Source organism: Lacerta agilis, chromosome 1 (assembly GCF_009819535.1).
Source record: "Lacerta agilis isolate rLacAgi1 chromosome 1, rLacAgi1.pri, whole genome shotgun sequence".
NCBI classification, from domain to species: domain Eukaryota; kingdom Metazoa; phylum Chordata; class Lepidosauria; order Squamata; family Lacertidae; genus Lacerta; species Lacerta agilis.
In genome coordinates this window covers 82,378,633-82,487,065 of record NC_046312.1, presented here as the reverse complement: position 1 = coordinate 82,487,065, position 108,433 = coordinate 82,378,633, and the positions used below count along the sequence as shown (strand labels likewise).

The 108,433-nt window shown below is 44.8% G+C and overlaps 3 protein-coding genes across 5 annotated transcripts in view; 1 reads left to right on the top strand and 2 right to left on the bottom strand.

The window, feature by feature from the left end:
- Positions 1-4,448, bottom strand: part of LOC117052720 (gap junction gamma-1 protein-like) — a 9,341-nt gene extending 4,893 nt beyond the window's left edge. Inside the window, exon 1 of the mRNA XM_033159804.1 lies at positions 4,330-4,448. The gene's annotated coding sequence lies outside the window, so the exon portion shown is untranslated. The remainder of the gene's footprint in view (positions 1-4,329) is intronic.
- A 26,520-nt stretch (positions 4,449-30,968) lies between these two features.
- On the bottom strand, positions 30,969-57,161 carry STK11IP (serine/threonine kinase 11 interacting protein). Its single transcript, XM_033159791.1, has 25 exons — positions 57,013-57,161; positions 56,354-56,417; positions 54,459-54,661; positions 48,773-48,847; positions 48,197-48,292; positions 47,629-47,736; positions 47,124-47,195; positions 46,010-46,139; positions 45,758-45,861; positions 44,813-44,902; positions 43,967-44,008; positions 43,454-43,624; positions 42,279-42,360; positions 41,852-42,190; positions 39,763-39,953; positions 38,143-38,253; positions 37,237-37,402; positions 36,093-36,524; positions 34,175-34,287; positions 33,938-34,035; positions 33,332-33,510; positions 32,771-32,855; positions 32,494-32,579; positions 32,157-32,386; positions 30,969-31,848 (listed from the first exon to the last, which is right to left on the bottom strand). Exons 2-25 carry the CDS (start codon positions 56,415-56,417, stop codon positions 31,708-31,710), a joined length of 3,408 nt encoding a protein of 1,135 aa, XP_033015682.1. The 5' UTR covers positions 57,013-57,161; the 3' UTR covers positions 30,969-31,707.
- A 5,063-nt stretch (positions 57,162-62,224) lies between these two features.
- On the top strand, positions 62,225-107,539 carry SLC4A3 (solute carrier family 4 member 3). Of its 3 annotated transcripts, none has more exons than XM_033159776.1 (24): positions 62,225-62,568; positions 67,045-67,197; positions 70,465-70,621; positions 78,185-78,507; positions 78,767-78,829; positions 79,377-79,543; positions 80,434-80,639; positions 90,822-90,973; positions 91,665-91,845; positions 92,608-92,743; positions 93,282-93,462; positions 94,159-94,258; positions 95,363-95,547; positions 96,947-97,163; positions 97,442-97,666; positions 99,107-99,255; positions 100,531-100,725; positions 100,906-101,112; positions 101,868-101,957; positions 102,905-103,071; positions 103,554-103,738; positions 104,195-104,364; positions 104,652-104,825; positions 105,193-107,539. In XM_033159776.1, the coding sequence occupies exons 2-24, from the start codon at positions 67,144-67,146 to the stop codon at positions 105,268-105,270; spliced, it is 3,762 nt and encodes a 1,253-aa protein (XP_033015667.1). In that variant the 5' UTR covers positions 62,225-62,568; positions 67,045-67,143; the 3' UTR covers positions 105,271-107,539. The 3 variants fall into 3 exon arrangements, with proteins under 3 accessions (XP_033015667.1, XP_033015651.1, XP_033015659.1); XM_033159760.1 differs by having other exon boundaries at positions 62,226-62,568; positions 103,554-103,807; XM_033159768.1 differs by lacking the exon at positions 78,767-78,829 and having other exon boundaries at positions 62,227-62,568; positions 103,554-103,807.
- The last annotated feature ends 894 nt before the right edge of the window (positions 107,540-108,433 follow it).

The following is a 108,433-nucleotide window of genomic DNA, read 5'->3' as shown; positions in this document are numbered from 1 at the left end:
GCTGTAAGCAGGGGAATAGAACATTGTTTTCCCTCCCAAGCAGAAGATTGCATCAGTGATGCCGGCAAGGGAATGAAGATTCCCACCCACCCACTTTGCTCTGCTTCCTACACCTGCTATCTCCATTCAGAGGTGGGTATCGCTGGAAGGAAAAAAGCAGAAGCTACTCCAACAGCATTCTTCTAACATATGTGGCAGGCGTTTGTTGTGATCTAGGAAATAGCCTGCAATCCCCAACTTTGAGCTGCAAGGGTAATGCTTCTTAACTAAACCACCAGTACTTTGAAAGTTGTTAGAACTGCAACCTGCAGAACAGCCTTGTGGGGGCAGACATCCTTCTTAGTTATCCCAAAACGTGTTCTCTGAACATAGTCAAGAGTTCAAAAACCATGACTGCCACAAGTAGCAATATGGGGAAAAGTTTCATTGGTTTTCTTTTTCTGCAGGAAATTTTCCATTTCCCAAGTTCATTAGTAGCAATAACTCAATGTGAACTGGAAATAAATATTAGGAAACCGTGGCAATTTCAAGGTTTTTAGCAGGTGTATACAAGGGAAACAAAACATGCTACATTAGATCATTTCCTAGCATATCAGAAAATTTCCCAATGCAAATTTCCCTAATTTCCATAGGTTTCCCCAGAACTTTTTCCAGCTCACAATTTTCACTGAACACAAGCATTACTTTGTTTTCTACTCACATAAAGGTGATTTGCACACTAGCATCTTGTACTCAGTTGACTAAACTGACATAAAAAAGACATGAGAAACAGCCACTAGTGTGCACTGTAAAGTAGTTTTAGAGCACCAGTCAGGACAGAGCTACTTCAGTTTAACAACCTTACTCCATCTCCAACCTGCCTGACACACACACTTCAGAGCCTGATAAACTTTAAAGGAGACCTGTCTTCAAAGGAGCGCTGCCATCAAGTCAATTCTTTGCAGCTGAGAGGACTGAATACTTTGCAGGATCTGAAGGTCCACATTCTAGGGAAGGTGGTATGCAGTTATCACACATGCAAAAGCAGCCTAGACCAGTCTTCTCCAACCTGGAGCCTTCCAGATCTTGGAGACTACAAATCCCATCAGCTCCAATCAGCTAGACAGATTATGGAAGATTTTCACCCTTATCTCTAAAGCTGCCCCTTTATACGCATTGCCTGCTAACAGCAGAATGCCACAAGGGAGGGCACAGTACATTCACAACGTACACACATTTAACTTGTGCACATTCAGTTTTATGCGCTTAGCAAAAAACAAACAAACAAAAAACCATTTTTTAAAAAGGGAGTGGAAAGGGGACGGATGTCTCAGAAAAAGAACTTGGGCAATCCCACCCACCACTGCACCTAATGTGTTTTGACTATGCAAAATTTTGGCTGTAGGCACTATCCCAGGAAAATCCCCCCTTCGAGGGCTTACTGTAGTAATCTTAAAACTGAATGGAGGCAGCCTAATCTTGTGTGTGTGTGTGTGTGTGTGTTTGTGTGCGCGCTGGAGGAGTGATGTAACAGTTGTACTAGTAGACAACCTCACCATACCTATTTGAAGGTTTGCAAATAAATTCACAAAAATTACTAATCCACAATATACTCTTCCAGCCTTTCCCTCCCATGTAAGAATATTTCTGGCACAACATACTGAAATGGGGGCGGGGGCAGGGTGGAGGACAATTTTCTTCCAGCTTACAAAGGCTCCCTTATCTGGTTTCGAGAATGCCATAGGTGACAAGATTTTTACAAGTCAGTATTCAAAGGGAGTGATAAGAGCAGTTAGAAGGCATGCTAGGAGAGTGGGGGAATTACTGCGTTCCTCTGGGCTGGTTCATTTCAATTCTATTCTGTAATGCAATGTGAGTAGCAATGCAACTGAGCACCCAGGAACAAAGTTTTTCTACCTAATACCATAGAAGTTATTTATTTCTAATATGCCATTTTTGACTTGTGCTATAAGAATTCTAAGGTCTCAAATATAGAATGGTCATAAATGTACAAGGCAAACACATACATAAGTATACAAACCATGTGTCTGAAATAGTACAGGAGAGCAATCCTGAAGCCATGCTCTCTCCCCCAAATTGACCTCAAATATTTCTCTGCAAGGAGGAAGGAAATGGGAAAAGCTTTCCAATTGTCTTTGGACTGCAGGGGCTTACACGTTCCTGTAAATACAGTCTGGCAAGTATTTGTTAAACTGAGCAAACTATCAATATGTGTAAGAGATTTAGGAACTAAAGTATTTACTATCTCAAAGAAATGTCCAGGCTACCCAGAAAATGCAATGAAGTAAGGCATTATCAGGTATCCTGGCAGACAGGAGAGAAGCAACACCCTCAAATTTCTGCTGGAGACTGCCTCCTTCTGTGATGTATGAATGATTTTTGGGGGGGAGGGGGGTCTTGCGGTTCAGGGTGGGCAATTTCAGAAGTCTTTATAGGGGCTTGGCCACCATTTTTCTGGGTCTCTCCCATGTCCTTGCAAAGGAGGGGAACCAACTCTGTTGCAATAGAAAAATGAAGATTTGCCTTGTTTTCTATGTATCTTGCCTCCATCCATTCATCTCTGACCAATCATGGACTTAGGGTACTGTCCCTTGGGGAGTTGGGCAGCAAAAGCCAAACCCCCTATTTTTTCTATAACACAGTGTCAGAGAGATAACCACAAAGCTCAATTACACACCAGTTTTGGCACCTCTACAAACAGTGCAAAAGTTGTGGAGCTCCTTAGAATTGGAAACAAGACTGCCCGCCTCATTACCTGCATTTTGCTGCCAAATAAACAAGTTTTTCTTCTAACAAGCATTCAGAGGGCAGATTAAGAACTGCTTACTCATTGTGGTTGTATACATTGAAGTTAGAATTTTTATGGCTATATTTTTATTAGTTGTATATTTCTCTCTCAAAATTTATATACTGCTTTAAAAAAAACAACCTCAAAGCAGTTTACAAAAAGATAAGACAATAAAACCAAGAAAAAAAATAAAACTCTCCTTTAAAACATACAAAATTTAAAATACTACACACACACACTGCTATATTTTACAGGTGATTGTACCCCACTCTGGGATCCTTTAGCTTTATTATATAATAGATAAATAATGATGGACTAATGCTACTAGAATTCCAAGCAAACAGAGCATCAGGATTGCCTTTTGCTTACAGTTACAATTTTCAACACTGGCCATGTGCCTGGAGCCCACATGCAGCACAAATCAGGGAGCCAAGCTGACTTTTATTATACTACTCAAAGGAGAATGGACAATGGAGGAATTCACAGGACAAGCCCTACCAAATAAGAGTCAGCTAGACAAATCCCTTGTTGGGAGTTTGATGTTTGGGTCTATGTCCACCCCCACCCCTCCATGTTACACTCTGACCAATACCAAACCTGTTCTTTTCAAGGGACTACTGACCACAAAACTACTTGGCACAAATGAGTGTTTACCAGCAAATGAGCATTTCCTGGGTAATTGGGCACACCTGAATAAAAGCTTGAGCACATACGTCACTTTAAAATATCATGGCCAGCCCTAGACCCCAGGGTGTGTTATCCCTCCTTCAGTTAAGTACTGTACTTCTGTCCCTGTATTATGCCTCAAAACCAACTTTTGCCTCAAAGGGGGCAACTGGAACAAAAAATGCGAGTCACAAGTCCGCACGGCCATATGTAGATGCCCCCTTGGCTCAAAACTCTTCTTCGCTAATCTGGGGCATATGCCACAAATCACTCAACACGGTCCGCGCTATACACGCAACCAGGGCGACCTGAAAATGGACCCCTTCTCCATATTTTGTCTTGTTGGGGTGGGCTTCTAACCATTATTATGGGTATACCATATAAATCACGGCGCGGTTAATTAATCCGCAATCAAGAAAAGAGTGCTCTTGCGGGCAGCGCAGCGATAAGCTATCGGTGCCCGGAACAATGGGCAGCTCCTGGAGTAAAAAAGATAGCATTACCTATCACAAAGAAACCAAATTCCTCGAAATGCATAACGTGAGAATCTACTCTTTGCTCTTCCTCCCTCGCTGGGGCTTGCTTGGAAAACGCTCACACCCAGAAGCTTAGGAATAGGAGGGAAGGCCATGAAGCGAGGATGCTTGCCCTCCTGGCCCTGCGAAACCCTTCTTGTGGCCCCCTCAAATTCCAGCTGCCCCCCATTCCAAGCCAGTGACCCAATCACCAAGCCATTTCTCCATTAGCTTCAGAGGGTTTCCGAAGGCTTCACGCGACCTGGCGGAGTTCGCCGGGGAAGACGCGCGCCCAAGGGGACAAGGCAAAAGAGCCCCCAGCCCCAAGCAGCCTCCCCGCCACCCCAGTCCCTCACTTACTATACTCTCGTCCGGCGGAGCTCACAAAAGACTCCCGCCCCGCTGCAATCGCTCTTCTCCCGCCCGTCCGAACAAAGGGGCCCCAGACCGTCGCCGCCCCCCGCCCCCTTCGGCCACGCCTTGGGAGGGACCCCCGCCCCTTTCCCTTTCCCCTCCTCCTCCTCCTCCCGCCTCCCTGCCGGGGGAAAAAAACCTAACGCTGACTAATGAGAGACTGGGGCTGGCGGGCAAAGAGCCCGCGTGTTCGAACGTGTGCATTACACGTCGACACCCATTCCCCTCCCCGGCTGGGGGCGAGGCGGCACGCGGTCCGCCAGCCTGCCTTTCCCCTGCCAGTGGCGCGGAGGAAAACAAAACTTTCAGCGCTAGGAGCATTTCTTCCGAGTTTGGCGGACCCGAGAGAGAGAAAGACACGGATCCGCGGCCAGATCCCAGGCACGTGTTTTCTCGGGAGAAAACTCCGCTTACTTCATACACTCGTAGAATCCTTGCAATGGAACTTAAGTTCCAAGGAGAACGGAAACATTCAGAGATGGGATATCCCTGGATGTGAATCATACCAGCCACTCGCCGGTACGGACTAAATGATTAATCTTGGGCGGACGTCACGGGACGAGGAGTCATTGCAACAATCAGTGAAAGTCCTCCCGAAATATTAATCAGAGGAAATTCGTCTATCATCGTCGTCAAAATGTTTGTAGGGTCTGGGCGTCTGTCGGGGGTTCCCCCCAAGCCCCGCAAAGCCTTAGGAATCCCTTTCCACTTAAAAAAAGAAAAGAAAAAGCACAGTAAAGTGGTGCAGCTCGGGGCCTTTTGCTCCCCGCCCTCCCCATTCATTGGTTTGCTTGCCGCCCATTACATTTCCTTACTGCTTAGGAAGAGGCGATCCCTTTTGGATTGCGCGTTGTCCTATCGATAGCCGCCTCACATCTTAACGGGTGGAACCTGCGCCATGCTATTGCTTGGCATATAATGATGTGGTCGGGCCTTGAACCTCTTTGCCTGCCTGCTTCCCTGGCGCAGCGGGAAGGGAAAATGAGAGCACACAAAACCCAGACTGGGTTACTTGCAAGGGTTAATTTGAAGCGGGGTTCAGTCCCCACCCTATTCCAAATGCAGAGTTTGGTTCTGAAATGTATAACAATAAAAATGCCTCTCTGGCCACGTACAGAGTGCATCCTACCGGCACTGCATACCTTCAGCTGCTCAGATCCGTGCATCTAGGTAGGATCAGAGGGCAAGCATTTCAAGCAGATTTGAACTCCCAGACTCCCCCCCCCCACACCTTTGTAAATTGACCAGACAGCCTGGAAATTAAAAGCAATTTATCAACATTCCCTCAAATAAATCCATCTAACACCTTCCTCAAAGGGGCCACAGATTTATTAAGAAACATGAGGGATAGTAACCCACGAAACCTGAAGCCCAGGGTCACAAGCAACTTCTGGGGACTCGCGACAATTATGTGGGCCCAAAGAAACAAGCCTGTGTGATCAGGGCCTGTCTCCATAAACTCCAAAGGATACCAAGGCACTCCACTTAACTCTCACAGAGGCCACTGGGTGCAGTCCTGCCTTTCATTTGGTATAAGGCCTTGCACTTCTGTAAGCTATCACATAAGGACGGTGAAATTGAGAATTTAGGTCTAGAGCAAGTTCAGTTATGCAAGATACTACCTTTCAACAGCAGCACACAAGCAAAAACCATCTGTCAGTTGAAAAGGCATGCGTGCATTGCATCAGTGGTTAAACCCTGTGCATGTTGACTCAGATGCACGTTACCCGAGTCTACTACAGTATAGCTGACTCTGAAATAAGTTTGCATGGGCATGCAGTAACTTTGACTTATTTTTCTTCCCTGCCCCTGCGGACCCTGAGAAAGTGTACTTTGCAATCTAGAAAACCAAGTTGTTGAATGAGATTCTACAGTTTTCATTACCATACCGCTTGCATGCATATTCCAAGACTGCCTTCTCCCCTCCCCCAGTGCAAGCTGACATATTTCAAATTCAAAGTTCTACAGACCAGTTTGTAAACATCAGCAATTTCCACATAAGTGTGTAAGACTGTTAAACTATTGCCTCACAATGGCCTGGAAAAGTACAGAGCTAAAAAAGAGACAAGACAAAACTCTAAAATTATGCTCAGTTGAACTGCTTGACATTGGGATGGACTCCCTCAGGAGATTGTTAGCTCTCTTTCATGGGAGGTTTTTAAGTATTGTAGAGGTTGGATGGCCATCTGTCATGGATGCTTTAGCAGAGATTCTTGCATTATAGGCGATTGGACTAGATGACCCTCAGAGGTCCTTCTGACTATGATTCTGTTAATATGTGAAGGTCCCCTTCATTCACACTTGAACACAACACTGGCCTAGAACATGGTTATGGCAATAACCACTGCAGTAAAAGCACTCGATTATTTACCAGTAATGGGCTTATAAAACCAAGGTTGACCCCACTTTTTGATAAAATTAGTTTGTCTCAGCTGAGAGGCAGGGGCAGAAACGGCCCTTTACCTGCAGCAATCCTAAACACAGTACAATGAGATTTACTCTGCAATAACAGTAGAGCTGCATAAAATTATGTAAGGGATGAAAAAAATGTTTTTCTTCTTTTTCATGCTAGAACCCAAAGCCACCCAGTGAAGCTGAATGCTGTGAGATACAGGGCAACCAAAAGAGAATGCTTCTAATCAGACTTTCAATTTTGCTACCATGAGGGGATTAGACAAGTTCTTGGAGGATAAGTATCAATGGCTATTAGGAATGACTGATCGCCGAAGAATTGATGCTTTTGAATTATGGTGCTGGAGGAGACTCTTGAGAGTCCCATGGACTGCAAAAAGATCAAACTTATCCATCCTTAAAGAAATCAGCCCTGAGTGCTCACTGGAAGGGCAGATCCTGAAGTTGAGGCTCCAGTACTTTGGCCACCTCATGAGAAGAGAAGACTCCCTGGAAAAGACCCTGATGTTGGGAAAGATGGAGGGCACAAGGAGAAGGGGACGACAGAGGATGAGATGGTTGGACAGTGTTCTCGAAGCGACTGGCATGAGTTTGGCCAAACTGCAGGAGGCAGTGGAGGATAGGGGCGCCTGGCGTGCTCTGGTCCATGGGGTCACGAAGAGTCGGACACGACTGAACAACAACAAAAAGTAACCCTCAGCATCAGAAGTGGTAAACCCCTCCACACCAGTTGCTGGGGTTCAAGATAGCCTTTGATGTGATCACTGGGTGGTGTTTTTTGTTTTGTTTGTTGTTGTTTTTTAATCTTATTTGTTTTGTACTTGTGAACTTTTAGCTATATGTTCAGATGATTTGATTAGGGGTGGGGAGGACGTTCAACAGTACAGTACTCCTCCCACAGTATCCTGCAGCTATTTGAGACAATAGGCCTGATTTCTTCTTTGACACCAGATTATTCTCCTCCCTTCTCCTTTTTCCATTCATTTGTGTTTTGTTATTTAAATTGTTAGTTAAATTTATATTGTTATTTAAAGTAAAACCCAGGAGCAGGTTTTAATGTTATCACTGCAAGGCTTCCTGCTCTCCTAAGGAAAGCAAATAACAATAAAACAGTCACAGCTCATGATAGTTAAATGCCTGCAGCTATGCTTGCCACACCAAGGGACAGGTTACTACAAAAAAAAACCCTTCTTGATATAATGGGCAATTGCCATTGCCTTTCCTACGAGATATTCTGAGCTTAAGTATTTGTAAGATGTGGGAACAAAACAAGACCACTGTTGCATCTTTCTACCCTTTAAAATCATTCCGTTTCCCCTGGAAAGATTTATGCATTACCTGCACCTATAATGAAAGTTATAAACCAGCCATTGGCTAGAATGCACATTCCATTCTAAAAAGGCTTTTTTTTTTGTTTTCTACACTACATTCACATGTACGCACAAATAGTACAGGCAAATCTGAAAGCAATCTTTCCAGCAATGTGCCACTTTCTATTTTGTTTTTATGCTAAGGACAAATTGTCCCTAAATTCTAAAAGGGTAGTTAGGTCCAACCTGCAGACATAAAACAAACCCAGCGTGGCTTATTATAACATTATTTTCCTTCATTTGTGGCATGGACTTATGGGTAACAGCCCTTCTTCATTGTCTCCCCCCGCACCCTTGCTTCAATTTCCATTCTATTCAAATAAGAGAAAATGTTCTATTTCTGACCCCTTTATTTGAGCATTAAAATGGGTAATTTAAACACCTTGTTAAAGGGTTAAGGTTTTTCTTTGATGAAGCCTTGTGCAGAGGTGCCATCTCGCGCCCAAGATTTAGGGTGGGTGGGTGCGTGACATCATACATGCGACTTGAGGATGTCACCCAATACATTTTGTATGCAAAACATATGCTCCACCAGATAGTAATAGTACAAATAAACAATACATTGAGCGCTCCGCACAGCTTTGGTTATATCATTGTTTTCAGGTAGCGACCAGAAATAGAAAAATGGAAAAACCGGTTGCTATCAGAAACTGGATACTGGGCTAACAGATCTTTTATCTACCGGTAATCCCATTAGGTGACAACCAAGTAAATCATGTTCAGAGTAGGCCCATTTAAATCAATAGGCATTTATTTTACAGTATTTATTTAAGTCTATGACAAAATGTTGGCTATCACCTTTTAACAGTTTATTTTTATTTTTTAAGTTAACTATAAAGCTTTTCTATATTAATAAAGACCTTTGAATACAGCCTTTTAAGAGCTTACAATTGTATCCTGAATTCTTCAGGATGGTTGCAAGGAACAATGACACAACAAATGCTGGGGAGGGATGAGAAAAGGCATCCTTCAAGGTAGGAGAGATTTGCCAAGGTGTGGGTGGGGTAGGGTTGCCTGCATTTATTTTTATTGTCATTGAGACTGCACAGGACCAAATAGGGTGCAAATACACCCGGCAAAACAGGATAAGCACATACAAGAATTCCCCAAATAAGACATTATAATCTTACTACTGATAACTTAGCACACCCTGTGCTTATATTAAGCCTCTTAAGTTAAAGTAAGTGTGTGTGTTTGACACGAACTGGTAGGACTTGTGCTGTTTGCCAACAGTGATGTCTTAGTAGGACACAGTGCAGGCATTCATGCTATGACATTCCAAATGACTTAAAAGTGCTATTTATGCGTCGTCCACAGTCAAACGTGTTTCCACATGTAGAGAGTGAGGAAGCCATTTAGGTGCTCCGGCACCAGATTATGAACTGAAAGGAATACATTTGGCTCTCCACAATTTAACAGTGATACAGCATTTCTGAAGAGGCCCAAATAGCCTTTGAAATTCTGAAAGCAACCTAGTTCCCACCCATCACGCCAGAATTTTAGCCATGGGTCTGTTGCCCAGTCATTCTGGCAAGTGTAAGTGAGTGAGTGAGTGAGTGAGTGAGTACCGTAAATAAATAAATAAATAAATAGGGACTGTAACCTTAGGAGAAAGTGTTTCCATTCCTCATTTCCAATGGCTGCATTGTGGCAAACCCCTCACTGTTGTTCACAACAAAACGTCTGCTTCTTTAGGCTGCTTGACAGCTGCTTCCAGCTGTTTTGAAAGCTGAGCCTTAGAAGTGTAGGCGCCATTTTGTCTGTAACCAACTTTGCCTTTGCCCTTTTAAGATCAAGGCTTGGATCAGAGAGCTTCACCTCTATCCCAAATCAGTTCAGAATTGAAGCCCTAGGCAACCTGGCAATAAAGTTTCAGGTAGGTAGCCGTGTTGGTCTGCCATAGTCGAAACAAAATAAGAAATAAAAAAAATTCCTTCCAGTAGCACCTTAAAGACCAAATAAGTTTGTTCTTGGTATGAGCTTTCGTGTGCATGCACATTTCTTCAGATACAGTGTGAAGTATATCTGAAGAAGTGTGCATGCACACGAAAGGTCATACCAAGAACAAACTTAGTTGGTCTTTAAGGTGCTACTGGAAGGAATTTTTTTTATTTCTTATTTTGTTCTGGCAATAAAGATTAGCTCTTGAAGATTTAAAAAGGGTTGTGAATCTGGTCAGGCAAAGAGCTCTTCTCCTTTTTAGCATTAGAAAGCACCGGAGAAGCCCACAAGGACTTCAACAGCAGAGTCAAGGAAAGGCCAAATGGAAGCCTTTTTCTCAACCTGGTGTTCTCCTGAGGAAGCATTTAAGGGCAGGGATGTTGTTCTCCAGTTGCTGTACACAGGGAAGAGAGGACATTCCTACAAAAACTCAAGACTGACAAGGCCACTGATAGCTTGCTTCTTGGTAAAAACTTGGCAGCTGTTGTGGTCAGATACAATGGCAACGCAAGTCTGTGATGCTGCGTAGGCAAGGCCTGAGGAAGGAAATGCTTTTCCACAAAACCTCTCCTGTGGGGCTGGATGAAAGGGAAGCAGCTTTTGAGGGTGGGGGAATGGAAATTTTAAAAACAGGCCTAGAAAGAATGATAGGTGTGTTCTGAATGAAGAGAGATGTACAATAAAGGAATGGGAGAAGGGCAGGAGGGGAAAAACACCCTATGCTGAAAGGGGAAGTGGCTTCCTCATTGCTTATCTCCCAGAATCCTGCTCCCACAGGCACATTATATACAGTACAGTACTCAAATTCTGCCTGAATGGGGTGGTAGCAGAGCTGTGTGTTATCACAGGAGTGGAGTGGAGTGTTTTTTTGTTTTTGTTATAAGCCTAATAGCAATAGGAGGTGCCAGACCCTCTTTGCCTGCCATATTTGATCTCTGCACACAGCTCCTCACCCTCAGCTTTGTTCCTCTTGACACGGGTGAAGTGGGAAATATGTCCCATGCAGACTAGCATAGTTTGGCCAAACTGTGGGAGGCAGTGAAAGATAGGCGTGCCTGGCGTGCTCTGGTCCATGGGGTCACGAAGAGTCGGACAGGACTGAACAACAACAACAGCAACAACAGAGAAATAGGATGGGGTTGAGGCTGTTTCAGGACAAAAGCGGTGGGGCAAGGAAAGGATTCTCTTCCTTAGGCCTCTTCTGTTTTAAAATCACCCTACCCCCATCTCCTACTTTACAGCTGTGTGTGGCGTAAGCCATGTTCTAAGACACAGGTCATGCCTCAATTCTTGGCTAGCCAGGACTTCATTCAGGGCAGAACTGTTGTGTAGTAGTTCTGCAATGGATTCTCTCCTCATTGCCCCAGGGTTTTCCATTATGTAAAGCAGCTGCTGATGGCTTTAGATTAAGGAGGGAAAGGCAGATACTGCGTAACCCCTTCATTCCCAACAGCTGCTTTTGTCTTCAGAGGTAACAAGAATAAAATACAGATCCCAATACCTGATGATTGCTTGAGCAGACCTGATGCCACCTGAGCAAAACATCACACTTGGGACAAGATACTGTGTTAGTGGTTCATATAGTCGACTACCTGCGGTAAAGGTATTAGGTAGCAAAGTGCTTACTCAAATGCTCTATCCAATCCTTTTGAAATCCCTGGGACTCTGATTTGAACTGCATTAAACTTTTGGAAACTGTAGAATAATTTTTCTCATATTATACTCTCTATCATCAGGAATATCAGCAGCTCTTTGCACAGAATCAAGGTGGCCAACAATTAAGGGAAGAGCAGACTGCGCTCAGTTAAAAAAATTTTTTTTAATGCTATTTGGCATTGTCATGTACTGTACTTCATGGGATTGGGTGATAAGCAACTCTGGAAAGCAACTTTTCAAGATGTTTTCAGACTGTTATTATTTTCCAGAATTGAGCTCTGCTTTGACCTTGAGTAAGTGTCAACTAATGGGACGCGGGTGGCGCTGTGGTCTAAACCACTGAGCATAGGGCTTGCCAATCAGAAGGTCAGCGGCTCGAATCCCCGCGATGGGGTGAGCTCCCATTGTTCGGTCCCTGCTCCTGCCCACCTAGCAGTTCGAAAGCACGTCAAAGTGCAAGTAGATTAATAGGTACCGCTCCATCAGGAAGGTAAACGGCGTTTCCGTGCGCAGCTCTGGTTCGCTAGGAGCGGGTTAGTCATGCTGGCCACATGACTGGAAGCTGTCTGCGGACAAACACTGGCTCCCTCAGCCAGTAAAGCGAGATGAGCGCCGCAACCCCAGAGTTGTCTGCGACTGGACTTAACGGTCAGGGGTTCCTTTACCTTTAAGTGTCAACTAAGGGGTTGGCTCTTCTGGATAGAACCTAGAAGGCACCTACAACTAATTAGAAACACAAAATTTCCCCCTTGGTATCCACCAAGAGCATTTTATAGAAGATAGCATTTTAGAGCTAGTTATTTATTGAGCTGCATTTCCAAGTGATGCCCATTGCATTCTTGGATGGCCACTACAACAAGGTCCCATATGTAGACAGATTTTGCATTTGGGGTCAGCCTCAGGTGGAAGAGATCTTTATCTATTAGCCTGCCCCTTATATAGAGATAGCTTTCTGAAACCTCCTGCACTCATCTCACACTTGCACACTAGGGTCTTTCATTTGTCTCTGTTTAATTTTCATTTGTGGCAGCTCCTGTTTGATGACATTTCCCCTCTGAAGTAGAGGTGGGTTTACCCGCGGTGTTGCTAAGCACTCACAAAACAAGAAAAAGTTGGTGTGGGCCCATGACAAATTGCCTTTGAGGAAATTAAGGAAGTGGGTGGCAATTATCTCACCACCACTGTTTTGCAGTGTATCCAGCTGTTGTTTTTTTAAAAACAACATTGTTAAAGTGGGAGAGGGAAGGGGACCGGAGATGCAGGGCTCACTGCAAAAAAATAATATGGGGCTCTGGCCCCAGCAAGCCACCAGATCATCCCTGGAGTTCACCAAATGAATGGAGAGGTGGCTCCACTAGAATTAAAAATGGGAACAAATGTAGATTTCATTCCATTGTGTTGCATAAGATAGTGCAGAGGCACCACCCTCAGACAGGAGCCACCCTTGTTGCCTCATGAGATGGAGGCTGTGTGTCATCAACATCCAAGACCCCACTGTGTTCTCTTGAGTAAGAGTAATTTCCGATCACAATTCTGATTATGTTTCCGAGCACAGCTCAAAGAGTTTCTGCTGATCTTTAAAGCCCTTAAATAACTTCAGCCCTGTATACTTGAAGGAGTGTCTCCACCCTCCTTGTCCAGCCCAGACACTGAGGTCCTGCTCCAAGGGCCTTCTGGCGGTTCCCTCACTACAAGAAGTTACAGGGAACCAGAATCAGGCAGAGGGCCTTCTCAACTATAACGCCCTCCCTGTGGAACGCCCTCCCATCAGATGTCAAGACGACAAAGAACTTTTAGACGACATCAGGAAGTTTTTAATGTTTGATGGTTTACTGTGTTTGATGTTTTCATTTGTTGGAAGTTGCCTCGAGAGGTTGGAGTAACCTAGTCAGATGGGCTCCATATAAATAAATTATCATCATCATCATCATCACCACAGACATAAAGCTTGATGAGGAAGAATGAGTTCAGCTGAAAGAGTTCCTATTTTGCTGGTTTTGAGATGGTATCAGGCAGCAAGGACTGAACTGAGATTCCCCTTCATTATGTGCAGTCCCTTGAATTGGTAATATTCAGGTTCATTAGCCCACCCCACCAGTCCCTGCATACACCAATATAATGAATGTCACACTTGTGGTAGATGAAACATTTTTACACCTTTACATTTACCTTGGTTAGGATTAATTTTTATGTTACAAACTTAGTTTTGTATGCTATTCTCTCATAGGCTGAGTAGTAATAATAACTGAACCCCAAATAACAACAAAAAACCACACACACACAAAGCATACTCTCATCTTGAGGCAGTTCCAGCCATTCCTTCATGTGACAAGGAAGTAATAGTTGGCTGCCGTTTACCAGAAAATCCTGTGGTTAACTTTAACAGAACAAGACTACATGAACACAAGCTTATGAAAGCAGAACTACTGGTCCACACCAATTCCGCTTTAGCTGTCTTTCCAATTAAGCAATTATCTGGAAAAAATGCTGTCAATAGTAATTTATGCATGCATACTAGACCAGTGGTTCTCAAAACTTTTCCTCCCCACACACCATTTGAAAATTGCTGGGGTGGGTTGGGGTTTGGAAGACAACTGATAAACATTCCCTTGTTTTATACACCCACCCACTCACCCCATTTATGTGTGTGGCATGGAAAACTCAAAAGTGGGGGGGGGGAAGAGACCTGAAGAGCCTCAACAAAGCCCTGCTGAACTTCTGACTCATGAGGAGACCCTCCCCGTGAGGTCTCCTCACAAGCCGGAGGCTCAGCAGGGTTTTGCTGAGGCTCTTCAGCCACTGGGCTCAGGAAAGTGGTTGTTATTGCTGCACTTTCCCTTGTGTCAGCTGTTAGCCAGAAAGCCCTGGTGTGCCTCTGGCTCACGAGCAGACGCTCCCTGGAGCCTGAAGAGGGTGTCCTCCTTGGGTTCTGGGGAGGGTCTCCTCATGAGTTGGAGGCTTTTTGAGGTTTACTCAGCTGATGCATGGGGAAGCTTTTCTGTGTGTCAGCTGCATGGCTGAATGAAGCCCCATTGAAGTGTGGTGAAACTTTCCCATGCATTAGCTGAGCAGCCTCAACAAGCCTCTGGCTCATGAGAAGACCCTCCCCAGGGGTCAAAGAGTATGTCTTGGACTCCGGGGAAGGTCTCCTCACAAGCTGGAGGCACAGTGGGGTGCTCCCCATTTACGCATATTTCACTTATGTTGTGCAGGGGGGCAGAACGTAACCCCCATGTAAATGGGGAGTTAGCTGTATAAGTTTCAGTAGGTTGAGAATGTGAGATAGCCAGTCTCGTATACACAACATGCTTGAATCTAATTAATGCATGAAGGGGTTAAGACCAAAGAGTAAGCCAGGCTTCCTCAAACTCACCCCTCCAGATGTTTTGAGACTACAATTCCCATCATCCCTGACCGCTGGTCCTGCTAGCTAGGAATCATGGGAGTTGTAGGCCAAAAACATCTGAAGGGCTGAGTTTGAGGAAGCCTGGAGTAAGCTGTTCTGCCAGGCTTAACTCACCTAGGGAGGGACTAGGTTATCAAGCCTTTGTTCCTCTTCAGTTTACCTGACAACAGGGGTTGGCAACGTGCAGCCCATGGTCCGGATGCAGCCCACGAAGACCATTTTACCGGCCCACAAGCCACCCACTCGGTGAGTTCCCTGCGTGTTGCACTAAAGCAGTGCAGCGCGGCGTGGCAACTTGCCAAGCAACGCCAGAAATAGCGCCTGCGCATGTCCTGAAGCAGAAAAACGCTTCTGCGCAGGCGTGATTTTCAGCGTCTGGACATGTGCAGAAGCGATTTCTGGTGCCGTGGACATGTGCAGACGCGATTTCCGGCATGGCGCTGTGCCAGTCCAGCCCACGGACGATCTCTATGGGAGTGATCCGGCCCAGGGCCGGTAAACCTTGCCAACCCCTGCCTGAGAAGTTCAATGTGTGAGGATGTCTAAGCTGGTTACTCCAAGCTCAGACCACATGGCTTTCAAAAGCCACTCTTAAGTTCTTTTACCAGTAATTTAGAAACTTTTACCGCATTGCAGCTAAGCCCAAATTTTACTGCCTGTGCAACTTCTGAATGTTGTATGGAAAAGTACATGAATCTGATATTTGTAGAGGTTGTAAGTAAACCATTTTTAACTTACCAAATGTGTGGTCTTTTTCTATGCTAGGGGAAGTGGGGAATTTTGGGAGGAGCTCACAAGGGCTTATTTTAAAGGTCTAACAGCCTATATTTCCACACTTCACTTTGCCACATATTTTGTGATTTTTAAATCTTTGCTGGGGTTCTTTCATCAATGAGTACTTGCCCCTAACCTGGACTTTGGCATCCAGGGAATTATCCTTTCTGTATACAGTATTATTATTTTTTTCCTCCTGCACCGAGAGGACCTCCATCCACAGTAGTACCATAAAGCAAATGTACAAATATGCATACCTTTTGTTTTGTTAAGAAAACAGGGCAATAGACCTGTTTTGTAACACATGCTTTCCGAAAGAAGGGTTTGCTTCCTGCCCAGGAAAGCCTGTGCCACAAGAAAAGGCTTCTTTAATTCCCAGACAAATCTCAATTGTTTGCCTTGGTTTTTTTTTAAAAAAATCATATCCTGTATCTATAAATTAGAGGGAAACAATTGGTGTTTCTTATAAACTTCTGAAGAAGGGGTAAGAGGGTATGTTGCCCAGAGCCTGACCCCTGCAACTTAATAGTTTTGCACGGCAAACCAATATGTCAAGACATCGTAACAGGGAACAAGAGTTAGATTTATTAAGGAAGCATTCTTACATAAGCAGCCAAGGGGAGTCAGCCCAAAGTGGAGTTCAAGATAGCCGATCAGGTTTTCTGGACAGAGAGATGCACTCCAGATGTTGCAAGTAAATTCCATTTCTACTGAATTCCTTATTTTATTCTCTTCTTGGAGTCACAGAAAGTTTGGAAAGACGCGAGCCTTCCTGACTTCAGAGCATTTTCCTAAGCAATAAACACTAGGAGAAACTATCTGTATATCCAAGCACAGTTCCAAAGTTAAAATAGAAGCTTCTCCTGCAGACTCTATCAATCTTCAGATACCTAAAAAAGGGGCTTTTTTAATGCAGTAATTTTTTTTCTGTGTGATGCAGCTTCCAAGCAATATATTTTGATTTAATAATGAATTGACAAAAAAACTGCATTTTCCTATAAATGGGAAAGCCCAAACGCTTCTGGCTTAGGACAGCCAGGTTAAAAGGGAGGAATCACAAACATTTTATATCACATCCAGAGCCATACTCCTGCTTTCGCCTGTTGTTTACCCACTTTCTATTGCATATGCAACAGAACTGCAATAGTAATGTTATGAGTTTGTGAGTGCGAGACCCCTCTAATTAATCCCTGGATCCAGCAAGTGTTAAAATCTAATCAAGCCAAGCTAGCTTCCCGTGAGATGATAGCCTTGGTTCATTTGCAAAACAGCAAATGGTTGGGGGGGGGCGGGACCCTCCCTCAACAGATAAAGCCAGAGTTTAGAGAGTTTACTGTTTGTGGTGTGACCTAGAAGCAAATTAGCAAGCAGAGAGTCAGAGAGCAATGTTTGATTCAGTACAAGGCTGCACCTATGGGAGAAGCACAACTCTTTTGGTATGTTGATGCTGTGACCCTCTCCACCACAGGCTCAGGTTTTATATATGTGTAAATAAACTATGTATCATAAAGACACCACAGTCTCTGCTGTGCCTCATTTCAAGAACCTTGGGTAACCGCCTGGAACCCTTGGAGTCTCTCACCACTCAGAGATTGGGGTGGCTTGCAACAGTAAGGTATCTACTAAGAGTGGGGTCCGCAAGCTTTGTAGGCCCAGGAGCACATTTGGAAAACTAAGAAATGCACAAGAACCACAACATACCCATTTCACAAAAGAAAAACAGGCAATGTGTTCTCTCTCTCTCTCTCTCTCACACACACACACACACTCACTCTCTCTCTCACACACACACACCATAAGTAGGCGAAACATCTACATATACACCAATACAGACAGAAGGAGGCAACATCCTCTAAAAAGGCACCCAACCAGCCCACCCACCCCCACCATCGCAAAAAATAATAATGCAAGGGGCGGGGGGTTTGGCAGGCACCAAGGGTGTGTGTCAGAGAGCACTATACAGTGATACCTCGGGTTAAGAACGTAAATCGTTCTGGAGGTCCGTTCTTAACCTGAAACTGTTCTTAACCTGAAATACCACTTTAGCTAATAGGGTCTGCCGCTGCACCACTGGAGCACAATTTCTGTTCTCATCCTGAAGCAAAGTTCTTAACCCTAGGTACTATTTCTGGGTTAGCGAAGTCTGTAACCTGAAGCGTCTGTAACCTGAAGCGTCTGTAACCCGAGGTACTACTGTAGTGCTCACATGTACCATATTGTGGATGCCAGCACTAAAGAGATCAGGAATATACTAGAACAGGGATTCTCAAACTTTTCTATCCTGTGAAACCATGTGAGAGGACTGAAAATTACTGATACCCACAAAACAGTAATGAAAGGACAAAGCTAGTCACAAAATGGTGGCACATGGAGGCAGAATTTGGCACAGTCAGTTGGTAATTACAGCTATTTTCCAGTCACATTCCTCACTGTAAAATACGAAATTCTTTGCCACAGTACTTCGCTTATGACAAGGAGTTCCATTGTTCAGCTTTTCTCAAGCTAAGTACCAGGCATTGGTTCTGCAAGCATTATGATAGCATCCCAATTTTAGGCACAAGTTGGCATTTGAAAGATGTGAACAGATCTATTTTCCCTCCCACCATATTTCATATTGCTACAAAGTATATAGTGCTATAAAGTATAACACCACAGATGCTGCTGATTGGTTCACTCCCTTTCAGCCGGGAGCACTTCTCCTCGCCTACCCCTTTCTTACCCTATTCCCACCCCAATCTGTCAGCTTCTTTCATCCATGCTACTTTTTTATTCAGTTCTTCCTCCTGTAAAAGCTTTCCTCTCCATGACGTGTTAAATTTATTACATAATTATTATCCTATTGATATATTCCCCCCCCTCATTTTTTCCTTCAATGCTTCTTTTGACCCTCTGACACCTCCAAGGCTGGAGACCTCTCTCCCTGATATCCTGCCTCATGGCCACCTTTAGCATGCGAGGAATTGCTAGTGTTGGCTGGCACTCATTCAACCAAAAGGCTAGGCATAGCCAAGGAGTGGGGCAGGCAAATGGAAGCGGTGCTGGGTGGGCTGTGGCACTGTAGTGTGCTGAGGCCATCCTTTGAGAAGCACTGCCCGAGAGGGAGTTTGGGCTAACTGTGCCTCATGTCTTAGTGGGGATTCATCATAAGTGCACACAAAAGCCACACCTATGTACGTCATTCATGTAGATTATAAAGCAGAGGTCAATGGTGTTGAATTCTGTTCCTTTGTTCGCATGCCGGTTCAGGAGGTATATGATCTTTGATACCAAAACATGGCATGTTAAAGTCCACTGCAACTATTTGGCTGATTATTTCCAGAGAAAGCCTAGCATGGCACAAGCAGAATTCCTCCTCCTGCAAAGAACTTAAGTCAGGAGGAGGAGGATCAGAACATCACCCCCAATCCATGAAGTACAATACCAGGAAACAACTTCGCTTATCACAGGACAGAGGCAGACCGTAAAACTCTCCCAAGACATTCCGTTACCTTTGTATACAAAAGTATGTGTTTTTCCACTTTCCTTTGAAACACCAGTACTTCCTCTCACAAACAACTTGTGCATTTTATTTTCACTTAATATGGTAAACACATTATGAAAACAGTTCAGAAAACTTCTAGAGGCCAGTTATAGCCTTTGGGTGGAACTTTGAAATAAATGCTTGGTTTCAACTTCACTGGCCCCACCTACCGAAAAAAAGATACAGTATAAGATGCTCATCAGACTTGAACACAAAACCAATTTTAAAGTTCAAGTTATTCTTTTTAAATGCCATCCTAGAGCCCTCCAGATGTTTTGAACTACAACTCCCATCAGGTGTGATGGCTAGGACTGTGTGATGTCCTGGTTGGGCATTTGACTATGCCTGGAGAGTGCCAGGTTGGACCACTTAGTCCGGCATTTCATTGGGTTGTCTTAGACCAGTGACTACCTCACAGGGTTGCTTTGATAAAAGTGGGGGAGGGGAAAAGACCTCCATATACCATCCTGAGCTCATTAAAAGAAAGATTTAAGATCTATGCTAGATACCTGCTAACCAAGCTTTTAAACTGGATGGAGAGTAACAATATTATTGCTGATGAACAGGCAGGTTTTCGCCCTGGAAGATCCACAACTGACCAGATATTAATATTGAACCACCTAGCTGAAAAGTACGCAGACAAAACTCCTAAAACCCTGCATGTGGCCTTTATTGACTTTAAACAGGCCTTTGATCGGATTTCCAGGAAAAAGCTATGGACAAAACTGGCTGCTACAACAATTGATCGTCGTCTTCTCCTTCTGATAATTAATCTCCACTCGAACACCTTCCTGAGAGTCAGGATAGATAACAAGGGTTTAGTTTCTAACCCTATTGCCACCTCCAGGGGAGTAAGACAGGGCTGCCTTTTGGCCCCTGCTCTGTTCAACTTTTATCTTAATTCATTGGTGGCCCATATGGCCAACAATGCTTACCATCCTCCCAAATTAGCTGGCCGGCCTCTAAATGTTCTCCTGTACGCGACGATGCCGCACTTTTGGCTAGATCCCCGATTGGGTTGAGGAGAATGTTAGTAGCACTTCATGAATACTGTGTACAACATGAGCTGCAACTAAATTATGCTAAGACTAAGGTTATGGTTTGCTCTGCTCGACCAAAATTGCTCTCGTGGTCGATGAATGGTGTTACACTGGAACAGGTTAACAGCTTTAAATATTTGGGCCAAGTGATCCGATCAAATAGGTCCTTTGTAGCTCATAAAGAGTATATATTTGCTAATGCTTCTAAAGCAGCCATGATGATCAGATCTTTATATGCTAAGAACCAGGCCCAATCTGTGAAAGTTGCCTTGAGGCTCTTTCAAATGAAAGTTCTCCCTCTTATGTTGGCGGGCATATCTTTGGGAACACGCAGGGACTTTCTTAGATTGGAAGCTGTCCAAACTCGATTTCTCAGAGCTATTCTCAGGATTCCCCCGTCTGTAGCGGGTGCAGTCATGAGATTAGAAGTGGGTTGGCAAGCCTTTCGATATGTGGCCCTAAAGACCAAGCTTTGGTTATGGCTTAAACTTTGTTTTAACCCGGTAGGCATGGCACCCCTGATACTAAGGGATGATTTCCAATCTATGTGGGAAAAAGAGATTTTAAACGAAGTGCAGACTTGCGGACTGTCACAGCTCTTTCTGGAGTCCATGACATTCTCTCATGCCAAAGCTGTGATCTCTCAAAGACTGAGGGACATTGCAAGACAAGAGGACATTGCTTGTGTGAAACCAGGGATGTTTTTGGGGGAGCAGATCTTCCGGAATTCACCAGCCCCTTACCTGGTGGAAATCCAATATGTAGAATATCGCAGACTCCTCACAGCAGCAAGATTAAACGTCCTGGAAACAGAGGTCCTGTTGGGAAGATATAAGGGAGTCCCATATGCTCTGAGGGTCTGTCCCTGTGCCTCGGGAAAGGTTGAATCAACCGAACACATTCTCCTGACCTGCCCATTTTATGTTGCTCTTAGACAGAAACTGATAGCTCCACTCTTAGGCCACCTTAGCCTGGTAGATGGAGAATGTCAGGTTTCGTTTTTGCTGAATAATTTTACTGGCACCACAACTTTTGAGGTGGCCAAATTTCTTTTTTTGGCCCTTAAACAGCGTAAGGTCAAAATCGATGGTATCGATATGGGTTTTTATGTATAATTTACTTTTACTGTATGTTTTAGTGTAAACCCCTCTGAGTTGTCTCAGGTTTTTAAAATTTGTATGGATGATTGTGTTCTGACTGACGGTCGAATAAATTGTTATTGATTGATTGATTTTCTGCCCTGGGATCATTTGGGAGGAAGGGCAGGATATAAATTTAACTAATAATAATATATTCATTTACTAGTTGGAACATAGCTGTTACATCACAGAATAATGTGGTTCAGGACTTTAGCTACTCCATTTCATTGTCCCTGTCCCTCCCCATTTTTTGCTCCAATGACAAGTCAGCATTCTGTGTCCAGGTTCCAACTTTAGGCTTGTTATTTGCACTTTTGCAAACTTTGGGGTAGCCCTCAGCTTGTCAGTATCTCACCTTTTGCACTGTGGGTGGTGTCATTTTGGATATATAAGCAATGGTACCTGTCACGGAGACAAACCTGGATCGGGAAGGGAGCGTGGGAGGAGGAACAGGGAGTGAAAGCTGGAAAGCAGACAGGCAGGGGGAGGAGGCTGGGTATCGAGAACCGGCTCCATTAATCTCAACAGATACGTCCGATTCTGACAGCCCTCTCTTGCAGACATCACCGGAAGAAAGAGGGAATACTGACGTCAGTAATAAACAGGGGGAGGGGAGCAAGAGAGGGAGAAAGAGATTTACACGTCATTTCCGAGCCACCCGGAAATTCTTATGCTGGAAAGGGCGCGAAATGGAAGAGAGCAGTTAGGACGTTTGCAGCGAAAGGAGTAGACGTGATTTATGACTCTGTAATTAGCAAGGTAGAAATAAATGCTTTTGAAGCCAGAAAACCGAGCCGGCTATTACTTACAGCAACAACAAAGGCAAGGTTGCCATGACAGTACCCAAAGCCTGAACAATAGAAATGCATAGCATCATCTGTATGAGCCATAATGATGGCATAAGGGGGATGTAGTAGGAGAGCAGCAATGGGATGGCCAGTTTGTCTGAGTCCTGTTTTCTTCCTGATGTCAGGTCCCACCTTCCATTCCACCACAAAGCTACTACAGTGGTACCTCAGGTTACATACACTTCAGGTTACATACTCCGCTAACCCAGAAATAACGCTTCAGGTTAAGAACTTGGCTTCAGGATAAGAACAGAAATTGTGCTCTGGCGGCACAGCGGCAGCGGGAGGCCCCATTAGCTAAAGTGGTGCTTCAGGTTAAGAACAGTTTCAGGTTAAGGACGGACCTCCAGAACGAATTAAGTTCTTAACCCGAGGTACCACTGTATAGCAAAACAGTTGCTATAAGTAAATACACACCATAGAGCAGAGGTAGTCAGCATGACACCTTTCTGATGTTGGATTTCACCTCCCATCAGCCCCAAACAGTATGGCCAATTTTCAGGGATGATGAGTCCAGAAGTCTATCAACATCTGGAGGGCACCATACTAGCTACTCCAGCCATATGAAGAACCCATGACTATGAAAAAATTAAAAAATTGTCCAGTATCACCTTAGAGACCAACTAAGTTTGTTCTTGGTATAAGCTTTTGTGTGCATGCACACAGATACCAGTGTATCTGAAGTGTGCATGCACACGAAAGCTTATACCAAGAACAAACTTAGTTGGTCTCTAAGGTGATACTGGACAATATATATCGACTGTGTCAGACCAACATGGCTACCTACCTGAATCTAGAACCATGACTATGAGTTATCTATAAGCTCCCTTTAGTCCTGTCAGGGGAAAAGGTAGGTTATAAGATGACGATGACAACAACAACAGTAGTTCCTAGGAGTTTAGTCTTGGCCACACAGAAAGACAGGAGATAGTAGATATGGGAAACCTGTGACCCTCTAAATCAGGGGTCCCCAAACTAAGGCCCAGGGGCCGGATGTGGCCCAATTGCCTTCTAAATGCGGCCCACGGGTGGTCCGGGAATCAGCGTGTTTTTACATGAGTAGAATGTATCCTTTTATTTAAAATGGATCTCTGGGTTATTTGTGGGGCCTGCCTGGTGTTTTTACATGAGTAGAATGTGTGCTTTTATTTAAAATGCATCTCTGGGTTATTTCTGGGGCATAGGAATTCGTTCATCCCCCCCCCAAAAAAAAATATAGTCCGGCCCCCCACAAGGTCTGAGGGACAGTGGACCGGCCCATGGCTGAAAGTTTGCTGACCCCTGCTCTAAATGTTGCTGAACTTCAACTCCCATCTGCCCCAGTAAGCATGACCAATGCTCAGGGATCATTGGAGTTGTAGTCCAGCAACATCTGGACAGCCAAAGATTCCCTGCAGCTGGGATTCAGACTTATTCAATAGACAACCCTTACCCAGATTCAGGAGTATAATCCACAGCAAGGAAGCAGTTTACATGTGAAGACCATCAACACGAGCTGTTATCACTCTGCCCCCAAGTCTTTGGAGCAAGGAACATATGTGAGAGTTTGCACTAATAATCAGATGCTGCATCACCAAATGCCTCTTTTGACTAAAGAGCCAACAGCTGGTGGAGGGGGTGGGGAAAAAGGCCAGATGAAGAATTGTCTTCTTAGGCCCTCTTACAGATTAATCTCTTTTCACTGGAGGAAGTTTGTAACAGACCAATGTACAGGCAATGAAACAGCATTTCCGTGGAACTTGGGTGCATGCAGAAGATATTTCAGCATGTAATAATAAGGAAGTAGCAATATATTTCAGGACTTACAAGTGCTTTCTGGGGAAGGGAGGTAGCAAGCCCAGGGCATAGTCAAAGTCAAAGTCCAGTTAGTGAATATTGAGAAAGAGAGTCTGTCTCACCTTGCAAAGGGGCCTGTTGTCTTCTGCTGATTGCGGCCTCCACTTGTGGGTCCTTGGCATCTGGAGTGCTTCTCTGGGACAAGGAGGTCCTCCAAGTGTGTTCTCTGTGGTGGTTGCTAGCAATCCGGCATATAGCAGTGGAAGATGTGTTGCAATGTCACACATAGCAGTTCCCAGAGGACAAGGTTACATACAATAATAAAAGAAAATATAACATTTTAGATAAGTAGGGAAGGATGGGGGTAAGAAGCAAGTTGTTTTCTAGGCTTTGTGTTGCTAGGTCCAAAGTCGATAATTTGAATTTGTGACTGGAAAGCAGGGGTATGTCCCAGAATATTTCTGTGGGTGGTGGCTGCACATTCTCTGGAGGTATCTGAGCTGTCTGGATTCTCAGCGCTCTCAGGTCTCCAATAGATCTTGACATCCATCTGTGGGGAAAACTCACTGGGCTTGTTGGCAGCATGGTATTGCCTCTGGCCCTAACACCATTGGAGGAAGGCCAAGAAGCTGGGGCTTCCCACTCATGGAGGAGGAGGAGGAGGGACCTGTTTGTGGCTTACCTACTTTGGGTATAGTGGGGTGAGCCTGTAGTGGCTCCCCTCTTCTGGGTTAGGGGGGCAGGCTGTTTATTCAGAGTCTTCATGGTCTCTCCCACAGTGATTGTGGGGGATAAACTTTTTGTGGTTCCTCCCATTCTACGGTTAGCAGTATGAGCCAGCAGCTCATACTGATGGTGGCCTGTAATGTGTTTGATGTATATGTCTCAGAACAACCAGTTGGTGACTGACAACATCAGTTTGGTATAACGTTTGTGCACATCACAGCTGACAATACAAGCTCCTTGTCAGGGTCCCAGCCTCCAGGGCAGGCATCCCCAAACTTCGGCCCTCCAGATGTTTTGGACTACAATTCCCATCATCCCTGACCACTGGTCCTGTTAGCTAGGGATCATGGGAGTTGTAGGCCAAAACATCTGGAGGGCTGCAGTTTGGGGATGCCTGCTTCAGGGTGTGGGAATGTTGAGGGTGGCAGGAGAGGATATATTGATTATTAACATCCTTCCTAAACTTATGGTTTCTATATTTGGACATTTAATCTTAAAACCAGCAATCTCATTTGAACACCTATTTGGATATATGGACTGTTTATATTTATTAGAATTGGATGGGCTATTTTTATTAATGTGAGCGGATGTTGTTTCTTTTTCTTTCCAATATATTTGCTATATATTAAACCCAAAACCGAGGTACAGTACACAGCAAAGAGAGAGAGAGGAGAGGGGAAAGCTCAAGGGAGAGTTGTACTGCAGCTTCCTGTATTGGATAGGTGAGTTTTGTCTTAATTACTACTGCATTCCCTTCTTCAATAGATGTGTCACCCAATGCAGACTTCATGGGGAGCTGTCTGAAGCATGCACAATGGAAAAACAGCCTCTCTCAAATACTCATCCACCAGCCCCCTAACATTAATGAGTGTCATGTCACCAGACTTATCAAGGTGCACCTGCTACCCCTCACTCATTATAAATCTCATCTCCCAAGATGTGCAGAGGCAAAGGTTTGCCACAATACCATACAGACTACAAGTAGGCCCTCCAGCAGCAATGACCAACGACAATTAGTGCTAGGGGGAGAGGTTGCCACTTTTGTTGCTGTTGTTGTTTCAGCAGGCAAGAAGTTAAAATAAAAGTTCACTGTGCTCTGTTGCTCATAAATACTCTCTTTGAATCCTGTCCTGTTCCCATAAAACCAGACCGGGAGAGGGCAAAGTAGGTGCGTTCTCCAGGCTACAATCAGATGCTTGCCCATAAAATGGTTTAGAAGTTGAGTGTATGCCAATAGCACATTAGAGGCAAGAATATAAGAGCACACCTTTAAAGGAACCTACACTCCACTTCTACGAGGCAAAGGCTTTCTAAAACACACGCTTAGATTTCTGCTGTATATAGAGTTCTCTCTCTCCATACTATATACTATATACTATATTTTTGTATGAAAAATTGTCGTCATGCTGCAGTTCACATGGCTGCCAACAGATGGCCATGCCAGCTGCAACGTGACAACAGAGCAGCGAGCAGCGTGGATGGCAGGCAGCCCAGTCGAGCTGCAGAGGAAGGAGCAATGTTCAAAGGAGGGTAGAAGGAGCTCCAGAGAACAGTTTGCTCTCTGAGCCCCCACTTGCATTAAACATTACTGGAGCAACATTTAAGGGAGTGGGGGGCACTTCAGAAAGTGGTTTGGCAAACTGCTCTCTGAAGTGCCCAACTGTCGATTAAACAGTTTAATGGGGGGGGGGGGGTGTTGGCCAAGCTGTGATGGGCAGGGTGGATGTGGGTTGGGCAGATGTAACGGGAAGAGGTTGCCAGGAGTGGGAGCAAGGGGGTGGGGGCATGGGCGTAACCAGGGGTTTTGTTAGTGGGGGCTAGGCCTTTTGTTATGGGGGGGCAGAACCTCATTTTGCCATGTATTTTTATTGATTTGTGGGGGCAGCCGCCCCTCCCTGCCTCACCTGGGCTACACCCATGGGTGGGGGATGGCAAGGGGAGCAATAAGAGACAGCAGCCCCAAGCTTGATAAAAAATTATGCACTGATTGATTGTAAGACAATCTCTATGCGGTTTGCAAAAATATAAAGCATGGAACATGGATTTTTTTAAAAAATGTATAGAATAACCAATCTTTGCTAGGGTATAAATATAGAGAGTTTGGAAATCTCTATCTACATTGATATCTCACTTAGATAATTTAACCATACTTTCTTCTTCCAACTCTCTATTCTCACTTCTGCCACATGTTCATTTATAAAATTCTCTGGTTCTTTTGGATCATTCACCTAACACAGGCAAGTTCCTTGTCTCTGATTGTTTTATTGTCTGCTTCCATGAAGTTTGAACTCTGGAGAGCTTCTGCCTTTGCAACAGGGGTGGGGAATCTGTGACCTTCTGGCTGTTGCGATGCTACAACTCCCATCAGCCCTAGCCAGCCAGTGTGGCCAATGGTTGGCAGTGATGGGAGCTTTAGTCCTCAACAACAGACTCCCCACCCATTCCCGTGTTGCATATTCGCACCAACCATTTCAACAACATACATACCATTGTCACTCCAAGAAAGCTACTCTGAAAAGATGAGATGAGCAACCACTAGCTTCTTTCCCAGATCACAGTATACTAATTTTTACTGTGCCCTCTGACAACAAAGCAAATGCCTTGCTCTCCAATCCCTAAAGGCCGTCACATTCCTGTTTCTGAACAGGTACTTGCACGCCCTTCGTGCAAGGTATTTGGCTGGAGCGTCCATTTTCCTCTCTCTGTTGATTCAGTCCCAGAAGTGCCGCTTAAGGGAACCTAATTTCTCCCTACTCCAGACTGAAGTGGCAGATGGCCCACAAAGGTCACACATACGCATGTGCCTAAAAGCCGGGGGGGGGGGGGGGGTCTTAAGCTAGTGGCTTCTTCTCTGCTAATAATGAATCAGCCCATTAGTAGGCCAGGGAGGCAGCTTAGTCCTCTTTATTTTTTTCCTTAGAGTAAATATATTTCATTGTTTCCCCCCACCCCAACATAGCACCAACTATTCCACATGGTATGCAAGAGTCAGCTTGGCGGCTGCCAAGACCTTCAAAGTTAGGAATGTGCTTACACAGAAGCACAGCACACATCCCAAGAATAGGGGAGGATTAAAGGAAAGGGAGCAGAGAGGTGTTCTCTGCGCCCCTGTTGCCCTGCTCAGCACAAGGCTCCAACATACCATTTAGTATGCAATTTTTAGAATGAAGTGCCCTTGGCTGATCATTGTTCCTTAGGAGGTTGAAAACTTCACTTGCTTTAATTGTTGTGGACTGGCCAGGTTTCAACAGAACCACAACCCACAGAAAAATCTGAAGACCAAGTATTTACTGTGCAGTGGGGTGGGGGGTGGGGAGAGACCTCCGTTTTTAAACTGTAGGGGATACCGATTCCCCCGAAACAAGTGCTGCCTTCCTCCTGCACCTTCCAAGGCAGGGGTAGCCCAAGCACTGCCTGGCAATTAATCCATGACTCTTTACACTCAGTGGCAGACCATATGCACCTGAAGTTCTCTCTGCATTCATCTGTGAAATAGATTATGAGGATTAGTGCTTGATTGGTAGCCCCAAGAGTTAGCATAAGCTTAGAAGGTCAGGGGGACAGAGTTGAAAATGCTTTTGAAACAAATGGGGTATGGGGAAGAGAGAACGGAGCTTGGGAATTGGTGGTCCTCCAGATATTGCTGCTGAACCACAAACACCCAGCATCCCTGAGCATTGGCCATGCTGGCTATGGCTGGAGTTGAGCTTCAAGCTGTCAAGTTGATTAATTAATTTGTATTGTTACTGTACGGATTTGTTTTCTGTATCTACTGACATAATGATTCTTTTCAATTGTTCTTGTTTTTCGTATTTATTATTTTTTGTTATCGTTCATGTTGTGAGCTACTCTGAGCATCATTGTGGATAAGTGACAGACAACCAATGATGATGATGATGAACACCTGGAGGGGCATAGGTTCCTCACCGTCAATTTAGATAATCAGTTTCCAGTGCATATTGCCACAATTACTATGAAAATTTTAGAAAGAACATGGGCTAAGGAAGGCAGCGCTGCTTTTCTGTGGTCAACAGAGCACCCAGTGTGGCAGGAAGGTCATAAACATTCAAGCTGGGTATTTGGAAAGCCCCAGATTTCTTGTAAGCTCTGAAGTTTACTGGATAGCTTTGAGAAAGCCACTCTAAATCTAACTTGCTTTAGTTTCCACAACCGGCATGAGTTTAAAAAAAGCTTTGCTCTTTTTGGTGGGAGGGCAGGATGCCAATATAGCAAACAAAGCAGACTCATTCATCGCTCAAGTAGGAAGGAGTTTGTTTTTGCAGTGCTCAAGCAGCCACCTAGCAGAAAGCTTAGAATGAGGTCAACCAGAGCCATTGTAGAACAATGGTTAAGTGGGTATTGGGTGAGGAGGAATTAGCTTTGCACCCAGGCCACCATTTATGCCACTTTACTCAAGAGTCAGGTGGAGAACTTGAGGAATAGTAAAGATTGAATAAAAGGTCCGATCTCTTGCCCTCTATGGCACCTGAATGAGCCAGGCATTGGCACTGGCTTGTTTTGCAAGGCCATTGTGAAAGGAAGGATGTAAAAAGCAGGGTCGTAGCCCCCCACTTCTGTTAAACCTAGTAAGGTGTTGTTGTTGTTGCTTTTGGTAAAGAGATAAGAAGATGTTCTGGCTCTCAAGGCACTGGGTGTGTCCCCCAAACAGAGGCACACCACAGAGGCCTCCTCCCTAGCAGCTGGCCTTTTTGCAGTGCTGTCACAGAATCCACAAAAACCTCAATTATTGCGATATAACTGCCTCTGCTTCAGTCCCGCTGATCAAGGCACGCTTTGTTCTTTGGAACGCAGGTCAGCTAACTGGTCATGCAACATACCCCAGTCATTTCTGTGCTCCAGGGCACCCTGGAAGAACAGATCACACTCTTGCCAGGAATGTCCCTGGACTGATTCTGGAAGAAACTAGGCTCTCAGCTAGCTTGGCATGCACGGAAAGGAACAGAACCACCATTAAAAAAGGGGAACAAGGGGAGATGAAACTGGGGGCAGAGATTGCATAATTTCCCTGGTCTGCTCAGCACAGTGTCCCCTACACGTCTCCTCAGATTTCAGCCACCTAGTAGAAGGGAAGCCCCCAAAGAAGGGGGCAGCAAGCCTTGACAGCTTAACATGCCTCTGTAGAAGGAGGTTTCATCAATGACTATGAAAACATAGTTACCTGAGGTCTCCTGAGGACACAAAGATCACCACCAGGCTTGCTGCAACACTCCCAATGTTGTCACTGGAGTACTAGGGGAAAGTGTCTGCAACTGAAGCACTTTTATTAGACCAGTGTTTCTCAAACTCAGGTCTCCACTTGTTGTTGGACTACAACTCCCATCATCCCTAGCTAGCAGGACCAGTGGTCAGGGACAGTGTTAGAAACTGAGTTATGAAAGCTAGGAGCTACCGTAAATGGCACCTTAAGCCTGGGTTATGGGTGCAACAACAGAATGTCTAGATGTGCTTTTTATAACAAGAATACAAAGCTGAAAATAAATGAACTGCAGCTAAAATATTATGTTCATTTTCAACATGGTCTAGTTCTTCCCTGGCCCACCCCCCTAATATTCTTAAGAGGGAGGGTCTCTTCTCCAGTCTTCAGGGAATAGCTGGAAGTGGAGAGGCAGAAAAAGGTCCTTCTTTCCTTCCACTCTGCAATTTTAATCTGAAATCTTAGGCACAGTACTGCACCCAGAGCTCAGAAACTGCTCGCACTAATGAAATTCCCTGTGGCAAAATGTGCCTAAAAGGCTGCGAGTTTCGAACACTGGTCAGGGATGATGGGATTTTTATTCCACTAAAAGTGGAGAGCCAAGTTTGAGAACCCCTGTTAGACTGTGAAGCCACAGCCCATCTTAAAACTCAATATTTTCCTATGCAGGGCAACTCTCAGAAGAACAGCAGTATCAGTTACTTGAAAAATCGAAGCCAGTTAGGAATTTGCATCATCTCAGCAAGGGGTAACCAAAACAAGTTAATAAAATGATTTTTATTAAACACCAAAAAATAAAAGTTTCACAGTTAAAATTGTCCCAGGGAAGACAGTAGCTTCCAGTGCGTCATACCCTGAGTGCCCAAATATCTCCACATCCACAAAGTGTAGGAGAGAGTTCTCATATCCTTGTGCCCATAGCTAAGGCAACCCTTAGGAATGTTTGACCAGCACAGGGACAGATTGCAGCATATTCACCTGGCCTGTCTGGAAAGTGAGGCCTACACAGCTAGGCAAAGAAGGTCAGACAATTTCCCAGGATCCGCAGTGAGAGTGCCAGGCCACTACCTGGATCAGAACAGTCCAGTTTTATGTAGAATCCAGGAGAGTTAGGATCTCCAGTAGCTGCTACCCAAGAGAAAGTGACGAGTGCACATGGAACTGCTGTGGAAAGCTTAGTCCTGGCTTTGGGGCCACCCTGAAGCTTCTTCCAGTCTAACAGGAAGTAATATGTGGTCAGACTGCGGCTGGCTCACCTCTTAGCCCTGCAGGAAGCGACCTACACAGCCACCAAGAGGCCTCGCAACTGGCCAGGATTCTGTACTGTCAAAACAAGACAGATGTAAACTTTCCGGTTATAGTTCCCAGATGCCGCTAGGATTTGCAACAGCCGTGAAGTTTAAAATTGTGCCATGCACCACATTCTAGGAAGTGGATCAAAAAAGAACTTGTCCTTCCAATTCAACAGGGACAGAGACATATTAGTCAGAGCTTCTTTGGTTCAGTCCAACACCTCAAGCACAGTCTTCTGGAGAGCAATGGAGAACATCTCTTCCCAAGGCACACGCAACCATTCTACCAGATCAGCCAGCAGGTCCGGACATTCTGTTCGCAAATGCCAAGTGCTCTCCACTTTCAGGACCTGCAGAGGAAGAAGGCACAGTTCAGATGATCAGGGAATGGGCATACCCAGCATTAAGCCCCTGGACTGAATTCAGCTTGCAGTACTAAGTATTGCTAGGTCTGAGTTATACCTCCTGACCAAGCAGAACTGCCCTTCCTTCCTCAGACCAGAGATGGTCACCTGCCTTTGCAAGGAGCCAGTAGATTTAGCTATGAGCAAGAGAGCAGTCCTGCAATAATGCTCACCTTTCCCAAGGAAGCATTTACCCCCTTTCCATACAAGCATTTTAGTATCCTGGAAAGAAGCGCTGATGCTGTTACTTGTACCTCATCGTAAAGTTGCAGCTTCATATCACAAGGGGAGAAACGGTAAAGTATAACACCACAGATGCTGCTGATTGGTTCACTCCCTTTCAGCCGGGAGCACTTCTTTGCCTGCTTCTCAGCGCCAGTGTCTGAGGCAGCAGAGGGTGGTATGTTTTGCCATTGGTGATCTTCTTCCACCAGTAAGATTTTATTATGGGTGCTGAGCACAGTCACAGGAAAGGCAGAAGCCCCTGGGGGGGGGAAAGAGGTTGGACAGTCAGCTTATGCAACAGTTATATCAAGCCACACAAGGATCTTGTTGAGGCAGAAAATGACTCCAGGAACAGCACATCCATACCTTGAATGAGGTATGCCAATAGGTAGAAGAAGGGTCTGGCCAAGCCATGTGCAGCTTCTCTTGCTAAGTCCTTTTCAATCAATGGCCTACAACACAGAAACAACATGACTGAGGCAAGTCCTCCGGCAAATTCACTTTCCATTGTTGCTCCTATCCTAGCCAACCACTATAACTTGCCTGCGAAACTTGCAACCTCCCACTTTGTGTCCTTGTCACGCCAGCACCACCTGTAGGCTAAAACCTCATTTACACTGTACAATGGCAATAGGCATATTACCACAATGGATGCTGCGGATTCATTTCCTCCACAGTAACGTCTGGGATTTTCCTCCTGATTTTGGCCGGCAATTCCTGTGTGAGATCTGGAGAGGACATTGAGGGAAGTTATGATGCAATTGTGACACTTGGGCGGTTTCAAGGTAAATTTCCAGGGCAAAGGTCTTAGCCAGCAAGGGCCAATTCTCAAGACTAAATTTTGCTGTGGCAGTGAAGAGAGCATCCTCTTTCACATAGGGCTTGGATGGGTGGGTGGGTAACCATAGCTCACACAGCAGCAAGCAGGGAGGAGTCGAGTAGCTAGAGTTGGCTCTCTAAGACCATCTCAGCAAAGGCTACAAGGCAGATAAGCCAAACCAAAAATAAGAGGAATTCTATTGTACCACATTGCATTCGCCTCCAGTCAACAGGCTTAGTGGAACTGCACTGACCACAGCACTTGTTTGGGATTGTCACACAAATCACCATTATTATGGTTACCGTACTTTTCTTCCCTGTCAGCACAGAGACAAGATCAGGGAAGCTTGTGCAAATGCACACACAGCACTATACACCCTCTTACATGTCAGGCACTGGAGGAATCTTCTGCAGTGACTCTGGTTGCGAAGCAGCAGGTTATAGGAGGTGCAGGGATTCGCAAACTCCATATGCAAGCTTTGATGGCACAGCCCCACCTCCAGGCAAGAGAGGTCAGACAGGCAGTGGCTGTCCCCCTTCTTCAGCCATTCAGACGGCTGTCCCCTGGTGCAGAAGAACCAAATGTGTCAAGTAAATGCAAGGTAGGGCCCACCTTACCCAGCAAGCTCAAAGAGGGTTGTTGCTTTTGGCAGAGACTAACACCAAGAAGGGATAAGAGTTTTCTCAGTCAGGAGCACAGAGCTCAGGAGAGGAGCACATGTTTTGCATGAATGAATATCCCAGGTTAAATCCCAGGAATCTCTAGCTAAAGGTTTTCAGGAAGCAGGTGATGGGGGAAGACCTCTGCCTGGGACCTCAAACGCCCTAGAGTAGTAGACAATGCCTGGTAACATGGGTTGAAGGTGTTATATGATTTTAATAGAGGTCTTTCTTTATTCTGAAGGCTCTCTTTGCTCTAGCCATATCAAGTGGATGTCAAAACAGGAAACAGAACACAAATGAGAACTGCTCCAAGAATAGCTCTACTCACCTAATCCGTCCTGTAATCTCCAACACATGGAACTGGGTGTCTGAAGCCACCAGGAGGGCCAAGAATTCCCCAGGTCGGCCATTCTTCACAACAGCCACCTAGAACAAACATGGCAGAAGGCAGGGTCTTATATGCCTCAGGAAAAAGCACCAACCTACATGACTGGCAATGCCTAAGCTGAATCCAGATTCCCGCCCACCTTAAATGGTCACTATTGTGTAGAGCTGCCTTTCTTACCTTCAGAAAGCACTTGAACTCCTCCACCCTGTCAAAGACCTCCATGTCCAAATAAAGCTTGAGCCGATGATCCACAGAGGAGAAGTCCTGCATGCCCGTAATACTGTGGGTGGCTGAGGGGGCAACAGTTTTTAAAAAGAAAAAAAGGGGATTGAGCATTTTAACTCTGCAACCAGGTAGTCGTTGATGCCCGTATCAAACCAGAGCTATTACCGCAGCCAGACTGGGTTTATTTCAGTCACAAGGTCATGCCTGAATCAGGCACAGAGTTTAGAATCCATCAAAATAGAGATTGCTGGGCCCATCTCTTTTGAAGGCAAGCCTCCCTCTGCTAGAGTATGCTTATCATCTGAATAGGTTCCAAGCTAGATAGATCAATGGAAATGTGGACCACATGCGGAAGGTTGCTAATGGGCTTCCCAGTACCAGATTTATGCAGAACTCCCCTTCTGTGCCATGCAGCTTTCACCCAGACAATATTATGGTCGATGAAACCCAGCTCTAATAGAAAGCCTCTCATGGCTATTCTACAGTTGAAGTAGGGAAAAGGCACAGATTCGAACCAGGGTGGGAAACCTGTGCTGTTGGGAGCACAACCTCTGACCATTGGCCATGCTGAGATATGATAGCCAAATATCGAAAGGGCTGTCACATGGAAGATGGAACAAGCTTGTTTTCTCCAGCACTGGAGAGGATGACCTGAATCAATGGATTCAAGTTACAAGAAATGAGATTCTAACTAAACATCAGGAAGAACAGTGGAACAGACTGCTATGAGAGGTGGTGGACTCTCCTTCCTTGGATGTTTATAAGCAGAGGCAGAGCCGTCTCATCCATTGGGGCTGGTGGCGCGGCGCACCAGGGCCCAATGGCCTGGAGGGCGCCTCCGCCCTCCAGCCCCGCTGGCAGCGCCTGCCGGCAGCGCCCTCCAACTACCCAGCGGAGCAAGGGAGCTGGCCGGCCACGCCACGCCCTCCAGCTGCCCGGCACAGCGCGAGCTCCCCGGCTGCGCTGCGCCATCCGGCTGCCCCGCAGAGCGCGGGAGCGCGAGCCGGCCACCCTCGCCTCCCTTCCCGGAAGCGCTGGAAGGGCGCGCAGAGCCCCGCGCCGCTCCAGCGCCACGCCCCTCATCCCCCGCTCGTCCCCCCCCTCCCAAGGGGCGGCAAGCATGGGAGGGAGGCGGCGGAGAGGCAGCATGGTGGGGGCGCCGGAGGGATAGCCGCGCCAGGGCGGCCGATCTTCTTAAGACGGCCCTGAGCAGAGGTTGGATGGCCCCCTGTCATGGATGCTTTAGTTGAGATTCCTGCATTGCAGGGGGTTGGACTAGATGACCCTAGGGATCCGTTCCAACTCTACAATTCTGTGATTCTATGATAGGCAAGTTCAGGGTCACAGATGCTCCTACACAGAGATGGGAGTAAGCTGGCAACAATGGAGGTTGTTTGGTAGCACCCCACCCCAAAGAGCTCCATCCCCAGCCACTCCACTTATGCAGGACTGAATTAAAGCAATCTGCCTGCCACCACCTTACTTTGGCATTACCAATCCAAATGCAGTCACCGCTAAACCTTTAGCAGACATTTACACAGACATTAGCAAGCCACCTCCTCTTGGCTGCATTCAAATGCTGCTAAAAATGAAACACTTCAAATAAATAGCCACACAGTGCTCTTAACAATCAGCAGATGGAGCTCCTGTTTCACTTCTGCAGGAAAAACAATAACTCTATTTATAGGAATACCAGACTGGGCAGTGGCAGGAGTTAAGGCAGTTTCAAAGATATGCTCTAAGGTTAATACTGAGTCTTGGGGCAGAGGATGACTTTTCTTTTAGCATACCTCTACCCCCTCTAACTGTGCAGAATTCAGCGCTTCCCTTGACTTTGCAGACCCACCCCTACCAGGCTGCCAGCACTCACGGGGGCTCAGATTCCAGTGTTCCTCCTGCTCCGAGCTCATGGAGAGCTGGGGAGGGGTGGGCACAGGGGAAGGGCCATACTGATAGCTCCCCAACAGGCCCCCGCCATTGGTATCCGTGTGGCTGAGGAAGGAGTAGCGGCCTCTGGAGCTCAAGCAGCTCTTGCTGCCACTGCCGTCTGCCCCTTCCGAACTGCGGGAGCTGGAATGGGCAGCGCTGCCTTGGTCACTGCTCAGGTCTTGGATCTGGGTACTGGAGCCGGTTCCCGTTTCAGAGGTAGCCTCTTCACCAATGAAGAACTTTCCCGACTCAGCCTCCTGCTGGCTTTCCCCAGGAAGCAATGGAGTGCTGGAACGCCCCTCGCAGGGCAAGATGACCACATGGTCGCTGGAGCAGCTGGGGCAGATGGTGGGCTCACTGAGAGCAGTGGCACCTGAAGAGGAAGAAGAGGAACATAGCAGAACCTGGTCTGGCAGCCACAGTCCTAGTTGCAAACTAATCAAGCACCAGGCTCTACTCTCAGGGACCCAAAGTCTAACATGTTAGTCCCTTGCTGCCCTGCCTTCTCCTTAAGGGAATTTCCATGTTCATCCCTTGATGCTCTGGTCTTGCTGGCTAATCAACCTTGAAAAAATTAAGAAAAGCAAAAGTTGAATACTATGTCAATGCATTCCCCCACCCCAAAGGAATTCATCCAAATAGCTAAGACAATGACTTATGGTCAAATAACACAACACCAGCACAAAGATGGAAAGCTAACTAGAAAAAAATCAATATAATTCATAGCATTATAGAGAAATTTTACAGCTGGGCAGCAAAAGTCCTACCACAGAAACATGCAGATGTAGCAGAGGACTAAACACACCTAGGAAGAAGGTAAAGTAGCTGCAGTAGCCAATTTACTCATTCAAAGGCTCCAAATCCCCTAGACACAGGTTCAGAAAGTGCTGTGACGACTAAGTCCCAAAGAGAGCCCAGCCTACTAATCCATTTTAGATCTCTCTTCTTCAAGGGAGAACAAATCAGATTATAAGTGGTCAACCACAGTGTTTTCACATTCCAATGAGCACTTTGAACTTATAGGGCTTTAGCACAGCCCAGTAGGCATGACCCCCATTTTGCAAATAGGGGGGCTCATCTCATACCTTGTTCAGAGAAAGCTGAAGTGTCTATAGTGGAGCCTGGATTCTGCCGTCCAAGTGACAAGCATCCAGCAAATTCCTGTTTGCATTTTAGACACTGGAGCTTTGAACTTTCCTCAGCCTTCTTCTGGTTTTCCTCCAGGGTGGGTCCCAGCACCCGGAGCAAGTCCTTAAAAAAAAAAAGAAGAGCAAGAAGTGGGCTGAACAGCTGCAGAAGAATGTGAGGGCAGCCGAGATACCACTGCCTCCCTTTACACCGGAGTAAATATCACAACTAGCACCTTTCTTAGCCTTGGGCAGAGAGGGCGGGAGGCCAGAGACACCGGCGGAAGCACTGCACTTCTCTCCAAGCTGACTAGCAGCTGGTTTAGGGCAGATAAGGTGAAATGCAAAATTTATAGAATTTGTTGCCACAAGATGTGGTGGCTCAGATGACTTTAAAAGGGGATTAGACCTTTCGTCCCTGAATTTGTCCAACTGTAGTGGCTATTAGCCTTGGCCGGCATTTTGAAACTCAAGGTTTGGAAGCTGTATGTCACAGAATGCCAGTACCTGGGGAGCAGGAAATGACCATCAACTTCCATGCCCTGCATTTGGGTTTCCCACACTCATCTGGTGGCGACTGAGGGAAACAGGATGGTAGACTAGATGGGACCATTGACCTGTTCAGACAGGGCTGCTCTTGTGTCCTTAGGAGTCAAGCTGGGCCCACCTCAGAGACAACCCCCCCCCTCTAAATTTGGGAAGCTAAGGTTCTGCAGGGGCACCCTCCCCTTCCACTCCAATCTGAGCATAGCTGTCAACCTTTCCCGTTTTTTGCAGGAAATTCCCTTATTATAGCATTGGGAAACAGCAGGGAGGGTTGACAGCTATGAATCTGAGCTGTGTACCAAGCACCTCCTCACCTACCTGCACACACAGCTCAGGGTGGTCATCCAACACTACGTATCGGCGCTTCCGACGGTCCTTGCGGATGTAGCTGAAGTGCAGTGTGAGAACAGGAAACACCCGCTCCAGTTCCTGCCAGGAAGAGATAGGTTTTTGGTCAGAACAAGCTTCCCCAATGAAAAGAAACCTGCCCTGCAATGGAGACCGCTTTGCCCTGCCCCTTTAACTTGGACCAACCGGCAACTGCGGCCACTTGCTGATCTTAGCACAGGTTGTGTGTCTCTGCATTAGGAGTTCCTCGAAAACCTCTCTGACAAGGTAACCCAATAATTTGCATTCCCCCCCTTTCTGTTAGCCATTGGGGGAGGGGAGAGACAAGGAAGAGCTACAGAGGACACTGAACTGCTCACCTGCTGCTACTAGTCATGACTATGATCTACCTCCACAGTTGGGAGGCATAAATGCTTCCAAATAACAGGTGCTGAAAACCACAGCAGAGGAGAGAGATCTTATGCTCATGTTCTGCTCACTGGTTTCCCACAGGCATCTGGTTGGTCACTGTGAGAACAGAACGCTGAACTACATGGGCCATGGGCCTGATCAAGCAGGCTGTTCTTATGTTCTGAGATTTCAGCAAACATCAGCCACATATTTCCAAGCTCATCTTCACACCTATGACTAGCAACTTGTTTGCTCCAGATGGGGAGGCGGAAGGTTTATCAAGACGCTGAATTCTGCAACCAATGTCAGACTATGCTTGCATGGCTGAAACCAATTATGGAATGTAAAACAGCTAAATGTAAAACAGGGAACCCACTACACCCCAGAATGCCTCCTTTGAAGAAACTGACAGAGCAGACCCCAAATACACAGTGGGGAGGGAGACATGGACAGAGCCCACCACAAGGCTCTCCTGGATACTTATGTCCCAGTGCAATGCTGCTGTGAATAGGGTGATTTTCTCCTCTCAGTGAGATTAACTGAATATTAGGCAAAAGTACAGTTGAGGTGCCCGCTCTACATGCACTACCAGGTACTGGTGCTTCTATATCTGTATGATCTTAAGGCAACCAAGCAGGCTCAAGCTACCACAAAACCTTAGATGCTTAAAAACAAGGCTGACACTGTTGTTCATTAAGTTGTTGGGAAATAAGAAGAAAGCTGAACCCAAGCCAGCAACAAGTGAGAGGAAAGACTGGTTTTGTCTGGAGATTTCAAATTTCTGCAGCCATAAATGCAGAAACTGTGCAAAATGGTGCCAGCACCAGCTTCTGCTCACCCAGCTGTAATGTGATCATGTGCTTTATAGTAGCAGTAGTGGTGGTGGAAAAAAGAAGTGGATTTGAAGCAGAGGGTATGGACTAGAGTAAGCAACTCTGTTTCAGGGAAAGAAAATAATGTACTAAGTTTCCTATTGACAAGAGCCCTCACTTGCTTGGTAGATCTGCCCAGCCTGATCGACTGCTCTACACCGTATGTCACACCCAAAATAATCTAATATACCTGTGCACTGCCTGAAGGAAAGCTCATTGGAAAGAGCCAGCTAATACTTGCACACAATCATTAGACAATGCTATACTGGAGTTCATGGTGGTCAGTTTACTGGAAACCCTGTCCCCCACAAAAGCAACTGGAACTTACCATCCTTCTCCAGTGCATCTCTGAGGTTTCTACTTTCCGAAGGCTTTTCAGCTCCAGCTTGCGCAAAACCTTGCCTTTTCTCAGCTCCACCTCCATTATGTTTCGGGAAGTGATCCGCAAAAAGATCCAGTCTGGTTCTGGGTCACAATCATCTTCTATCTGGCTTACCAGCACAGGCTGATAGAGCTCCACTGACAAGATAAATGAGAGCATTAGTCCCTACCTATTTCAGCATCCAGAGTCCCAGCAACAATGAAAGTCTGCAAATCCCCACATATTCAAAGACTGCCTACGGAAACTGCAGGGTTGCAAAGCCAACTGAAAGCAAGAGACAGGTTATGGCAATGCTTTAACTAAAGCAGGTATGAAATTAAGGGCACCGTATGATGCAAGCAAACTACTTTTCTTGGAAGAATCTTGTCACATAATGTAGTCTGCCCTAGGGCTGGAACTGGGACATCATGTACCTAGCTTGAAATCCTGGCTCCGTGGGCTTTCACATGTCCATCATTCTCAGCCAATGATACCTCTCAGTCTGTGAGGACTTAATGTCACTCTGAACTCCTTTTGAAAAAGGAATGCTTATGTGTCTTACTGTCAGGCACAGAGCGAGCCTAGATTCCCAATTTCTGTATGGTATGACGAGATTTCTCAACACTGAACAGGAAGTATTCCCCTTATGAAAGATCACAGTGAGTCAGACACTTCACACTCAAGTTTATTAAATATATGGCATCTGGTTGGTATTCAGTGGTAGAAAGTAAACACAAAGTTGTGAATTGTCAACTATTAAAAAGCAAATACTGTAGCTTTCAGCACCCCAATTCAAGGTGTTATTTCTTGGCGGCGGCAGTGGTGGGTGGGTAGGGAGGTTCAGCCTCACAGAGAAAGAAAGGGTTTGCTCTGTAAAAGTTACCAAGAAGGTAAATAAAGGTCAAGCCCAAGCAATTTGGGATCTCCTTTTTCCATCAGTAACATGCCAAGGGCTTGCTAGCTTAGAATGGCATTACCTTTTTGCACTTTCTAGGAAGTAGAATCTTTTACTTAAATTGAGGGTGGGGAAACTTGTGGACCTCTAGATATTGTTGGCCTCCAGCACCCATCAGCCCCACCCAGCATGGTCAACAGTCAGGGCTGATGGGAGTTGGAGGCCAACAGCACCTGCAAGGTCACACGTTTCCCACTGTTGATATGAATGAAGTGTACTTGTCAATGTGTATCCACACCACAAATACGGTATCACAATACCCAGATTTTGAGGCAAGACGAACTTGCATGTTTTCTGGTCATTCAATTGGTTTTTAATTTTAGGGTTTTTGGCAACATTAGGAATTCTGCCACCACAAATTAGGGATGTAACAGAAGCTAGGACTGAGCACATTTAGTATTGATTAAGGGGGCCCAGGCAGGGCCTCTGCACATTGAGACAGACTTGATTTTATTTATTGCATTATTTTATTTTATTTTATTTTATTTATTTATGCATGAAGCATTATCATACACTGTGCTCTACTCACACCTATGCAGAGTCCAAGGCCACTCAATAAGCTGCATATGAACAGGTTCTAGAATAGGGGCTGCCAACTTCCACCCCATAGGCCTAATTAGGCCCAGCAGGTCTCCCCATAAGGCAGTTTTATCGAAGCCACTGTCCTATATTATTTCAGATATGGAGCAGGTAAAGACACAGCTGGGCCAAAAAGGGCTTGTAGGCAGGTGAATGGCTCCTCCTGCATATCCAATTTGACCCACACTGGCCAGCTCCAATTCTCCTTCCCTGTACTGGAGGGTTCACTGAGTCCCCAGTTCCAACAGAAAAAGGACTACATGTGGGCATATTCGCAGCTCAAGGCCTTGCAAAACAAAATGCTTTAGCCAGGGATAGAATGCAAGCAAAGACATAGGCAAAGGGTATAAGACATGACAAAAGTCAGACAGGAGGGAAAAAAGAAAATATAAATACTATAGATATCCTGCACTGTGGTGGCATCTTTTGAGATTTCAGCACTAACCATATGCCAGCCCAAATGCCCACTGCTTCTCACCTTCCTATGGAAGTGGACAGTGAGCTAAGAGCAGAAGCATTTACCTTCTGGTTTTTCCTTCTGGCCTTTATCTTCTTTAACTGGCATCTTCTCAGTTTCTACTACTGCCTGGGGGCCTTCTGCCAGGATTTCAGGCATAGGCAGCTCCGGTTCATTTTCCTCTGTGGCCTCAGGAACTTTTTGCTCCTCCACGGAGTTCTTGCTTTGTTGGAAAGCCTCGCCTGAGCTGGCCTGATATTCTACTGTGGGGCTGCCAGAAGGGGTGATGGTTGCTGCCTGTCCATCTGCTTCCAGGTGTCGCCTGTACTGGAGCCAGCGGGTACCAAAGCGATCCCGGAAACTGTCCATGCGCTCCATCTCTGCCTGGTGCTGCCGAACTATACCTGTGGGACAACAGACAGCCTCCAAGTTTGCAATGGTGTCTTGCACACACCCAGCCCCTGGTCACAGCCCTGTTGCCATGTGCCTCACCTGCCGAGACGGGCAGGCTTCTGTACTCATGTTCAGTATCGCTGGGCTCTGAAATGCTGGCCCTGCGCACTTTCACTTGCCCCTGAAGGAGAGATAAGCTGTTAAATTTAGGCTGGAAATGGCTCTCTCACATTCCTTAACCGTTTCATTACAATACCTTAATATTATCATTAATTGCTTCACGCCTTTGGAAAGAAGGCTTTTTTAGAAGTGTATAATTAAATGTGTTTTTGCTGAAAATCTTAAGGTGTTTTCTTGGCAACTATCCCCCCCCATCCCCACCACCTTTCAAACAATGCAAAACAAAGAGCTTAGGATGCTGCACAAAGTTACCTGATTAGTGTTTCTCAAACTTGAGTCTTCAGATGTTGTTGGACTACAACTCCCATCATCCCTGACCACTGGTCCTGCTAGCTTGGGATGATGTGAGTTCTAGTCTAACAACAGATGGAGACCCATGTTTGAGGAGCACTGTAGATGGACATTTGAGATCTTCTTCCATACTGGACTGGTTCAGACATAATGCTGAAGGATGGAGAGCCTGCAGTTCTCCAAATGTTGAACTACAGATCCATCAGCCACAATCTGCATGGCCAATGGTCAGAGATGATAGCTGTAGGAGTCCAACAGCATGTATAGGGCTACAGGTTCCCTTATCCCTGGGCTAAAACATAGTTTATTGCTACAAGGATGAACCTACCCTCCCCCTGCAAGCTGCTGCACTCCCTCCTCCTCTGGCATGGTCACGAGTTCCATTTTGGATCAATAATGCTGCGTCATCTAAACCTGTTTAATCTAAATTATAGCCAGTGGAAACAAGCCAACCTCAAACCATGGATAATGAAGCCAGCTTGTTTTCAAGAGTCATAGTTAAGGTTATCCATAGTTTAGGGAATTAATGACACACTGAACTGCAGTTAATCTAAGAATGGAAGCAAAAGCTTATTGCCTTTGTATGGCTGCACTGGAAGAGAAGTGGGAGGGCATTCAAACCCTAGGGAGGCTAGCCTCATTCTCATAATGGTAAAACACATCCAAAGCATTGCTATTGTTTATGTTCCTGCAACTCCTCCTGAATAAGTTAATGTGAGTGATCACATGGTACACAAATCACCAGCAGATGAACAGTCTCCTCTCCTCCCACAATTCCTGAACACTCCAAGCAGCAAGAACACCTTATTTCTCTTCCGAGGGGGTAATAGGGGTGGTCTGCTCTCCGCAGGGGACTGGCTGTCACTTTGGTCTGCAGCACATGAACTTTCCAGGGCACTGCGGTCTGTTGGGGCCCTCTCTGAGACTGAGGTGCAGAGTGATTGGACAGCAGCCTGATCCAGCTTTGAGAGGTGCTGAAAGAGACAGAACGAACCCAAGAGAAGTAAGAATGACGGGTTTGAAGACTTCTCTCTTCTTTCACTCTCTACCCTCCCTCTTTGAGAAGTGGCTAGCCTGTGCTGTTTTAGTAGCCTTACATGACGATACATAGCCATCCTTCAGGAGAGAGGCTTCTGGATAAGCAATAGCATCTGAGCCAACAATACCATTATTGGTTTCCCATTATTCTGAAGGATCAAGATATTCTAGATCACACTAAGGATGAGACAGTTTCCAGCAGCAAGAAGTTCTGCACCCCACCCCCTTTTCTTTCCACCACAACACCTGGAAAAGTAATACTTGTATACCCTACTCACCCTCAGGTCAAAAGCAGACAGTGGCTCTTCATCAAGAAGGAACTGGTATTAGAACAAAACATGGCAGTTAAGACACCAATAACCCCATTTCCTAGTCACTCACATAACCAAGAAATCAGAAAAGCCCTTTCCTACAAATGGACATGCCATAGCAAAGGAGCCACATAAAATACAGATATAGCTAGATGGTTGGGCTATACAAAATACATTCTAAGAATTACAATTAAACAAAGGAAAGAGTTAATAACTGTCCTTGAACACAAATAAAACATATGAATGAATGGGCTTTCTTTATCAGGCATTAAACAGGTTAGTCAGATGGTATATCTTACTCCAACTGCCCCAGCTAAAAAAATTGCCATGTTTGCTTCAGATGGACATGGAATTCTCAGGCTCATTCCAGGTATCTTTACCAAAAGAGCGTGTGAAGTCAGGAACAGGAAACTGAGCTTCTGGGCTCAGCAAATGGTTAAATCAACATTACACCTAGTTGGAGAGCAGGAGATGGCTTCTCTTTGTACAACAGGTCAAAGTGGTTGACACCTCTTATGCTGGCTCCCTGTGGTGGAAATGCAAGTCCTGCATCCTTTTATATGGGCCTGAGTAGCCAACAAGGATTTCTGTAGGTACAGACCCCAACTTCAGTTCACAGATGGAGAAGAACATTTTGGCAAAAAGTGGGGAGCAACCTTTTTTGGTACACAGTTTACATACTAGTGTGTAAACACACACAGGGTTTGCTCCCCATACGAAAGTATTTAAATAGGAGTAGGCCAGTGTCTACTATGCTATGCCATCTTTGCATCTGAGTTGGGATGAACTGCAGTGCAGACCACATATACTCACGTTGCTGGAGATACATCTAGGAGACAAGTGACTTATGGTAGCAGGCCGGTGGTTCTGATGGAACCCTAAAGGATTCCCCTCCAGGTGCAGCTGTAGGGGGTGGGGTGGAGAGAAAAAGAACAGTTATGTTCCATTTAACAAAACAACACTACTAACTGCCAGAACTTTGTCTACCTCACCATGGATGTAGCCAGGATTTATGGGGGCAGAACCTCAGTTAGTTACGTCTTTATTATTGATTTACTTGATGGGGGGCAGCTGCCCCCAGGCTATGCCCATGTACCTCACTGCCTTTCCCCTGCACTTGCTTGGAAAATTTGTATTCTACTTTCCAGCTTCCTTCAATGAGTTCCTTGACCCCTTTTATCTTATAAAACAACCCTATGGAGGTAGGTGAAGCCATGAGATGGCAACTGGCCTGAGACTGCTTAGCCCTGAAGAGTTCACTAGAATTTGTACTCAAGTTTTCTTGGTCTTGTACCCTAACCATTATACCACACGGGTATTCAGAACAATTCCCTCCCCACAAGACAGGAAATCCATTGTAAGTTGGAGAGCTATATGTTAGGAGTGTCATAGGCATCTACTGTCTACTATCCTTAAATAACAAGGCCTCCTTCCTCAAACAAAATAGTCTTATAATGTTGTCTTACTCAAATGCCCAAACCACTAAACAGACACTAATAAACTGACCACCAATCAGAACCAGTGAAGTGCAGTGGTTGTAGCGTTGGGGGAGGCCTGAGACACCAGGGTCCAAATCCCCACTCAGCACATGAAGCTCATTGAATAACCTTGGGCCAGTCACCCACAGTCAGCCTAGCCTACCTCACAGGGCTCTGAGGATGAAATGGGGAAGGGGAGAAACACGTGCATTGCCTTGAGTTCCTTGGTGGAAAGTTAGGATATAAATGCAATAAATAACCAATCAGGTTGATTGCTCACTCTTCTCAGGTTGTGCAGTGATGACAGCGGTGCCAGCGCAGTGTGTTCCAGCAGCAGGTTATAGGCAATGTCCAAATGCTGAAGGCTGGGAAGCTTTTCCACACCTATGGAAAAGGAAGCAGAGTAATGTCAGAAGAGAACCCTTCTCCCCAATACTGTGCCACCCTGTGGGCCTCCTTTCTTCAGTCTGGTACAATGCATGACCTAGTTTCCAGGCTACCCCTCATATCAGCAGCTCTACTACAGTCTTACCATTAATGCTTTCAAGCTGGTTGTACCGCAGGATCAAGGTCACCAGTTTAGCCTGGCTGTGTAGCCCAAGTTCAGGCATCTTGGGCAAGAGGTTATAAGCCACATTTAAATATTCCAGCTCTGTCAGCACCTGTAAAGAAAATAAGGCAGTTCTGCACATTGCTCATCCATGTTCTCGTCCTCCCTGCCACACTGAACAACCTTCAAAGTGAACCCCCAGCCCTAAGAACATATTGTTAACGCAAGGTACACATGGCGGATCAAAAGAGCAAAACCCAACACACTCAGGCTCATGACAGCACAAAGATTAGAGAGTTCTTGGCAGAGGGCTTCTTTCGCTTTAAACTGTTCAGGAAATCTGCCAGGGCTGCACATGATCTCAACTCTGCTCTTGCTCAGACACCCACATGTGGCACTTGGGGGGTAGGAGAGGCAGCAGCAGCACAGTAGGAGGAGGAAGCCAGCACCCAGGGAGGACTGGCAGTTCTCCCAACACAGACACAGCTACCCATTTGAGAAGCACTTGCTGTTAATTGCTAATTTAAGTTGTATACCATTTGCATTTTTATCCTGAAGCCGCCTTCAGTTTCTAGTAGGAAGGCAGGATCCAGACTTTACGCAGAAACAAAATCAATCATGGAAGCACCACTTGGGAACTACCTGTAGAAGGCATCTATTCCAGCCCTGGCAGAGGGGAAAGCTCTACCACATAAACAGCCCCTCAAAGACTAATAGTATGAAAAGAAAGAAAAAAGCCAGGAGGTGGTGGAATGAGTGCACAGGGTCCAAGATTCCTACCGTAAGAAGATTTATATAGTATAAATAAAGCAGCCTCACATTTAACTATACAACACACCAGAAGGTGAAGCCTTCTCTCAGGCTCACAAGCATGTTTGACCTGGGGGGGTGGGGAAATGCTACTCAAGTATGTGGTTTTGTTAAACACAAAGTAGGAAATCCCCCTTCCCCTTTCTTCCACATCCACAGTTCTCCAATATATGTTACCAAGGCTTGAAAAGAGTCAACCCAGCAATGAAGGAAGAAAGGAAGTAGTTGCTAACTGCTCATAATGGATTTCAAAAGGGTGGTATTGAGCCCCCTGCCAGATACTTACTGTCAGGTAGAACTCACAGTCCTGGATGAGATTATGACTGAGATCCAGAGCCTTCAGGGCATTCAACAATTGCTTATAAGAAACAAGAAAGAAGGGATAAGAGGTTAGTGATACCAACTGAGTTAATCCCATAGAGCAGGCATTGCCAAACTTGGTCCTCCAGCTGTTTTGGGACTACAACTCCCATCATCCCTAGCTAACAGGACGAGTGGTCAAGGATGATGGGAGTTGTAGTCCCAAAACAGCTGAAGGAACCAAGTTTGGCCACCACTGCCATAGAGCAAGCAGCCTCAAGACTAGGTGGCCAGTTATGGCACAGCCATCCAGAAGCCCAAGTCCTACCTGACCTACTCAGAAGGAGAAACACTAACAAGAGGAGTGTCAGAATGAGAAACTCAAGCTGCCAGAAAACAATTGTACAATTGCCCTCTGTCTCAGTATTCCATTAAGAAAAATGCTATTCTCATCACCTACATCTCCCCCAATTCTCAATTCTCCAGCATACCAGTGATTCATCCAAGGCTACAATGGAGTTATAGCTGAAGTTGACAGTCTGTAGTTCCAGCCATGGAAGGGCAGAACTGAGGTCCCCTCCACATGCAGAGATGATCTCCTGCAGGATAAAACACAAGTTGACAAGGAAGAAGGAGCTGTCTTTGCATCTGGCCTACCATCTTATGAACTAGCCCCTGGAGCAAGGTCTAGAATAGCAGTTTGAGCTATAGCAACTAACAGATGTGTCAGCCTCCTTCGATGCTGTGAAGAGCTTCACAAGCTAATTCCTGCACATCAAGCAAAGGCTCAAGAGCAAGCCAGCTGGCAACTCTACCTGGCTAGCATACTCCACAGGAAATTTTGAGGTACTAGTTTTAGTTACCCGGTAAATCACTCCTGACCTGAGATTTAAAACAGCATATAGTTTTCAGGGGTAGAGGGGACATAAAAATATTTGGGAGCACATTCATGCAACTGAGCAGCATGCACAGTGTGAGTCTGTGACAGCCTCCCTTGAAAACAGCTCCAGCACCTTCCCTCCTGAGGTAGAAGCAATCAAGTTAGGCATCTTAACTCACCTTCAGAGAGTTCACACATTTGGAACAGGTTAAAGCCTCCAACTGAGAATAGACACACCGCAGGCCCCGCAGATAGTGCAAAGGAACACACTTCAGCTAAGGCAAGGGAGAAAGCCGGGAGTCAGGAGAAGAGAAAGAAGAAGAGGCAAAACACATAAAAAGTCACATAGGCCTAAGGGCTCTTCTACAGAAAAGGGCACACATACCGGTACTTTAAGGTCCTCATTATTTCCCCCTTGAGACATTATCCTGTGCATTCCTTTCCTTAACCAAAGACTTCCCTTGCCTCCATGTAACAGCATGGCTAAATTCAGTCTTGATTCCTATAAAGGCCATTTCTCCAAATCAAATATTTTGATTCTAGATTTAGAAAGTCTTACTTTAGTCCAAAGTGCAGGAAAATAAAATTGCTTGGCTACTGTGAGAAACTATGGAACTCCCACTCTAGTCCCACCCACCATTCTATGCATGCTATGGACAGCACAGCTTCTGACCCCACAGCAGCCACCAGAAATAGGCCAAGCCACCATCTAGCCCCTATTCCAGAGGCTCCTCACCCCAGCATCTGGGACTCACCTCTAAACGTCGCAAAGACTTGAAGGGGAAAATCTTCACATCAACTGGCAGAGCATAATCAGGAACATGAACAAGCTAAAGGAGGAGGAGTGGGGGAGAGTGATAATGAAGAAAGGAGTCACCCACTAGCTTCACCTCCATAAGTCCATTACCCCACCCCGTAGTATGGTAAAAGGTAAAGGACCCCTGGACCGTAAGTCCAGTCAAAGGCAACTATTGGGTGTGGCGCTCATCTCGCTTTTCAGGCTGAGGGAGCCAGCATTTGTCCAGACAGCTTTCCGGGTCATGTGGCCAGCATGACTAAACTGCTTCTGGTACAACGGAACACTGTGACGGAAACCAGAGTGCATGGAAATGCTGTTTACCTTCCTGTTGCAGCGGTACTTGTTTATCTACTTGCACTGGTATGCTTTCGAACTGCTAGGTTGGCAGCTAATTCCCTGGTAGCCAGCTGGAATGTGGAGTTAACCAGGGCCATTGACTGTTTGGCTCTGAAGCCCCGTCTCTGATTGCATGGAGCCCGGACAGCACCGTGGTTTTCCACAGATCTGAGGGCTATGAAACAATCACTGAGATGGCTAGAGCGCCGGTGGCAGATAACTCATTCTGAATCTGACCGGACACGGGTTAGAGCTCAAATGGCGATAGCAATGGTGAAGAAGACCTTCTTCACTGCCTCTATTGCATCTGCAGAAAACAGCAGCAGAAGACTCTTTCAGGTGGTGCGCAATTTAGCAGAATCACCTGCTCCATCGGGGCCCAGTATGGGCCACATGATCTCCTGCAATGATTTTGCAATGGGAGCTCACCCCGTCCTGCGGATTGGAACTGCCAACCTTCCAATCAATAAGCCCAAGAGGCTCAGTGGTTTAGACCACAGTGCCACCCGTGTCCCTGCAGTATGGAGCGCCCATCCCACACCCCAAGATTCATGATGCCCAATCCACAACTTCAGGATAAAACATCTCTGAAGTTAATTCCCATGCTCTACAAAAGTGGCAAATGAAGCAGTGAACAGGCACCAGGGTAACATGTTCTATTATATATGTAACGTTGCACCCAACACAAAAAACTACCAAAGTTCAGATACTGAGTGGCCACAGCCTGACAGCATGCCACATGCCATTTAAGGGCATAAGAAATCAAGTCTTGTAAGGAGATTGCTTTTCTCATAGAGATTAGGCTATCTCACAGAGAACAGTGCTTAGGTAAGCAATAGAAAATAAACCAGACTTGTTCTATACTTTTGTGACACTCTAGATCGGTGATAGCTAAATATGGTGCCCATCAGATATTGTAGCGTAACCAATCGTGATACCCTCCAGATATGGTAAGAGTACAACTCCTGTCACCCTTGACAACCACAGACCATGCTGGCTGGAGCTAATGGGGGCTGTCATCCACAGCATCTGCAGGACACTGTATTGGCTGCTGGTGCTCTAGATTCACACTTATTCAGACCATAGACACCAACTCTCAAACGACAAGCCTTGGTTATCTGAAGCTCAGGAACAATGGTTTTAAGGAACGTTGTGTTTTATGTTTAAATTTATACCCCACCTTTTATCGCTTATTTCTTTCCTTTATATACTAAAGAAGTATATCCAGGGAGACAAGAAAGAAATGGAAAGTTAGCATTCATCTACACTTCTTCCAGGATTCTCCAAACAGGAAAGTGCACCTAGCAGAAGACGTGCAGCTAACAACTATTCCCCAACAAACATCAGCACAAAGCCCTCCCCATGCCCTCCCCACTCCTTGTTGCAGGGGCTTTGCTTGCTAGCCGTTGCTGCTTCAGAAGGAGTTCCAGGAGTGTTGTCCCAGAAGCTTGATGGATGCACCTGTCTCTTCCCACCCCCACCCTCAATTCAGTTAACTGAATTTATTAACAGGATGATCAGAATAATCCTGGCAACAGTGCAATATAATAGATGAAGTGTCTGACTTGCAACAGGGAAGCCTAGTTTTGAATCCCTGCTGAGCTATGTGGCTCACTAAGGGCCAAACTGGACTATATGCCAGAGAGCTGCAATCAGATGGTACATCTCTTAAAACTTTTTGTTAAAAGCAACTGCAGAAGATTGGGACGTCAGTGCTGAGGAAATAGGGTAACCTTTCCCAATTAAAACTGCCTCCAAAAGTCACTGTTTGCCTATTAGAATCAAACAGAAGCAAGGTGGGTGGGTATCTCCCAGCAGCTGCTTTGTACAAAAAGAAAAAAAATATCAAGCCAGCAGATTTGATCGTGGATCTCTAATGTCTCTGCTTAACTATCACCCAGAGTGGCTGCAACAATAAAATGGGGGTAAGGAACCATATGTTGCGCTCTGAGCTCCCTAAAGGAAAAGGATTGAAAAAATAAAACACAAAATCTTAGCAGCATGGTCAGAGTAAATGACAACTGATTCTCCCACATGGCCTCGCCAACAGCAATCTCCCTGTTCCCCAAAGTAACCTGCTACTGTTCCGTTCACTGTAGAAGCACTATTAATAAACCAAATGCAACTGCAATCTAATCCAATATAACGGTAAAATTCAAGAATTGGTATCAGCTAAGGATGTGGGCCTTTTGCCCAGATTGCTAACCAAAGCCCACATTAAAAATAGAACCAAGCAGGCTATTGCACTAGTAGATCACATCATAGTAGCATGTGCGAAGATAGTGAGAATCTAACCAGTAACAACAGCCACAAGGCAGAAGCTAGAGAGGTTCAAAGTCACTCTGAAGTCAAACAAATGACAGTGCATGCTGTGCAAGGAACAAAGTGAAGCAGAAAACCACCTTTAAATACTAAATTGATTTAAAGTTTTTCAACACAAAGGGTCACATATATGGATTGACCTATTCAGTGTAATAATCTTCGTCAAAATATGTTATCTGGGAGTGTTAGGAAATTACAAACGTCAGAGTTTACACTAGATTAGGAGGAGGAAAAGGCATGCAGATCAGATACTGTTAGTGATGACAGGCTGTCACGAGGGCTTCAGATACAAATAACAGATCTGTGGCTGTATCCAGTGCGTAGGGCTAAGTAAGTCTCCCATCACTGCAAGGATTTTCACTTGTACAACAGGACCTCTCCTTTCCCAATATGCACCCCACCCCATACCTCTGTTCTGAGGCTTTCCCCTACCCTCTGGATCAGATGTGGTGAGGGAGGAAGAGTCCTGTTGTGCAAGTGGAAATCCTGACACTGACAGGATGTGTTCGTTGGATACTACCCATGGCCCCCAATGGGAATTCTGTATCTGACAGATATCATTGACCCTTCTTGTTGGCTTGAGAAACATCCTACCAACAAGCACAAATCTGAGACCCTGCTCAATATATAAAGGCTTCATGTGTACTCACAGAGCATCTGTTGGGAATGAGACTGCACCAGCAGCTTCCATGTAGATGCTTTAAAGAACTCTCATATCCCTTTTTATTTAAAAGGTTAATCCGGAACTCAGATTTTCCAAACTTCAACACAAAATATCCATCCGGGTGAAGAGATTTAATTTATTGCACTAACTCATGCAAACACCAGAGGCCCACAGCATAGATAACGAAAGTAGCAAGCACATTTCAATCCCTATCTGTGTCATTGCTGCTCTGGCTAAAAACCTCATGACCAGCAGAGCAAACATACCCCACGGAAACAACCTGAACAATGACCCTAGAGATAAAACCCAATATACACAACTCACCTTAAAGAGTAAAAGTCACAAACTAATGAAGTTGGTTACTGAATGATACAAATCTTATTTCACAGGCGGAAGATTCTACACAGTACCAAACAGATTCTTATTAGCATCTATCACTGACACAAATCTGACTCTACCACATCCTTTGCCCTTCTTTCCTGCTGCAGATATCACTTGCTAACTATGCATTTTTAAAATAATATTTATGACATTTCTAGGATATATTGTAATTATGTTTCATTTTGATGTATATTTATATATTTTGATGTTTTGTGCACAATTGATTTTTTGTGATTCTTAGATGTTATACTTTATATATATTGTTTAGAGAGATTTAATTTGATGTTACTTACAATGTGAAATTGATGATTAGGAAGAATATATGCAATTTGTATTGTATTTCTTACATAGATTCCTTTCTGTAGGGATTTATAAACTACTTAGAGAACTCTGTGGGCATATGAAGCAGTATGTAAATTAACTAAATAAAATAAATATGTATAAACTAGTGTGCATACTGAGTGATTATACAGAAAAGTTAGTACTATCACACAGAGAGAGAGAGAGAAAGAGAGCGCTGCACTGAAGGGATGTAGGTGGTACCAAGTTTGGTTGTACTGTTTTCAGACTTCCTGCCTCTTTTCAAGTCTTTGCCCTTCAGAATGCCACATATTCCATCAGAGAACAAGGAGTATACAAAGATTTTGTCCCTTCCCTCTGCTCTGCCACTAACCCCTGTGAATAAGGAGAAAGGAGGGGAACAGGAATATCCTAGACTGCACCATCAGAATAAATCTGCAAGTTCAGGAAATGGATACAAATATTCCTACTTAAATAATTGATGCAAACAGACCTGAAATTTGTAATGCAGATCAGCTGAAGACTTCCCGTCTTCATGCTTTAACTTCAGTTTATCAGCCTGATTACTTTTCATATTGCCTTACCTCTACCACTACGTATCTCCTCAGTTATTTTAAGACTAAATTACTGAGCATTCTTGAACAGCAACCATAGTTCATCCCAACTCCCTCAATCTGTTTTTTGTCTGCTTGAACAGACGGCATGAATATACATTTACAGCCAAGAGGAAGCTAGTTCCTTTTCCAATCTTCCACCACCCCCTCAGCCTTATGCCAGTCAGTCCTGGCTGATTCTGCTGTTGCCTACACCCTAATCTCCAGACAAAGAGTAGAGAATACTCAAAGACATTATGTGATTTAAAAAAAAGAATGGAATATCAGCATCTTCCATACTTTTTGTTCTGGTTGGTTAAACAAACTCATCTGGAGGCAATATATAATATTCTTCTTATCAGAGCTGTACTGAATCATGCAAAACTTATTAAGCACACCATCAGACACAAAATGCTGGAGGATACTGAAATTGTGTGCTGCTTCTGTACCAAATCACATGGCTGCCTGTATCCTAAAGAGGTAAGAACGCCAGTTTAGTGATGAACTAAGCCATAACACAACTGGGTTTGGCATCAATTGAGAAAAAGCAAGTTTCTCAGTTAAGACAGACTCTGACCAAGGAATCATGTAAAACATTAACAGCATTGGGGGTTCAGCAGAGTAGTAGGGAGGGGCCATAGGACAGCAGTCAAACTAATGTGTTGCATGTACTAAGGTGCAGGTTTGATCCTGAGCATCTCCACTTAAAAGCATCTGAGACACCATGCTTTCTGGAGCTGGTGCCAGTCAGTACTGGGCTACATGAACCAATGGTCCAACTCAGGCCAAGGACAGCGCATTTAAAAAAATAATGCATTATAATCATATTTAATTAATTTATTTTTATTTCTAATACTTTTCTGCTACCTTTCAAAGTAAGTGCTCCCAATGTGACTGATGAAATAAAGTACAACTAAAATAATTTTCAAAACTATCATCTGTATAAAAAAGTGAGAAATATAGCTACATCAACACCAGTATCCTCACTGCAAGATAAGGCAAGAAGCATAGACCCGCTGCTCACAGACTCCTACTTTGGCACGTACCTTCAGAGAGAGTGTCTTTTGCAAGACATCAAAGAGAAACTGGGCTTGAAGGATGGCAGATGTTTCAGCAGGGTGTGAGGAGAGTGCAATGAAGCCATGGTTCTGGTTTCGTGGTAATAGGTGCTGCTCAAAGATCTGAGTGAGAATCTGCAGTGTGGAGGTGAATAAGGTCAAGGTGCTAGTACCATCCAGAATCAAGTCTCCTGAAGAAAAAGAATAATTAGAATTAATAAATTCATAATAAATCCATATGTACTCCCTACCATCATAAACCACAAAAAGAAAGGTTCATAAGAACATAAGAGCCCTGCTGAATCAGACCAAAGGCCGCTGTAATCCAGAATCCTATTTTCTATAGTGGTCAATGAGACACCTACAGGAAGACTACAATGACTGGAATTTAGAGGTCTGCCTGTATGTGGCAACAAATTCTGTAGTTTAACCATGTGAAGCAATACCTTGTTGATGCAGCCCTGAGTCTTCCACTGTTCAGTTTCACTGGATGACCCCGAGTTCCAGTACATGTATTACAAGAGAGGGCAAATGTCTCTGTCTACACCACGCATAATTTTGTACATCTCTATTGTGTCCTCCCCAACTTGCCTTTTTTTCTAAACTAAAAAGCCCCCAATGTTATAACCTTTCCTCATAGCCAATTTGCTCCAGCCCCTTTCTTGTACGCCTGCCACCATAACTCCACAGCCTTGTCACACCTATTGAATGTGAAGTGTGCATGCACACGAAAGCTCATACCAAGAACAAACTTAGTTGGTCTCTAAGGTGCTACTGGAAGGATTTATTTTTTATTTTGTTTTGAAGTACTACACGTTACAGTATAGTTATTTCTGAAGTAGCTCTTAGTTCTGTGCTCATCGCGTAATCTTTAAGTACTGGACATTCTTGACTTTCCTGAACCATCACACTACCTCTCACACAGAAAATTCCGGTTCAGTGGAACAATATGAAGGGCTTCCTATAATACTCTCCTAGGCTACTCCACCCACACACCCAATGACTTGCAAATCTCCGAATACAGTTTACAGTAAAAAGGAAGGACACCAATAAAGAGCTGGTTCCTAGATTGGAATTACAACCATCTTCCTTTACTTGGACAAGAGTCTTAGGACAGGCTGGAACCCTGCCCTACTAGAGTAATAACCTTATAACCAACCACAAGAATGGAAGCATGATTTCTCTGAAGAACTTCCCTCAGTGAATACGGGTTAAAGAACACCCAGCATTTGTCCAGTAGTGGGAATTATCCAAATAAAAGTGGCAATATTAAGCACCATTTTGCATGTTACATTTTCACTAAATACACATGCTGTTTTATGCACACATGTTTAAGATATTAACATGGTGCTTTACTGCATATGTTAAAGATATTAGCACATGCCAATGAATGTCCATTTAACCTGATATATGCAACAGGAAGTTGGTTTAGCTGCATTACCCACCATAAGCATGGGCTGTGAGTAAACTGATGCAGACAAACAAGATGTGAAATGGCTCTAAGGCATTACTGAATAATGTCTGCTAATAAAACTGTGGTATATTGTTTTTTCCTCCTTAAAAAGCATATCATGTCTATTGCAGTTCATCCCATGTACTGTAGTTCCTATATTCAGTCATTACCACCAACTCTGACCCCAAACCCAAGTCACACCCACACCATGAATTTAAACCATATGGCTTTCTCCAAAGAATCCTGGGAACCATAGCTGGAAATTCTACCTCTGTGAGGTGTAAACTACAGTTCCAAGGATTCTTTGCAGGAAAGTCATGTGCTTTATTGGGGTAGATGTGACCCCAATGTATGGCCATTATATTACCACCTAGAACAAAGCAAAGAGCACACTTTAATATGGAGGTGCTTCAAACCACCAGAACCTCACCAGATTCCTGCAGTAAATCGGCTAAGCTCTGGAGCATTATTTCCTTTGGTGTGCCAGGAGCCATCTGCAAACAAAAAGATGAGAATAATCACTTGGGAACCCAAGAGCCCATATCACAGTTACAAGTACTGTATCTCAAAACAAGGTGCTGTAAATAACTCACCAGTTCACCGGCCAACCAAAATTCCTGCTTAAGAAAGAGTCTGAGCCCACTGGGCGTGGAGATTTTTACACTAACCTTCCAGGGCTGTGATTTTTTAGAGCCACAAGTTCTCGGGCCAACCTAGTGCAGAAACCAAGACCCCGCAAAGTCAGCAGCTACGGTGCTCGCACACAGGCACGTGACAGTGACAGGAATTACCTTTATTTCAGAAAGAGGCAGCCCTTATTCCACACAACGCCGCCGACACCGCCCCGCCTCAGACGGTCCCAGGGGCCTTCTCGGAAGCCCACCTGAGAGAGGAGAGGCCGGGGGGGGGGGAGGAGATCACCTACCCCAAGCTGGTCACCAAACCCAGAGACTACCCTAATGGGGCAGGAAAAAGCAAGCAGCAGGCACATGATACGGTGGAGCGCCTGCCTGGAAGGAAGGCAGTAACCATAGCAACGCCCACGCAGCCTCTCATACCAGACACCCCCACACACACACCCGCCCTTACCTGGAATGCCGACGGCCGGTTTCTTACACAGCGTCCCAACCATAGACGCAGGACAAGCTCCCGAATCTTTTACTCACTTCCGCGTAACCATAGAGTATTTAAAGACATACGAGCTAGAGCGTCCTCGACTGGCTTAATAAGCGAGCCGGTGCCGGGGCCTTCAAAGTTCCGCCCTCTTTTTCTACGGCGTCGCGCTTCGCCATCTCCTTCACTGGGTTGCAGCAGAAAGCCCTTCGTTTTAGGGAGTGTAGTGTGGCAGATATCATGATCTGTTAGCAAGGAGGGCTCCCGAAAGTGGGGAGTTTTTGTCTACGAGTCTACACTTCGGAATTAAGGAAACCTGTCGCTGCAGGTATCCTTGGACTCCACCTCCCATCAGCCTCAGCCAGCATAGATGATGGCCAGGGAGGTGGGAGTTATAGCCAACAACATTTGGAGAGTCGCGCCCGCAAGTTCTCCTTCTCCTGCTCTACGTTTTCTGGTCACGCCTGTCTTTTCTTACAATTTCATATTGAATCAGACCTCCAGCTGCCATGTCCACAGATTGAACTGGGGACCTGCTGTTGTACTTTTCCTACAGAGCCAACATAATGGTGGGAAATGATTATTTGCAGGAGTGGATGAGAAGCTGGGGGATATCGTACTTATTACAATGTTTTGATGGTCAAACTTGAGTCTTGAGGCTCTAGTGTCTAGGAGTGGAGAAACTTTGGCTCTCCAGAAGTCGTTAGACAACAACTCCCATCATTTCTGACCATTGACTATGCTGGTTGATGGGAACATCCAAGAGGGCCAGGATTCCCCATTCTTCTGTGGATCACTGTGCTTCAGGTCTTAATAATGAGTGCCATGTAATAATTTATTTGACGCAGGGCTTGCTGGTACTCAGTACTGCAGTGTTTTTCAACCACTGTTCCGCGGCACACTAGTGTGCCGCGAGATGTTGCCTGGTGTGCCGTGGGCAAAACGTCCCGGCCATTGTTGTTGCCTTCCTTCAGCCAATCAGGGTCAGCCCGCGCGTTTGTACACAGAGCCGAAAAGAGACACCCGCCTTGCCCCAGCAGCGCCGAGGCTACACTGCACTGCATTGCACGGCCCTGGATGCGGCAGCCGGGCCAGCCGCCTCAAAAGCGCCTCCCTCCCTCCTTTGCCCTCCTGCCGGCCAATCGTCAGCGCCCTCCGGCCTGCCGGAGTTCCCCGCCTCCTCGGCCGTCGCCGTGGCCCTGAAGGGATCCTGCGCGCCGTGCGCGCTTTGTCGCGAGTGGGGTTCCGAGGCCAATGTAGGCGCGCGCATCTTAGAAGCGGGAGGGGGGGTGGAAAGAGCGGGCTGGAGATGAGGAGGAGGGAGCCGGCGGTGGACGTGGGTGGGGGCTTGGAAATAGCGCGCGCGAGGCGGAGGCCGGGGAGGGGGGGGGAGAGAGAGAGGATTCAGTACCAAATCGGATGCAAAACCGCATCTATAACCTCTCAAGGGAAATGTTTCCCAAAGTGCAGTAATCTCCAACCTACATAAATTAATTAAGAATTCTTTTGCTGTTTGGAGGAAATAAGAAGCCTGGCTCCTTTCAGCTGGGTGAGAGCACTTTGCTAATAAATGATGAATAATTAGGATGTGTAGGTTTCCTTTTGCATTTTTTTCGCACTTGCTGGTTCAACCTCTTTGAACTTCCCAAAGCACAAGATCATCACAAAAAAGGGAAACACCACATTGGCTGGGCTCTCAAGTGTGGCATGGCAGTTAATTATATCATGTCAGGATGTCTCAGGAGCTTCTCCACTCATGTCTTTGTCACAAAAAGTCACTCAGGTACAAGACTAGAGTCCCTCAGACCTTACTTGGGGCTGGACTATATTTTGAAAAAAATATGAACAAATTCCTATGCCCCACAAATAACCCAGAGATGCATTTTAAATAAAAGGACAGGTTCCAATTCTGTAAAAACACGCTGATTCCTGGACCATCCGCAGGCAGCAGTTAGAAGGTGATTGGGCCACATCCGGCCCCCGGGTCTTAGTTTGGGGACCCCTGCTCTTAAGTCCAAGAATTATAAAATACTTTCTTTGTGTTTATTTGATTCCTATTCAAGAGAATTACTTTATATATAGTCAATATAGGCACAGAGTTAAATTTTTTAACATTTTCTAATGGTGGTGTGCCTCGTGATTTTTTTCATGAAACAAGTGTGCCTTTGCCCAAAAAAGGTTGAAAAACACTGCAGTACTGTACCACCTTCTGTTTTCAGAAGGGCCTGAACCCTGGGAATTGTGGGTTAGGACAGAAATAAATGCACAGCCATGTTTCTTGGATCTTTTGCCAGTTTCCAGAGAAGTTTTACTGAAAACCTGTTCTGTCTTTGTTTCTGACGATCTGTGCTGAGTAGTCAGGATAGCTCCATTTAGTGTGCCTTTGTAGACGTCTGGTTCTCTGTTGAGCCCTTGCATTTCTCCCTCACCATGCTGCACATGCACACATACACCTTAAAACAAATAAAACAAGCCATGCTGCGCACAGCATGGTCCTCCAATTGTATGGGAGTTCTTAGTATTAACCAAATGTTTGATGGGTGTTTACGGATTCCTTATTCACAGAGTCATTAGTGAATGAAGGTCAAAGGGAAGACATTCTCAGGTTTGACATTGCTTTGCAAAGAACCAAGTTTCATATCACATCAGGACAGAGCCTTCCTATTTTTGTACAGTACAAGAAAGGCCCCTCATCAGGTGTGCATGCCTAAAGCTTTAGTTAGAATTTATAGGAAGTCCAAGCCATGTTCCTTCAGCTTTTCTGCTTCTATTTTTATTTTATTTATCTTCATAACTATAACAGCAAGTCATAATTCTAAAAAATCCCCTATGCTTACATTAATCAGTTATTATTGTGAGCCCAGTGCTTTAATCCATTGCTGTTACCTCTTGTCTACACATTATTTAAAGCAGGGGTGGGGAACCTGTGTGCCCGCACCCAGAAGTTGTTGGACTGACCACTGGCTATATTGGTTGGGGCTGATAGGAGTTGGAATCCAACAACATGGGGAAGGTCACAAGTTCTCCACACCTGCTTTAAGGTATGGAATTCAAATCTGCATGCGCGCCAGTACAATAGATGTGGGAGATAAAAAAAAAAAAAAATCCCATCCAGAAACTTAGCTGTGACTAAAGGTTCATCCACACTAACTGCTCAGACCCATGTTTTCTAGGCACAGCACAACCAGAACTGTGGATGAGCCCTTAGCTATGTTTCTTGATAAAATCCTTCCATTGCTCATTTGGGAATAACTCACTGCAAAGTAGGCCTACAAATGTTTGGTGGAACTAAGAGTTTTAAGTACTGTAGTCACCTGCAAGTCACTTAAAATCAGTTAACCCACTGAGGTCAGTTGGGTGACTTAAATGCTCCTACTGCATTCTAAGTAGTCTGTGAATTGTTCCAATAAGTGTGTGTGCATATATGTATGTATGTATGAATAAATAAATTAAGGACCAGCTTTGGGTGTAGGAACTCCTTCTTGATCCACAGAGCAGGTCTGCTCTCTCCTCTCTGGGAGATAAATTCTCAATTTTCATGTCAAAGCTTTCCCTTATGAAAGAATTATAATAGGGCACCAACAGTTGCTCCTGTCATTCATGTTAACACACTTTTGAGAAAACAGTTGAAGGTTAAATAATCAGGTCTAATTTGGGTGGGAGCAGAAGAACTACTTTTTGTGTCCTATATTATAGCGCAGGGACAAGGAATACTTTTTTTAAATGTATGGTTTATTGAGTTGACAAGATTAGCAAACAGCTGATTGTGCATAGATTTTAAACAAACAAAAAATCCTGTGTTTTGTTTCACATGCACCTGTGAAAAAAATCCTATCATGCGTAGTGTCTCTTTATAAATAATACACTTTAACCTGGCTTTAGTTTCAGATGTAAGGCTGCTTTAAATTTACACACACACACACACACACAATTTCCCATTAAAATTATATTTTTGTTTTGTTAACACAACATGTGTGATAATTTATTTGTTTGCTTGGTTATTCATGGGGCACCTCTCAGCTAAAGCACCCGAGGTCACTTAAAACTGGCACAAAAATTTGCACAGGAATTATAATAGTTGAAATTTGTATAGCATTTGCAAGTATTCAAAGCACTTTGCTTGTATTATCAGAGTTGGCCCCATCATTAATGAGAATGAGGCAGCCTGGATATAATGGCAGCAAATATTTTTTCATTTGTTGTTAATGTGTTATTTATTTTTCAGAGAGTGGTGCTTGTGGGATTTTTTTTTTTGTCTTAGACCCTATGCACTTTGATTTGGGAGGTGAGAGGCACATTTGCTGCTGTGCCTCAGGCATCACAAAGTATTGAGTCTGCCCTGCAGCACATTATCTAATATGTAATTTCACAACAACCCTGCAAGGTACATCTGAGAAAGAGTGGCTTGCCTAAGTGAGTTCATAACAGTGTTGAGATTCAAAGCGGGAGCTCTTTGATGATTTATTTATTATTATTGAATTGTATTACTATGATGCCCCATAATTGAAATTCTCTGGGCAGCGTGCATTTTTTTTTTTTAAAAAAAGTTAAGATTCATGATAAACAATTTTTAAAAATACAGCTGCAATGTAAAACATGGATTAAGAATTCAGTCTTTAAAGTTTAAAAAGCCAAAACCTCAAAACTCATTAAGAAGCCCCAGGAGGGCTGAATCTCTTAGCCACTGGTATCATTCTCAATTTGGTATGTGCAACACTTTGGAATAACAATGCATCATGCAAGTTGGTTTGTAAAGATGGCATAGGAGCCAACTCCTTGGGGCCGATGTCCCTTCGGTTCCCCCAATAAAATGTTTGAGGGAGCTAGGGTCCCCAAAGTTGAAGGGCATTGCCGTTCAAATCGTGTGTGTGCTCCACGTCTTGTGATCAATTATGTTGGGCAGGGCTTACCTCTCCCCACCCCAATATTTCATTTGTTGGCACGTCTGAGAGATGGAAGATTGTGTACAGGCATCAAGTGGTGCCTTCACCACTGCGTTGCCCGGCCATGCGGCTTTGCCCCAGTGCCATCATGCTCCTTGGGTGTGGAGGTGCCAGTGAGGCTGTCTTAGCAAGGGAGGTGACTTGGCGTCCCTCCTTCCCTCCCACCATCCTGTGACTCTCCAGAATAGCCACTCGGCTCAGCTGCTGCCTGCTTCGGCGAAAAGCAGCGAGTGACTCATAGCCTGAGCGGCTCGCCACACAGAATTTTAAATAAGGGAGCCAGAGCAGCCAATGTGCAGCTCGTCTCCAAGCAGAGCCAGTAACAGCGGATGGCTGCCTGCAGGAGGAGCAGGAAGCTGCTGCTGCTGCTGCACTGAAGAGGAGGAGGCAGAGGTGGTGGCGGAGGAGAGGAGGTGTTTCAAACAGCCGCCCTACCTGAGCCACTAGCAGGGAAATGGACACATGTTGAGTGATCTCCAGCAGCAGCAGCAGCAGGAGGAGGAAGGGCAAGAAGAGGCCAGTCACAGCAGCGTGAATTCGGTGGACCCCTGGCTGGAGGCAGGCAGCTCTCCTTCTCATCAGCAGCGAGGTACAGTATAGCCTCTTTCCCCACCCCCACTCCTGCCTTCATCCCATCCTGGTCCAGCATCCTCCGGTCCCTGACATTGCCAGGTGCAGGGCAGAAAGAGAGAGAGAGTCTTCCTCAGGGAGCAAAGCTGTGGATCTCATAGCAGGACTCTTTTTGATGGGCTTGCCTTCGCCTCTCTCGTGCTTGGCACACAGGTTTGGGGCTTTCTTTCTCTGGAGTGTCAAGTCCTTGCTGCAAAAAAATTAAATAAAATGAAATAAAAGGGAGTGAGGGCCCCCTAAGCATCTGCCAGGGCAGCAGAGGAGACTGCAGGGTATGTGCATGCTTTGTGAGTTGTTTGGAGAGCAGAATAAGGGGAGGGAGAACATTTCAGAACAGGCCGTGCATGTGTCTGCATTCTCACCGCCCAGCATGCCCACATTTGGACATGCCCACAGAAGATGCCAGTGATGTGTCCTGCTTGGGAAATCTGGAGCCTCCTGAACATGACAAGTGACAATGCAAGCCCCCTCCCCCAGTGCAAAATCTAGTGCAATAAATCAGCAATCCTTTGATGAGAGAGAGGGGGGGGTAATATGAGCTGAGACTCAGCTCTAGGGAGCAGGTCTCAGTTTGGGAAAATTTGAAGCAATGCAGATGAGAGTGCCTCTGAGCATGTATAGAGTACTTTCCCCTCACCAAACTGTGCTTGTAGGATCAGTGGCCAGGGCTTCCAGGTCAGAGGGTGTGCCTGTCAGTTAGGTGCAAGCTCCAGCACTGCTCACACACAGAAATTAACCACCACTGCGATCCCTCCAAAATATGCATATGCCACAGTATTCCTGGCATAGACACTCTCATTTGTGTGCGTGTGCTTTTGTACATGTCATGCCTTCAGTTCAGTCCCATCTTCTGCTCATTATTATCTCAGTGCGTGCTCCATGTCTCCAGTTTCTTATCATATTCAGGGGTCACTTCCTCCTCAGGCAGGGGTTTGAACTTTGGGCATGCGCTGAGTGAGATTTTGAGCCCTTGTCTCCTGCTCTGTTGCACAGGACACTGCATCTTGTCCATCTCTTGGTCTTCCTTTGGCGCCAACAGCCTATCATTTGGGAGTGACGTGCATCTCTCTAATCAAATCTGTCCTTTTCTTCCTCCTCTTGTTTATTGCCATGGGTCTAACAAGCTTCAGGTATGAGCCGCGCCCTGACCACGCTCAGCAGTGTATAAATACATGGCCTCAAAGCCCCCATAGTCTGAATGTAAAAGTGGGGACAGCTAGGCAAATAGACAAGGGAGTCCAAGTAAAATGATACTGGCTTGTATGAGAGAAAGATACATTATTGGCAAGGCTATAAAAGGTCGTAAGAATTAAGAGCTGCTTTAATCGTCAGCATCAGTGGCCCATCTGGCCTATTAACAGCAGCCTTTAAAGGAAGTGTCCACAGCACATGGCTTTACTAGATTAATGTCCTTGTCAATCACTCCCAGTAAGACTTGCTGACTCTTTAACAGCTGTTTGAGCAGCACAAATGCAGTAGGAGCAGGACTGGCGTGCAGGTACAGTGGTGGGAGGAGTTCCACTTTCTTCCAGCTTCTGGTAAAGAGAAGGCAAAAGTTTCCTTGCCAACCAAGAGCATCATGCAAAAATCTGGTTGACATCGTAGCCTCTGTCACTGTTTTCCTTCCTCCCCCACTTCTCCCCTGCTTCCAGCTGTTCCTAGCCATGCAGCTGCCCCTTCCCTGCCTCCTCCACTCTGGGCCACAGTCCCACGGAATGTCTGTTTGGGGCTTTCCACAGAGCCATGTCCTGCTACTGTTACTGACATCTACTTTTCTCAAGTTCCCTCCTCCGCCTTACCCTCTCGAGCACTCCCAGTCCTAGTATGTAACCAACTGAATGGAGTGGGCGAGGGCAAATGTCAAATGCAAATGATCCCATTCTTGCATTGCTGCAGTCTTGAACTGCCACCCTTTTGTCTGAGTATGGTCTTGGCAGGGGAAACCCTTGTGAAGAGGATGTATAACACACTGACCATAATGGAAAGGGAGTGCATGCTCAGGCTCAATCCCTGGCATTTCCAGTTAAAATCATCAGGTAGCAGATAAAGAGAAAGTCCTCTGCTGCAAACCCTTGGAGAACTACTTACCAGTCAGCATAAAGAAATACTGGGCTGAATGGGACCGATGCTCTGTCAAGTAAAAGGCAATATCATATGTCCATCTGTGATAACAGAAACGTATACCTAATTACATGGTGTGTGTCCCCTTTTATCCTCACAACAACCATTTGAAGTAGGTTGGGCTGAGAGAGAGGGAAAGTGATTCAGTCACCCAATGAGCTTCATGGTTGGATGGAAAGTCAAACTTAGACGTCCCAGGTCATTGTTGAATACTCAACCCCACAAACTATGTTTCTATTTTGGAGTCAGTCCACTTTCTCAGTCCCTTCTCATGGCGTTCTATACATTTTGAAAGGGGGAATTCTTTCATTTTTACGTTCTAAATAAATGAGTATTGAGACTGCATGGAAAGTAATACTCTCCAACCCAGAGGTCCCCCAAGCACCCCTTATTCATGGCATCATAGACACATACATACATTAATGAATGGATGAACCCAAGCTCAGTGTTAGATAGGAGAAGGAAGATGTTTCATATGCAGAAGGTCCCCGGTTCAATTCCTGGCAACTCTGGTTAAAAGCAAAACAAAACAAAAATAAGATGGTATGTGGGTGTTACAGGCAGATATACTTTGTGCTGCATGTGTATGTAATAATAATAATAATAAATTTTTATTTATACCCCGCCCTTCCCAGCCAAAAAACTGGGCTCAGGGCGGCTAGAATCAACTTTAGCTAGAATCATCTACATGCATAGGAGACCCTAATTCATTTTTAGACAATACCAGCAGCAGTCTTAACAAACTTGCTCTGGAGGCACTGAATTAAGTTTACAAAACTTCTTTTGGGACTACTCAGGAGGAAATGGTTTGTCAAGATCAGCCCAAGCCAACACAAAGTACAGTGAGTTGAAAGTTACAGAGGCAAATTAAAGCAAGAAATAAAGTGCATGTTTATAATTGCAATTAGCAAAAGTGGTACATTCACTATTACAGGGCAGGGTGTTGGTCATCTAAGCTACACAATAGCTATTATCGCCCAAGGAGCAGTATTTTGACATTCAGGGATAATTAGATGTTGAAGAAACAGCAGGCTCCAGCTTAGTGATTGCAGAGGCATTCCTTGTCTCAGAAATCTATTACTGTCTTAATTATGGTTAGGTTTAGTCAAATTCTTAGCCCAACATTTACCAGAATTTCTGCAAGCCTGCACCAGTATGTTTCTGACACTCTTCTGTGCTGAAATGTTGTTTTCAAGAAAGCTGTTTACAATGCTTTTCCAGGAGCTCTAACAATGTATGACTAACTGGGGTTTGTTTGTTTATTGCGTGTCATTATTTCCTCAATTTGTACACTAAGAGCAATCCTATACACGTCTGTTCAGAAGTAAGTCCTATTAAGCTCAATGGGACTTACTCCCAGGTAAATGTGTATAGGATTGCAGCCTAGATCCACAAAAGCAGTTTAATGTTACCTGCAATCCTATTGCTTAGAGACTTTTGCAATTCCTGTCCCAGAGGAGAGTTTACTTCCTCTCCCAGACAAAACAACCATTTGTATGCTTTAATGTATGGAGACATACACATATTGAAAGCTGACCAGCGCTTAAAACTGAAATGGAGCTCTTTTTTTAAAAAAACTAGCCAGGTGGGAGGGGGGACCCTCTCATGAGTCCTATTTAAATCCAGCAAGGAAGCAATGCTATCCACAGTCTACTTTGTCCAACTATTTTGAAGAGAAGACAGAAAATCCCCAGAGGGCTATTAAGAGACCAAGTCTCTGCTCAGTGAAACCCAGTAGCTACGTAGGGCTTACGCAAACAGAGGGATTACTCAGCTATGCTTCCTTGATTAGCTATAAATTACTGCCTTTTAACCCTTGCAATCATTTTCCTTTGCTTTGCTGTTTATTATTTACAAACATCTGTTGTGTCATCTCAAGCAGTTTGCCTGCGCTCTCAAAGTCCTTTTTCTATCCCCATAAAAAGGCTTTCCCTCCACATAACCCAGTACACAGCACACTTCCCACCCCCTTTTCTTTATGAGATTAGTGACTGGAATGGCACATGACTCTCCAGAGGAGGACATCATTAGACTTATCATTATTATTATGCCACACGCCATTCCTTTTACATCCTGACACTTAGTGGCATGCAATCTGAGCCAAGCAAGTTGTTGAGCTGTCCATAGCAATATCCAGGTCACTTTTCTGAGTGCTTATAATTAATTTAAAACTCAGTGTCTTGCGTAAGGGTGTCGCATGATTCTGAGCTGTGGCTCTTAACTTTCCATTAGTTCTTATTCATCACAAATATAGCTACACACCCTTGCCATTTCTCTGGTCCAGATGTCCATGTGTTCTATCCTTTCTCCACAGGTTATGCCACGCCTCAGACTTACTGGTTGCCTGCTAATGAAAGAGAAGGGTTGATATTTGCCCGAACATTGCATGACGGTCCATAGATCTTAAACCAAGATGGCAGATGGAAAAAATGCTCCTTTGGGAGGCATCTTCACTACAGTGCAGCAGGTGATTTTTTTTTGAGATATATTGTTGTTGTTGTTCAGTCGTTCAGTCATGTCCGACTCTTCGTGACCCCATGGACCAGAGCACGCCAGGTCCATTGAGATATATATATATATATGTGTATATATATATATATATATATATATATATATATATAATAGATTTGCTTTTCAAGCACTGGTAAAACATTTTTGCTGTGGAAAATGAGATTTGTGTACAAATTACTGCAGTTCTTTTGACTGAAGTTCTTTGACTATGAGCCCTTCTCAGAGTCTTCTCAGTTCACACATTACGTGGGAAAATCTATACCCTAGCTAGTTCACTGGCGTCAAGAGGAAAAAAGCACAACAGATTTGCACAACCAGTGAAAACAAGTCGTATAGCACTTAAGACTAACCAAATTTAGTTATATGATTCCATTTATGAATTGCTGCTCATAAATATCTCTAAGCAACTTTCCCACAAAAACACAGAAAATAAAAACAGCTTTAAACAATTCCATATCTTAAAAACAAAAACAATTTCACATAAAAAACATTTCAGATCCTATACAGATTGGGATAAATTGTGACATAAGTTTAAGGCTAGAGCTCTTTAAATCTTTAAGGTGTCACAAGACTTGCTTTTTCTGTGGCAGGCTAACATGACTACCCTTCTGAAGACATTGCAGCAGTGTTTATTCTTTGAAGTTTTGTATTCCAGAAGTGATAGCTCAAAGCATTTCCCCTCTTTAATACCCAGAAATGAGTTTTAAAAGGCATTGGGTTTGATCCTAAGATAAGTTAACTCAAGGAAGGTCATGGAATAAAAGTGTCCAGTTCCCTTACGTCTTCCTGAAGTCAACTTCACGTCACAAAAGCCTTTTCCAGAGGGTGAAGGCCTGTATGAATAATGTGCAATGGGGCACAGGGGGTTTCTGGGGAAGGGGAAAACTGACCAAAAGAAGGCAGGCCTCCACCTAATTTTGGGCAATCCCCCCTGATATGTTTTTTAGTGGGTGGGGGTAGCTGCAGGGGCAACAACAGGAAACTTTAATTCCATAGCTTTTAAAAACTAAATTCTCTTGAGATCCAAGCTCTCCTGTTTTTAATATATATTTATGGACTGGGCTTTCCTAGTGATGGTCAAGAGAAACAGAAAGCCTCTGTCTACAGATGGTTGCATAGGATCAACTTTTTCTATATGGATCAGTGATACTAGTCAGCCAGTCATTTTGCAATATTATAGAATATATCAATATAGCACTATTTATGCATATGGTGCTTTACAAAGAATGAGAGGGCAATGTGACATAGATTTGTTGCTGATACGACATAATAACCTATAGCCTTAATCAGGCTAGTGAAAGCTAGAGTTATCTGATAGGAATCTAGAAATACTGAATGTAAGATTTTGGAGGTGGAGTCACTCATTCTGCAAGTATTGTTACAAGGCTGCCCCAGGTGATCAGGAACTCACTATATCACTGGTATTCACTATATAACCTGTGGATCAAAAGATGGTTACTATAAATTTTTGGCGCATGAAGCAAATAATTGTGGACTTGAACAACTGACTTGTGTGATTTTGTGATATTATGAGATGTTCATGTCTGAAAGAAATGACCGATCTTTACTTTGTTTTCATTCTCCATGTGAAGTCCTCTGAATAAAGCTATTTTTAAATTATTATTTATTTATTTTACATTTGGAGTGTCTATATCACAATATGTCTGCAACTTTGATTCTCTATATGGAGGGAATCTAGTCATGTATTCTGTGCCCTGCACCTTAGACCAGGCTCCTTCAAGATCCACCAGAAATGATGCTTCAAAGTAATCCTTAATGTCTAAAATGATAGGCGCAGGGGTTCAGGCCTAAAAAATCCTTTATCATACTTTCTGCTGTGTAAGTTCAGCTGTGATCGCTCCATGTTGAGTGAAATGTGCTTCCTTCACAACCTTGCAGGTACTCTTTAAATGCACCAGGAATTAGTCCTGTAGCTGAAAGCAAATTCCAGGGCTGAGCCCTGTCTCAGATTAAGCCCTTGTGCAGGGGGGCCCTGCCTTTCCAGGAGCAATGGCAAAAGTGTACCTACACACCTGCATGTGTATTATGTACAGATGCACAGTAGCGCAGATAATGTAGCTTTTCTTGACTGTTTAGCTAGGGGTGGGTGTTGGGAGCTGTTCAGCGGTTTTACTTCCTATTCTGGTTCAGCAAGGACCTGTCACTGCTGGGCCTACTGTGTTGCCATGGTAACCGAGGAGTCCACAACAGCTTGGCACCAGCATTTCAGGCTAAATTGACAGGAATTCTTCTTCTTTTAACCAGTGTCTGCAGCTGAGGATTGGTAAGGGGTAAAACTGACAGAGCTCATAGCTGCAGGATTGAACTGTGGTGCTTGGAAAAGGCATAGGAAGGACTGAAATGGATCCAGAAAGAAAGGGGAGGTATCCAGAGCTGTACAGTAAAGTGGCCATAACAGATATTCCAAAGTGAAAGATTGTGAGGGAGAGCATGGGATGGGGTCAGAGCCTGTGGTAAAGACTCGGGATAGAAGAAGGCAAGATGGAAGAAAAAGACCAGAGGATCAGATGGGAGGGGAGGGAGTCTGGGATCACACAGGTGTGCTCTGTAGGCAACCAATAGGAAACATCAGACAACTGTGACATGGACTAGCCAACATTGGATCTCGCGATCCAAGCCTATGCCCTATATTTCTTGTTCTACCTGTCTCCTGAGGTGAATCGCCATTTATCCAATCTCTTTTTGGCTTTGCTCCTCCCGCCCTTCAAATAAACTGGAGACCAAGGGATCTTCTCCTTTCTGGAATGCAGGAGGGGATGAAAAAGAACTTGACAGTTAAAATATCAGATTGTGAGAGACACTGATCATAGAGGAGTGGAGAGAGAACAAGAGGAGAGAGTAAAGGAGGGTCTTGAACAGATGGATTTGGACACAGTCTGTTGTTCACCTTCTGGATATCTAAAATTGTACAGTGCACACGACAATAAACTTCACAGTCCCAATCTGGGGAAGAAGGCAGGCAAGATTAGGAAGGCAAGTTCAATTTAAATAGATATCTGGGTGGACAACCCTGCCAAACATTTTGCTTTCTGTTGTTTTGTGGGCTCTTGTGACCCCATCATTGTGAAATGTGAATATGCGAACTATTGGGGAAGGAGACTGGGAACAGGGAAAAGGGGTTAGCATTTTTCTATGCCTCTCTGTATCAAGAGACTGTTTTCAGGCACTGTGTGATTTATCATTTCTGTGGATTTGTGTGCAGGATGGGGAGGGTGCTGAGACGGCCTTTCCTGGCACGGAGGATGAGGAGGATTTGGACAAGACCTTGGCTATCGAACGGTTCGGAGACTTGATCAGCAAGTCTGTGCTAAGAGACCAGGAGAAGCTAGGTCGCAGCTACAGCGAGAGCGACTTTGAATGTACGTATGTCTTATAAACAAAATGGCCCCAGCTTACAATCAGAGCACAGACCAAGCACAGCCTTCAGGTAGGAACCATATTTAATGATATGGAAAGCCTGCTTACAATAGCCTATTTTTGGGTTGCCATATTTCAAAAAGTGAAAATCCGGCTTTTTTTTTTTTTTTTTTTACAATACTGCCTCCCCCCCCCCCCCCAATTGTGATTTTGAGCTTTTTTAAAAAATAAAATAAAATAAAATCTGGATTTCCCCAGGAATTGTAATCGATTTCTGAAAGTTCCGCACGGATGCTATATTCGGCAGATGAAACCTGGGGTATGTCCGGGAAATTCCGGACGTATGGCAGCCCTGTGTGTGTAAAACATTTATGGTCTTTCCATACCATCAAGCTCGGAAGTACTAGAGTTTACCCAATCCAACTAGAACTGAAACAAATGGAAATGATATTTTAAGAAGTGAACTTTACATTTTGCTTTTCAAAAACTTATACTCAACTTTTGCAACACTGTTTGGAGAATTTGGTGAAACGAGTGTGTATATGTCAGTAGTAACATTTCAGTGGCAACCCAACATTTTCAAACTGAAATCTGATATCTAGGGGGGAAAGGATTCACAAGTAAAAGTTTCAATTATTTGACTTCAAATATTGTCATTAATTCTATATATAGACAATATATCATATTGATCAGTTACTGTACAAATTATCCATTTGTCTCTCTGACTGGTGGCAATTGATTTTGAGTAGCTAATATCTGATTTCATTCTCCCCTTAAAGTTTATTGTAAAGCTGTTTCACTATGAAACCTTATTGGAGGTTGCTTCCTGGAAGCCAAACAGGCTATAGACAGGCAGTTTTTTCTGTTGCTGCCTAGAATTTATCAAAGAAGTTAGTTTCACATATTCGTCTGGCTGGAGTCCCAGATATCAGGCTTCAACCAAATTATTAACTTGTTTATTTCTGTACTGTTAGGAAAAATAGAGGGAGGCAGTGGGAGGTGACAGAGTTTCTTTGTGCTTGCAGGTGAGGCATATTTTCCTTGTTCATCTATCCTGAGAGAGAATGGAAGCAGCAGCAGCTGTTTCTTCTTGTGTAGAGGGTACTGTGAATACACATATAATATTTTTAGAGCAAGGAGGCTGACTTGGAGGAAGCACTCTCACTGGTTTCATTCTGAATGTTACTTTCCATTCCATGGCTGACTTCTTAATATATTTTTTTGCAAGTTTGAGGTGGAAGTTTGTCAGGCTGATTTGCTACTAGATACATGCAATATCATCAAGAACATCCCCCCATCCCTAAAGTAGTTTTGTACTTAAAAATATAAGTACAGTACCGGTAATAAGGCAATCAATAAATGCTCATGTGGCACTTTTGAAAAATTAACAAAAAGGTTTTCCTGAACTATAGAGGAGAAACAAGTGACAGGACAGCTAACTTTCATTCTATCCAGATTTCCCCCAATCTGGCTGCTGGTTGAGGTTGATGAGAAATGTAGTTCAAAACTACTGGAGAGCACCAAGTTGGGGGAAACTGTCATTTCTGTTGTGAAGCTTAGAGAAAGCCCACAGAGAGGCTGAAAAATAGACAGTCAGTCCTGTTTTTATATTATTTCTGTTTTCACCTTGATTGTAATATTAAAATAATTAAGTATGAAAAGAATAACTATTAGTGAACATGCTTGGATTCTAGCAAGCCACTGATTAGAAATACAAGGCCCATTTTCAACTACTGCATGATAGCCACCAGTACCAAGCAAAGGAAGCATGTGTGGCCGGTGGTGCATGCAGGACCCTGGGGTCTAGGCACACAGCCCAGATGTCTTGCTGGCAGTGACAAGCTAAAATTTGGTGTGTGAAGAATCCACTACAGTGCTACCAGTGTCTCGTAGTCAGCACAAGCAACTGCTCCCCTACCAAGAATTGATTGTGAACACAGGCACTTGGATCCACTTCCATCTAGATTTAAGCCTGCTTTGGGGACTAAATCAGCTTTGATTGCCTGATAGATGACCTGTATCAGGAGAGGGGCAGGGGGATTGTGACCTTGTTACTCTTACTTGTTCTCTCAGTGGCATTTGATACCATTGACCATGGTATCCTCCTGGATTGACTGAGTGGGGTGGACATTGGAGGCACTGTACTACACTTGTGCTGTTCCTGCCTGTGTGGTTGAGTCCAAAGAGCAATACTGGGGGGGGGGGCACTTCAAGCCCCTGACACTTGTGCTGCGGTGTTCCACATTGTCTCCAATGTTATTTAACATCTACATGAAGCCGCTAGGAAGCTTAGGGCAAAAAAATCCTGAATAAACTAGTGATCAACTGCAAAGGGGACTTGGAGATTTGTACATTTTGTATGAGAACTACCTTTTATTTCTATAACAAAGAATTTTAGTTGATTTGACCAGTGGTGTAGCAACGGAGGGGGGGGGGTGAGCTCCTGGTGCCACGTCTCTGGGGGTGACAAGGCATGCGGTTTGCCGGTGGCGGTGCTCCAGCGCCGTACGGATAGCTCCGGTATCCTCTGCTTGCGGCTGCAGCCACAAGCAGAGGATCCCGGCACCGTCCATTCGGCGCTGGAGTGCCAGCGCCGGCAACCCGCTATGTACAGTGCATGTACGGTGTTGCTACATACGATGTATGCGCCATACATAGCGACGCTGCACATGCGCGCTATGTAGCGACACCCCGCCCCCGGGTGCACGTCATGTTTGCCGCTCCGGGTGCTCGAGCAGCTTCCTATGCCACTGGATTTGACTATGGTTTTACTGTATATATAGTGACACTTGTTGTTTTTGGATGATGCCATGGCCTTTGGCTAGTGCAATAAAAGTTTTTGAAATTTATATGAAGCCGTTGGGAGCAGTCATTTGGAGTTTTGGAGCATGTTGCCATCAATACCCTGATGACACACAGCTCTTTCTCCATAGTATCTGAAACAGGACAGTGCGTGCAAGCCCTGGTAGACTGGATGATGGTCAATGAAATGCGTTTGAATCCTGGGAAGTTGGAGGCTATGTGGGTGGGTTGTTCCTCCTGTGTGTGGAAGATAAGCCAGTGATTTTCATAGTACATATCATTGCTAACTCATTTCCCACCAATTAAACATTTCTGACCAACATTTATTCTGCTTGCCCCCAAAATGCTGGCTGTTGCAGTTCATGGTTTTCTGTTTCCAAAGACATGCTCTGGTTTGTTTACAAGCAAATGGCAGCCCTTGCATTTAACAACATGTTTAACTGCATGTGCAGTTTTGGTGCTGATGGGGACTAATTCTGTGTTACGTTGCTAAGCTGCACAGAGCATCCTTCAGCTTCATTGCTAAATTCCAAATTAAAATGCTGTCAAACTCCATCAGATCTTTGACCTCGGACATGCAGGGATGCCTGGTAACATCCCCAAAACCAGAGTGCTCTGAGCTGTGAACTCAAAGCACTTCATTTCTATTTTAACACCAGTGTCCTTACCCTCCACAGACTAACGACTATAATATGCTATATTAAGATTCAACCGCTTCATAGAAGTAGAGAGGAATGTGGTGTAGACAAACCTATTTTAGAATAAACCCTGAGCAAAGCTTCGATATGCCTTACCCAAAAGGAATATTTATTTTAGAAGAACACAATGGTCAAATTCTTATTGTTGTTGTTTTTTAAATTGCCCTATGTCATAATAATTGTCACAGTTCTAGATCCATTTCCAGGATGACTTATTCTCTTGGCCTAGACAGCAGAACACAAGTCTGAGCCTATATTTGGTAGGCAGTATCTAGTTATAGTAACAGAGGTGCAGGTTAATGCTAAAGCTAAAAGAATATCACTTAGGACACGCCTTTTGTATAAGCCATGGTGTAATTTGGTATGATTGTCATAATCAAATCCATGTCATTCTAGGCCAATTGTATTGCAGTTCCCATGGAGACAGTGCTTGAGCTAATTTCCTTCAGCATCAAAGCTATAATAAACTAGCAAACAAGTAAAGCATTGAAAGCAAAAACACAAAACACAATGAAAAAACCACAGGAATATTGATGGAATCTGATCCGTCAAGTTATGATCCATGAAGTTATTTGGGGGCTTTGCTTGGCAACATGTAGAAACTTGTAAATGTTATGGCACTTCTTTTCCATGTATGATGATGGTAGTTTAAGGATGTTTTATACATGCTGGATCCTTCATGTTGTCTTGTCACTTTTTGATGGAGGATATTAGTCAGGAGTATAGATATGATACATAATATAATTTTATATGATATCTGCATGTAGATTATAGTGATGAAAATTATAAATATGCATTTTCACAGAGTAGTCTTTGAGGAAGTTGTTGTTGTTGTTGTTTGGCTGTAAGAAGTTCAAGCTTCCTACTTGTGGCACACACCATTGTTTAGACCACATAGCCTGAGTAACAACCACTACTGATTCCGATCCAGAGTATGGCTTACTCACAAAAGGGAGGCAAAGTGAATGCTAAAAAGGACTGGTAAAATTCAGGGTTGTTTCTTACTTACAGGATTAGACTGATAGACCTGGAAGCAAGGTGGCAGCTTTGGATGGTGAACAGAGTTGTATGGTGCACTGCTGTTTTGAGGGAAACATCAATGCTGTTTCTTGGATTGTTTCACTGACATCTGATGATTTCTTTGTATTTGGGGCTGCTCAGCGGTGCTCATTCATGTGGATGCTTCCACTATCACAGTCATGAACTCTACTGGAATATCTTACAAGGCAGGTCTGACTTTGGACAACTAACTACATCAGGGAGAGTAGTACTCCAGAGAGTAATGCACAGCCAAAGCCACAGCTGAGCCCAGGAACAAGAACAATCAAGATTCTTCTTTCACAAAGCATCTCTTCTTTATAAGCATGGCTTCACTCTGAAGATAGCCCCCTCATCCTCATCAGACCACATCTAAGGGGAAAACAACATATTACACATAAATGTGGGCAATGACACAATGGTGTCATTTTTTTAAAAGAAAAAAAGAAAAACAAGTTTTTTAAAAATGAAAAAGAGGCTGCAGGTTTGATAGAACTGGTGAGGAGGAGAGGGTATTTTTTTAACTCTTTCCCTCCTGCTGTTTTTCCCTGATTCGTTTATCTTTTTTCCCCATGGGGGGAAAAGCAGCTTGATTGGAAAACGGCTAGTGGGAAAGGATTAAGCGCCCTTTTCTCACCACTCCTCCAGTCAAATTTGTGGCTTCCTGGGGGTGGTTTTTTATTAATAATAAAATGATTATGACTTTGTGATTTGTATTTGTGTGTAAAGTGTAATTTGTCTGGTAGAAAGTTGAGCATCCTAGAAAAAATATTAAAGCTAACTCCTATTGCTTCAGTTACAGGTAGGTAGCCGTGTTGGTCTGCCATAGTCAGAACAAAATAAATAAATAAATAAAATATCCTTCCAGTAGCACCTTAGAGACCAACTAAGTTTGTTCTTCGTATGTGCTTTTGTCTGCATGCACACCTCAGATACACTGAAATAGAAGTCACCAGACCCTTATATATAGTGAGAGAGTGGGGAGGGGTATTACTCAGAAGGGTGGTGGGAATGGGTGATTGCTTCCTTAAAAGATATTCTGGAACTCTTTTGAGCCTTGCAGCCATTTCTCATGCATTTTGCTTTGGTTTGATAGGACTACTGTGGCTACGAGCCCTACTTTAAAGAGAAGAGTTCTGTATTTGAAGGGCTATCCAGTCAAACTCCAGTTTAAGGGTAAATAACTATAGGAATGGAGAGCAGGGGCCTTGAAGTTGCCCATCACCAGTTAACACCTGCTCAGCAGACTGCAAGCATGCAGTTCACCTTGTCCAAGTCTTCCCACTATGGTGAAATCTATTGTACTTCTGTTTAAATGATAGTCATTCTGTGCCCACCTGCAAATATTTTATCTCTACAGTACATATAAATCTGTGCCCTCTTCTCTTTTTGGTGATATGTTTCCTCTTTTTTGACAATGTGTACTGGTAAGTGGCTACCCTAGATGAAGCAGTGAAATCCTCACACCCAGGACTAGTTGGAGTCCCTGCCTCTTCACTGTGCCAGTAAGGTGTAGTTTCCAGATTCCATCTGGAATTCCATGCTGCTGCTACTTACTCAGTGAAGTGAAATTCGTTGTTTTTGCATTCAAAAATATAGCATTCATCGGTTGCTTTAGCAAAAGTCTTTCCCTAGGCTGCCACCTACAGCCATGTTATGGTAAAGCTGATCCTGACTCAATTTTGTTCTTTTTCTTAAAATAGATCCTGGTAATGCTTAATGGTTGAGATAGAGTTACAGAGTTTTGCAAAGTTAGATTGAGGGGAAATACTGAATCCAAGCAGGATGGAGTGGCTTTCTGATAATTGCAGCTTACTGATTTATGCCTGATTTCATTTTCAAATCGCTTTCCACGTTAAAGACTGAGAATGGCTAATCTGTGAGGTCCACTGCTTAGAGAGGATATTATATTTGCTGGGAAGACACACACACACACACACATTTTACTGAAGAAAACTGTATCATGGAGGCAACAGGAACTGAGTATTGGGCTCAGGACAGATAAAATATGCAATTCTGAGATATTTTGGGGGTGCCATAGGGGTTGTTAGACTTCCCTTAGAAAGGGATGTGGGAGCACTGTGGTCTAAACCACTGAGCCTCTTGGGCTTGCCAATCGGAAGGTCAGCGGATTGAATCTGTGTGACGGTGGTGAGCTCCCATTGCTCTGTCCCAGTTTCTGCCAACCTTGCAGTTCGAAGGCACACCAGTGTAAGTAGATAAATAGGTAATGCTGTGGTGGGAAGGTAAACAGTGGTTTCCGTGTGCTCTGGGACTCATCACGGTGTCCTGTGCACTAGTAGCGGTTTAGTCATGCTGGCCACATGACCCGGAAAGCTATTGGTGGACAAATGCCAGCATGGGCATAGCCAAGGGGGGCAGCTGTCTCCCCTAGAGCAAGTAAAATAATCAAAATATTTAACTAACTGACCAATCACATCGGTTCTGCCCCCACTAACAAAAGTCCTGCACCCCTAACAAAGTCCTGCCCTTCCTAACAAAAATCCTGTCTACAACCATGAATGCCAGCTCTCTCGGCCTGAAAAGTGAGATGAGCAAAACACCCCATAGTCACCTTTGACTGGACTTAACCATCCAGGGGTCCTTTACCTTTGCCTTTACCTCTTAGAAAGTTTAAAGCCATATAAAGCAGATGATGTAGTTTCTTTCTTACAGTGACTGAGAAAGAAATGCCTGTGTTGCTGGAGGGGGGCATTGCTCAGTGGTAAAGCACATAGGTCCCATATTCAATCCTCAGCATCTCTAGCTAGATCTGCAGAGTCACTGCCGGTCAATATAGACAGTACTGAGCTAGATGGACCAGTGGTCTGACTCAGTATAAAGCAGCTTCCTGAGTTCTTTGGGTGTGTTGCAGTGGGAATCCTAGCAGGGACAAGAAAAGCTTGCTAAAATGGAGTGTAGGTGTTTTCTGTCTTTTCTTCCCCAATCCCCGTTTGCCATTCCCTGCAGGATGCTTTCCTGCCCTCTCTCCATGATGCAATCCCTCCCTCTGTTTCTTTCCCACAGTCCATCGCCAGACATCCCACCACATCCATCACCCCCTCTCCACCCACCTGCCTCTCCCCTACAAGAAGAGACTTCCTCACTCTGACAGAAAGAAGAAGAAAAAGAAAAAACCAAGAAAGACCTCTGTACCTCCCTCTGATGTCACCCCCACCATCCAGGAGGTGGAGGAAGAGGAAGAAGAGGAGGAGGAAGAAGAGGAAGCAGAATCTGAAGGGGAGGAGGTTCTAGAGAAGGATGCCTCGGCAGAGTCTGACCTTGAAGCCTCTCCCAAAGGAGAGTCTCATGGCAAACCAAAAGCAGGGCTGGCAGAAGGAAGCATTGAGGTGAGAGATTTCCTGCTCACACAGCAACAAGGGCCATGGGCTTGGAGATGCATATACAAGAATTAGGTACGGTGGAAACAAGGTTGAAAGATTTCCAGTACCCCCTGTGTTATGATGAAGCAGTGCAGATATTTTGTAGTGCTGGCTGACCAGACCATTAGTCAGAGTGTGGGTGTTACCTCAGGCAGCTGGTTTTTAGCATCATGAAAAGATAGCAAAGTGTTAGTTATTTCATCTATTATTGTATATTTATTTCTAGAGTGAGGTGCTTTTGATCTTTTCTGTTTCAGAAGCCAAAAGAACTTGGCCAGCCTCGACTTGGGTATGTGTGTGTGCCATTTGTTGTTCTGCCATAGGCAGCAAAAAATTTTTGGGCCAGCCCCGATTGTATGTGATTGTGTGCATGTGCATTATCTGTGGAATAATCACATATAGTGGTACCTTGGTTTAAGAACAGCTTAGTTTATGAACAACTTGGATTAAGAACACTGCAAACCCGGAAGTAGGTGTTTTGGTTTGTGAACTTTGCCTTGGAATAAGAATATGTTTCGCTTCCCGTTGAGTCTGTTCCATTTGTAAATTGAGTCCCCTGCTGCTATGGGAAAGCACGCCTTGGTTTAAGAACACTTTGGTTTCAGAACAGACTTCCGGGACGTATTAAGTTCATAAACCAAGGTACCACTGTAGTATGAAACAGCTGGATAGTATGAAGCATATGGGGAAAAAATTGGGTAGATGGCAGTTTTCCAAATGATAAAGACTCACAGCCTTCTTTCTTTTTGTCAGTCTTAGCCAGGGCAATAGGAGTGGCATTTCCCAGGCTTCCTGACTGCTATGCCAGATAGGCTCTTTGCTTTGCTTCATTACAGTTTATCATTGGGAGTGATGAGGAGGAGGAAGAGGAGAAGGAGGAGGAGGAAGCCTGTGGCAGCCCATGCCCTTTGCCATTTCATGTGGCAGAGGAATGCAGTCACCTCTCTCCACTCCCTTATCTCTCCGATCTGCTGCCAGAGAAGGGACCTATTTCTTCCAAAAGGTAAGAGGGCTCAGGTCTTTACATGGTTTGGGCTTCAGATGGGATGCAGATGTTGTGGGTAGTGAAATAAAGGTGCTTGTATGTTCCCAATTCATGACCAAAATATTACTCTGAAGACCCAAACACAGGTGGGACTGGGCTTAATTCGAGTCACATGTAATCCAAGTTTAGTTCTAGAACCTATTTCCAATTTCCAAGTTCAGTCCTGGAATTTGTAAATAGCTAGGGAGTGTGGATCTTTCTTTTCATAACTGAGAAAAATGTGTGATGCCATCAGTGTGCTATATGCTTCTGGGCTTGAATTAGGGAGATATAAGCTCAAATCTCTGCTTTGCCTTGAAGCCCTCTGGGTGACCTTGGCCCAGTCACTATCTCAGATTGTCCTATCACTGAGGGTATGTTGTGAGGTTATTATGGAATAACCCCCATGTACCGTGCCCTGAGCTCTTTGAAGAACATGATACAAATGTGATTGTTAACAATCATCACAACAGGCCCTCATGCACCTGAGATTAGAGGTCAATTTTCCCAGGCAGAAGACCTGTTTTCCAAGCAAGCTTAAGCAGTGAGCAGCTTTGGTTTTTAGAAGTGGTAGCTCTGAAGTAACAAGATACTCCATCAATTGGATGGAGAGGGTTCGTTTGCAGGGTTCATCCTTCCCACCAGGAAATAGCTTGTTTCTGCTGAGGCAACATTCTCCCCTGCTTCCAGAATTGTTTAAAAAGGTAAAGGTAAAGGGACCCCTGACCGTTAGGTCCAGTCGCGGACATTTAGGAGAGATCAAAAGTATGTAGCCAGTCTCGTTCCCTGGCTCGCCTCCCTTCTAGGAACAACTTTTCCTATTGGAATGCCTGTGCCAACATCACACCCTCTGTTGCTGGTCTCTACAGTTTCCCTGGATATAAAGATAACAGAGTTTGGGACAAGCGCAAACTTTGGAGTCAGGTGCCAAGTGGGCAACGGGCAAGCTACGACTTGAAGGAGAGGGTGTGTATCGGCAGCATGACCGCTATGGAGAGTGCCACCTACCAGCGAATTCCCACAGATGAAGCTGAGGCTCAGATGCTGGCTTCTGCTGACCTGGATGATATGAAAAGTGAGGTTCCGATTGGGCCCTGGTGCTGGGGGTGGGGGTGATAGTGATGGTGTCTCCCTGCCAAGACTCTCTCCTAGTGCAGCACTGAATGCATATGGGAGGCTTATAAATGCATAAATATTGCTATGCTGCATAGAACAATAGCCCTTTGTACTAAAAGTGGGCAATTAGATTGCGCAGTAGCTTTCACAAGAAAGACACAATGAAGGTATATGTACCTTTTGTTTATCCCTCATATATTTAGTACTTAGATGGATACCGCCTCTAAAAGAGGTTGTGTTTTTGGCTATCACAGCGTGCTCATTTATATTAATGGCTATTATAATATCTTCTAACAATGGCTTCCATAGGTTAATTATGCATTGTGTGAAGAAATGGTTCTTTGTTTGTTTTTAAGCCTACTGTTTCTCTGTATTGATCAATAACCACAAGCTTTTGTATTTGCGAAGATTTATGGTCCAATCCTCCACATATTTACTCAGATTATAAGCCTCTGAGTTCAGTGGGACTTAAGTAACTCTTAAGTAAATATGCGTAGGATTGTAAGCAGAGAATAATTGTTCCTGTTTTCTCTGTCCGCCCCAGACATGATTCTGCCAACCACTGTTTGTACCTCCTCTGACCACCTTTTTTATGAAGAGCTAAAAACCTAACTGGTTCCCTAGACCCCAAATGATCCCTCTACTCTCTGAGATCAGCACAAAGAAGTGCTACTTGCACCTACTCTAGTGTCAAATTGTTTACCCAAGCCACACAAAAATAATTCCTCCTGTCAGAACTGCCTCCATCTTCCAGGCAGAAATAGGCACATTTTAAGCCAGGCATAGGCAACCTCGGCCCTCCAGATGTTTTGAAACTACAATTCCCATCATCCCTGACTGCTGGTCCTGTTAGCTAGGGATCATGGGAGTTGTAGTCCCAAAACATCTGGAGGGCCGAGGTTGCCTATGCCTGCTTTAAGCCCAGGTCCTAAGAACAAAATAGTAGCCCTGCTGGATCAGACCAAAGGTCTATGTTGTCCAGCATCCTGTTTTTCACAGGGATGAACGAGATGCCTATGGAAAACCCACAAAAGCCCTTTCCTACTGTTCTCCAGTAACTGGTATTCAGTGGCATGCTGCCTTTGCTTCAGAAGGTAGTATGTGTAGCCATCATGACTAGCAGCCTCTGATAGCCTTGCCCTCCATGAATTTGTCTAAATAATTTTTAAAGCTTGTCCAAATTGGTGGCCATTCCCACATCTTGAGGTAGCAAATTCCATATGTGATGTGTGAATAAGTAATTCATTTTGTCTGTCTGGAATCCCCCACCATTCAGTTTCCTTGGATGATCTCTAGGCAATAGCAGACAGTGTGGTTGGGCAGTGATGCTCACTTGACCTCCCAACAGCTAAGTTGCTGCTGCTAAATGGGAAAGGAGGGAAGTGGGGAAGCAGTAGGAAATTCAGCACAGTGCAAACATACTGGCAGGAGTGGCAGATTAGCTCCATCAGTAGATTTGTGCTTTGCTGGACTTCCCACTGCCTCTTTCCCCCTCCCCCTCTCCTTCCTGGTAATCAGTAGGGACTCAGCTATTGGGAGGTTAGGCGAGTGCTGCCACCCTGCCATGCCTTCCACTACTGCCCCCAAGTTCAAGTATTATATGAAAGGAAGAAAAAGTCTCTATTCAGGCCCTCGTGAATATGTCAAAAATATCCTAAATGTTGCTGTAAGTCATTAGATAGTCTCAGTGCATAAGCACTGCCTTAAAGGTTTATTTAAAATGTGCAATGACTTTATTGAAAGGAATATAAGGTGTAAGAGTCTGGAATAGAGGTAAGAAAAAGAACTGCACTGAAATAAATTAATGGGAACTTAGCTTATATTTTGAAATTAGTTCGTAGGAAACCCTTACTTGTGAGGCTTAAATAAATTTGTGCTTAAAATCTATGAATCTATGAATGTAAAACCTAGTTTTTCTTCGGTGATGTATCTCATGTTAACAACATTCATATGTAACACAAATGCCACAAGGAATGAGTAAATGGCAGGGAAGCAGGAGAGCAAGATCTGGTAAAGTCTCTTGACAAATTATTCAGGCATGGAGGGGGTCAAACTAGAACTTGCAAAGGAAACACAGAATTCTCAAAATAACACTAATGTGGGGAGTGGGGGGGCATTTGCGGGGGAGAATCAGCAGGCAGGATGGGAGTGTGTAGCCTTCCACCTGCTGATTATCCCCTGGAAGTGTCCTTCCCTTGGACTGATTAATTCCCTTCCCTGGAGCTAAAAACTGGAAACTGGAAACTAGCCTAATTGGGAGGTGGGGGTAGCTACCTAGGGCATTTTCAGAGGATAATAAGCAGGCAAGGGTGTGGGAATGTTTAGGGATGCAGGAGAGGATATACTGTTTATTATACCCTATTCCAACTTGTGTTAACAAGTCCCAGAACTTAGCAGAGTTTTTATTCCCCTTTTTAACACACACAGCAGATAGCTTGCTCAGGTTCGCTAGAACCTCTATAATAATACTGTCCTGGTGTTTCCCCCTTCTAATTCCCTCCTAAAATAAGACACAACACAGTCTTCTATAAAAGTATAAAGAGTTTACTTACAAGTATCATCTGTTCACAATCGGATCCCAGAAGGCAGACTTTTAGCTTAGAAAATATAATATACATTAGGAGACTAATCCTTAAAGGCGATAGCTCCTTCTCCTCTCTTGACTGGAGGCCAAGAGAGCATCTTGCCTAAGCACATGTTGCTGTGTTGAAAGCGAGTCGAAAAGAGAAAGATGGAGTCTGGCCCCTGTGCTTTTGTCTTTACTTGCACAGGTGAGGCCACACCCACCTCTAGTAACTCAGAGGAAGTCTGTGTCTCCCCAGGAGAAACAGGAAGTTCTGACTGGCTGACTGAGACCCCCTTTCATGTCCACTCTAGGGATGTTGTATTTGACTACTCCCGTGTTTCACATCCCACAAAGGGATGGTTTGAACACTGCTTTCTTCCACCCACAGATCCTTCTCGGTGAGTGCCAAGCACTGCCATTACCTCTGCAAAGGTGAAGTTGGGTGCTTGCTTTTGACAACATAACCTCTAGTGTGGCCCAAAGCCAGGAAGGAAGCAGACTGAAATAGGTTGTGTGGGGAGATTGATGGATATGAATCATCTGACTTAAGCCTACTAGGCTTAAGCCTACTATCTGTGACTGCTCGTAAAGTGAACCTTACGTTAGTACCACGCTATACCCTAGTTTGCAATCAGTGAGAGATTTGTGTCCAGTGCAAATAGCATCTTTAGAAAAGGGCTTTTTCTCAGGACCACAGCAGGGAAGAAAATGGTTAAATTTCCTCTCAGGGCTGGATGGGATAATCGTTACATGTTAAATGCAAAGACATATTTAGCATCATGTGTAGTTTGGCCCTTACACAGGTAGTGCAGTGTGTCAGGCTCCCAACTTGATCTCCCCAAAATCAAGTTTTTAGAACCCCTTCTGCATTTCCTCTCCACTCTGGAAATATTTTCCCCTTCCTTCCCCCTCCTCTCCTGTCCCCATATTAAACATGGTTATGTATTATTGTGTGCTGACACAAATCATAGTTAAATCAAACAAGGTTCCCTTATAACTCTTGTTTACAAATCCACTTCCTTTTCAGGGTTTGATTCCTGAATAATATCCTGTTCATACCAGGGTGAGGTGGGTCAATGGCAATGGAAAGTAGTTCTGTAATATCTGCTGTATTGTATCTTCTTGCCAGCCCAAAACTACCAGGGCAAATAATTTCTGGGTTGTTTCTTTCAACAATACTTTAAGGAAAAACCACTGTAATCACTAGAGCCAGAAAAATGCATGTTCAGTGTCTACATGGAACTTTGTCATTCATTCTTCAGCTTAGTTCACACCTACACTCCCAACACTGTATTCAGAATCCACTGGTGAGAATTCTCTAGGCCTTAGTGCACTAGAGAAAAAGTCTTGAAATACTTAACTTCCTTTCTAGCTCTGGCCAATGACCCACAGTCTAGATGTGGTCTTCTGTTGCCAAGGGCTCAGTTTTGATTTATGAGTTTATGTCTTAAGATGCTGTCCATCCATAATTGACTGGGTGGAATTCTGAGATGGTCAGGCAGGCCCTGTATCTTCCCATGACTTTTATTTTCCCTACTGACTTTCTTGGCTCAGAGTTATCAGCAACCTTTTGTCTGCTGAGAGATGCATTTTATCTCCTGAAGGGAGTGGCCACATTAGATCCAGTTTCCTGCTCAGAGGATCTGGTGTTGTTGCAATTGCTGAGAAGTTTCAAAGCCATTAGGATTCAGTTTATGTACATGTACATGCATGGGCTGTGCTCTATGCCATGTCCCCCCCTTATGCTGGTCCTCTATGTGAGAGCACAGAAGAGACGTCATGGAAATGCCAGCTCTGAGCCCCAGGACACAGAAAAGCCAATAGGCTGCTTTCCAGGCTTCAGTGGGAGGAGACACCAAAAGAGTGTAAGGGGGCACAACAGGCAGTGTCACAAGCCAAGGAACCTCTTCCAGCAGCACATGTATTGGATCTCCTACAGCAAACTTCCTACTGAGCTGTGGCAGTGAGCAAGGATACGTATATGCTCCCTTGGACTCCAAGCAAGCAGGAGAAGTCTTTATACTTTTTGCTTGCCTAGATGACGTATGCTGGCATTTCCTCTCAAATCCTGTCAGAAGAAATCCTGAATACTGGACTTAGCAGCTTCCTGGATTGTGTGCTGCCTGAAGAGCTTCAGTCAGAAAAAGGGTCCACCTGCTAAGTCCTGCTCCTTGCCATTGTTGTGATTGTCACATGCCCCTCGACTCCCACCTTCTTAAGGACATAGCAATGGCTGTTCCAGACAGAGAGGATGCAGTGAAGGAGACAGGAGTAGGAGACAGCTCGGAAGTAGGGATAGCCATCTGTGTCCGTAACTCTTTTGGCTATGAGGACTTTGAGGAGTTTGCACTCAACTTTGAAGACTATGACCTATGGGAGGCCATCCAGAACCACTTGGGCTATCCTAACTTGGACCCCACCCGTAAGTACCTGCTGAGACTTATACACGCACTTACCGGTATGCACATTCCCTCACACAACCTGATCTCAACTTTGCTTAGAGTCTAGTCTTGATTGGGTGACCAGGTTCAAAAGAGGTCAGGACCTTTAATAGTTGTGCAGACAATCTCATCCCTGTGTGACAATTAGCATAAAAAAATTCCTTCTACAGAATTATTAAAGGTACAGGGATGTTGTCCTTCTTTGCATCTGGTCATCCTGTCTACCCCTGGGCACATACAGAGCACAGGGAAGTTATACCTTGCCCTATCCCATAAACATACTTTCAGGCATTTGTGTTATTTTGGCATGGAGTCTATCTGTACAAATTTACAAGGGATGGGAGGCTGAAGACACTCAATGACAGTGTATACTTCCTCATTCATACACAAATAGTTGCACTCACGATTTTGCAGTTTGGTTCTAGGTTGTAATTTGTATTTTCTAGAAATACGGCTTTTGGTTACAGTTACACGAGCGTCATGTTCTTTTTTTTTTTTTTAAACTACTTTCGTTGATTTTTATCCATATAACCCAAGTAACAAAATAAACTGTCATGAGACAAACACATAAAAACTAAACCAAACCAAATCCGGGTTGAAATGGGATGTTACATTCACAAGAAGAAATCATAAAGCTGTTTATCCTGATATATGATGTTATAACATATAAAGTGCAACGTATGCTGATTCTACTGAAGACACATAGTGAAACATACATCTTGTAATCCTACTCATATGCACTAAAACCATATTGTGGCACAGAAAACCCTGGGTCTTAATAGATCATCCAGGAGTTCCTATTATCAGTGCTGGACAGAAGCACATAGCATACTTGCTAGAACTGAGTCAGCTCAGGCTGAGAAGCAGAGTAGGGGCTTACAGTATTTATTTATCCAAAGACTTTCCTTTGGGGCCCACAGCCTCCCAGGTCAATTCCAGCATGAATACATAGAGAAATAAGTGAGCAGCTCTGATCTTGGGGTGTACAGGAGGAATGTTTTCTATGCTGCTCATTGGAGTTCTGGCTGATCTAGAGCATGTCTAAATCCTACAATTTAAAGCTGCTATTGCCCCTGGGGGGGGGGGCAGAATATAGGCACCATACAGATATATGTACTTTCCCTGTGTGGTGCTAATTGCAGAAGGGTTTTACATCAATAAAACAGCACTGGGGGAAGAGAATGAAATCTCCTTTCCCCCACAACTGCTGCAATCAGAATTGCAGCTACCAAATACCATTTAATATATATATATTTAAGAAGGCAGGAGATCTTATTATGGATCTCCCACATCAGATCTTGAAGCACCCAACTCAACTTCTGTCTGCACTGCTCAATCCCTCTCCAGGGGGATGTCAGGCATGGGAGGGGGGACACAGATGTATGTGACTGACATGTGAGTAGGCTAATATTATTCTCTATGTTTATAATACAGTCAAACAATCGCACCTGACATGCTTTATACATTTTACACAAGTACATGAGTCATATACCTATATCGCACATATATTTGCCATCAGATGTTATTTCTGGCTCCAGATGAACTGTACAACTTGTCTGTAGAAATTATGAGCACTACATATAATATGACCCCAGAATAGCAGCTAGAGTGCATTAGTATTGATGAGCACTTATTGGTTTTTGTCACTCTTGTGTAGCTGTAAATGGGATGGTGTGGTATCCAGCTGTCAACAGGCCTCAAATCAGGCGCACAGCCAGTGGGAGGAAAAACCCTCCAGCAATGTATAGATTTTGTTTATATTTAATTTACAGTGCAATTTGTATATGTCTACTCAGAAGCAAGCTTCATTAAGTTCAATGGAACTTACACTGAGGTAAGCGTGCATAGAACTGCAGTGTTAGTGACCCAGATTCCCAAGGTGTCAGGCTGTAAAATAGTCCTTCCCATGAGAATGTGGAACAGGGGAGGGAATCCTAGCATTGCAGAGGAGACTGAGAGGAGATATGATGACCATCTTCAAATATCTAAAGGACTATCATGTGGAACAAGCTTGCTTTCTCCTGCTCCAGAGGCTAGGACCTGAACCAATCAATTCAAATTACAAGAAAGGAGACACAACATCAAGAAGAGCTTCCTGACAATAAGCTGTCTGACAGTGGAACAGACTCCCATGAGAGGTGGTGGACTCTTCTTCCTTGGACGTTTTTATGCAGAGGTTGGATGACCATCTGTCATGGATGCTTTAGTTGAGATTCCTGTATTGCAAGCCTTTGGGACTACATGACCCTTGGGGTCCCTTCCAACTCTATGATTCTACTGCATTTCATACTCCCAATATTTATTAAAAGCAGGTGAAGAATAGAAAGAGGGCATGGATAACTGAACTATCCTGAGAACACTTGGCAATACTGTCCAGAAGTGCTGCATTGCTCATAATTTATGCTACCTTTCAGTAATTCTGCTGCTGTTGGGGAAAAACGAGAACCCCTGAACAGTTGCCCTTGGCATGAACCATTAACTTAATCAACCCCCCTCAGCTGTTTTCTGAGAGAGACCACACCACAGTTCCCATGCCTGTCTAGACATTGGCACACACCACCTTAAACACTGCCTGCTTTTTGATGTGGGAGAACAGAAAGGCAGAAAAAGTTGCTTTTTAACTTGTTTATAAATGATCTGGAATGAAGAGTGAGCAGTGTGGTGACAACAAATTGTCCAGGATGGTAAAAGCAAAAAGGAGTTGTGAGGAGCTCCAAAAGCTCCACACTGGACATGGATAAAATAGCAAATGAGGCTTAATTTCAGCAAGTGTCAAGTGATGCACATTAGACTATTTCCCCCACCCTAACTTCTAGGGTCTGAACTGACAGTGATTAACCAGAAAAGAGATCCCGAGGTCATGGTGCAGAGCTCAATTAAAATGGCAACCTAATGTGCAGTAGCTGGAAAAAAGGCAATTCCATGTTAGAGATCATTAGGAAAGAGACTGAAAATGAAACTACCAGTTTGATAATGCTGTTACAATACTCTGTGGTGCAACTGCACCTGGAGTACTGTATACTCTAGTCACCTCACCTCAAAAAAGAGCAGAAAAATATAACCAAATGATCAAGGAGGGAGGAGCGGTGATGAAGAACTCCCTTTGGAGGAGAGGTTACCGGTACATTTGAGGCTTTTTAGTTGGGGAAAAGGTAAGTACCAGTAACAGGGAACATGATAGAGGTATAGTCATGGTGAGGAGAAGGTAGATGCAGAAAAGTTTTTCTCTCCATCTCAAAGTACTGCAAATGAGGCTAATTATGGGGAAGTTCTTCACAAAACTATCCTGTGGAATTTGCTGCCATCCAATATAAAGACAGCCACCAACTTGGACAGGGGTTTAGGCAAATAAATGACGAGGCTATCAGTGGCTACTAGTTTAATTTTCGCTGTATGCTGTCTTCAGTATTGGCATGCATTTCAGTACCATTTGCTGGGGAACATGTGTGGTGAGAGAGCTCATGTTGTACTTGTGGGTTTCCTATAGGCATCTGGCAGCCCCCCCCCCCGAGAGCAGGATGCTGGATTGGTCTCATCCTGCAGGGCTTTTGCAGTCTTAACCTTTGATAGATTACGCCCTAGGTTATTTATGTATGTATGTATGTGAGGGAACCACAAAGCAAAACAGAATAATAAAGTTTGCTCTGTAACATCTCATCTTGTGAACTCAAGTTCAGCCTTGTGTATGCTAAACTATGCAGTTATATGAATGATCTTGTCACTATGTGATAATATGCAAATAGCACACATATGTATGTGAATATTTAGTTCTTCTAAAATTTGGACTGTTTTCCAAAAACATGCTGATCAGAGGGAGCAAAATTTAATATTCAAAAGCATGACAATCAGATGTCCAGATGTTTGCTGTGGGGAGAGTCAGCCTGGTATAGTGTTGGACTAGGACTAGGACGATCCAAGTTCAAATGCCAACTCAGCTACAAAGCTCACTAGGTGACCATGGGGCAGTCACTCGCTGCCTAATCTGCCTCACAAGGTTGTGGTGAGGATAAAATGGGAGCAGGAGAATATTGTGTACTGCCAGAGCTTCTTGGAGGAGATGATCATAAAAAATGTAATAGATAAAATAATAAAGGGTGTGCCTATATACCTGTGATACAATAAAATTCCCTTCCTATACTGTTACTTACAAAGCCCTGAAAACCCTTCGCCCCACTCCCTCACAGCCACAGATAAGCACATTATGTGCCCCCACTGCCTTGGCATTGTTCCTGCAGCTCCCAGAAAACAAACAGCAACAACAAATTGAAGCTGAGCAGAGGTTTTGCCATGCTTCATGGAGTATATCACAGTAGTCATCTTTGCCCCTCTTAAGATAGAGATCTATTGCATAAACACCTGCACCTGCTCAAGAAGAGTGTTCAGGAACAAATGTGTGGGAATAAAAGCCTCTGTTTCCAGGCTGTGTTGCAAACCGCTTCACACTCAGAATGTAGAGCAAGAGAGGGGCCATTGCTCAGTGGTAGAGCATTTGTTTTGCATGCAGAAAACCCCAGGTTCAGCATCCAGCATCTCCTGTTAGAAGCATCTTGGGTAGAAGAGCTGCTGGAGAGCTGCTGCCTTTTGGAGTAAACAGTAGTGATCAAGATAGATCAATGGCCTGGCTCCTTGTGGGACATTTTCATAGCTACCTTGAGACCGCAGCAATCCTGAAAAGAGAGGGGCTGTGTATGCTCTACTTTAAAAAGGAAACATAACACCCCTGGTCCATGCCCAGGTTATCCAAGCTGTGCACTGAGAAAAGCTTAATTCTGTGTTTTGTGTAAATTAAGCAAATTAGAATGAATAGGCTCGTTTTTCATAATTTATTCTGCTTCTTATAGACATGTTGCGGAAGGAAGGAGCTATGCAGAATGCTGCCTCCATGCCCCAGCCTGTGCTAGCAGAAATTCTGCTCATCCCTCTTCTGACTGCTAAGTTTTCACCTAGTATTGCTTACCCCATCTCTTAGGGTTAGAAACATGGGGCTGAAAGCTGAGCTCCTCAGATTTCTGACTATGCTCCTATGGTTGTAGTTATGGCATACATACAACCCTGGCTACAGAATGACAAGTTGCTTTTCTCTTCATTCTTCTGCTTGCCCTTGCCCTTGCTCCTGCCCTGCCTTTTTTTCTAGGCCACCGTTTTGAAGATAATCCAGGAGTAAGAAGACATCTGGTTAAGAAACCCTCCCGGAGCCAGACTACCAGAAGCAGCAAAAAGTCTTTGACTTCACAGTCTGTCAAGAAGAAGAAGAAGAAGAAGAAGCTTGACAGGAAACCCCACGAGGTAATGGCCCTGCCTTGTGGAGACCTCACAATCTACAGGCAAAAATGGTAGCTTCAATCAAGTGCTGGCCATGTTGCCTGTTGGTGAATTGTTTCCCACAGAGGCAGTAATCATAGTCATTATAAGACTATGTGACCCAAAAGTGGGGCTGAAGCAGTGTCTACAGAGTTCATGGCAAGTAGGTAAGTGTAGGTAAGTAGTCTTATCCTAACCTGTGCTCTTTGGGTCTCCCTTGATACAAGATGCCCTATTTCAAGAGGAGAAATGGCTGGCCTGGAAGGGCAAACTAAGGGCTCATCCACATTTTCCGTTTGTGCCATGCCTAGAAAGCACAGGTCCAAGTAATATTCCCTGATGGAAAGGAGAAGTGTGGATGAGCCCTAAATCTTTAGAGACAGTTGAGATAATATGAATCTAGATGACCTCCAGTTATATTCTTCATGTACTCTTGGCCCACAGGCTGTATCAGATCCACAGGATGAAGGCAGGCACATATTTCCTCTGAAGTTATCTCTATTCTCTCATAGCGGATCTTAAGCATTCTGTCATCAACAGGGATCTCTGGTGCTAAGAGGACAGAGCTAAAGAGCACCACCCCATGACAGCAATAGGTGCTAGGTAGGCTATTCTCATGAAAGAACTTGGACAGAGGAAGCAATTGCAGTTCAGTTCCCTTTCTTTCCTCTGACAGGTATTTGTCGAGTTGAATGAATTAGTGGTGGAAAAGAACCAGGACATGCACTGGAAGGAGACAGCGCGCTGGATCAAATTTGAGGAGGATGTGGAGGAGGACACAGCACGGTGGGGGAAGCCTCATGTGGCTTCACTGTCCTTTCGCAGCCTTCTGGAGCTCAGGAAAACTATTGCCCATGGTGAGTAATCAAGGTGGGGCTGAGCTTTTGTCCTGAGATTAAGTGATGTTGACAAGACCTTGATAAAATATCCCAACCTGCAAACAAAAGACACAAATCAACAAGATCTCTCATGATTCAGACTCTCTCAAGGGAAAGAGAGAGAATGGTAGACAATTGTGGGTTGTCTTCTGATTGCCAGGATATCTTTTCCATCATTCATGGCAGCCTGGTCCTGCAGCTGAATGTGCAACACTGAAGTCTTGGGCTAAGAAGGAGGCCACAGAAAAGGTTTGCTTTTTCTCACAAGAGGTTCAGATCCAATTGAAGATTTAGGGCAGGATTCAACTAAGTTGTTGCGTGCAAAGAATGAGGTCCACTCGCACAATGGGACTTTCCTCCTCCTCCTCCTGTGCACTCCCTATGCCCCCTAAATCTGCTCTGGATGGTTGAGGGAGCCCCTAGAACAGGTTTAGGATGTGGGGTGGAAAGGTGAGGGGGGAAGTCCTGTTGAGGGAGAAATACCACAGGGAGATTCTGGGGAGATTGATGTGTGAAATCCCATGCAGTGGGGTACAGATACCGGTACATTTTTGTGAGTGAGCAACATAATGCCCTGAGTCATTGAGATACTGTTATTGCTGTCAGAAGCAAAGTGGTATGAGCTAAAATTTCCTTTGCACAGGAAAAATGATAGGAGACAACAGTCTGAGATACTTTGTGCCTGAGAAATCTCTTCAATGAACTTAAATGACCTAAACCTATTGGTCTTCCTGATCCCAGGAGCTGTTCTGTTGGACCTGGAGCAAACAACATTACCTGGCATTGCTCACCTGGTAGTAGAGACCATGATAATATCAGACCAGATCAAGGCTGAAGACAGAGCCAATGTGCTCAGGGCCCTGCTGCTCAAGCACAGGTAAGTAATGTGCTGGCATTAGAAAGACAGCAGGTTGGGCTGAGTGGCAGGGTCACATGTGGAAGAGCTGCTGAATGTTAAGGAAGAGTGAACAGTGGCATAATATATAAAAGACTGCACAAAAAGACCAGGAATGGCAAGAGGGTGTTGGGTGAGAACAAGATAATTTTTCAGTGTGGAGCTGATGAGGTTCCTGAGGTCCTCTTAGGAACTAGAGATACATAAAGATGTTGGCTGTCTTGGGGCAATGAAATGGATATCTCTAAGTGAAGTTCCGGTGGTGAAAGGAGCTCATACTGTAGCTTAAGATATATATGGGCAGGGAGACCAGGACTTTGGGGTATATAAAGGTCAGGAAAATGGGGGGAGGGAAGCAGGGAAATAGATGAGCAGGGATTTGTTGCTGTGGACACAACAGGAATAAATGATGTGAAAGGTATATTTTCATTTTGGTCAAGCTCTGTGCTGCAATAAACTTTAGCCAAAGAAAGCTGGCCACTGACCTGTATTTCCTTTAACATCTGCATTATTTCTTCAGCCACCCTAATGATGAAAAGGAGGTATTCTTTCCCCGGAACCATTCCAACTCCAGCATGAACTCTATGGTAGGAAACCACCATCACCACCACAATCATGCAGTTGACACATGCATGCCATTGATGGGGGAAGAGCGCATTGAGATGACAGAGCCCAGAATCCATGACCCTGATTATAGAGAGGTGAGTGAGGAACAGGCATGGAGAGCTGAATTGTTCTGAAAAGTACCGTATTTTTCTGCGTATAACACGCCCCCATGTATAAGAAGCTCCCTATTTTGGGGGACTCAAAATTAAGAAAATGGGGGGGATTGCCCCCGTGTATAAGACTACCCTCCTTTTAACATTTTTTTAAGTAAAAAACCCTGATCTTATACACAGAAAAGTACAGTAAGTAGAGTGAAATCTGTGTGTGAGCTAAAGAAAATGCTGAGACCTTCATTGCTAACTGTGCCTTGCTAAGAAATAATGAATTCAAAGCAAAGTACAGATATTTCAATGTTTTCCACAGCTTACTTTATTTCTGCTGGTCACAGGGAAGGAACAAGGAAAAGTAAGAGAAAGTGGCATTGGTCAAGAGGTGGGGGGAAATAGTTGTGGGAGAAACTCTCTGAATTTTCAACAACTTCAAAGCAAGCAAGCAAGCGAGTGAATGAATGTTATAGCATATGCCAAAACAAATCAATTTCTAAATTTGCCTTAAATGAGCATTTAGAATCACAGAGAGCAGCAGGAAAACTATTGGACTTCAGCAACCAGAATGCAGCCTGTCTTTTTATGGTCCTTTCATTTAGAGAGGCAAGTGGCGCTCCAACAGAGTGGGGAGTAAATGTTTTCATAGGCAGCCCTAGCTAATGAGAACCTTTGTTGTTGAGACAGAAAAACATGCACCTTCACAGCTCTGAGGGACACCGTGGCAAATATCTCAAGCTGATGGAGAAGATTCCCGATGATGCAGAGGCCACTGTAGTGCTTGTTGGTAAGGAGTACCGAGCCAAATTCTAGTACTGAGGCCTTGAGCAGGTCTCATCAGAAAATCTGTGGTTTTAACAACAGTAACGTTCTTCCTTTTGCTGGCATTGTCTCACGGGGAGTTCAGGGGTTCGGTGCTGCTGCTACACTGGTGGAGCAGCCATCTTAACCTAGGCTCTCTCAGCCCAGGTGGGGAGGGGTTCAAACCCCACCATGGGGTAGGAGAAGTAATATGGCTCCACTCACCTTTCATATGCCTGGCTGAAAACTGTCTTGGCAAAGGCAAAAAATGTATTGGCCAGCATATTTGAAGTGTTCTGCTGCTGTGCTTGTCATGAAAGCAGCATCATTTGCATTTTGCCAGTGTAATAGAGCTTCTGTCAAGTCCTATAGCCCCTCAGTTACATCAACTCAAGTTTAGGTTTGCTTGTAAGCCTGCTCAGAATTTCTAGGTCAGTCAGAGGTTCTTGATAGTGAAAAGACAATTCTCTAGTAGGTTCTGCTTAGCTGTGGTATGGATGGAGGGAACTCCAGAGAAGCTTCAGAATTTGGCCCTTGGCTTTGTTGAGGTGGCTTCAGAATTAGATCAAGATCACCTCATTAATGGAGATGTCATTTTTCAGTTGCAGTCTTCCCCACTTCTTCTGCAAAAGTAGGGAATGGGGCAGTAACCTCAAACTCTGTGTGCTCAGGTGTTGCATCCTGTGTTACTCACACTGCTCACTGTTAGCAGGTGCTGTAGAGAGGCCACTGCCAGGTGGAACTTGCAGCTAAGGGCTCATCCACACCTCTGTTTGCCCCACCACTTTCTCCTGGGGAAACCCAGTTTATCTCCGAATTGGACCAAAAGGAAATCAGGTTTTCTGCAGACTGCTGTTTGTTCCAGTTCAGCTGTAAAAAGCGTATTTTCCAGGGGAAAGCTGTGGGGCAAATACAAAACCACTTGCAACCATGCCTAGAAAGCATGGGACGGGGAAGTGTGGACAAGCCCTAAATGTGTTCATATGTGTCATTTTGCCAAGACTCCCTAAACCTGGAGCATGCTTCCTGATCTCAGAAGCTTGTTGCTTCCACACTGATCATCATGGTCTTATGCTTCCCTTCCTGATAGGTTGTGTTCAGTTCCTTGAGCAACCAACAATGGCTTTTGTCCGTTTGAATGAGGCTGTGTTCTTGGAGTCAGTCCTGGAAGTCCCAATTCCTGTTCGCTTCATCTTTGTCTTGCTGGGGCCAAGCCAGTCCAACATGGACTACCATGAGATCGGACGTTCCATCTCCACTCTCATGTCAGACAAGGTGAGGAGGAGCTGAATGTTGGTTCAGGCTGGAGAAGACACGAGAAGGGTAGCAGCAAATTTGCTGAAAGATGCATTAGAAAGGGAACATCATGAAGATGCAGCACAATGCCAAGGGAGCACAAGTCAGGAAGGGTTTGTAGACTTCTTCCATGCCTAGAAAGCACAGGTCTGAGTGGTTTTCTGTTTGTTATGCTCCTTTCCCAGGGAAAACCCACTCTTTAGTGCTAAACTGGAGCAAATGTCAATCAAGAGAACACCCGAATTGCTATTTGCTCTGATTGAGTAGTTTTCTGGAGGACAGGGAGAGCGGGGAAGCAGCAGGACAAAAGGAAGCATAGATAAGCATGGTGGGGGCAGGTTGGGAGGCAGGGGGTGTTTGCTCCCCTATAGCACCACCTTTGTCAGGCAATTGATCCAGTATTTCTGCACCACAGACTGCTCTGTGTATGAACCTCTTCCCTTTGCCTCCAGCCATTTTCCTCCTTTGGTTGAATACTCTGCTAATGATTTATGCATGCCCACATGCCCCCTGACTTGCCAGCATGGGGGATGTGGGGAACTGTAAATATGCATGGGCTATGCAGTCTGCACAGAGGAAGGAATGCTCCCTTGGGTGGACTTCTGATGCACATTAAAGCATAGAACCCAGGGAAGAGGAATGTGTTGGGTGGACATGCCCTTTCAGATGCCCCAAATAGCTCAACTGGTGCATTCCTTCACCATGCTGTCCAAACACACTCCTCTAAGTATCAAACATTTTTCTGAAGGCTCTTCCCCACTTGCTAGAAGTTGTTTTTATTTGCTCTGAAATACTCTGTCCTGAATTGGCTTCTGAAGAAGGTATGGTAGCAATCTGACCATAGCAACTTCCTTAAAAAAACAAAAAACATTGTTATTATAATTTTTAATCTTACAGTGCATCCCACTGTTCATAGGATGGAATAGGTGCAAGTCAAACACATTCAACAATATTGCACACTTAGATAAATTGTTAGTGAGAGAATAGAAGGGGAATTGTATACTTTTGTGCATAGACAACCAAGAAAAAAATACATGGATATCCACTGAATAAAAAGTTCATTAAATTTAGTGAACTCATGCTCACAGTAACAATGCTAATAGTGATGGTGATATGTCAGGACAGGAATCAAATGAACAGGGATAGGTGGAGCATATGCTGTTGCCATGACACTGGATTAATACAGCTGTCAATCTGAACTGAGAAGAGAGTTACAGGGTCCTTTGATGACACTGAGATAATATTGGCTTCGAAAGTAGATTGATGAGCTTGTCTTGGGTCCAAGACAGCATCACCAGGCAATGTTATACTGGAGGACAGAGGATAAGTGATGGGCTGTTCTCTGCCTGACTGAACATCTTTCCTTGTTGGCTGACAGCATTTCCATGAAGCTGCTTACATGGCAGATGACCGCCAGGACCTGCTCAATGCCATCAATGAGTTCCTCGACTGTAGCATTGTCATCCCTCCATCAGAAGTGGAGGGGAAGGATTTGCTCAAGTCAATTGCCACCTTCCAGAAAGAGCTGCTGAGGAAGAGGAAAGAGCGGGACCAGAAGAAGTCCACCAAAGAAGGGAATGTTCAGGAAGCCAAAGGTCTCTTCTCTCCTTGCCATTCTGCTTCATGGCCTGGGTAGGGTGGGTGAGGAAGGATTAGCACAGTCCATGTCTTGCCTCTGCATCAGCTCAAAAGAGACTCAGCACAATTTAGTTGATGCTGAGGGAGGGGGGACTTTCTGAAAGTTGGAGTAGGCAGGTATGAGGAACCTGAGTTCGCCCTGTCTAGGGATGCTAGAGGCTGGCACTGGGTGTGAAAGTATCTTGCATCTACTTCCCTCTCCCTTCCCCTCACGCCCACCATGCTGTCTTTGCAGAGATCTGTGAGGTAAAAGCTGAGGAGGAGGAAGAAGGCGAGGAGGAGGATGACCCTCTGAAGCGCACTGGCATTGTCTTTGGTGGTTTGGTGCGGGACATAAAGCGCAGGTACCCCAAGTATCTGAGTGACCTCAAAGACGCCCTGCACAGCCAGTGCCTCGCAGCTGTGCTATTCATCTACTTCGCTGCTCTCTCCCCCGCCATCACCTTTGGGGGACTGCTAGGTAACGAGTCCACCCTCCTCTTCCTTCCTTCCTTCCTCACCTCCCCTGCCCCACTCTAGTTCCTTGCTCAAGCTGGTTCCTATTCAGCTAGGCTGCCCAAGAGATTGAGCACATTAGTTCAATTTTTGCCTGTGCTTATACTGGCTAAGTGGCTGGGATTGGTTCATCTGTGCCTGTGCCCTTGCTGGGCAAGTGGGTGGGCTCAGTTGGCTCTTGCTATGTTCAGATGGGTTTGGCTCTATCCCATTGCACTCTTGCCTGGCTCTGGGGCTTTCCAGTCTATGCATGTTCCTTTCCTGTTCTCTATGGTAACAATAAAAGCATTTTACTGCTCTTAATAGTCACTTCCCAATATTGCTAATTTGTACGCAACCCAGAGTCCTGAATTGGATGGGCAGAGGCCAGTGTAAGACAGGAGAGGGTCTCAACAAATCTCTGCAGAGAAACATCAGTAAGGGTCAAAATGGCCTCCTGCAATCCACCAAAATGCTGGGGGCCAAGGCTTGCACGTGGACATTGCGCTCATATCCCTGAAAACAAATAACAGTGCACTGGCACTGGCCCTTAATTATCTGGGGTTAGGATAAAGAATTTGTTTAATGGTGAGAAGAATTGTCCCTTTGTTATTGAACAGATTGGGGGTATCTTAAGCCCAATTACCCACAACCCATTATTCTATATGTGTTCATGGGCGCAAAGGAATTTATTACTTCTTAAGCACTTGAAGCAACAATATTGCTAAAGCAAAATAGGTCTGATTTGGATGGGGGACTCCGCTTGCGAACCCTATGTATGCTCCCTTAAGTTCCATTATGGAAGAAAGGTGGGGTATAAATGTAAATAAATAAATGATTTTTTAAAGGTGTCATATAATATAAAAATAATAACAACAACAACTGTAACAGAGCAATATATCCATGGGCTTACATTCTGCATTTTCCTCTCATATTAGAGGTAGATCCAGACATCAGTTTACCCTGCTCCAACAGGGTGGATACCATTCTCCCTAGGACACTTACTACTCAGAAAACTCTGTCCCCCCCCCATGTTTATGGGTAGGGACCGGTACAAACACTCCCAAGAAGGTAACCAAAATAAGCAGAGGATTCAAAATCTCTGCAGCTAGAATATATCTCCAATCACATGCTGGACTCTAACAAGGGTGTATTTCTGTACAGGAATGCATTCTGTGATGGAAATTATCTGTTAGAATTTAATATGAAGGAATTTGTTCATGTTGAGGTTCCTTGGTCTAACTGTTCCACAAAATTATCCAACAGTAGCGTATCTGTGCATGGAGGGACTGATTGGCAGTGGCAATTGAGAGAAAAGGCTATGAGTTTTCTCTTGTGGTGAGCCCCACCCACCAGGGGGAGCTGGGCACATGTTTCTGTCTGCCACTCTGCAGTTTGTCCCAGAGGCATTGCTCTTTCTCTACAGGTGAGAAGACAGAAGGTCTCATGGGCGTTTCGGAGTTGATCATCTCCACCTCAGTGCTGGGCATGCTCTTTTCTCTGCTGAGTGCCCAGCCTCTCCTTGTCATTGGCTTCTCAGGGCCCCTGCTGGTCTTTGAAGAAGCTTTTTACAAGGTACCTGTAAACTGGCGTCTTCCTTGGTTCTACATTGCCACTTTCACATGCAGATGTCCCACATGCCGCATGCTGCTGCGCACTGCTTATGAAGTGCCCATATAGGACACTATAAGGCTTAAATCTGGCCTAATTCACACATTACTTGAGTAGTGAGGGTGTCACCAAAATTCCAAATGACATCGGGGCAGAACTGTGTGAGAAACTGTTTTTGTTAACTTATTTCCACCTATATGGATGGGGTTTTAACTACCTCAGTGGAATCACCTGAAAATGAGAGGTTTGTGTTCCCAGCTACATGGGAGTCACTGTACACAAATGGATTTATTTCCTGCTTACATGCTGATCCCACACTGCTTAGGTAATATCATAATTTAGTGACTTCAAGGCTAGAATTGACTCCATGCTGAGAGGTGACTCCTCTCAAATAATCCCCATCATCTTCTGCACCCTCTCAAATCATCACAATAATCTTCTGCAGCCTGCGAATAGAGATATTTGGTTTATTAAACAATGTGCCTACATTATCCTTGTTGAGGAAATGCTATGCCCATACCAGAGAGCGCCACTGCACAGGGTAGGAGCATGTGCTCTCAATTTAATGATACAGGATGCATGCATTGCTTTAACCAAGGAGGCCCAAATGCCTCAATCTGCCATGGTGGGCTGAAAGAGTAGTTATTGGCCAACACTGCTGCTACTGTATTTCTGTTGCTTTGGGCATTTCTGATCTTTGCTTGCATGGGAATTTGCCCACAGAGTGTCCCAGAGTTACCTCAAGAGGGTTTGACAATTATGGTGGAGCAAGACTTGAGCACAGATTTCAAAAGTGTTTGGTGATGGGTATGCAGTACAGTGTTTATGGTGGATAATACTCAAATGTGCCTCAAAACAGCCTGGTAACGTTTTGGTAGCACAAGACACTGGATGCTGATGACCATGTAACTGAACAGAGGATGAAGCCTAATGGTTTCCTTTTCTTGCTGGGTTGTTTGGCACCTCCCCTCCATCAAACCAGGAGGGGTTTATAATGCCTCAACTGTAGGCTTGCATACTTCCCAGAGGGGTTGCGCTAAAACTCTTTTTGTGTTGCCCTCCTGGGACTGCAAACACAGTGAGCTTGTCAAATACATAACAGTCTGCAAAGTTTAGCAGGCCACATGTTGTGCAGAGTTGCTCTTCAAAATGAGCCAAGGTGCAAAGAATGGAAGGGAAACATGTTCAAGCCAGTTCCCTTATTTCTGTCACCTTTGTTTCTTTTCTTTTCTTTGGCAGTTCTGCCAGAGCCAGGGCATTGAGTATCTAACAGGCCGGGTGTGGATTGGCCTCTGGCTTATTGTCTTCATTTTCATCATTGTGGCCGCTGAGGGCAGCTTCCTGGTGCGATACATCTCCCCCTTTACCCAGGAGATCTTTGCCTTCCTTATCTCCCTCATCTTTATTTATGAAACATTCTACAAACTTTACAAGGTGAGCTTGGGATCTGGATCTGCCTGGCTGGCCTGCTGGTATCAACTCTGTGCCAGCATTATGAGACATACTGTGGGTTATTGTTGACTTCTTGCACACCACCCTTGAGTAGGAAGATTAACAACTTTTCCGTCTTTCATGGCTGTCTGTAAGTGTCCTCTTCTGACACTATATTCCCAGGTATTTACAGAGCACCCACTACTGAGGTTCTACCCGCCAAATCTTCCGAGAGATCTAAATAGCAGCACATTGCCTCCTGATTCCATGGCTCTTGACACTCAGATGCAGCCCAACACTGCCCTGCTGTCCCTCATCCTCATGTTGGGAACCTTCTTCATTGCATTCTTCATGCGCAAGTTTAAGAACAGCCGTTTCCTAGGAGGAAAGGTGAGGCTAAGGCCTAAGGCCTAAATAGCAAGAAGTGTGGTGGCATTTCCCCATACAGACATTTTGGTGGGACATCTAGCCTTTCCATTCTACATGTTCAGTGAAGCAGGGGGATTTTTCCTGTACTAAGAGCAATAATAGGTGGAGATATTGTTCTGATCCCCTTCCATGCATAGCTTTTTATGGAGAGAGCCTGGCTCTAGTCAATACCACGGAGGCCAAAGGTACATTACTTCCCCCAGGATGCTGAAGTTCAACCACAGAAATGTAGAGGCTCAGCTGGACACTCCACAGGGCACCTTTCCTCAACAAAGCACTCTTCAGATGTTTTGGACTCCAACTCTTACCAGCCTTGGGCTCCATGGCTAATAATAAGAGATGTTGGTAGTTCTAGCCAAAAGCATATGGAGGGTACCAGGTTGGGGAGGGTTGCTCTGGGGCATGCCCAGATGTTATCCAGATACCATTTTGAATCTGGCTGTCATTCCCATATGATTGACATATAAGGTGGCCAGGGACTGGCAGTGTAGAGGTGGAGAGAAGGATCAGACATCTTAGCATCATCTTTAAGAACTTTATTCTAACATTATACCAAACCCCATCACCAAGCATTTTCAGACAGAGTCATATTCTTTGTGCAGTGGTGAGAAATTCTTCAGTGGATGAAAGACCAGATAGGGTATTTTGGGCTCAGCTCCTAGCAACATCTCCAGCATGCCCTGTGTTTACTTTCATCTCCTGTGCTTGGTCTGTAGGCCCGGCGAATCATTGGAGATTTTGGAATCCCTATCTCCATCCTTGTCATGGTTCTGGTGGACTACACCATCACTGATACATATACCCAGGTAGGTACTGCCTGTTCCAACTCTTCGCCACCCAGCGGGTATGAAGGACATGTGTTTTTTGAGGTGTTTGGACTTTAATCTGAGACTTCCACTGTCTATGTGGGTGCCAGCATCTGTGTCTTTTCAGTCAGTGTAAATTTCACATGAAAGCAAGACTTCTAAACAGGAAACAAATCCAGTTCAGGCCATTCTGTGAGTTACCCTACATTGTTGAATGTGTCCCTGTTACCTCTAGCTGGATTGTCTGTGGAATGTATAGTCACCTAAGGAAAGAATGCATGTCTGGTTGGGCTTCCGAATAGTGTCAGATGCTATATTGGCCTAGGGTCTTCAGGTTGGCTGTGATGGCTGTGCTGAGAGAGGCATACATGTCTTTAGTGTGCATACAAGCCGTAATTTGGAATTGCTATGTGCAACTGGTAGTTTTATCATGTTAGGCTGGGATTCCTTCTAATCTGCAGTAACTTCAAGAAAAGATGCAAAATCTGCCATGTGAAAACTTCTGTGATCCCTGATCAGTGTTCTAAACTAGAAATGAAGCAAGGGAAGTGGGATATTACAAAGTAATGCAGATGTTTTGCATCCCAGACACATTTCCTCTGTGTGACTGCACAGCCCATCATTATATACATATAGAGAAGCAGAGCCCACTGCAGACAGTGCACAGGTGCACTACAGCAGCTATGGGAATTGAGCAAGCTCAGTGAATGCATCGGAGACCCATTAAGACATACACCCAAACGACAGTACAGGCATGTCCAATTAACATGACTTTGACATAGATGCCAAAATAAAACAGCACATTCCAAGCTTTCTGTGGCATTCCTAATGGAACTGGAACCTACTGGTGAAGGGTGGGTAATAAAGTTCTTGTTGATTATGATACCTATTCCATGCAGAAAACAAGACTGATGTCTTTTCCTCCATGTTTTATGCTGTCACCACAGAAGCTGAATGTTCCCTCAGTGCTGTCAGTCACAACCCCCAACAAGCGTGGCTGGTTCATCCATCCCTTAGGAAGCAACCAGGTGTTTCCCATGTGGATGATGTTTGCTTCTGCCATCCCTGCACTTCTGGTCTTCATCCTTATCTTTATGGAAACCCAGATCACCACGTAAGTGCCAGGCCTCCACACTGGGGGACAGCTCATTCTGTACCTATCACCCTGTAGAAATGCTAAGTAAAATTAAATAATTGCAGCAGCTATAATTAGAATTGGTGTTGGGTGGGAAGAGAAGTCAGAATCAAGGGGATGGGCAGAGTGACCCCTTCTGAGGGGATGTCACAACAGGCTCCTAACTTCATTTGTCCTTGCAGTCTACATTGAATAATAAGGGACTAGTGTTTCCATAGCTCCCAGGAGGTCTTTTCTATAGTGTGATGCATGTTATTTGTCTTGTATGCTCCCTTTGCTGACCACATGCTTTGATTCTTCCAAGTCTCCCAATTAGAAAGAGCTGCTGCAAAAATAATAACAATAACAATAAATTCAAAATACCGTGTGCCACTGCTCCCCTTGCTAGAGCAAAAATCTGTTACGTTGGTCACTGAAACTCAAGTTTGTTCTGCCCCCCTCCCTTCCCATCTCCTTTGCAGCCTGATTGTCAGCAAGAAGGAACGGAAGTTGATAAAGGGATCGGGCTTCCACCTTGATTTGCTGCTCATTGGTACAATGGGAGGGCTCTGTGCCCTTTTTGGGCTGCCTTGGCTCACGGCTGCCACGGTCCGCTCAGTCACTCACGTCAACGCCCTCACAGTCATGAGCAAGGCAATTGCACCTGGTGAGAAGCCAAAGATTGAGGAAGTGAAGGAGCAGCGTGTGACAGGAGTGCTCATCGCTGGCCTTGTTGGTGAGGTCCACACAGAGGAGCTTGTTCTCTGAGGTGGTTGTGTGCATCTTAGCTCATTTGAGCAACCTGAATTTGTTCTGCAGGCATTCATTTCCCTGTGGTGTAGTGACTCTCTACTTGTGGCATACTGTGGTGGTGGTGGGGTGGAGCTTGTGGGAACATGGCTCTGTGAATCTAGTGGACACATACAGTAAAACAGTGAGCCTGCAAATCTCCTTGTTCTTTCTAACCACAGTTCTGTGTCTCTATATAAGCACCAGGCCTATTCAGTATATATCCAGGGGTGTACACGTGTGTCAATGTCAGGCATTGTCTCATGTTCTGACCGTGAAGTATGGGTGTACCTGTGTGTAGAAAGAGAATGCAACACTGTATCCTGCTCTTCAGGCCTGTCCATCGTGATGGGGAATGTACTACGGCAGATCCCATTGGCTGTGCTGTTTGGGATTTTCCTATATATGGGTGTGACGTCACTGACTGGCATCCAGCTCTATGAGCGGCTCCTCCTTATCTTCATGCCATCCAAACACCATCCTGATCATGTCTATGTTGTCAAGGTAGGTGCACTGGGGGAGTGGTGAAAGGGGTGGCAAGTTCAGTGGGTGGGCAAGTTGAGATGGGCCTGAAAATAAAGATGGAGGAGGACAGGAGAAAGGCATTCAGTGGCTGGCTTGACTGGCATGGGGAGGAAACCACTTACTGAGTGGTACCAGCACAGCTTTATGAGAGATAACCGTTCCATAGAAGGGAATGGAGTATTACACTGAAGGTCTGGTACTTTGTCAAGTGCTAAAAAATAGAGCTGCCCAAAGAAGGGTGCATCATCTGGCTGGCTTACCTTTAGGTGAAGACCTGGAGAATGAACCTGTTCACATGCATCCAGCTAGCCTGCATTGTGCTGCTGTGGGTGGTGAAATCCACTGTGGCATCGCTGGCTTTCCCATTTGTCCTGATCATGACAGTCCCCCTGCGACGATTCCTGCTGCCACGTTTCTTCCATGAGAGAGAACTCAAAGCGGTAAGCCTGATGTCTTAAACTGTTACGGGAGTCCCAGTCCTTATTCAGCCATTGGCCTAAAGTGTATGCATCAGATTTGGTTAAATGTTCACTATCATAACTTAAAAACTTTTCATGGCATCGTGATATAATGTTTGAAGCTGGAGAGCAAGAGACTTTGTTGTCACCTTCTTTACTGTCCTGCAGTACTGTGTTGGAGAACCAGTTTGGGAGGCACACATTGTGAATTTTCCTAGAGACCACCCAAACCTGCCTGTAGATTCACTGTGCTCTGAGGTATCTGCTCTGAAAAAGAGATGGCCTTGGACCACCTTGTATTTGAATGGCTGCTTAACTCTTTTCTTCTGTCCTTCCCTCCCACTTGCAGCTGGATTCCGAGGATGCAGAACCAAACTTTGATGAAGATGGGCAGGATGAGTACAATGAGCTTCACATGCCTGTGTGAGAAGTTGGCATGTGTCTACTGGCCCTGGTACTCCCTTGGCTTCATGGGATAAGCCTTCTTTCCCTGTGCTTTCCTTGAACAACCACCAACCTGAAGTGGCTTTGAAATTATTGTGGGCCTGGACCAACTGGCAGCTGTGTCATAGCCCTTCAAGGAAGCTCCAGGCCACAAAAGGAAGCTTGGGCCAAGCAGCGCAAGAGATGCTGCCTTCTGGACAGACACAGAGTATGGGGCCAGCACCACCACCCCCCATTTCCCCCAAGCAGAGCTTGCTGGTGTTGGTGCTGTGCCATGCGTAGGCCAGAGTAGGTACCTTAGCCAGCTCTCATTAGCCTCCTCCCCTCAGAAGAGAAGTAGACTGCAATGTTTTGCTAAGGGGAGAACAGCAGCAGGCCAGCAAAGGAAAAGAGCAGCTAGGTCCTGCCAGAAATGCCAAGCCTGATAGCATTCAGGCAGAGCCAACAGATTCCTGGGGTGGGAGATTTCACATGCACCGACTGGTCTCTCCATGCTGAACCGTTGCCATTCAGTCCCATGACTGTGCCCATGAACATTCAACAGTTTGTGGTCCACCTCCCATTCTGCATGATGTCCTTAGCTAAGATTTCCTGCCCACAGAAGACTCTGAACCTCTTCCATTTGAGGAATGGCAGTGATGATTGCTGAAGCCAGTAAACTGCTGGGTGAGTGAGCAAGGGCCTTGTGCACCCTGATTTGCTCTGCAAGTATAATGCAGGTACTTGTGCAATATCCATGTGCACATGCGTCTGCTTGTGCACGGTGCTGTGCCTGTTCTCACCATCTCTCAGGACAGCCGTAAAGGTGGCGCAAAGAGTAGACAGTGATTTGTGAAGTAGATCTCCACCCCCAGACAGAAAAAGGAAGTGCAGGTAAAACTTGCCAACATAACCCGGAGACCAGGAAACAGCTAACCTAATGATTGAATGAAGACTATGATCATCTCATGGTCAGGAAATCATCACACAGATTTGACACCACTCTTGTGGCTCACTGCCCTCTTCAGGTCCAGTGGAAAACAGGAACTCCCAACATCAGTGTAGTAGGCAAGCGGAAACACTGGCACCTTGGCCTTTGGTATTTTCCTGATCACGTAACAGAACCTCTTACCTATTGTACTAGACTTTGTGCTCCAGACTACAACTCCTCCTTCAGTATTTCCAGTTTCATCTTGTTTCTTGCTGTAGCCTCTTCCTCACAGCTCCTGCTCTATTCTCCATCCTCTGCACGGCTATTGCATTTCTCACCTTGTTCTTGCCTTGTAGTGGCCCCAGCTTGAGCAAGATTCACTACCAGATCCAAGTCTCCAGGAGGCCACCCCCTTAGCAACTGGAATGGGGATGGCTCTGAGGAGGGCTGAGGTACTCTGCCACTGTGGCATTGAGCCATTGCACTGTATGAGCCCTCTGTAGCACTTGGGGCTTCTCTTCATTCATCCCTTGACATTTCCAAGTTGGTGGCCTCCAATTCCTGGCTCCTCCTCAGTCCCTCACAACCACTCCCCCAACACCATCGTCAGCTGCCTTCTTGTACTCTTAAACCCTGCTATTTTCATATTTCACTTCAACTGCCATATAAAGAAAATTCAGATTTTTGTGATAGGACTAAATTGCACAGAAATATGCATTTGTTTCAGTCACCGAATCTGATTTTTAGAAACAGAATACTGTGCTTCCTTGTACTTCATTGGTGAATGTCACGTATCTAGTCCTGGGCACTGCACAGGTGGTGTGTTCCATGTGGTTGAGCACATGCACAAACACCATCAGTGCAAGGTTTCAAAGAGCTGCTCTCCCACTGGGCCATCACATGGGGACTCTACACTGTGATGTCCTGTAGCTAAATCTGTTGTGTTAGATTACGTATATGGAATAATGGGGTGTGCAAATGTGCCAGCTGTGACTCCTGCCGTACCCAGGCATAAAACCATGTGGCTTAAGAGTTTGGCTCATGGAACTACTCTGGGCCATTGCTTGCTCCCTGTCTATAAAATGGAGGCTGTCCCTCCCCACCTACCTCAGGGGCTGCCTGCTGATGGCTGGATAGTTATGAGGCCATAGGTTTTCCTCTACTCATTCCCAGCTGGCTGCCAGCCTGCCCCACCCATAGACAGTGACCTCCATTGTGCCCTGCATAGCCAGGATTAGGAAACTTGAACTGTTGGGGGCAAAGTCCCTGGTACTCTGCCTGTGCATTACGACTCCTCTGAATGTAATAGGAATGGATATGCACCAATAAACCCTTCAATGGAGCATTGCACCTGGATTCTTGTTCTGCGCACCAGAAACAGACAACTCAGGAAGGAATAGTCACTCAAGTAGGATCATAGGAACAAACTGGAGTATGATAGGCCCTTCCCAGCATGACATGGATGCATGTATTCTTAACATAAGGCAACATCATTTGTCAATATGCTGGTCTGAGGCTTCAGAAACATGAAAGATTCCAGCAAGGCTGTGTGGAGGCATAGCTTGCCAACGAGATCTGTTTCTAGAAAATGCACATCCCTGTTGCTGGAATCTCTCATGTTTCTGAAGCCTCAGTCCAGCATATTAACAAATTGATGTTTGGCTGGCAGTGTCCCTTCAAGCTCTCACTATCAAGCTCATGATCTTGAGGCAAAAACTAACATCAAATCACCCCTCCACTTAAAAATGTATTTATTGACTTTTTCAAAACTCAACAGAATACGTAAAACAAACCAATACAACAATTACAAACACATTACAAACACAAAAATAAAAACTATACAAACAAACTACAAAATACAAAAATGAAAAACAAGAAATTATTAAAGACTGCTTCTTTCCTTAACATTGTTACTTGACTTCCTCACGTCTGCCCTTCCTGCGTTCATTGTCATTCATCTTTAGTAATTTCTTTACATTGTACAAACCATATTTTCCAAAAAATCTTATCCATTTCTTAAATTATTTTCTTAATTCATTATTTCACATTTCCTTAACACTTAACATAGTTCTAAATCTGCAGTCTAACATTTCTTCCAAGTTCCTTCTAAATTTCAATCTGACTATATTTTTCCAAATACATTTTAAATTTCTTCCATTCTTCTCCCACTGCGTTGTCCCTCTGGTCACAGAGTTTCCCGGTCATCTCAGCAAGTTCCATATAGTCCATCATTTTC

Excerpts from the sequence above, each read along its gene's own strand:
- STK11IP (XM_033159791.1), bottom strand. The coding sequence starts at position 56,417 with ATGGCTCCTGGCACACCAAAGGAAATAATGCTCCAGAGCTTAGCCGAT. Across the intron at positions 47,196-47,628 it reads TAGCCTTGGATGAATCACTG|CAATTGTTGAATGCCCTGAA; the intron begins GTATGCTGGAGA and ends GTTTCTTATAAG. Across the intron at positions 42,191-42,278 it reads AAGCCTGCCCGTCTCGGCAG|GTATAGTTCGGCAGCACCAG; the intron begins GTGAGGCACATG and ends GTTGTCCCACAG.
- SLC4A3 (XM_033159760.1), top strand. The coding sequence starts at position 67,144 with ATGGCAGATGGAAAAAATGCTCCTTTGGGAGGCATCTTCACTACAGTG. Across the intron at positions 80,640-90,821 it reads TGACCTGGATGATATGAAAA|GCCACCGTTTTGAAGATAAT; the intron begins GTGAGGTTCCGA and ends CTTTTTTTCTAG. Across the intron at positions 103,808-104,194 it reads GCTCATCGCTGGCCTTGTTG|GCCTGTCCATCGTGATGGGG; the intron begins GTGAGGTCCACA and ends CCTGCTCTTCAG.